At 44.6% G+C, this 110,672-nt stretch overlaps 2 protein-coding genes across 3 annotated transcripts; both read right to left on the bottom strand.

Annotated features, from left to right (window-relative positions):
• Nucleotides 1-27,681: 27,681 nt before the first annotated feature.
• On the bottom strand, nt 27,682-35,918 carry ISCA1 (iron-sulfur cluster assembly 1). The gene is made up of 4 exons (XM_069961769.1): nt 35,737-35,918; nt 30,868-30,921; nt 29,390-29,495; nt 27,682-27,985 (listed from the first exon to the last, which is right to left on the bottom strand). The coding sequence occupies exons 1-4, from the start codon at nt 35,815-35,817 to the stop codon at nt 27,837-27,839; spliced, it is 390 nt and encodes a 129-aa protein (XP_069817870.1). The 5' UTR covers nt 35,818-35,918; the 3' UTR covers nt 27,682-27,836.
• Nucleotides 35,919-43,946: 8,028 nt separating this feature from the next.
• On the bottom strand, nt 43,947-98,147 carry TUT7 (terminal uridylyl transferase 7). Of its 2 annotated transcripts, XM_069961768.1 has the most exons (30): nt 97,976-98,147; nt 92,777-92,969; nt 90,160-90,622; nt 82,434-82,606; nt 81,490-81,606; nt 81,210-81,387; nt 78,987-79,075; nt 76,548-76,599; nt 76,377-76,446; nt 74,681-74,807; nt 74,179-74,298; nt 71,995-72,126; nt 71,306-71,486; nt 69,332-70,407; nt 68,693-68,843; nt 68,080-68,166; nt 67,008-67,108; nt 66,834-66,891; nt 66,223-66,326; nt 65,338-65,427; nt 65,142-65,255; nt 62,893-62,970; nt 60,311-60,488; nt 57,454-57,501; nt 57,280-57,371; nt 53,622-53,737; nt 53,037-53,347; nt 52,851-52,927; nt 51,679-51,736; nt 43,947-44,786 (listed from the first exon to the last, which is right to left on the bottom strand). In XM_069961768.1, the coding sequence occupies exons 3-30, from the start codon at nt 90,605-90,607 to the stop codon at nt 44,719-44,721; spliced, it is 4,494 nt and encodes a 1,497-aa protein (XP_069817869.1). In that variant the 5' UTR covers nt 90,608-90,622; nt 92,777-92,969; nt 97,976-98,147; the 3' UTR covers nt 43,947-44,718. The 2 variants fall into 2 exon arrangements, with proteins under 2 accessions (XP_069817869.1, XP_069817868.1); XM_069961767.1 differs by lacking the exon at nt 92,777-92,969.
• Between the last annotated feature and the right edge of the window lie 12,525 nt (nt 98,148-110,672).

The raw sequence follows: 110,672 nt of genomic DNA, 5'->3' as shown, positions 1-110,672 counted from the left end.
TCCTCCCCCACCTCCTAGCAGCACGTTCTCCCCCCTCCCCTCACAGAGGTGACTAAGCAGAGCTGAGGGTGTTGTGTGTGAGGAGCAGCGCAGGGGAGGAGATGGATGGAGGGACAAGTACTCAGTGCTTCAACAAGGAGGGACATGCCACCATGACTCCAATGTACTGCATGAGGGAGAGTGGGTGAGTCACTGAGGGGAGGACTACAAGTTCCAGCACAACACAGCTGTAGTCCTTCCATAGTACATATAACATGTCTGCAGCAGGTGCCCCCACCTCCATGGCTGAAATTATGCTACAGTGTTATGAGAGCAGATGGCTGTATCTCATCCCACTGTGTGTGATACCATCACCTGGGACTCTGTATCTAATCTTACATTGTGATTGTCAGAAGGGACAAACACAACCAGACAGTGGGCCCTGAACTGAACCCGCCCACTGTCACCTGCCTACTTGCCTCAGTCGACCCTAGGCGGTCGTGGACAACCACGGAGACGTTCCCTACGCTGCGTACGTGACACATTGAACAGTACAGACAGACAAACACAATAAGGAGTAACGGAACAAGCCAGGTCAAACCACACGGACAACGCAGTACAAAGTCAGGAACACAAGGATAGTCAAAAAGTCAGGCGAAGGTCAGAACACGAGTAAATCAGGCAGAAGGAATCAGGATGGGGTTCGCAGGAATAGGACGGGGGGAGCTGGGATCAGATGAACTAATAGCCAGCGATTAACTACTGGAAATGCTTAGACTTTATACTGGACCAGGAGCCCGGACCAAAGGCTAATTGGCCCGGCCTCCTGAGTCCAGTCTTACTGCAGCTGGTGCACTGCAGGCTGAGTGGCCGGGCGACCTGTCACTCAGCCTGAGTGCAAGACACAGCAGCTGTGTGCCGGCTGGCCGTCTGACAGTCACGTGAGACCACGGCGTCCCCGGTTGCTAGGGACGCCGTCGGGTCTCCGTGACGTCACTCGGCTCCGGCGGGCGGAGCGACGGCGCGCTCCCGAGCCGACCGCCGGAGCCGAGCTAGACTGAGACGCCGCTGGAGCCAGGTAAGGTAAGTTCCTGACAGTGATACTGTATGCTGGGGTTGTATGTAATCCCACTGTGTGTGATACCATCTGCTGGGGCTCTATCTGATCCCACTGTGTGTGATACCATCTGCTAAGGTGCTGGTAAGTGAATGGAGGGACCCAGCCAGGGAGATGAGTGATAGGCCACGCCTACTTTCATACTGCCAGGGAGATGATGGATAGACCACGCCCACTTTCATATAGCCAGGGAGATGAGGGATAGGCCACGCCCACTTTCTGTCAGCCAGGAGAAAAATTCATTAATTCTTCTGAGCCAAACAACTGGTGATATCTCAGAGAGCACACACACTATCAACACAGTTAAGGGCTCTTTTTAAAGGGTAACACGTGAGCTTTTTATCTGAGCAATTTCACTTAAATTACAGTTATGCTTTAACAATTTTTTATGTATATTACACGGCCAATAATCGTTTAGCAAGGGCTGGTGATGATCAAGAGTCTCCACTGATGCCCCCAAAAGAGTCCGTGGAGCCTCGGTTGCGAGTCTCAAAACACAGGATAGCCAGATATCGCTAGCCTGTTGCCACGGGGTGTATTTTCCCCTCGTCAGTGTGGAGCAGGATTCTGGCTGTTTGGGGCAATGACAAATCAACCAACAAAACACAGTAATCACTGAACTCATGGAGATCAGTGAATAAATTCCAATGAAGTACTCAATCAAGAGTCTCCACTGATGCCCCCAAAAATTTAAATTTGCAAAACAAGAGTCCGTGGAGCCTCGGTTACGAGTCTCAAAACATGGGATACTCAGATATCTCTAGCCTGTTGCCACGGGGTGCCTCCATGATGGGGAGAGACCAACACCACCCTGATAGATAGCCCCTTAACCCTTTCCCGCAGGACAACGTAACTGTATGTCCTCGCGCCGGTGGGGGCGTTCAGATCGGTGCCGTGCGGCGACCCCGCTGTGAACCGCCGCGGTCCCGGATGTGGCATGTAGCCCGGGGCCATAGCTATAGCTATTAGCAGGCACGGCCCGATCGCCGTGTCCGCTAATTAAGTCTTCAGATGCAGCTGTCAAAGTTGACAGCTGCATCTGAAGACTCAGAGTAGCTTTTCCGTGGTGTCTAGTGGGGAGATCGCTCCCCTGTGACGTTGTAATGGCGCTGATCCCGGCTCGGCATTCGGTTGCTTGCGGCTGTAGCAGCTGGAAGCAATCGAGTGCCTATCTCATCGATCCGTGCTGCATATATATGCAGCATAGATTTGTATGAGACATCAGAGTGCTTATACTAGAAGTCCCCCAGGGGGGCTTCTAGTATAAGTGTAAAAAAAAGAAAAAAAAAGTGGTGTTATTAATAAAAAGCCCCCTTCCCTAATAAAAGTCAGAATCACCCCCTTTTCCCATGTTATAAATAAAAATAAATAATTAAATAAACTTGTTTGGTATTGTCGCGTGCGTAATCGCCCAAAATATTAATTTATCACATTCCCGATCTTGTACAGTAAACGGCGTAAGCGCAAAAAAATCCCAAAGTGCAAAATTGCACATTTTTGATCGCATCAAATTCAGAAAAATTGCAATAAAAAGCAATCAAGAAAGTCGCATATGCACAATCAAGGTACTGATAGAAAGAACACATCATGGGGCAAAGAATGACACCTCACACAGCCCCATAGACCAAAGTATAAAAGCGCTATAAGCATGGGAATGGAGCGATTTTAAGGAACATATATTTGTTAACAATGGTTTGAATTTTTTATAGGCCATCAGATACAATAAAAGTTATACATGTTACATATTGTTGTAATTGTAACAACTTGAGAAACGTATGTAACAAGTCAGTTTTTCCATAGGACACACGGCGTAAAAACGAAGCCCCCCCAAAGAAAAAGATTTTTTTTTTTCAATTTCACCGCGCATATAATTTTTTTTCTAGTTTCGTAGCACATTTTATGCAAAAATTCAGCCTGTCATTGCAAAGTACAATTAGTGACGCAAAAAATAAGGGCTCATGTGGGTCTGTAGGTGTAAAAATACAACTGCTATGGCCTTTTATGCACAAGAAGGAAAAAAATAAAACGCAAAAACAAAAATTTGCCTGGTCCTGAAGGGGTTAAGTCCCACTCGGTTGCGAGTATTGGAACATAAATAGAGAAACAACAGGGAGGCCCCTTTTGTTCTGATGTCCGTGCAGCCCTTGCTCAAACAGTTTACTTTACCTGTCCACGTTCCCGGTCTCCTGCTGTGCCCTGCTTCCTCCCCGGTCCTATGCGCTGCAGTTTCAGAGCTGACAGGCTGCTCAGCCAATCACTGGCCATGGACAGGTAATGTAAACTGTTTGTTGAATAGTCGGCCATGCATCGCTATTACACACATCGATGCGCGGTCAGTGGCTGATGATTTTAGGTCAGGGCCTAAAGAAACAATAAACTGATGATCATTTTATCAGCTGATCCTTGTCTATATTACAAAGAACGATAATATCCCTCCATGTAATAGGGCACTAACAGTAGATCTGACACAGCAGCCATGGAGGCCTGGCAAAGGCTGCAGGGTGGACTGAGAAACTTTCAGCAGATGGCTTTAGCCTTAGGACATATCTTGAGGGAATGTTACTTTATAGAATCATTGCTATATAATAAACTTATATCTGCAGTAATTGCCTGGCTTTATTATCCATGTTCCCTGGTCCCATTTGGAAAATTAACAAAGGTCTCCTGTGGTACATTGTGCTATATATAGTTTATATTGCACACCTATATCTATTGCCCACCCGGTTGACAGCTGTGACCATGTGGTTTCCAAGAGAGAAATATGCCTGTAAAAAAAATGTATCTCAAAAGAGAGAATTATGGATGTCTGTTATCCCAGGAGTCCCCCTTCTAAGGGTCTTCACTTCAAAACTCACATCATCTTCCGTTTCACAGTAACGTTTTTTTTTCCCAATAGAATTTGACAAAAAAGGGTAGCAGAACTGTATACTTTTTATTTGGCCTGTCATAAACATTAAAGGAGAAGTCTAGCGAAAATTTTTATTAAAGTATTGGATTGTACCCCAAAAGATATACAAATCCCCAATATACACTTATTATGGGAAATGCTTATAAAGTGCTTTTTTCCCTGCACTCACTACTGCATCAAGGCTTCACTTCCTGTATATTGGTGATTTGTATAACTTTTAGAGGGTAATACAACACTTTGATAAAAATTTATCAGAAAGTTTTATAGATTTGTAATTTACTTCTATTAAAAAATCTCAAGTCTTCCTGTGCTTATTAGTTACTATATGCCCTGCAGGAAACGGTATATTCTTTCCAGTCTGACACAGTGTCTCGGCCAGAGATGTCAGCAGAGAGCACTGTGTCAGATTGAAACTAAAACAACATTTCATGCAGGACATACAGCAGCTAATAAGTATGGGAAGACTTGAATTTTTTTAATAGAAGTAATTTACAAATCTATATAACTTTATGACACCAGTTGATTTGAAAGAAAAAGATTTTAGCTGGACAACTCCTTTAACCTATGTTATCCGTGCTTCTCTAAAGTAATAGCACACATAGGAAAACATAATACCTCAACACCAAGACCACATATAATAAACAGATTTATGACTTTTACGGTATGACTCCAGACCTGTTCCCAATAGAAAAATTTTGGAGGGAGCTGAAACTCAATGTTGCCCAGTGACAGCCCCAAAACCTGAAAGATCTGTGCATCTGTATGGAGGAGTGGGACAAAATCTCTGCTGCAGTGTATACAAACGTGATCAAGAACTACAGGGAATAAAAGTTTCCCTACCAAATATTAAGTTGTGTTTTTCTATTGTATCAAATACTTATTTCATGCAATAAAATGCAAAATTATTTAAAAATCATACAATGGGATTTTCGGGAATTTTTTTTCATTGATTCTCATAAATAAAGTATACTTACAATAAAAAATACAGACCTCTATATTCTTTAATATAGTGGGGAAAATAAGTATTTGATACACTATATAAAACTGTCAGAGCATGCACCTATGAAGAAAACTAAAATCTCATAACCCACTAGTTTAGGCGGCTGTTGGCACCACATCATGTGGAGAATCAATGGAGAGATGCCCAAGCTTGTGGATATGACTTACATATCTAGGTTATGTTCCTACAAAGTCTTTTTTTTTTGTGAAATAACGGCTGCAAATAATGTTTTTGAGAATTATTTGCGGCCGTTATTTATAAAAAAAATTGTGTTAATATAGTCCTAAGCTGGAACATCCTTTTAAATCTAAAATTGCACATGACTTTGAGTGATTCACAATTTATTAATTTACAATATAATTATTAAAGTCTTACAATATGATACTAGGACAAACAGAAAATTTTAAAGTTGGTAAAGACGTAGTATTTTATTATGTCAGTATTCTATTCTGTCCAAAAAACAATCAAAGACTGAAGGTCCTTTGAAACCTAACAATCTTTGGCCATCTACGGCTGCAGATAAGTACCCATCTCGCTGATGTGCAGTGCCTGTAGAGAGCACAAAAAAATCGAGTGGTGGGCCACACAAACGATCAGTGTATCGTTCGTGTGACCAACTGATCTTCGGCTGATGGATTTCACTTTTAGACAGGCTATTTATCAGCCAAAGTGGCATTTCTGGCCCATAATTGGCCTGTGTAAAAGGGCCTTAAAGCAACTGAGGTTTCTTTTAGGACCTTGGTCTATGTACAAAGGTTTTCAAAGATTCTATTAGTCAATGAAGGATATAATGTAATAGTTAGACCACAAAGTAGATAAAGTGATGTTCATAAATCAGGGAATGGGCTTTCCTTATAAAGGTTACTAAAATACAGCATTTTGAAACATAAACATTATTGAGTAGACTTGGTGGCATTTGAAGTCAGCTGTAATGATTATATTGCCGTGGTTGCTATACCATCAAATAATTCTTTTGTTCTATCATTCTATTGTTGACAACTAATTAGAATTACTGATGTTGCAATTATACTAGAATTGCTGACAGCTATTGATCTTCCATTGACAATTCTTTTAACATGTATTAATCAATGTTATATTTCAAGGGAAAAAGTGTCCCGTTGATATTTATATTTTATTTGAAATGTAGATGTGTGCTGCTCTGTGTGGCAATGTTTCGCAGAGAAGAGTCAATTTCAAAAATGGCTCTAGTTATATAAGCAAATGTATTCCACATTATGCAAAAAGGAAAAAATGACAAATACAACCTTTGGTACTACCATTGATGCTTTTGTAAATCTATGTCAGACTTACTGTAAGAAAAGGCATAATATATGTGAGCATACCCTAAGGCAAAAGTACCCCCTCCCCCTGCCCCCTGCCTAGTCCATATCATAAGAGTGTACTTATTCCGCCTCCAACTGGTTCATAAATCAGTAACAATGTGCAGTAGCTCAGGGATAAGATGGCTTAGGATGCTTTGGAAGACATTGCATACAAACAAAGGACACCTGAAAAATCAAAGGACATGTCCCCTTTTTGGCTTCTTAGCGGCTTTGTTGGACAAACTTTAAGTAAAACCCAACATAAACATTTGACAAATTTGTCGGGAAAATTCAGAACAATCTACTAAAAGGAAGAAAACCTATAAGAATTGTTGCCATTCTGCAATGGCGTTTTAAATGGCTGCCTGCTAGTGTAAGATGATATCGGTATTATGTTCAGTAAAGGTTATTTATGACTTTCAGAATGCAGTGACACAAAAAATCACTTTTGTCCCCAAAAATAGTTTTTAATTTAATTGTTCAAAGTTACTGAAATGTAAAAGAAAAACTATACATATCCTGTTTCCCTGAAAATAAGACAGTGTCTTATATAAATTTTTGCTCCTAAAGATGCGCTATATCTTATTTTCAGGGGAGGTCTTATTTTTTATGAAGAATAATTCACATTTATTGTTACACAAAAAAATGAGCATTTATTATATACTGTACAGTCTGGAGGCTGTAATGATCTCCCACAGCAGTTTCTGGACCACTTGTACAGCAGGGACAGTATTGTAGCTTCCTGCCACCAGGGGGAGCTCACCACAGCACACTTGTACAGCACAGCAGAGACAGCGCACGGTATGGCGGCAATCTATGCGATAGCGGCAGACTGTGTGCAGCTCTACATCTAGTTCTAGGGGACAACAGGGATGGCAACAGGCGATGGGCCTCTTTATGCCTTGCTTGCATATTTACAAATGACGGCAGCAGAAGGGAAAATTGGGGTTGGCGGTATTATTATGTTTAATAATTTTTTTAATTTTATTTTTGAGTTTATTGCAATTTTACAAAAGATACATACATTATGAGCCTGCATAGACGTCTGCAACATCAAGACAGAGTACAGAGATAACATGGATAATACTTCAAAATAGTTATTTGAACATAATAATGTGAGCCGGAAGGGGAAATAAAGAAAAAAAGGAGAGAGGGGGACAAAGAGAAGAGAGGGGAGGGAGGAAAAAAAGGCGGGGGGGGGGGGCAGAGGAGTGTGGAACCTCTTTATGACTGAGCTAGGAGAGATTTATACTTGTCAGTGTCTGTAGACAGGTCTCAGTAGAACCAGGTGCAAAAGAAACGGCTGACCTGTTGTATATCTAAGCCATGAGATCTTCCATAAGTTTGATGTCCTCAACCACATGGAGATGTGTGGTGGGTCTGAGCATCACCATAGAGCTGGAATACATGCTCAGGCTGCGTTGACCAAGTGGCGGAGGAAAGAATGGTGGTATGTCTTGACTGGAAGCTCAGAGATGTGCAGAAGAAAAAATGCAGGGGGAAAAGGCAACTAGAAGCCCGTGAAGGTGGAAGTTAAGTGCCATACCTCTCTCCATAAAGGAGTTGGTTTTAAGCAACTCCAAAAAGTGTGTAGGAACATACCTTCATCTCTGCTGTTCCTCCAGCACAACGGCGAGGTATCTGGAAAAATTCTATGGAGGCAGGTAGCGACACAATACCAACTGGAGAGAGCATTGTATCCTGAGAGGATATTGAGGAGGAGTGGGTAAACGTGAGGGCACTGGAGACCTAAGCAGCCAAGAGTGTGAGGTCCAGGTAGTTTTCCCAGGCAGACAGGTATGGAGGGCTAGGTTGCTCTGGTGCGGAGACCAATGTGGCAAAGATGAGAAAGAGAGAGGGACAAAGAGGGCCTGAGCTGAGACAAAGAGACTTGAACGCTGTAAGCGACCGGGCTTAGGGAGCGGAGAGGGGAAGTGGTAGAGTTGCAGGGCTCTCTAGAATCTCAAGGGGTAGGGATTCAAGAGGTCTTTGAGTAGGGAGAGGGGGAGCCATGAAGAGGAGCTAAGAAATGTGCTTGCTCTAAATTTGCTTGTTTTGGACAATTTATGGAACATGCGGGGAAGTTAGGGTGTTTCTGAAAAATTTTCGGAGTGGGGGCTTTGGTGGGATGAGACCCTGCCAAGCTAGAGGAAGAGGGCAGTCAGGGAGCGGCAATATGGGCAAATTCAAGGCTGACCAACAAATTAGAGGGGACCTGTCTATACCAGTCCAGTACTCTGGCGAGGTCTGCTGCAGCCAGGGGCGTAGCTAAAGGCTGATGGGCCCTGGTGCAAAATTTTAGCTTGGGGCCCCCCCATCTCACCCGATCAGGCAAAGTCATATCTAACGTTATATCCAATTACTCTAATGTGCCACCATGTTCTAATGCACTGTCACTGCCTCCAGCTCATGTACTGCACTACTGCCCCCTATAATTAATGGACTGTACTGTGTCATTGTCTAATCATTGTATTCCAATCTTTGACTCTCCAGCTGAAAAACTACAACTCTCATCATGAACTGCCAGTTGGAAACGATAGGGGTTGTAGTGCTGCAACCTGAAGAGCCACATGCTGCAAAACTACAACTCCCATAATAAACTGTCAGCAGGACACAATGAAGTTTGAACTTCTGCAACCTGGATAAGTCACCTGATGTCACCTGCAGTCCTATGTAACACCACATAACACAGTGGTATCTCTGAGTACAGATAATGTAGTAGATTTCACCTGCAGTCCTATGTAACACCACAGATAACACAGTGAAATCTCTGAGTACAGATAATGTAGTAGCTGTCACCTGCAGTCCTATGTAACACCACAGATAACACAGTGATATCTCTGAGTACAGATAATGTAGTAGATGTCACCTGCAGTCCTATGTAACACCACAGATAACACAGTGATATCTCTGAGTACAGATAATGTAGTAGTCACCTGCAGTCCTATGTAACACCACAGATAACACAGTGATATCTCTGAGTACAGATAATGTAGTAGCTGTCACCTGCAGTCCTGTGTAACACCACAGATAACACAGTGATATCTCTGAGTACAGATAATGTAGTAGCTGTCACCTGCAGTCCTATGTAACACCACAGATAACACAGTGATATCTCTGAGTACAGATAATATAGTAGTCACCTGCAGTCCTATGTAACACCACAGATAACAGTGATATCTCTGAGTACAGATAATGTAGATGTCACCTGCAGTCCTATGTAAGACCACAGATAACACAGTGATATCCCTGAGTACAGATAATGTAGTAGATGTCACCTGCAGTCCTATGTAACACCACAGATAACACAGTGATATCTCTGAGTACAGATAATGTAGTAGTCACCTGCAGTCCTATGTAACAGCACAGATAACACAGTGATATCTCTGAGTACAGATAATGTAGTAGCTGTCACCTCGGGGCACCCCTACTAAATGATGTTCTACAAAATAAGAAAAGTGTCATACAGGGACTCACAGGTGACGTCTTCTTTGATCTAAGGCGTCACTTTCCCTTTTCCTCTCCATCCGGCCCAGACCTCCATGATGATTTCTTCCAGATACGTTTCATCTTTTCAGAACCTGCAAGACAAACAATTTAGGCTCCGCACATTTATAGCAACTTCCTTCCTTTTCTCCCTCCTGTAGGCTCCCATAGTAACTGCGCTGTTTGGTGTTATGTGCAGTAAAGCGAGTAGGAATGTGGGATGCCCCCTGTATGTAGGATCCCCTGCTGTGCCCCCTGTATGTAGGATCCCCTGCTGTGCACCCATGAACTAATAATGCCCCCAGAGGTGCCCCTATGAACTAATAACGCCCCCAGAGTTGCCCCCATGAGCTAATAATGCCCCCAGAGGTGCCCCCATGAACTAATAATGCCCCAGAGGTGGCCCCTATGAACTAATAATGCCCCAGAGGTGCCCCCATGAACTAATAATGCCCCCAGAGGTGCTGCCATGAACTGATAATGCCCCCAGAGGTGCCCCCATGAAGTAATAATGCCCCCAGAGGTGCCCCCATGAAGTAATAATGCCCCCAGAGGTGCCCCCATGAGCTAATAATGCCCCCAGAGGTGCCCCCATGAGCTAATAATGCCCCCAAAGGTGCCCCCATTAACTAATAATGCCCCCAGAGGTGCCCCCATAAACTAATAATGTCCCCAGAGGTGCCCCCATGAACTAATAATGCCCCCAGAGGTGCCCACATGAACTAATAATGCCCCCAGAGGTGGCCCCCATGAACTAATAATGCCCCCAGAGGTGCCCCCATGAACTAATAATGCCCCCAGAGGTGCCCCCATGAACTAATAATGCCCCCAGAGGTGCCCCCATGAACTAATAATGCTCCCAGAGGTGCCCCCATGAACTAATAATGCCCCCAGAGGTGCCCCATGAACTAATAATGCCCCCAGAGGTGGCCCCTATGAACTAATAATGCCCCCAGAGGTGCCCCCATGAACTAATAATGCCCCCAGAGGTGCCCCCATGAGCTAATAATGCCCCCAGAGGTGCTCCCATGAACTAATAATGCCCCCAGAGGTGCCCCATGAACTAATAATGCCCCCAGAGGTGCCCCCATGAGCTAATAATGCCCCCAGAGGTGCTCCCATGAACTAATAATGCCCCCAGAGGTGCCCCATGAACTAATAATGCCCCAAGAGGTGCCCCCATGAACTAATAATTCCCCCAGAGGTGCCCCCATGAACTAATAATGCCCCCAGAGGTGCCCCCATGAACTAATAATGCCCACAGAGGTGCCCCCATGAACTAATAATGCCTCCAGAGGTGCCCCTAAAAAACACACATCCTACTCACCTAATCGGCGCTGTGTGGCTTCAGGGAGCATCTCTCCTCCTCTTCTGGCTCCATCTTGCGAGCCGCAGGGACGGGACCTCTGGCAGGCGTGATGACGTCACATCATCACGCCTGCCGGAGAGGTCACGCCCCGGCGTCCCATAGGCTGCTGGTATGAAGTGCCGACAGCCTATGGGAGGGAATACAGGAGCAGGAGGCTGACAGGTCCTGCTCCTGTATTCTGATCGCTTTAATGTTTAGCCCGCTCGCTGTGCGGGCGGAACATCAAAGCGATTTGTGCATCCCGAGAAGCTGCGCGGCCTCAAAGAGACAAGTGGCAAGGGGGGCCCGCGCGGGCCCCCCTAGCGTAGGGGCCCGGTCGCCATGGCGACCGCTGCGACCCCTATAGCTACGCCACTGGCTGCAGCATAACACAAGTAAAGGTTAGGGAGACCCACCCAGCCTTGTGACTAGGGATGAGCAAACATGTTGTTATGTTCGTATGTTCGTACAAACATGACGCAAATTGTTTGTGTTTGCTAATAATGAACAATTTGTTCAATTTTCGGAATGGTTATAACGATAATTTTCGAACATATTCGAACTTGCGAACGTACACAACTGCGTAATTTATACTTTGCGCTTGATAATCTGTACACATGTGTGTAATTGTAGACCAAAGCCTACGCAACCTGTACGCAAGTGAAGGCAAATAAAGTGAGTACGCAAATGCGTACATAACTGCGTAGACCAAAACGCACTCTTCTACTGTTATTTGTTTGTAAATATTTGGCAAACACAAACTCATCATGATCTTTTTTTTAATGTTCGTGTTTGGGATCAGAACTGAACATCGGGATGTTTGCTCATCACTACTTGTTATTTTGGGCAGTAGAGTATGGATTTGGCCAGTCTGGCCAGTTTGTGTGTCCAAATGTTCAAGGCTTTAGATTTTTGTAAATTTATTTTGTAATTGGCTAAGGACTGGTATTTAGTAAGCTAGATTGGGGAAAAGGGAGGGAGACAACCTAGTGGGTATGTCCACCCATAGAGACACCTGAAATGTCCGGGTTTAAACAGATGTAATGAAGAAAATGTTAGAGGGTAAGGATGAAGATAGGAAGGGGGGACATCCTTGACGGGTGGAAAAAGGTGCCAAAAGGAGGCTGTTAACTGAGGCCTGTGCTAAGGGGTGAATGTAGAGGAAGCCAATTTTCTTTTTAATAATACCCCATTTAAAGTTGTAAAACTAGTCAAAAGGACATGGAAATAATAACATAAAAGCATCTTAAACAGTAAGTTCTAATTGAGTGAAGATAAGACTAAACTGCATAATCCAATGAATGGAGATATAATTGAAGACAAAATGGCTCTGAAATGTGTTCAACATTTTCTTGTATATGTATTTGAGTAGTGTTAGTTATAACTTTCTATTGAAAGAATATTGAAAAGATATGGTAATTCTCTTAAAGGTAGAATTCTCTTATTCCAGTATTAGAAAATTATATTTAAATAACTAACTGATATAGTGTTTTCACTAATAGTACTGGCTTCTTCATGCTTTTATGTAATTGAACCTTGGCAGAAATGTAAAGACAGAAAAACAACAAAATATGTATTGTCTCCAGCTCCCTGACTCTTCCCTTTCTCCATAGATAACACAATGTCCTCGGATATCACAGGAGGCCTGGCTGGATCTTGTCTTTGAGCTCCACCCCCTGGCCAGCTTCTACAGCCTACATCCCCATCGATTGGGACATTTAGGGAGATTAATGTTTGTTTACAGCTCACTGCCTTGTGCTGAATGATCTAGACAGGGAGTGAATGCAGCAGGCGCTTCAACCTTATTAATTGTGTGAGAAATAAGATGTTTTGCAAAAACTCTAGGTTGGGAACTAGCTGGAGTGCTGTGGGAGGAAAGTAGGCAAGGTGGGAGACCAAAATATAGACTGAGAACTGCTACTCCTCTCACTAACTGATGCTCTACTCTATGCCGACCATTTACTTATTGAAAGGCCTTTTGGCACAGACTTTGACCTTGACTCTATGGTGGAGGTGGCTACAGTGGTTGCCGTAGGAGCAGTGGTAGAAGCAGCAGGCGGTTCTAATGAAGGACCTTTGTCTTATTTGTAAGAACAAAAACAACATTAGAATGTTGACTTAGAATGTTGACATAGAATGTTAGTTTTGAATATTAAGTCAAGCTTCTATAACGACACACTATGCCAACATTCTGTCATAGAATGTTGACATAACATTCTAAACCTAAATTCTATGTCAACATTCTGACTTAGAATGCTGTCATAGAATGTTGATCTAAAATGTAGACTTAGAATGTTGACATAGAATATAAGCTTAGAATGCTGACATATAATTTAAGTTTAGAATGCGGACATAGAATGAATATTTTCTTTGAGTGTATGCTTAGAATGTAAACATTAGCCTGAGTAGACTCCAACGTCTCCGATTCCTGATCATGGTTCCTGCGCTCTCATATAGACTACTCTCTGTGGCCCTCTTTTTAGATCCCTGCTCAGCACCCCAACATGTGTCTGTGACCCTGTTTCGCTTTAGCAAAGTTTTCTTATAGACTCTTTATTACCTCATCCTCTTTCTCATGCAACGGTCCATAAATTTTAGTTGCTGATTAACTCTGCTGAGCTCTAGCCAGTGTTCAAGAACTTTTAACTTTTCATCACAACTTCTAGCTGCTTAAAAGTCTCAGTACTTTTTGCCATCATTTGCGCAAAAAAGAAGAACAACACTTGATTCACTGATTGGGAGAAGAAGAGCGTCCCTCAGAGGGCACAGGCCCATCTGGCATTTGTCAGAACTGCTAGATGGCTAGTCTGGTCCTGCTGATCGGACCCCGGATGTGAAGATGACAGGTCAGAAAGCCATTTAAAGGCAATGGTTGCTATTGATATCAGCATGTTCACTGATGTCATTAGCAGTAAGTGCTGGCTGCTAATAGCTCATACAGCCCCATCGTGTAGGGCTGTATGAGTGTAACTGAGTTAAGTCAGGTCATCATTAAAATATACATTAGCCTTATGCACAAGGTATATGCTAGCAACCCGGACAACTTATACCTCAATGTGCACCCGCGGGATCTATTCATGAAAATGCACCAGTGATATAACGCCACTGTGCTTACAGAGAGACAGTTGTGATGTCACAGCAGCTTTCCTTTTTGAAAGCAACCAGATGCCAACATATACCACAGTGTATATCAATGGGATCCATTCATTTCAGTTTGCTGAGCAGAGTCTAAAGGTGACTAAATGGTAATCAATGTAAAAGTCTCCTTTTATCTTTATTTTTATGCAATTAGGTGAGGCGTACTCTCCTCCTAAGCAGAAATACAGTATGAAACAATGGAACCGTAAATCGGAAAGTGATGTTTCCTTAGCCACTTTCTCCAGTGAAATACCTAGTGTATCCTGTGAGGGAAGAACATCCACCCCAAAAAGGTGATCATAACTAAAGCTTATTCTGGATACTGATTTTTTTTTCTTATGTATTGCCAGAGCCATAATCTTAAAAAAAAATATTGCAAACTTACTTGACTGTGAGTGTGGTGACTGTAAGCTTCCCACTGGCTGCATTGGCTGCTAATTCTGAGACATCTAGGCAGTAATGGCACGCTTAGCCAATAACTGACTGCAACAATGTCCTGTCTAATGCCCCTATTCCACGAGTCGTTTGGAGGAGCAAACGAGCGCTATTAGCGCTCGTTTGCTCCTCGTTCCCCGCTCGCTGCCGCCGCTATTCAACGCGGCTGCAGCGAGCGGGTGAGTGCGGGAGGGGGCGGCGGGGAGCTGCGGGGGGGCTGCCCGGGGGATCGCTGATCGTCCGGGCAGCCCATAGGATATAGCAGCGTCTGCTGCCGATGCTCCTATTCAACGGAGCGACGGCAGCAGATCGCTGCTATATCAGTCGCTTGTTTTTCAACATGTTGAAAAACAAGCAACTGCAACGATCAGCCGACATGAACGATGTCGGCTGATCGCTGCACTCTATTCCACGGGACGAATATCGTTCGTAGCGGCCGATATTCGTCCCAGTAGGAGCCCTTTGGGAACCCATGTAGGTGAGTATGTGTTGTTGTTTTTTTTTTATTGCAGCCCCAGCAATATATCTAAAAATTAAGAATACTGGAATACCCCATTAGGCACTAGCAAACCCAGACTCATTCAGCCAACCAGATATAGCCTCCGATACTTCAGACAGCAGTCTCCCAGTAGCAGTGTGCTTGTGTAAAGATGGCCAACCATGGAAACTTGTTTCGTAATGGACATCTTGTACTGATGTCACTTACAGAAGCAGTGAGTGATGCAATGATGGATAGTTCCTACATGTCTACTGCTTTTCAGTCATATGTAAGGACTCTTTCTTTATGTCTGAGCCTAGATGTCTCCACTTCATAGTAACAGCCTTTATATTTGTCAGATTTAGCAGATCAGTGATAACCTATTACAGTGCCACTGCCATATGTTCCAGATAGGGATGAGCGAATTTTCAGTAGTAGCAAACTGCTTTGCTAGGCTTGGCTGTTGGCTTGTCAACTGGCTGCCTGTGCTGCTCTGCTCTGGATACCTGGAAAAGCTGGATCCTGTCCGAGGAAACTTCTCTTTTTTCTGTAATTTTTTGTATTGCAATTTTTTAAAATGTTATTTGCAGTACATTATTATGGGGGTTGCCATCTTGCCTAAGCTGTTTTTAACAGCATTTAGAACATCTCCAGATCCTGTTCTTTGTATAGGACATATTAATGAGCATACTCCATGGGCTCATTCCACAGAAGAGAGTTGTAAGAATAGCTATTGTGTGTACATCTGTAATCTATATACTGGTGTCACCTGTCACTGCACTCATGTCTGTGTTGATAAGAAGGAACTGCTGGGAAATCATCCGTCCAGCTTAATTTAGAGCCTAGCGGTGAAAATTCTGGATTATTTTATAATATAGATGGGGAAATAGAATTTAAAAAAAAAATCACCAAATGTTCTTAAATATATGTTTAACATAACATAAAAACATGATTTATACAATAGGCCATTTTCTGATGACAAATTCCCTATACACACCTCAAGCCAGTATAGAGCCTCCTACATGTCAGTGTGTGTCCTCTGAGATCTCATTACAGATAAAGACATGGAAATAGTTTGAGCACTTGTAATAGAGAGAATTGTGCGGCACTTCATAGCAGCGCACGGAACATGGGGTAGTGACAAGAAAGATTTCATTTTGCATTGTGCTCTATTACCTAGTACACGTTCTCGTAACTATGCATTCCTCTTAAGAAGAAATGTACGAGTAATGTGAAAACACTTCATGTCTCCCCTTCACCCCCTGTGCCAAACATTAAAAGCCTCATTAGGAAAATGTGAAGGTTGAGATTTCTATCAAGTGCTCGTACTCTGCTAGAGACGATCGAACTGATCACTCATTACTTCTTAGTCATAAGAATAATGGTGTATTGGCTACTTGTCCTTGAGCGCTGTAGTGACTAAAGTGTATTTTTAAGACATCTTTAAATATTGATTGGATTGGAAAATAATGATCACAAGAAGTACAACCTGAGAGTTAATTTTATTCTAGTTACCAGGAAAGCCTTTATGCTGTATGTAAAACAGTGGGGTGACTAAAAATACAACCAAAACATTCAGCAGTCTTGTACAAAAATCAACATATATATTAGTCTCATGATCTTAAAGCGAATGTACCATGAGGTACGCTTTAAGACTTGCCCGTGGATAGAACGGCGTGGGGAAGCCAGTGCCGCAATACTTTTTTTTAACCCTGAACTGGTTCCCATGTATGGTGCCATTCTGTTCACAGGCCCCGGCTGGGGGTGAAGCACTGGAGGCCATTCCCAGTGGGAGGAAACCCCAGCCAACGGTGATACGGCTTCATTAGAATCAATTGAGCTGTGTTATAGAGGGGCAGGGGGTTTCCTCCCACTGGGGGCAGGCCGGCCCGCCTCCAGTGCTTCACCCCCAGCCGGTGCCTGTGAATAGAATGGCGCCGTACATGAGAACCGAGCCATGGTTAAGAAAAAAGGACTGTGGCACCGGCTTTCCCACGCCGTTGTATCCACGGGCAAGTCTTAAAGCGAATGTACTTCATGGTACATTCTCTTTAATTTCACATACTGTACACTAACATCAGTATGCTTATGGGAGTGTGGCAAGAAACCAACACAGAGGAGAATATACATAGCCCCGCTTGTAGTCACACCTAAAAACCCAGCAAGGCAGCAGTTTTAACCACTAAGCCAACACACTGCCCATTTTAGCTATTTCTGTGTCTTCCCCCTCCATTCATAGTCTTCAGAGTCTGCCAACACCCCTAAACAATCCTTAATCATTGTTCAAAATTAGCTGCCATAATTTATCCCTGGTCCAATGTAATTTACTATGGAAACGCATTACCTGCCATTATAATTTTCAAAATCTAAATCAACAGTAGATGTGATATAGGTTACAAACCCACTTGGCGGGTCTGCAGCGAGTCTCCATGCTGCGTTTTTGCAGCGAGACTCGCTGCAGATCCCGGCCCTATGCTTTTAATGGCAGACAAACACGCAGCAGGGATGTACATCCCTGCTGCGAGTTTGTCTGCAGCCCACCCCATTAACCCCCCGGCCGCCGGAGCTGATACTTCACCTGATCCCGGCTCCGGCGGTTCCCGATGTCTTCAGCAAGCCGGAGCGGGACCAGGTGAAGTATATGCTCCAGCCAGCCGCCCGCAGCCCCGGCTGCCCGATCGCCCCCCCCCCCCGCAGCCCCGGCCGCCCCCCTGCAGCCCCGGCCGCCCGATCGCCCCCCCGCAGCCCCGGCCGCCCGATCACCCCCCGGCGCAACCGATCGCCCCCCCGCAGCACCGATCGCACGCCGCCGCGCAGCACCGATCGCTTACACGCCCCCCTGCAGCCCCGGCCGCTCGTTCGGGGGGGCGTGCGATCGGTGCTGCGGGGGGGCGTGCGATCGGTGCTGCGGGGGGGAAATCGGGCGGCCGGGGCTGCGGGGGGGCGATCGGGCGGCCGGGGGGGCGCGGGCGGCCGGGGCTGCGGGGGAGCGGCCGGGGCTGCGGGGGGGCGATCGGGCGGCCGGGGCTGCGGGGGGGCGGCCGGGGCTGCGGGGGGGGGGATCGGGCGGCCGGGGCTGCGGGGGGGCGGCCGGGGCTGCGGGGGGGGACGATCGGGCGGCCGGGGCTGCGGGGGGGCGATCGGCTGGCTGGAGCATATTCTTCACCTGGTCCCCGCTCCGGCTTGCTGAAGACATCGGGAACCGCCGGAGCCGGGATCAGGTGAAGTATCAGCTCCGGCGGCCGGGGGGTTAATGGGGTGGGCTGCAGACAAACTCGCAGCAGGGATGTACATCCCTGCTGCGTGTTTGTCTGCCATTAAAAGCATAGGGCCGGGATCTGCAGCGAGTCTCGCTGCAAAAACGCAGCATGGAGACTCACTGCAGACCCGCCAAGTGGGTTTGTAACCATAAAGTAAGTTTGCAATTTACATTCATTATTATTTTGTTTAGTTATCATGGAAAACACGGGACTTCCTGTTTTCAGACTTTTTTTCCCCCAGAGTCTTTTTTTCATCCAGCACAAGACTAAAAATCTGCCTCCAGGAGACTGGACCTGGATTTCTGGTAAGTTCAGCTTTGTTTTACAACATGATAACTGAAAAGAATGACTGTATATTGCAAACTTATTTTATATCACATCTACTGTTAATTTAGATTTTGACAGTTATAACGACAGTGACACTTTAAAGCTCCATTCACATGTACAGCATTTGCTGCAGATTTGATGCTGTGTCCAATAATTTATTCACATTAAAGGGGTTATCCAGTGCTACAAAAACATGGCCACTTTCTTCTAGAGACAGCCCCACTCTTGTCTCCAGCTTGGGCGGGGTTTTGCTGCTCAGTTACATTGAAGTAAAAGGAGCTTAATTGCAAACCGCACCTGAACTGTAGACGAGTCGTGTTGTCTCTGAAAAAAAATGGCCATGTTTTTGTAGCACTGGATAACCCCTTTAATATCTGCAGCATCAAATCCTGTACGTGTGAATGGACCCTTAAATTGTTTTTGGTGGTGTTTTTTTCTGACATTTGATTCCCTGCTTTTTCTTTTATTACAAGTCATGTGATTTAATATTTCTATTAGTATTTTTCTATTAATATTTCTACTGATAAAATGCGAGAATAACGCCAATATAGAATTTAAACATGGTAATTTTTCTGGTGTTTCGTTCCCCTAATCACTATTTAAAAAAAACACTCTGCATGACGCAATTTAGCAAATCTGCCAAGGAGCAGAAAAACACCATAAAAATGCCTTAAAAAAGACCATGCTATGTGGGTACAGCATTTCCTATTTCACTTTGGACACTCAGTTAACATTTGGCTACAGCAGTTTTTTTTTACATTTTTATTGGCTTTCTTTGGAATGACGTCTATTCTGACAGCATCCTGAAGGGGTAGTGTATCTTATCGAAAAGACCTACAAAGTGGTAGATGGAGTCATTCAAGTCATGCTTTGCTCAATGGGGGAAAAAGTAAGAAAAGTGACTCTCCTCAAACAAGAAAAAACTTGCTTCTCACTGTCACCAGCTGCAGGTAGTATCCCTTCAAAACAATGTTTGAGCCATAAAGAGCCTTGAAATATAACTGGGGATTACATGCCAAGCCAGAATCTCTCCTGGAAGGATACACTACACGTCAGGTGACAGCTGTTTTTGTGTTCTTGCCCCTTATCAGTATAGGGCTGGGTGCTGGTTGCCTAGGCAAAAAGCTCAGTCCCATGTTAAAAGCCTATCACCTAGCCAACCAGCCCACTATTTTCTGTGCTCACCAGGGGTAATAATCCTAAAACAGCTCTTACAGATAACTAACCCTTCTGGGAGAGTATTATCCTCAGTCCCCTTTTGGGTCAACACTAGAGATGAGCGAACCGGGTTTCGGTTTGAGTCGATCCGAACCCGAGCGTTCGGCATTTGATTAGCTAGGGCTGCTGAACTTGGATAAAGCTCTAAGGTTGTCTGGAAAACATGGATACAGCCAATGACTATGGGCCCTATTCCACGGGACGATTATCGTTCAGATTATCGTTAAATCGTTCGAATCTAAACGATAATCGTTCGGTTGAAATGCAGTTAACGATTAACGACCGAACGAGAAATCGTTGATCGCTTTATAAGACCTGGACCTATTTTTATCGTTGCTCGTTCGCAAAACGTTCGCAAATCGTTCGCATTGAATAAGACATCGTTCGGTCGTTCGCAATAGATACGAACGCAATAGCGAAGAAATACGGAAGAAGAAACGATCGCAATTACGATCATAAGTAACGATTATCGTTCCATGGAAATGAGTGAACGTTTTCAGGTCTTTCGCAATAGCGGTCGTTTGAGATCGTTAATCGTTAACGATTATGCTAACGATAATCGTCCGGTGGAATAGGGCCCTATATCCATGTTTTCCACATAGCCTTAGGGCATTATCCAACTTCAGCAGCCACTGCTAATGAAATGCCGAAAGTTCGGGTTCGGGTCGACTCGAGTATGCTCGAGGTTCACTCATCTCTAGTCAAGACTGAGTTGAATGGATGCCAACTCCAATAAATGGTCGTGAATAGCAAACTTTTTTACATTTTGGAAGGGAGGTACTTTACATCCTTTCACTGTAATATAAAGAGCCCATTCAATGGATGTAACACACTATGGAGGAATGTTTTTTCATGCAGCTGGGGCACTTATGGATGCATATGTTACAGTGGTAAAGACAATTGTGATTAGGGATGAGCAAATTTACAGAGTTAGCCATTTATTGGTCACACGATGGATCACTCATGCCCCATATGCCCTCCTCCGATGTACATTAAAGGGCGACTGAAGCAATGTTTTAGTCTGGCCTAGTATCTTTCGTATTATATTATTGTTTTAGAGAATAAGTCAGAATTGTGTCTTCACATTGTATGTGAGGTTAATTTTTGTTCTTGCATATTTGTTGTGACTCATGTACTCATGTACTCATGCATCCCATTGTATGTTACCTGCCTATAGTCCACATTATAGTGTTTTATTGCTACACTTTGGCAGCAGTGAGGCACATCCTATATAGCAGGATGTTGCAGTTTTTATTTTTGTCTAGCTGGTACAATAAAGCTATTTTATCATTATGTTCTGGTGTGCACTGTACTCTATTATGCCCTGTATTCCCTCTTCCCTTTTTTGTGATACACATCTATATAATAACCTTAGTGTTGTTTAAATTCATGAGATTCTCTCTTACTGATTTCATTTCCACTCATATTACAAAGAATCAAATATACTTGACTGAGCCTGGGAAAAGCCAGGGCTTTACAATATGAAAAGATAGACTAGACCTACAGGGGATGTTACTAATGGATAATCAATGACTGCCCCAAAGATTTGAAAACTGCAACCCACAGCCACTTTGAAATTATATAGGAAATTAGTATCTTAGTATTCTACTGGGATTTCAGACTAGCTGCCTCCTAGGAATATTATTATTTTAGACAAGATTAGAAAGAGATTAAATATGAGATGAGATAAAAGAGACATACTCCCTTCTGTAGACAAAAAACAAAAGGTGCAACAGCAACCCACAGGTGCAAGGGTTTACCGTATATACTCCTCCCAGCGTACACACGGTAAACACCTGCTCTGTAGATATTAAAAAATTTAAATATAAAATTATTTTTTAGAAAAGTGAGGATCTTAGCAAACTATTTGATCAAAGAGTGTACCATGTCGCCACGTTAAGGCGTCCTCTTCTGTATTCTCTTGTTGTGAAGGCGCAGTAGAAACAACTGAATGTCCTTACATACATGTGTGAGTCACACATGCATCCAATTACCGTATGCAGCCGTTCCCTGGTGTCTAGTGGCGGAGATCGCGATTTCCGTGTCTATTACCTGCCGGGGTCTCCACCAAAATGGCGCTGACCCCGGCTTGGCACTTGGTTGTTTTCGGCTGCAGCCAAAGGGGGGCTTCTAGAATATGTGTAAAAAAAAAAAATGTTGTTGTTAATAAAAAGCCCCCTCCCCTAATAAAAGTTTGAATCACCCCCCTTTACCCATGTTATAAATAAAAATAAAGAAATAAACATGTTTGGTATCGCCACATGCGTAATCGCCCGAACTATTAATTAATCACATTGCTGATCTTGCACGGTAAACTGCGTAAGTGCAAAAAAATCCCAAAGTGCAAAATTGCGCATTTTTGGTTGCATCAAATCCAGAAAAAATCTAATAAAAAGTGATCAAAAAGTCATATATGAGCAATCAAGGTACTGATCGAAAGAACACATCATTGCGCAAAAAATGACACCTCACACATAGACATGTCACTTCTTTCGGCGGATAGCGTAATACGCCGGCCCATGTAATGGTGTCTATGGAGCCAGCGGAAAGGTGCGCAGCCACACTGCGGAATTCCGTGGACATTATCCGCGAGAATTCCTCAGTATGAACCCACCCTTACAATGCTTTATAACAAATCTATACTTACTTGTATCCAGGTCCAGTCTCCTGAAGTCAGCTTTTTAGTCATGAGCTGGTTGAAAAAAAGAAGACTAAACACAAAGTCCCCGCCAGTACAGAGTCACGGCTCAATGTGTCCGACATTCAAATGACTGCCTTCTCTGTGAGTGTGCAGATGACCAGGACTTCCTGCAATGTGCATGATAGTTATTTCTGTAATGTACACATATTTATAATTGAGTTTCATAAAAGAGTGCCAAGTGCTATTCTCCCTGTTACGTATAGTGGAACCTTAGGAGACTGAACATTCCCCTCTATCTGCAGCGTCATGTAAGTCTATGTGTCTCTGTGTCTCTCTTTGGAGATGGGAGCTGAGGAGAGGGAGTGGGCGCTCCATCTCCTAAGGTTCCATTCCACTGTATGAGGTAGGGAGCAGGGAAAATGGCCATCGGAACTGTATTCCGGTGCCGAATTGAACATAGAAGTACATTACTATTGCTGCTATCATTTCTTTAAAAAAAAAACAAAACACTTTAAATTCACTGCATAAAAAAAAACTACAAAAAAATCACAGCAGCCATTAATGGAATATACAGTATTTACGTACAGTCCTAGGCTATGTTCACACAGCGTATCTTTTCGTAAAAGTACAGCCATTGTTGCAATCGGCAACAACGGTCGTACTTTGTACAAAAGGACACGCTGCCTTATCTTCTATGGGATCGTGGCCAGAGCGTATACACATAGTATACTCTCCGGCTGGGATCTCTTGCGGCGCCCCAAGCAACTGACATGTCAGTTTTTTGTGGCCACTATTCAGTAAATAGTGGGCCCAGAAAACCATGACAGTGCACAATATGGAGCAAGCGGATCCGGCCGCTCACTGTGGGAAGTTCTGATGTGGGCGTGCACGGATACGCCCCCATTAGAGGTCTGCGGCCCGAAAGATCATCCGTCCGGTAATGCAGTACCGGCCGGGATGATCTTTTCAGAGACCGGCTGTTCCGAGACCCGGACGGTCTCTTACACTGTGTGAACATAGTCCTAATTTGCATAATACAGCCATGTTTTGGTACCAGAACGACGACTATAAAACAGCCGAAAAAGGACATTATGGGAACATGGCCTTATAGTGTATTTTACACTGTTTGAGTGTATACTATTTAGAACACAATCCAAACCAATCCACATGGAAAACACATGTTCCCCGTACCGTTCACAGCGGGGATTCCTGTCATTATGATGGGAGTCCCCACTCCTTTACAGTAAGTAGTGGCGCACCTGACCCATGGAGTGTAAAAACAAATTAAGGAAATTTACATTGTTCCCTCTGGGAACACACAGCTCAGTTCTCAAACTGCTCGGTTCTGGAACAGCCTTCTAGAGCCAATTATGTTGGAGAACGGAGGTATACATGTATAGTAGTATATGTAATAAAGATTACATTCTCTGATATATGTGCATTGTCATTTATAATATGGTTGCTTTGTGTTTGTATGCATATGGTTGGACATATTGACAATGCACCTTGACTGATTACACATTGTAGCTGTGCCCACCTTTAGTTCTTTATTTTTACACATCTAAAGATGTGATATCACTCTTTTTTTCCCAAACACTTGCGGATCCACAGCCACAGACAATTTTAGGGGCCATTGAATCCTATAAGTCTATTCAGACAATCCTTGCCAGGAAAAATACGTCATAACACATCCGTGAAAAACACAGATCAAATCAAAGCAAATTTAACTTTTTTATTTTTAACCAGTTTATCATTTTATGTGGATGAACCAGGATGCTATTACGGACCATACTGCACAGATCACGGATTAAAAAAAGCATCCCTTTATGCGGAGTGGGAAAAAGACTGAACGCGTGAATAAAGCCCATTCTTTTAATATAGAAGTACCCCAGATCAGTAAAACTATCAATACTTGCAGTATTAAACAGACTGGTACACATCATATCAGTTAGAAATAAAGCAATGATTAAATCTGCACTGTAGTCAAAGCATGGTAGTGAAAGGGTTTGTAGTTTACAAAAAAAGACTTCTTAGGGGCGATCAGACCACAATATACAAATCTTTCTACACCTAGGCCTGTAACCATGACAAGGGGAATCCTCTACGTCTAGAGGACAGAAGGTTTCACCATCAGCACAGACATGGATTCTTTACTGTAAGAGCAGTGAGACTGTGGGACTCTGCCACGTGATGTTGTCATGGCTGACTCATTAAATAAGCTCAAGGGAGGCCTGGATGCTTTTCTTGCAAAATATAACATTAAGTTATGGACATAAGATTTCATGTGATAGGACGCGGGATTTATTCTGATCGCCATTGGAGTCAGGAAAGAATTTTCTCCCTGTGATGGGGCAATTGTCATCTGCCTCTTTGGGGTTTTTGCCTTCCTCTGGGTCAGCACTGTACGGTTTCTGTAGGTTGAACTTGATGGACTCTTGTCTTTATTCAACCTTATTAAATATGTAAATATTCAAGAATGATGATGAGATATATAACCTTGTGTACTGACCATAAAATGGTCCAGTCCGACACGTGTTAGGGGTTATACAAAAACACGAACACTTTCTTCCAGAAACAGCCCCACTCTTGTCTCCAGCTTGGGCAGGGTTTTGCTGCTCAGTTCCATTGAAGTGAATGAAGCTTAACTGCAAACCTCACCTGAACTGGAGACAAGAGTCGTGTTGTCTCTGAAAGTGGCCATGTTTTTGTAGCACTGGATAACCCCTTTAAGGACATTTCTGAAAAGCACTGCTCACAATACCCAGCACAGGCCAGCTTTCATTACTCAATGGAAGGAATTTTGCTGTAAAAGGTTGCTATAGGGAACGGTTTTCATAAATCTCTTCCAACGTCTAGAAACAAAAACTGCGTTGGTTGCAAGAGGTGACGCGTCCTTGTAAAGAAAACATAACACAATATAGATCATAAAGTTTATTTTTCAAACCAAAATGTATACAAGACACTGACATTTCCAAGCTGTAACATGTTCCTTATTATAAATCACTGTTCAAGTCATAGAATCTTGTGCGTATCGAGGGTCCTTGAACAGAAAATGCCATCAGTGCCAACATATCAGATACTAGATAATACACACATTCTGCATAGCTCAACATACCGCTTGATAAATAATAGGACAAATACAGAAAAACAGGTAGTTTAAAACTGTGAACTACTCATAGGAAGCACCAAAGATGTCATTAAAAGGCGGCCATACACAATAGACAGGTCTAGGATTTGGCCATACACATAGGGGGAGATTTATCAAACATGGTGTAAAGTGAAACTGGCTCAGTTACCCCTAGCAACCAATCAGATTCCACTTTTCAAGTATCTGTGAGGAATGAAAGGTGGAATCTGATTGGTTGCTAGGGGCAATTGAGCCAGTTTCACTTTACACCATGTTTGATAAATCTCCCCCATAGTCCATATTGGTGATTAAACCTTTAGAGTGGTCACATATAATCAATGACTCTGGGTACTGGATGCATTATCTTTTCGGACTATAGGAGCTGACTTTCAAACCTGGTTGACTTCATTTCGGATGATGACCGTCTGAAACGGTTTAATTTTTCCTGATTTGGTTTTGGTGAAAGTGCCCATTTTTATCAGCTTGTATATGGGTACCTTAACTGTTGTGTAAGTATATTGCAGTTCCTCCAGAAAATGCTTATAGGGGAAATATCAGCAGGTTAGACAAATCTAACCTGCCGATAGGCCCCTACTGCACAGAAGACGCCGAGGAGAAGGTATTTCTCTTACCTTCCTCCTCGGCACCATTCTGTTGCAGTTAGTCGTGTGTTTCATGGTCCGGTAAGACCGCTAGGAGCACTGCCTGGCCCCCAATTATAATCAATGGAGCGGGCTGGCCAGGGGTGGATGGTGCTATGGAGGCGGGCAGTGCTCCTAACAGTCTAACCAGACCGTGGAGCAAACTACTAACTGCATCGGAACAAGGCAAGAATTATACCTTCCTCCTCTGCAATAGGAAACCATCAGCAAGTTAGATTTGTCTAACCTGCTGATAGTTTGGCTTTAATATGTACAAAGCCAAACAGTAGCAGCACATTTATTAAGGGTGTATGGGACATCATCATGAAGGGGTCATAAGCTTAGTAATGTAACCTAAGAATCAATTTAGTCAATCAGCAGAGATCTTAGAAAATACATGGGCATCCCAGTTTATTTATATAGTGATTGTAAGGACATGTTGAGTGCACAGAGATCTTTATACATAGTGCATCTATAAAACCACTCTATAGAGATTTGTGTATAACCCTATCCATAGAGAAAGTATATATCATCCTTGTTTGAGAGTGCTTCATTAAGTAACATGGCAAAGGAAATGTGAGCTATTGTTAATCTTGTAGAACAGAATCACTTCCAAGCAGATAATAGGCAGGACGGACACTAAATTTAGGGGGTGTTTTTTAAGCTGCATAACACTATCTCTGGCATGTAACAAAACCAAAAGGCACTATCCAACTTTAGAGTCCTTTTACATGGGCAGAGAAATGTTCATTCCCTGATCATAAGCCTGTGTATAAGGCCCTTCCATTTTAAACTTTGAATGATACTTCACGTAAATGTAGAAGGGGATGGGGAAAAAAGCAGGTATCACCAAATGGATTTACTATGGAATACCCCATAGCAGCAATAACCAGATGTTATATTCTCAAAAAAAAACCTCCCACACATTAAATGATAATCATCAATTCACAAGGTTTATAGTAAACTAGGATAAAAAGGGTAAAAGTGTGTTGGCGCCACCTGGTGGCACAGCAGGAGAAGACGCCAAAGTGAGTTAAACTGACCTGTAGATATTCATGTATAAGCTTCTCAGCACTGTTCTTTACAAAGGGGCACTGACAATGGATAATTTATTATGGTTCTCACTAAACAAATGACTGTATTAAAAGCCTTTTGCTAAATGTCATACCTTTATAAAAAAAAGAGAAAGCAAAAGGCAGCCAGAAATAAGTGATGTGCCATGTATTGCCCAGGTCACCACCACAAACTGCTTGAAATGGGTTTTAGTGCACAAAACAATGCAAACCTTTATTAGGGCAAATTAGGTTAGCGACATGTCACAAAGCCTGAGATTCAACCAAAGTGCTTTACAATGCTAGATTAGGACAGAAAGCATTTCCAGGAACTTGAAAGTAGACTGAGTGCTTCTGGATCAAATGTTGAAGCTTTCTCCACATCCGCAGGTTCCTTTAATGTTTGGGTTATTGAATACAAACTCACTAGAAAGGATGTCTTCTATATAGTCCATCTCTGTTCCTAAAAGAGTTAGCTGAGCTTTCTTTTCTATGAACACTCTCACGCCTGCAACCAAAAACAAAAGAAAGTACTTCAGTTAAAGCAGAAAGACTAATTTGACCATGACATCCCTCATTCATGTCAATTGTTAAGGAAAAAAAATCTCTATTAGATATGCTGTAAAGCAATATTCCTAACTTTATACCTCCGAGGCCCATCCAACAATGCAGGGTACTAACAAGGGGTTTTGTCTCTTAGGTTTTGATTTTCTGGTGCGTGATTCATTCCTATTTCACTAAATCTTACAAGAGTGTAATTTTTTTTTTTTTTTACCAAAATGTTGCCTTCTCAAGCCATCTCTGGTAAAATAGCAGTGACAGCTCAAAATGTAGCAGCTTTTTTCCAAAGCTGAAATTCCAACTTTCACCGTGTCACAGTGATTGGACACCTTCATACGATTCTGTTGCAAAAAGTTGACTAAAAATCAGATCCAGTCATCTAAGAGGGGCAGTTGCAAATTACAGACAAGACAAATCTGACACATGTAAATATACCTTTCAAGGCCATGTTTACATGGAGTAAGACACTGGCCGGGTCACGGAACGGCAGGTGTCAGAGAAGATCATCCTGCCCGGTACTGCAAATGATCTTCACTCTTGATAAATTGGAATGTGGGCGCATCAGTGCACGCCTGCATCCCAATTCGCCACCGCACGCTCCATTGTGTGAACTGACAGGTTTTCTGCACTGAATAGCAGCCAAAGAAAAACTGACATGTCATTTTTTGCAGCGCCGCTAGGGATCCCCTTAGGCTAGGTTCACACTGCGTTTTCAGCATCCGTTTAACGGATCCGTTTTTTTTAACGTCCAGAAAAATAGGGTCAGCAACGTTTTTTGGTCCGTTTTGGTCCGCCAAAAAAACGGATCCGTTTTTTTTTATAATGGAAGTCAATGGAAAAACGGATGCACACAAATGAATCCGTTTTTTGCAATCCGTTTTTTATGCGTTTTTTGCAAAAAACGGATGCGTTAAACGGATGCTGAAAACGCAGTGTGAACCTAGCCTTAGCCTGCAGAACTACGTAGGTTCCGTAGTAATCACGGCCGTTGTTGCAAATTGCCAACAATTGCCTGATTACTACGGAACTTACATAGTGTGAACATAGCCTAAAGGTTATAGGCTCCATTATAATAGTTTATAGCTCACTGATGATCTAAAAGAAATGGTGAAGATTTCCTATTAGGGTACAGTATCATGGGGCAGCTATGGCAGGAGGACAAATCATCATCTGCATGCAACAGCCAAAGGCAGCACAATCTTGGCACTAAAACTGGTGTCATTGGCAACATTGTGCAGTCACTGACCATCAAATGTGGACAGGGTTTTATCCACATACAATAGCTGGACCATGAGACTGTCCAATGAAAATGCAACCCTTAAATTAATACAGAAAACCACCGTAAACTTACCATCCTGAACGACTTCCTCATCTGAAGGCCCCTTAGTCTTCGCATATTCTAGATAATAGGACAAGCCATTGCAGCCTCTTGTACGAACACCAACTTTCAGACCAATCTGGAAAAGAAAAAAAACAGGTTATAAAAATATCTTTTTAGCTGACATATCGGTTGCTACATGCCCTGCATGTTACTGAAGTGTAAGGCATATGATAAGTCATAGTCACAAATGATAGTAAATGAGATAAACAAATAAAGGACTACAGTTTTATAAGGGTTATCCCAAGGTTTTAAGTTACACAGGATAGGTGGTGACTCCCAAGTTCAGTCCATTAAGATGACTAGGCATGTCGAAGGTGAATCAGCTGGTGAAAATGAAATACTATAAAATATATTTTTTCTCATCATTGTATGACTGCAATGATGGGTCTCTCTGACCACAAATGGGTCTCTCTGCCTGTCAATCAACCCCACAGAGCGTGGACACGCAGAGAGCCATGGCTGGTTACTGGTAGCTCCCCACCCAGATGACTAGTTGCTGCCCCTCTCCCGGCCTTGTGTGCCATAATAAAACTTCTCTCCTCTAGGGTGCATTCACATGTACAGGATCTGCAGTAGATTTGATGCGGTGTTCACTAATTTAGTGTGTGAAGCTACCCCTATAAAGCTACTGCTCCAGCTGGTGTGCTCAGCGAGCTGCACAGTAAATCTATATTGTGCTGCTGCAAACCATATCAGCACAATTGTGCTGACTGCTTCCCTTTAAAGGATTTGTCCACCATTTTTTTTTGTCAACAAAAGTTTATTTTTTTTGTATGCATAGTTGATAATATAATTAGAAAATTATATTAGAATATAAAACTTAATTGCTATAGAAAACTTACGAATAAAGTGATTATATTGCAAGACCGCTTTGTGATCACAACCCTCGATGATGTCTTAAAACAAAAAATTGCACGACAGGTAAACTTAATTAAAAAAAACAAAAACATCTTTTAATCCAGGCCCAACAGTGTCCAAGGCCCAGTGTTCCCGTGCCTTAGGCCTGCTACATCACACTATTCTTTTCTCTGGCCCCTATCCATTGTAGTAACACTGCCTGCCTATACACAGCCCTGTCTGTATACTGCTTACGCACTGTGGTCTAATGAAGAGGTGTAAGCACACTAATTCTTCTGAAAGTTGCTGCTCCCCGCTTCTGAACCCGTGCGCCTGTGCCATTCACTAGTGATATGGCAGTGAGAACTATGGAAGAGCAGTAAGACATAGCAGGTCTAGGGCTCGGGAATCCTAGGCCCTGCTTGCTTTTTTTTTTTACACAGTCATTGCTGGATTAAAAGGCACTTTGTATGAAAATAAAGCCATAAACACCTTTTGGAAGGTATATCTGCACACTGTTTATTAAAACCTACACAAGCCAGTACTAGCAGCTTTGTGTGGGGTTGGGGGGGGGGGGAATCTGACTTTCTGCAAGTCACTGTTTTACTTACATGGTCAGGTTTGTCTTCTAGTAGTTTCTTCACTTTATTCACAGCAGATGGAGTCTGTAGAAATGTACAATATTTTTAGCCATATGAATCACACAGGTATCACCTGGCTTACAGCAAGTACAGCACACATCCTTATAAAACAGCTTTAAAGAGAAAGATGCTCCCATAAATCTGTCAAGGCACACTCAGAATTTAGTCCCATGTAAATCTACAATTAAAGGGGTATTTCGGTATGAGAAAATTGTATTTCAATGAAACTATTACTTACCAATACTGTATACTGTTATCACTAATAGCACTGGCTTCTACAACCCATCTTAGCATACAGCAGGATGGGTATCACCATGACACAGCAGGGTGCAGATGTCAGCCGTCCTCCCTGTTCTGCCAGGAATTACAAATATCCTCCAAAACCTCTTCCATAACAAAAATGCTAGATTTTTTATCATCTAGTCCAAACCAGAGAGGTGTCAGGAAAGAGAAAGATCAAACAGTCTGGCTTGCAACATGTTTCTCACATGACAATGGCTTATCTGCCCCTTCCCACTACACAGGCATGCTATGCATATCTGGGCCTGCATGTATGGGGGGAGTCAGGGGAGATTAGCTGGCCTATGTGTACCACCACCAGCCCCAGCTTGACGCCTCCTAGTATGGAAACAGGTTTATGCTTGCATGTGTTCTTTGCAGGTCTTCAAAATTCTATCTGATTCATTTGTTTGCCTGCAAAAAGGATTTTTCACCCCCTGCCACAACCTGAATGACTGAACGTCATCCACACACAGAGGTTTATTCTCTGGCTGTAAAATATGGGGTCAGATAAAACATAGTCAGGCATTTATTTCCTGAGATATAAGACCTGCATAACATGGTGTCATATAAAGGTGCAGAATTATAAGAAAAAAAAAAAAAAAAGTTTAAAAACATTTAAACTGATAAAATGGATCTGTTAAAAAAAAAAAAAAAAAAAACCCTGACAGCTGATCTTAAAGAGAACCAGAAGGCTTGCCTAACCACAGCTGCCTCCTAGTCTACAGCCCTCTTTATAGGCCCCTCGTTGAGTAGGTATGCCCCCCTCAGTACTTTTCTTATGCAATATGCATCACATGTATTATCCCCATCACCTATCTGCCAATATCTGCAGGTCTGTACCTGGACCATTCCCTTTAAAGGGGTTGTCCGGCGATAAAAAATTATTCACAGAATAACACACATTACAAAGTTATACAACTTTGTAATGTATGTTATGTCTGTGAATGGCCCCCTTCCCCGTGTTTCCCCCCACCCACGCTAGACCCGGAAGTGTGGTGCATTATACTCACCGCATCTCGTGTCGTCCACGGTCTCCGATCCTCAGCAGTGGCGTCTTCTTCGGGAGGCCGGCGGATCTTCCCGAGTGCCGGCCACCCTCTGCAGCGTCATCCGAAGCTCAGCCGCGATTGGCTGAGCATAACTGTGCTCAGCCAATCGCGGCTGATGACGCGGCCACGTCATCAGCTGCTCAGCCGCGATTGGCTGAGCACAGTTATGCTCAGCCAATCGCGGCTGAGCTTCAGATGACGCTGCAGAGGGCGGCCAGCACTCGGGAAGATCCGCCGGCCTCCCGAAGAAGACGTCACTGCTGAGGATCGGAGACCGTGGTCGGCACGTGACAGGTAATGTATAGCGCACCACACTTCCGGGTACACGGGTGGGGGTGGTGGGACACGGGAAGGGGGCCATTCACAGACATAACATACATTACAAAGTTATTGTAATGTGTGTTATTCTGTGAATAATTTTTTATCGCCGGACAACCCCTTTAACCCTTGAAGGGTACAGCTATTGTCGGCCTCAGCAGGGCTATCCAAAAATTCAAAGTTATCCGCTACCCACAGGATAAGTTGCTGATCTAGGGGAAGTCAGACAACTGGGACCCTCATTGATCCAGGAAATGGAAGTCATTTGTCCTCAGAGACTGGAGGAGCAGCGGGCATGCTTTCCCACTATTCCTTTTACTCTAATGGACGGCTGAACATAGTCACATTCAGTGCTAAGCAATGTTGGGAAGTCCATATAAAGTAGATGGTGTGGTGGTCGAGCATGGATGCAGCCACTTTATTCACCTAGTGGACAGCGGACCTATGTTCACTAAGGGTCCCAATTGTCTCACTGTCCCTCAGCAAGTATCCCCCATGCCTCAAAAGGGGTTGTTTGGCTGCCTCCCTTTTCTAATACATCGCTGCTGCCTATAAGACTATGTTATCCTTACCTGTTCGCACTCCCTTGGTGTCCTCCTCTGGTGTCGCCAGTGTCCCCCACTGAATACAGAACCTCCCCTTCCGAGACAAACTCACCTTGTGAGTGATAGCATGCTCAGCCAATCACTGACAGACGGGACAGCACCAAGGCCAATGATTGGCTGAGCAGGCAGTCTATCCTGAGACGTGTTCTTCTCAAAAGTGGAGGCTCTGCAGTCCGCAAGAACCGGCGACATAGGTAAGGATAACATAGTTTTATATGCACCAGTAGCATATTAAAGTAGTAGTATATACTGCTTGCATTGTGGTATAAAAAAGGCAGACTGCCAGACAACCCCTTTAAAGCATAAGTGATGATCAGGACGGACAGTCAGACCACTGGGACCCTTAGTGAACCGAGGTCAGTTGTCCACTAGGTAAATAGAGTAACAGCATGAGAATAAACCCTTTAATCCTTAAAATGTACCTGGTATTATATGTTTCAAAGTCTAAATCAGCAGAAGATGTGAAATAAAGCAACCAGCACTAGACTAACAATCTGCCTTCCGGAGCCTGGACCTGGATACCAGTAAGTACAGCCTTGTTTTACAGCATGAGAACTCAAATAATAATGAATGTAAATGGTAAACTTGCTTTATATCACATCCACTGCTGATTTAGATTTATTACATTATGATGACAGTGACACGTTAACAGACCAGGCAATGTAGTTCTAGGTTTATGGCCCCCCAGATCCCCATCAATGACGCCATACTGCAGCTTATTTATGTAGGATGAGTTGTCTTTGTAACTGCACCATTTTGGGGTACATATCATGTATCAGAAGACTTTCGGGGGGGGGGGGGGGGGGGGGGGAATTTGGCCATTGCGTTAGGATTTTATTACATGTTCAGCACGCAGTAAATAATTTACCTTCAGCATAAAAATATCCTTTGCTTTTGTGTAGCCACGTTCTGGGAACTATACCGTTACTTCCTATGGACGCTGCTGTAGGGGCCTCATTCGTTGTGGGGTGTTGTGTATTTGTCACTGTCTTAGTACTCTCTTTTATTGGGTCGGGGTGGCACCCTCTGTTCCAATATCACTGCTATGGCCAGTAAGAGTTACATACAGCTGTCACCCACTGCGGGTGATCCGGGCAGATTATCTGCATAATACCAGCGCTGCCAGTGTATATTGCCTGTCATCAAGGGGTTAATACTGAATATAAATGACAAAACTGGGCCTGTCGGGTCACTGCGGTGCTGGCTGTGTGATAACTCTGCCTGTTACCTAATTCAGCTTCACAACAGCACACAGGCCATGTCTATGTCACTGTGAGCAGCGTGCTCAGCGCAGTATAACAGGGAGGGAGCCAGGCCAGCATGTGCCCGGTAACGGCAGGTCAGAAGAGCGCAGCACACACCCCGGCCAGGAGATGGCGCTCTGTCCACTGCGCTGAGGGCGGGGATAGCAGCCAGGAGATGGCGCTCTGTCCACTGCGCCGGGGATAGCAGCCAGCAGATGGCGCTCTGTCCACAGCGCCGGGGATAGCAGCCAGCAGATGGCGCTCTGTCCACTGTGCTGAGGACGGGGATAGCAGCCAGGAGATGGCGCTCTGTACACTGCGCCGAGGATAGCAGCCAGGAGATGGCGCTCTGTACACTGCGCCGAGGATAGCAGCCAGGAGATGGCGCTCTGTACACTGCGCCGAGGATAGCAGCCAGGAGATGGCGCTCTGTACACTGCGCCGAGGATAGCAGCCAGGAGATGGCGCTCTGTACACTGCGCCGGGGATAGCAGCCAGGAGATGGCGCTCTGTACACAGCGCCGGGGATAGCAGCCAGGAGATGGCGCTCTGTACACAGCGTCGGGGATAGCAGCCAGGAGATGGCGCTCTGTACACAGAGCCGGGGATAGCAGCCAGGAGATGGCGCTATGTACACTGCGCTGAGGATAGCAGCCAGCAGATGGCGCTCTGTACACTGCGCCGAGGATAGCAGCCAGGAGATGGCGCTCTGTCCACTGCGCCGAGGATAGCAGCCAGGAGATGGCGCTATGTACACTGCGCCGAGGATAGCAGCCAGGAGATGGCGCTCTGTACACTGCGCCGAGGATAGCAGCCAGGAGACGGCGCTCTGTACACTGCGCTGAGGATAGCAGCCAGCAGATGGCGCTCTGTACACTGCGCTGAGGATAGCAGCCAGCAGATGGCGCTCTGTACACTGCGCTGAGGATAGCAGCCAGCAGATGGCGCTCTGTACACTGCGCTGAGGATAGCAGCCAGCAGATGGCGCTCTGTTCACTGCGCTGAGGATAGCAGCCAGCAGATGGCGCTCTGTACACTGCGCTGAGGATAGCAGCCAGCAGATGGCGCTCTGTACACTGCGCTGAGGACGGGGATAGCAGCCAGCAGATGGCGCTCTGTACACTGCGCTGAGAATAGCAGCCAGGAGATGGCGCTCTGTACACTGCGCTGAGGACGGGGATACAGCTGAAGTAACATTACCGGAGAAGCTCCCCCCCTCCCATGATTACACACTGTAACGTGCCCGGGTGACAGCCGCACACTGTGATAAGGTCACCTCCCTCCAGTGATAACAGGCCGCTGCCGCCTCTCCGGCCTCTGTGCACACACCGCGTTACTCACCAGAGTAAGAGCCGCCCGGGTAGCCTGCAGCTTCCTCTTACTGACCGCCCGGATGGTCGCCCTCACGATGGAGGCGGACATCTTGTTGACGTTCTCGCCCTCTACCCCATGGACCGGAGGATTAAATGCAACGACAACAACCAGAGCCGCGAGCAGTGACTCCGCCCCTCGGCGCCGCTGATTGGCTGAACGCTGTGTATCCGGCGTCCGGGGTGTAGTGCGCCTGCGCGGCCCGTACTGATCACAGAGCGGTGTCCTTGTTATACAACAGGACTGGGTGTCAGGATAGCAGCAGCCTGTGTAATACGGAGCTGACACGGAGCGGCTTATACAGCGGATATAGTGACATCCGTGTGCAAGAAAAACTTATGGAACTTTCTAAACTAGTGTGGTGTTATAGTTGTGTACACAGCAGCGGGCATGGTATCACTCGCCTCAGCACCCTGACAAGTCTCTCTCACTCTTTTTTGACCTAGAAATTATATTTGCATTAATAAGCTGGTGTATAAACCAGTACCATTTATTTGCCAGCGCAGACTTTTCCCTATTTGTAATAGTTATAGGTCTTCAGGATTAATGGTCTGTTTAGCCGAAGCGATAATTCACCCAATTAATCATTTAACGATTTTGAAGCTCTGCGCTGTGGGGGCAGGGCAATGCTCCTAACCGAGGAATAGGGCCCTGCGCACACTGGAAATTGCGTCAATAAGCTCCAGCGGATTCCATGCCTCCCAGCTTGAAGATCTGCCCACCCTATAGGCTCCATTCTATTCAGACAGATTCTGCCGTCCGCCCAAAAATTCACATCAGGGGCGTAGCTAGGGGTTCAACTTAGGGGGGGGCGAGTGAGTCTCAGTGGGCCCCCAACCGATTATATTACCCATAGGGAACCTCAGCAGATGACAATGATTTCCGAATAATAAAGGGTATTTTCTACTCCATTATTCATAGTGAACAGGGACAGAGAACAGTGGAAAAGACTTTCTACATTTCACATATATAACCATGTAAAAATTAAAGTGGTTATCCAGCATTGCAAAAACATAGCTGCCTTTTTCCAGAAACAGCGCCACTCTCCTCCAAAGCTTGGATGTGGTAGTACAGCTCAGTTCCACTAAAAGAGAATGGAACCAAGTTGTAATACCACAAACAACATAGAGCAAGCTGTGGCACTGTTTCTGTTTTCTAATTAGCCATCCATCCATTCTTCTATCTCATATTTATCTGTCTAATATCTATTGGGCAGCATAAGCACTACACCATAGCTGATGGTCAGTGACCAAATAGGCAACACCCAAAAGAGATACCCGCAGTACCAATAGAGTAAATGTATAGTACAAATGCTGTACAATAGACAATAGACCTTCCCTATGCACCCCCATATAGTAGTCAGGCCCCTCTGTACCTTCATATTGAAATTCAGCTTCTCTGTGCATCCATATAGTAGTTAGGCCTTCTGTGCCCCAATATATTAACTATTTCCCTCTGTTTCTATGTAGTAGTAGTTAGGGCCCTCTGTGCCCTCATATAGAAGTTGTACTGCCTCTGTGCATCTATCTAGTATTTAGACCTCTCTGTGCAGGCAATCCTCCTCCCCCCCGCCCCACACACACAAAAAGGTAGTATCCTCCATGTAGGCAGTAATTTCCCTGGTAATCCTCCTAGTGCAGGCAACCCCCCACCACTACCACTGTAAGTAGACTGTACCTCCAGATAAGGAACCCCCTTTTCAGTTAGCCAGCACATCCCATATCCCAACCCCCATAGATAACATCCTTCCCAGGAGTTAGCCCCACCCACATAGGTCTCCTCCTCTATAACTAAGGGAAAAAAGCTATACTTACCTGTACTGTAGTCTTCTGATTTCAGCTCTCACCCTGCTCTCTGAGTGCACGAGTGACATCACTCATGTTCCACAGCTCCATGGGAGGGAACGGCCTCTAGTGGCCACAACAGTGATTGGCAGGGTGGAGAGCCGATGCTCTCTTCGCCTTGTCATTCACCCTGCTGCATTCAACTGTGTGTTCTCCTCACATACAAGGGCATACAGCTAAATGGTCAGACACAACATTCGGTAGCCGTTAGGGCCCAGGAGCCCTGGTTGCTGGCAAGGGGCCACCTACAGCCAATAGACATTTATTAAGCCTGTCTGCAATAGCTTTTGCAGACAGCATTAACTGGCAAAATCTTCAGTGGGCCCGGGAGCGGCCGCCCCCTCTGCCCCCACCAAATTACGCTACTGATTCACATGAAAATTCTTTGGACAGAAAGCAGAATCTGCCGGAACCATAGAATGGAGCCTATGGGACGACCAGATGTTCAAGCGGGAGCAAGCATGGAATCTGATGGAGCTTATTCACACAATTTCGGTAGTGTGCAAGGGTCCTTACACTGCTAACAGAATGGGAACTGCAGAGGATGAAGGAAAGACACCTTTCTCCTCAGCACCTCAGCATGTTAGCTTAGTCTAAACCAAGGATGGGGAACCTTCAGCCCTCCAGCTGTTGCAAAAATACATTTTCCATCATGCTTTGGCTGTCCAGACATTATGGTAATTGTAGTTTTGCAACAGCAGGAGGTGCCTGGTCTAACCTGCTGATTGTTTCCCTTTAACAAATACCAATTAAAAAAAAACCAAAAAAAAAAAACCACAGTATTGTCTGAAATTTCTAGCTCCATTTCTATGAAACATAACCATGTTGTCTAAGCCTGTCAGGATTACATATGATTTGATCCAATACTGATTTTGACTCTGAGGGTATGGGCCCTTTTACAAGGCTGCTAGCTTGCAGTACTTTTACGTTTCAATATATTTATTGAGAATTTTTCAAGATAAATTTTTTAACAAACAAAGGCATGAAAATTAAAGAGTCAGTACAAGATATAGAGAGATAAACAGGAAAGGTTCTCAAACATCGCACAAAACATAATGCAAAGAACAAACAGTACCAACGAAAGATATGAGCCGCTAGTCCATTAAGAGTATAGGCGCAGTGATATATTCCACCAAATAAGCCAACTAGTAAGCGCAACCTCTAACCACTAAGATAATAAGATAAAGATAATTCTAAGCTGAAAAAATCTCTTTAAGGCCCAGAGCTATTAACTAATATATATGTCGCATAACACGCAGCTACATAAAGCAGTGTGCGCTAAACTATCGAATCGTGGCATTAGCGCCGCTATATAAAGCCAACTAAAGGGAGGGACTCACTACAGATAACAAGGCAAAAGTCAAAGCTAAAATAATGGACATCAACACAATGGGTATAGGCAAAAGCATCAACACAAAATTAACAAACAAACATCTAAACAAGCGTCTTTTTGACGCAACACAGACAGACAATGCTAACTCTAGATGGAATATGAGTTAGATGTGCGGGGCACTAAGTCCATTTCAAAACCGAGGAGGAAATATAAGGAGATGGATAATAAGTTCCGCCAGCCTGCAAGTCGCTGAAAATCAAAATGCAAAGTCACAGTCACAATCATGTAGGATTTCAATCAGAAGAACCACTCCTCTCAGCCAGTGATGATGTAGAGACCCGATGTTGATTGCGTTATATATTCCATCTGTCCAGAAGAGAAAGACCCGCTTGTAAATCGTCCACGATGAATGTGTCAACTCCTTAAGAAACCTGCAAGCGCCCCAGGGGAGCCCATTTATAGCGAATGTGATTGTGTCTCAAGACCGATGTAAAAGGGGCCAGCGATCTGCACCACCCAAGTGTGGCCGCTGATAGGTCAGGGTAAACCGAAATAGTTTCTTGTTTGTTCGCAAAGCCGTTGTGCTGCCTGGTAACTGCAAGAATTGCCTTCTTAGCATTGAAGTGGTGCAATCTGACAATAGTGTCTCTGGGGACAGCAGTAGGTAATTGTTTAGGTCGGGGTATGCGTTGAATCCAATCAATAGTAAGCTCCTCAGGGGAGTAGGTGGGTAAGAGGTCCTTGATAAGAGTTTGAACAACTTTAGGCAGCTCAGGAGCAAACACAGATTCCGGAATTCCTCTTATTTTTATATTGTTAATTCTATAGGTCATCTACTTGGCTTAATGAAGAACGCAGATGATTCACCTCTGTATCAAAGTCTTGGTGGTCATTCTGTAGGGCATTGTGATTATCAACAACTGCAGCCATAGTGTCTTCCAATCTTTGAACTTTTTGGGCTATAGCATGTATAGATTCCTTAATAGCAGCCACAGTGCACGCAAACCCATCGTTAATGGAGGAAATCAGCGTAAGAAGTATACGTCTCAGAGATTCCGGTTCCGAGAGAGCAGATGTATCACACAAGACATCAAGCCACCTAGTTGTCGCCTTATCAATAGCAACAGATGGAAAGCACATGGCAGGAGCTCTCGGTACTTGAATATGAGTGGCACTGTCAACAACCGGGGCTTCGGAGGGTCAAGGTGTAGTGGGGAGGCTAGAAACAGCTGGCCCTGGACCAGTTATAGAGGAGCGTTTCCGCCTGCGGCGCCGTGTGGAAACCGCTGTAATAGAAGGTGGGGACTGCTGATTGATGGCCGAAGAATGACTTACAATTGACGTCCCCGACGTATGATGTCTCAGGTGTTGTGCCGGCAGACGCCGGCAAGACCTCCTCCCGTTGCCGCTCTGCTGTCTCAACCTCTGCCGGAGAAGTCTGCCACGCCGCTCTAGCAGCTGTGTTTAAGAGGTCCAGGAACGATGCAACGATGAAACCCGCGCCATTTTGTGAGGCTACTGCAGTGGGAAGAGAAGCTTGTTGTCTTCTCCGGGCGGCTGCCGTTGCTTTCCGGGATGCAACAGTCATCTTGCAGGAAAGGCTGAGCGTTAGGGTCAGTCAGAGTGTAAAAAGAAACAAGTCCAATCGATGAAGTAATAGCAAACTAGAAGCTGAAGCAGGAGCTCTGCGGAACACATCCTCTCTCTTTGGCGGCTAAACCACGCCCCCCCTTGCAGTACTTTTACAAGACTTAACTAATAGCATGCCTGGGCCATAGGAACCATGTCCAATTCTACCGGCCACACAAGGTGAAATCAGCAGTTAAGTGGGCGTCTGCAGCTGATCACTGGCCGATCAGGTCCAAGGAATGCTAATGTAACCCATGTAAAAAAAAAAAAAAAGCCTTAGGGCTCATTCACACAGAGCAAAAGCAGCTGAATTTCTGCACTGAATCAGCGCTGAAATTTCAGCCGTTAAAATAGGTGCAGAGCTAATTTCCATTGTGTTAAATGGCAACTCTGCTCTGCAGTTCACACAGTGGAATTTTCTTCGCTGAACGTTCCGCGGCTAATCAGCTTTCCGCCAGAAGAATGAACATATTCATTCTTCCGCTAGCAAAAGCCTATACAAATCAATGGGGCTCTTATTTCCTGTTTCAGCGTGGAATACGCGCGTAATACAAGCGGAAATTACGCGCTGAATCAGCGCAGAAATGGGGGGGGAATCCAGAGACAACGCAAAGGAGATGATACCAGGGGCCGACAAGAAAGAAATTACAATGTCAGCGTGGACACAGTATATGACCACAGCAAAAGTTTCCCCCCCCCCCCCCCCCGCCAAAAAAAAAACAAAAAAAAACATGAATACATACCTCTGAAATTAGTGCATCTCCATCAATTGCAAAGCGGTGATGTTTTGCCATTTCTGCTCAGCTCTGCTCCTTTTCCTCTGCCAGCTCTGAGGTGATCTGTTCTAGAAAATTCAGGTACCATATAGTCTAGTCTGCAAAATAGTTGTTGGCACCTCCCTCGATTATTACTCACCGAATACTCACTGAATTTCAGCGCTGAATGCATGCGGAATCCTCGAGTATTCCGCGCTGATATGCGCAGGGATTCCACTTACATTCTGCTCGGAATTTCAGGCGGAAATCCTCGCATAATCCGCCCCTTTTACTCTGTGTGAACGTAGCCTTAGGTAGCTTCACACATACCGTATAGCTGCATTTTTGGTGCGATTTTTACATGAGTTTTGATTTTCCCATGAAAATAATGTGAAAATCAAAGCTCGCATGTAAAAATTGCACCAAAAACGCAGCGATAAAAAAGCAGCGATACGGTACGTGTGAAGGCACCCTTAAGATGATAAAGATGAAAATACTGCAACTTGTCCATAGTGGAAAATCTTCTCTGGATTATGTTAACATATTTCTAATCTGTAGTAGCAGATCTGCAGTTTCTGATGTGAAATGCACTATGAGCCCAATCCTGATTATATTGCATTAACCTCTTTGTAACCATGGGTGCATGGTTTAAAAAAAAAAACAAAAAAAACAAAAACAAACACAAAACACCCTTAACAGCTATGACCACAGATTTCAGGAGAGACTTATGCCATGAGATGTACCAGAGTTTGTCTCCATTGTAGCTGTAGCATCCTGCAAATGAAGCTCAGCTCCTATTTTCTTGAACAAGACCCAATAAGGATCTTTTTACGAAAGAGAAACTATCAGGTTAGAAGAATCTAACCTGCCGAGATATTTCCCTATAGCGCGGAGGGTGAAGGCGAGTGTCTGTGCATTTAGTTTAGGAGTTTAATCCATATGTTAAGTATTTTGGTGCACTGGGGATGGGACTACCACTCCCAATGCACTGATCTGCCCCCAGCCGGTAGCTGCAGACTCCAACTACCATCTGAAATAAGTCTGTCTGTTTCACCTATCTGGCATAACATCAGTTTTTGGGGGTTAAACACTGCAGTGTGTTCTGTTTACTGTATACTCCTAATATTACCAAAATAGGGATGAGCGAATTTACGGTAAAAACAAAGCAAAAAAAAATCCCTTTGTTAGCAGTCTACTTATCAGCCAGCTGCCTTTTAAGTGATTGCTGCTACTCCCCAGGTACAGGGGAAAGTTTCCCAGGACTGGATCCAGCTTTTCTCAGCACCTAAGAAAGAGCGGCACAGAGCAGCAGAGTTAAAAAGGCAGCCGGCAGAAAAGGCGATTGCTAAGCTAATGAAGCAATTTGCGCCATTTTTACTGTAAATTTGCTCATCTCTACTACAAAGGTTGGAATGATGTATCAGAGAAATATAAAGGGCTTTGCAGGGAGTCCTTTGGGTGATAAGTAGAGGGGGAAAAAAAATATATAATATAATATAATATATACACATACACACATATATTCTGATCCTGCATCGTTTCACCTTTTCAGACAAAACTGTTTAAGGGTACAAACACACACGGCATATACGCTGCGTACTTACTGCTGCGATACGCAGCAGATTTGATACTGTGTTCAGTTATTTAGATCTAATCTGCTGCGTATCTGCTGTGTGTGTTTGTACCCTAAGGGTACAAACCCACTTGACGTATTTGCTGCGTGAATCAGTCTTAAAAATAAGCAGGCAAAACACAGGTTGGCTTTATACAATTGTTCTGCGTTAAAATACGCAATTGTGTATTTTTGAAGCGTGAAGCTTGTTGTTAGCAAAGCATCAGTTAACAACCTGTGCGAAAAACGCATGTAGCTTCACGCTTCAAAAATACGCAATTGCGTATTTTAACACAGAACAATTGTATAAAGCCAACCTGCGTTTTGCCTGCTTATTTTTAAGACTGATTCACACAGCAAATACATCAAGTGGGTTTGTACCCTAAAGGGGTATAAATTATGGTCTTTGTGGTGGTGAAAGCGCCAAACCTTCTGACTTAAAGGAGAAGTCCGTCAAAATATTTAAAGTATTGTATTGCCCCCCTAAAGTTATACAAATCCCTAATATACACTTTTTACGGGAAATGCTTATAAAGGGCTTTTTTCCCTGCACTTACTGCTGCATCAAGGCTTTACTTCCTGGATAGAATGGTGATGTCACTTCCTGGATAACATGGTGATGTCACAACCAGACTTCCAGAGCTGTGCGGGCTGTGGCTACTGGAGAGGATGATGGCAGAGGGACACAGGGCACATGAGGGCACATGAGGGCACATGAGGGACACTGAGCATCCCTCTGCCATCATCCTCTCCAGCAGCCACAGTCCGCACAGCTCTGGGAGTCGGGTCGTGACATCACCATTTTATCCAGGAATTGAAGCCTTGATGCAATAGTAAGTGCAGGGAAAAAAACACTATGAACATTTCTCATAATAAGTGTATACTGGTGATTTGTACAACTTTAAAGGGGCAATACAATACTTTAATAAAAATTTTCGCCAGACTTCTCCTTTAAGAGTAAAATTTTTCATTGTCACAAATTCACATACACATGGGGACAAAATAAGTCATTTTGAATGTTCCTTTTTATTAACACACTACAAACCTCTTTTCTTCATTTTCTATTTTTTGGCATTAGCAGCAAATTTCAGGAACAACCCGCTTTCAAAGTCAAATGTCATGCAATAAATCAATAGTCGTGTCTCAGAAGGATGTTGAAAACGAGAGATGAAAAGGACCAATAAAAGAAAAGGAAATTGTAGATGTGGCGTTACATCCAATGAGGTATTTACATAAAAAGAGGACTCAAAATGGGAGAGAATTCTAATAAAATCGGGTGTAAATACAGCAGCGCTTCACAAATGGATTAAACAATTTTACACAAAGACTCCTGACAATAAATATAATTTACCTCTCAAAAATAGTTATTTCTGTAAAAAGAAAACAAGGAATCTTCATTACATGGGCAACCATAGGATTAATAGTCTGCTGCAATTAAAATGCGAGATGAGGGTTGGGGCATCAAATTCAAAGTATAAATTTAAGAAATCTCCAACTCTGTATACAAATGTATATCTGTGGATTTTTAGTTAAAATGTTCAAATAAAATAAATTAAGAAAAGGTGCCCATGGTAAGAATTTTACATTAAAACAATGCTTCTAAATTTTACATTTCCATTCTGAAATTAAAAAAAAACAAATACAGTTATCAACATCCAATATTTCATCGCTGCTATTTCTTGTACAAAGATGCTTTCCTCAACGTAAACTTTGTTTCAAAAACAAAAAGTAGAGGCGTGTTCCTGGACGGCCAAGGGCTTCTCCTCTGTACTTCCACCCTTAAAATTCCTGGTGTGCCTTTTTATGAGAGGCTTTTCCCTGAGTCATGTATTTAGTGGAAAGGCTGCCTAAAAAGGGAAGAAAAGAAAAAAGCACAAGTAAAAGTCAACTGGCAGCAAATTAAATGCTGGTGGGCCAGATTCTGCAGGGATGGTCCAGCAAAATCTCTTGACCTCCGTTACAAGTCAGCTATGCCAAGTGATAAAGTGTGAAATATACAACATACAGCAGAAAGATGGATGTATTTTTAAGGCTATGTTACCACACAGTATTTTTGCTCAGCATTCGCAACCAAAACCAGGAAGGGATTGAAAACGCAAAAAGTCTATGTTCCCACACTGTTGAAATTGAGTGGCTGGCCGCCATTTAAAGGGGTTGTCAAGGGAAAATCTCTCTTTCAAATCAACTGGTTTCAAAAAGTTATGTAGAAACCAGTTGATTTAAAACTGGTCTGCGGTTCAAAAAAAAAAAAAAAAAAAAAAAAAAAAAAGGGACCGTGGCACTGGCGCCGACGCCATTCTCTTCATGTGCAAAACAAAGGGAATGTACAGATGGTACATTCACTTTTAAGCAAACAAATCTGTCATCCCAACCACCTATCAAGCTGAGGGCACCGGTAAACAGATCTCAATAACCGTATTTAGAACATAGCCTGTGTCTGTGGTTTCATGGTCATTAAAAACCCTTTATTCTGGCCATATATATTGTCACGTTGGTGGGCCCATCGTAGTTATACTATTTTCTCGTGCGTCTTATTGGGGGACACAGATACCATGGGGTATAGGCTGCTGCCACTAGGAGGCGCTGACACTAAGAAACAAAGGAAGTGACTCCTCCTGAGCAGGATATACCCGCCCACAGGCACTGAGCTAAACCAGTTTAGCTTAGTGTCAGTAGGAGGCAGACACAGGTCTGGGTTCTCCAGACCAGTTTCTTCCTTTATGTTTAGTTAGTTAGATTTTCTTTTTCCTTCTAGGTCCTATGGATTCTTGGGCACGGTGGGTTATCTAAAACTCACCCTGATCCCCCCACTATGCGACCAGGGAACAGACCATAAATGTAAATGGGCTGTGACCCCTCGGTCGCCACCGGCCGGCAACGTGACACCAGGGTCCCAGATCAGTCTGACTATCTGGTCGCCTTTCTGCGGACTCTGTATCCGCACAGCCCCTTCCCGCCTCGCCCCCCAAAGCTTGGCGCATAAGGTGAGGCACCCACCGGCTGAAGACTACAATGGTGAGTATGGGCTCCTACCTGGTGAGTATATTCCCCCTGCCCACCCTCCCAGGCCGCCATTTTATTCCCATCGGCAACTCTCCCTCTCTCCAGTCACTTGCAGCCCTCCCCAGGCAGATGCTCCTCTCCTGACATTTTCAGGGTCTCCCCTCAGTCAGTAGCAGCCCAGCCCCTCCACCATTTTATTTTTATTTGTGCCTCTCTGGGTGCCATGGGGCGCATTGTGAGGGATGTTCCTCCCCTGACTGGGTGCTGCGCAGGCCGCAGTTTCCCGCACTTTTCCTTTCATGTGGCTCTAGAGACCATACTAAAGGATGCTCCGCCCCTTTTCCCTAAGCCCCGCCCCTTACCTGGTGCCACGGCATCCTCCTCTATTGTGGCTCTCCAGAGTACACACTGGGCTGCCTCCGCCCCTCTTGGTTTGCCCTGCCCCCTTTCGGGCGCTGCGCGGCCCACTTCATTCCTTTTTATTATGTTTGGCTCACTGGAGCCTGCGCTGGGGAGGCCCCGCCTCCTCCGGTAGGCCCCGCCTCTTCCGGGTGCCGCGCAAGCCGGAGAATTGCCGCCTTCTTACAAGTTGTGGAGCCTGCACTGAAATGCTCCGCCCCCTCCCGGTAGGCCCTGCCCCCTTTCGGGAACCAGGCGGCCCGCAGCATCCCACCTTAGTCTTAGTCACTGTAGGATGCCCCATCCTTAGTCACTGTAGGATGCCCCTCCCGGTAGGCCCCGCCCCTTTTCGGGTGCAGCGCGGACCGCGGCATCCCCCCTTATGGCTCTCTCTGGAGCCTGCACTGAGGGATGCTGCTTCCCCCCTCCCCCTGCCACATGTGTGTATGTGTGCGGTCTCCTGATGGAGCTACCACACACACTGCTCTCTATTCCAGCAGCCTGGGACACAATGCATCTCTCCTGCCACCTACTGGTGGAAGTGATAATTACACCACTACATATAGGAAAATGGCTAGCATCAGGTTTTGTTATGTCCTAGGTTCCTTGCACTGTTCCAGAAACCCTTAGGCAGCAGATCCAGCATTTTTGGTGCTGGTTGACCCCTCTGTGTCAGATTTTATATTATATTATATATATATATATATATATATATATATATATATATATATATATATATATATATATATATATATATATATATATATATATATATATATATATATATATATATATATACACACATATACACATATACATACATACATACATATACACAATTACATTAATACATATATACAACCACATGCACACAGACACATTCGCCATCAGATAGTGTTTGTGCCCTCAGAGAGATCCTTCTGCTACATGGTGTCACAAGTAGGACGGAAACAGACACATTACCCGCTATCAGGCGGCGTATCTGCTCTGAGCAGAACCCTCTGCTACATGGTGTCACAAGTAGGACGGAAACAGACACATTACCCACTATCAGGTGGCGTATCTGTGCTCTGAACAGAACCCTCTGCTACATGGTGTCACGCAGGAAACAGAACCAGACACATTACCCGCTATCAGGTGGCGTATCTGTGCTCGGAGCAGAACCCTCTGCTACATGGTGTCACAAGTAGGATGGAAACAGACACATTACCCGCTATCAGGCGGCGTATCTGTGCTCTGAGCAGAACCCTCTGCTATGTGGTGTCTCGGTAAGTACATGGAACCAGACACATTGCCTGTTTTCCAGGCAGTGTAATTGTGCTCTGAGCAGAACCCTCTGCTACATGGTGTCACAAGCAGGACACAAAACCAGACACATTACCGTTCCTAGGGGGACTACTGTGTTCTCGGGGCAGAATCCTTTGCTAATTGGTGTCGCAAACAGGACATGGAACCAGACACATTACCTCTTACTATGCGGTGTTCCTGTGCCCTCACTACAGAACCCTCTGCTACGTGGTTTGTCATGCAGGTTATGGGACCAGACACATCACCCATTGTCAGTCGTTGTTCCTGTGTTACTCAGAGCTTCCCCCTCTGCTACAGGATATCATAGGTACAACACATATCCGGTCATTCACATCACCCATTAGCGGGCGGTGATTCAGACCTGCCTCTCATCTTCATGAAATAGATTCCTTTACTGCATGATGTCACATACATAGAACCGGACACGCTACCCCCTCCCAGATGGTGGTACAAGGTTATTCAGAGCTCTGCCCTCTGCTGCATGATATGGATACAACTACCTGTAGTTCAGTGTGCACAGATTGGGGTATTCTGTTATATGATATAACACCTTCTTCAGGTCCACTCACTATACTGGTGATGCTGGGCTTTTCTCGTGTCCAGTTCACATTTACGTTGGGACACAGCCCTGATCTCTTTCCTGCTCCCAGAGCTCACACTGTAGACCTATATTACATGTCTAGCTTACATGTCTAACCAGGTACATTACCTGCTTCCAATCCAGGTATTTGTATCTCTTGAATGCTGGTCCTCTGTTACTTACTGCTTGCAGCTAGTCTGCTCGTGTTACCCTGTATATGACCTTTTTCCTCCTCGCAGGACTTCCATGATCTGTGCCTGTCACTTCAGGGGATCATCATACGGTAACTTGTTACTACACCATCTTGTCTTCTATATGTTTTCCTTGACAAGTCTCATTACCTGCTCTCAGGCAGCGTAACCTTGGTGTCTTCCTGTTGGGCTGTATCCTTTCTAAAGCCCTAGCATTCTGCTACATGTCCCACTACAGGTGGCCGGCAGCATACAGTTCCGGTCACTATTTCTCCTGGTACTGTCAGGGTGGTTCTTCTGTCCTTCATCTGGGCATAACGGCCACGTACTTGCATTTGTCTCGCTGGCTGTTCCCCAGTGGTATGGCTTGTATTGCTTAGACCGCCCCTTCTGCTATACTGCAGATGGTCCTCAGCATCGTTTGGTCTTAGTTTCTCATGGTGCTCTACTTCCGGTAGCTGGCTTTGGTCAGCACCAGCCACTTTGCCTCTTCTCATTGATCTGTGTATAGTGAGGCCTCTCGGTTCCTCAGGTAAAACAGTAAAGGGTTTCCTCTACCCCTGGTGTAGGTAGGACATCAACTGCCTACATGACCATCACAGTACTACTGTAGGACTTCTCCTTCTGCATCTGCCTATGGCCAACATAGCAAGTATTTAGTCTTCTCTCTCTTAGGCAGCTGCAGTCTCACAGGGTGAACATTCCTGTTTACTGCCTGTACTGTTTCTCTAATGCCCTCAGCACAGGTGTATGGTCTCTTCGTGGTGTCCTCCAGGTGTCCTTGTTTGGCCATATGGACTATGGGGCATTGTTCTCATTTCGGTGTTTTGCAGTTCTCCCACATACACCATTACTCTTTCTCTCTGGAGTAATGCACTGTTGTTCAAGACCCCCCTATCCTAGGGTTGTTTTTTTTACCACTCAGCAAGGAAATCTTCAAACAGCCCTTTCCTCCTCCACAGAGTTGGAATATTTAGTATAATAAGTATCCTCCAGATACTTTTTCTGAGGACTGTTATCCGATATAGCTTCTTCCAACAGGTGGGTGTGGGTTTCCGGCCCTCACTGGCCTCTATGAGCACTCCTGCTGGCCTTCCTTGTCCTTGGTCTTCTTGTTGACCTGCCATGCTCTCCAGTCGGGGCTCACTGTCCCCCTCTCTTATCTTGTCTCCCATGTGGAGTCCTCGAGAACTTAATCCCTTAAAGGTCTCCTTGCAAACAGGGGTGTTCAGGGGCCCATGTCTGGCCCTACCTAAGGCTCTATCGTCTCCACACTCATCACATTCTGGCCAGGCTTATATCTATTCGGCAAGTTGCCAATTCTCTATCATCTTGTCTCATTCACTGTTAACGCCCCCTTGTTTCTCTGTGGCTCTGCCCACCAGAATGCATCTGGCTCTCGCCTTCCCATTGCCTGAGGCTCCGGTTGAGCTGGTTGATCCTTTGATCACTTCCATGTGGCCATTAGTCTCCACACAATGTTTTTTCTTTCTGTTCTGCTCTTACCAAGCAACGTCTCTGCTCACATTTTGAGGCATTGATTTCTAGATCTAGTCTACATATGGGCCCTAGTCTATCTATTAACTGCTGTGCCCATTGCCATGTGACAACTCCCGTGCCCATCAGCCTTACCTTGACCTCCCTCTACAGTTTTCTTCTGGGACTCCAGGCTCTCGGGCTCCTCTAGTCTCCTGGGAGCAGAGTGTTTTAGATGATCGACCTCCTTTCTAAGGCTTTAACAGCCCATGGAGATTATTTTTCCCAGCTTACCGGCTTTCCTCTGCTCCTCTTTTCTGTCGGGCACTGCGGGGTACCAGGTACTACTGTACTCCTTCCAGGTCAACTTACACAGGATTCTGATCGCGGTTTTCCCTTCTCCTGTTCCTTCCTTTCCCTGGACTGCATTACGCTTGGAAAGCTTTATTCTTCATATTACCACCTATGTGTTTCTCAGATGGGGTTACTCATGTCATAGGCCATGGCTTCTCCTAGATTGCCATACCTCTCTTGTGCTCGATCTTTGTCTTCTCAGTGAAGACTGTTCTCCTAGGCCTATGGAGCTTCCAGCCTGGCCATTCTTCCCTGCTCCATAGTCAGGGACGCAGCTTCTCCTGCATCTCATGTGGCAGCTTCTATGAGAGACGCTCAGTCCTCTCTCCTTTATTTGACGCCTTAGGCCTCTATGCGCCATAAAACACTTTCCAGTCTCTCCCGTCATGGTTGTATTTGCCTTTTTTCTGTTCTACCTCTGGGTAAGTCCCTGCCGCCTGGGGTCGCCTACTTGGCTGGGAGTCTCCTTTTTTTCTGCACATCTAGCCTACTAGTTCTGTTCGACTCAATGTTACGTCATGTCGCTGGCTTACAGGAAGGCCACAACCCACTCTGTCTGCAGTGCAGCACATTGCTCCAGGGACTAGACCCTCTTTCCTTTGCGGCGGATCTGTAGGGGTTTTTTAGACTGCATTCAGCATCATCCCTTGCTCTCTTCCTAGTTGATAGTTGTGTTGGTGCTATTCAGTTCCTTGTCACTGAACGCTCTTGTCTAGCGGTTATCTTTCCCACCCCATGGACTGCTTTTGGACGTCCCATGGTATCTGTGTCCCCCAATAAGACGCACGAGAAAGGAGGATTTTTTACTCACCGTAAAATCTCTTTCTCGTAGTCTTCATTGGGGGACACAGCACCCACCCATTTTGTTTTGGGTTTTTTCCTCGGTATGGTAGTTTTCTCCGTTTTGGTGTTATTCCTACTTTACCTGTTCTTGACTTCTCCTACTGCTCTTGTACAAACTGGTTTAGCTCAGTGCCTGTGGGCGGGTATATCCTGCTCAGGAGGAGTCACTTCCTTTGTTTCTCTTAGTGTCAGCGCCTCCTAGTGGCAGCAGCCTATACCCCATGGTATCTGTGTCCCCCAATGAAGACTACGAGAAAGAGATTTTACGGTGAGTAAAAAATCCTCCTAATATTATTATTCTTATTAATAAAAAGCCAGAGATCCACTGAGATAAAATATTGTTATCGGCCACACATCAATTGTCGATGGCCAGACAAACAATACAGTGATCATTTGTGTGGCCCGGCAGGTGGATTGATTGGGCTGTGTAAAGGCGCTGCAAACAAGCACCACTTCAAAAGGAACAGAGCTGCAAAACCTGAGGACAAGAGTTGTACGGTGTCTACAAGAAAGCAGCCATAATTCTTGATCATATCCAGTGTAAATGACAGTCTGCCACCAGCTAATGCATAAAAAGAAATTTACCTGACTGAGGACTGAAAGACATCTTCGATTTCCTTCTCTCATCTTGTAAAGGTACGACCTGAAATTTTACATAGAATCATTACCTGGATATAAACGTTTAACAATACTCATAAGCCTTCACTTCCAGTTTGTAGTCACAAGAATAGCCAGGTAACCATTTAAATTAAAACCAATTTCTGCTCATTTACTTGATCCTAAAAATTGTACTATGGCCCAAATCTGTCTTGTACATTTAAACCATGTCTTTATAGCCATAGTCCCAGAGTGCAAAGTCTCAGGCTGGAAACACACATGGACGGTTTGTGCAAAAACCAGAAGAGGATCCAACAGTAAGGAAAAGTACAAGTCCTGGCACAAAAACTATATAGTGTTTCCATTCTCAAGACACCCTTTCATTTCCTAAATGAAATGGAAAAGGACAGTCTAAAATATAGCACCCCCACCCATTACTTCCTGGGGTATTCGGATGTGTCTGGGACATGTCCAACATCCTGACAGACACCCTATTGGATCAATTGCCATAGAAAGGCCCTTTAACCTCTTTCCAACCCATGACAAATTTATATCATAGAGTCCCTGCCATACCTTGTGGGGGCTGGCTGCTATCTGAAGCCAATGCTCAGCGGTAATGGCCGACAGATCACGTCAATGTCTGTCAGTTAACAGTTTAGCCTTTGATCAATAGTGACTAGTGTCTAAACAGTTTGAGACACATCATTGGTGGTGCAGGGCAGACCAAACCAAGCAATAATAGCGTATAATAGTCACCCATTAAATATACAAATCACAACTCTTTTCTCCAAGGTGGGGGGGGGGGGGGGGGTGAATATTTCTGCATTTAACTAAGTAGAGATGAGCGAATTAACAGTAATAGACAAGCAAATCGCTCTGTCCACACATTACGGTCACATTACATCCCCCAGAAAATAAAGTCACATCTTGCAAATAAATTCATTTTTCCTGGCAAGTAAACTAAATTCAGATTTTTATTTTTTTTTATTTATCATTCGAAAAAGGATGCCAGTAAAAAGCACAAAATAAATTCTCATACGACTCACTGGAAAAATAAAAATATATGTCATTGAATTTTGATTCCTTTTTAAAACCTAACGGTTGGGAAGGGCAACACAGCATTTACAATGTAGAGAAGTGTGTATGTGCACAACAGTTACCTGGATAAACCTTCCTTGGTGTTTCATTGGACTAGATGCAGATGGAGATCCAAATAGTGCATCAGACCTTGGGCTACCTGCCGTTGAAAACAGAAGGAAAATTAATTCGAGAATTAACAATAATCAGGCGAAAAAGGATAAAAATTCTCCAGGCACAGAAGCTGTGTATCAGTCACAAAAACTCACCAGCTGCCCCTCTATGCTGAGGACACTCCTTCTTGATGTGACCTTCTCTTCCACATATGAAGCAGCGCTTTTCCCTTAGTTCTTCCTGTCGCTTCCACTTTTCGTTAGGTTTTGGAGTCCTCTCTCTGCAGGCCTCAAGATTGCTTCGGGCTCCCTGATGGGGCTTTTTGGGTGTGGTGGACTGCTTTCCCTCCATATAAGAGCCATCTCCTTCCATGCTATTATTTCGGTCCTTATCTTCAGGTTTTCTTTGTCGCTGCTTGTCTACATATCTTTGGTTTGTAGGCTTTTCATTGTTTCGCCTCCTAACTCTGAAGAAAAAAAAAAAAAAAAAAAGAATCCACCATCATTCTGATATTGCCAAAGATTTGTCCACAAGCTTTATGAGCGCATTCTATCATTGCTGCTTTAGCACTGTACAGTGCAATCTGAATTTGGGCAAACTGAAGAGGGCAAATTGGTGTAATTTCTTACAATAAAAATACACTAATATATTTTCCTGAAATTCTGGGCAATCTGTGGCAAAGAGGTGCCTAATAACCATCAAACATTGGTCGCTTTCATGAATATAAAGCCAGCACTTACTTTCTCCTCATAGGGCAGTCTTTCATAAAGTGTCCAATTTTGCCACAAATGCGGCAACATCTGTCATTTGGAGCCACCTCTCCTTCAGTCAAAACATCTGGATCAAAAAAGTACTCCTAACAAAAAGACAAGAAAAAAAAAACACACCCAAGGTCATAAAACTTTTCCATTGTTTATAGTGTTCTGTTGGCTGTAGCTACCCAAAATTCTAGCAGGCTTTAAGGCCCCATTACACAAAGAGTCTGTGCGTATTGCCCCATTTCACAAAGCGATCGGCCGCATTCGGCTGATAATGGTCTTGTGTAATAGACAACGATCATGTTGAAAAATCAACAATCACAATCGTCCGCAGACCACCGCTATCTTCTATGGGCTGCTCGGATGATCTAGTGATTAAGTCCTTAACTCTTTAAGGGCGGGGCCAATTTTCGCTTTTGCGTTTTTGTTCTTTTGTGTTTAAAAGGCCATAGCACTTGCATTTTTCCACCTAGAAACCCACATGAGCCCTTATTTTTTGCGTCACTAATTGTACTTTGCAATGACAGGCTGAATTTTTGCATAAAGTATACTGCGAAACCAGAAAAAAAAAATTCAAAGTGTGGTGAAATTGAAAAAAAAACAAAAAAAAAAAACCCGCATTTTTTTTTAATTTGGGGGGAATGTGTTTTTACGCCATTCGCCCTGGGGTAAAACTGACTTGTTATGCATGTTCCTCAAGTTGTTACGATTAAAATGATATATAACATGTATAACTTTTCTTGTATCTGATGGCCTGTGAAAAATTTAACCATTGTTAACCCTTTCAGGACCAAGGCAAACTTTATGAATATGACCTGTGTCACTTTATTCATCAATAACTTAGGAATACTTTTACCAATCCTTCTGATTCCAAGATTGTTTTTTGTTACATATTCTACTTTATGTTATTGGTAAATTTGAGTTGATTGCTTTAGAATTTCTGTGAATAACTCCAAAATGTTGTTAAAAATGTAAAAAAGAAAAGCGCATTTCTCTACATTTTGAAAGTCTCTGCCAATAAGGAAAATAGTAATACTACATTCATTATTTATGCAAATAGTAATACTACATTCATTATTTATTAATTCATATCTAAAACATGTCTACATTTTAAAAACATTTGGTGAACATGCTTTTACTTATTTGGGATGTTAGAGGCCGTAAATGTTTAGTAGCAATTTTCAAAATGTTCGTGAAAATTTCAAACTCAGAAATTCTTTAGGCACCAGTTCAGTTTTGGAGTATATTTTAGAGGACTCTATACTAAAATCCCCCACAATTCAACCCATTTTGAAATCTTCACTCAAGTATTTAAATTTACATTAATTCAGTTATTTGACCCTTTCTGCATTTCACAGGAATAACTGCAAAGTAAGAGTGAAAAGTTAAAATTAGCATTTTCTTTCCAGAGATTCCAATGTAATCCTATGTGTTTTTTACAACACCAATTACCGTTACTGATCCACCAATGCCGGCAATTGCCGATGCTGGACCCCCTTTGGGGGTCCAGTGGCAGTTACACTAAACTGTCAGCTATCAGCTGAAAGTTAAGTTGCAGCTCCTGGTCTCTGTTTGTGTAAACAGTGAGCATCTGAAGCAGGTCAGTAAATTTACTGACTTTTGCTTGAAAGGGTTAATATACCTTCCTAAAAATCGCTCTATTCCCAGGCTTATAGCGCTTTTATCCTTTGGTCTATGGGGCTGTGTCAGGTGTTATTTTTTGCGCCATTATGTGTACTTTCTATCGGTACCTTGATTGCGCATATACAACTTTTTGAACGCTTTTTATTACATTTTTTCTGGATTTGATGAGACCAAAAATGCTCAATTTTGCACTTTGGGATTTTTTTGCGCTTACGCCATTTACCGTACGAGATCAGGAATGTGATAAATTAATAGTTTGGGTGATTACGCACGCGCCATAGCAAACATGTTTGATTATTTATTTATAATCAGCAGCAAATACATATTACTTTGCAGGACTTTCCCCCTCCTCCCTGTGGCCCTGTCAGAGATCGCTCACCCCCGGAGCGTGCTGCTGGCCCCGATCTCGGCACTGGTCTCAAGCACCTGTACTCAGCTGACAGGCTCTGTGTGAGTGAGGCAGGAGAGATTTCTTGCTCCGTACACAGAGCCTGTCAGCTGAGTACAGGTGCTTCAGACCAGTGCAGAGATCGGGGGCCAGCAGCACGCTCCGGGGGTGAGTGATCTCTGACAGGGACACAGGGAGGGGGGGGGGGGGGGGGGGGGAATCAGCAGCCGATACACATTACTTCCCCACCGATGCCGACCCCGAGTCCCTGGGGGGAAGGGATGCAGCGGGCAGCCGGGTGTCTGGTAGCTATGAATGAAGTAATGCCGCCCGCCGCATCCCCTCCCGGAACTCTGTCGGCATCGCTCACAAGGTGGGGGGGGGGTTCTGCGGAGTGATGATTGACGCCAGACCCCGCATTCACCTGCTGGCTGTAGTGCAGTGCCGGCCCATGTAACTGGTGACCGGCACTGAGCCCGACGACCCCTGATAAATTACTGCAGCCTCGGGGGACCCCCACTCTGAAGCGTGGTGGGGATGCAGAGCACTGAACCCTGATTGGCTACACGCTACCAAGCCAGTCAGGGTTCAGTGCTCTGCTGCTAATGAGACGGAGAGCGACGCCGGCTGGGTGACGTCACCGAACCGGAAGAGGATCCGAGCCACAAGATCACGTGACCGGACCGGAGATCTCCTTGGGGGGACAAAAAACAACAGGTAAGTATATTAGGAAAGTGTTAACCTTGGTTAACCCTTTCCTTTGCTAAATTATTGATTTTCCCTGGAATACCCCTTTAAGAGGTTAAAGTCACTGTCATAAAAATTTTTTTTTTGCAGAAATCAATAGTCCAGGCAATTTTGAGAAACTTTTTAAATGCAGATAATGGCATATTTGCCTAATAAACCCAATTACAAAGCCTTTTCCCAGGTCCGCCCTCCGTTTCTGTCATCCACTGCTCAGAATCAGGAAATTTCAATCAGATGGATCCTGTCTGTGCTGTAGAGAGGGGAATGGGGGAGGAGGATGGAGGGAGATTAGTCACCAGCAGAGAGCAGAGAACAAAGCATTACAGGGGGGGGGGGGGGGGGGGTGTTCAGAGTGCTCTTCAGAAGTCAGTGGTGACATCAGAGGAGTGAGCCGGGTGATGTAGCTTTAAATTAACTCTTTGTTGCCCTGTTTTGGCACCTCATTTCCCTCTCTCCATAGAAGAAAAATGAAGACAGGGGGAGAGCTTCAAACTGCTTTTTCATAATAAAATTTTATTTTTCGGCTAATAAACCCAATTACAGAGTTTCTTAAAATCACCTGGACTATTGATTTCTGCAAAAAAATAAATAAAAAAAAAATTTTAAAAAATTATAATAAATAAATATATATAATATATATTAATGACAGTGACACTAACATTTTGGACAGCTTTTTTTTCCTTTCACAGCTTGCAATACAGCAGATTACAAGATGCATAGTGCAGGGGGGGGGGGTTCTACTGTACCTTCTTACGAAAGCTAAATAAAATATTAACACTTTTCAAATATAACTATCTATCTATATAATTTTACACAGTAATCCGCATGGTGGCTCAAACCACTATTTAAACTGTACTTTACCATTTTGGATGGATATTCCTTAGGGATTCCTTTTACTGGAGTGCCAAATAAACGTCTCCCATTGATAAAAGCTTTCATTATAAAATTTGTCACTGTGAGGTAAAACAGAATACAAGATTATTTATGCCAGTGCTATGAGCAATGTATATTAGGCACAGACATAAAAATACTTACTCTTCCTGGATAATCCAGCTCCAAGGTTGTGAGTTAGGTCAAAAGGGTCTATTTTTATATGGGAAAAAAAAATTGAGTACAGTATTAGGTTATGCGGCTTCCAGACAAAAATTGTGTTTAGCTTTTTTTAAAGGTTGAAATTGTGCCACAATGTTTTTGTTTCTCCATAAACAGTGTGTACTAGTATAGGCTTTGTGTAGGTATTTAAAAGGAGAAGTCCGGCCAAAATTATTTTTTTACTTATGGAAAGTTATACAATTTTCTAATGTAAATTAATAATGGGAAATGCTCATATACTGCTATTTCCCTTAATTTAGTGTATCAGGAAGTGTTAGAATTATCTCTGAAGCAGTGACGTCACGACGAAAGGTGTAATTCCTATGGAGTGTCCAGCAGGGGGCGCTCTCTATATAGAAGTCAATGAGTACCATTGACTTCTATATATAGTGCGCCCCTGCTGTAATTCCTATGGAGTGTCCAGTGTATGTAATGTTATGCACTGTACTTTTGTGACTTCATGAATACATTTATGGAATACTTTGGGGAGCAAGTATCCTTGCTCCCCAAAGTATCCCATAAATGTATTCAATGAATACATTTGCTGGGCACCGAGCAGGGAGGGAGAGAGGTGCCATCTACCTCCCCCCTCCCTGCTGGGAACATATACAAAGTACTACTCCCCCATTATCTGCAGATAATGGGAGCGTAGTACCTTTTGCTATCCCTATCACCGCCCGCTCCGCCGCAGCTCACACCGCTTTTCATGCCCCCCCGCCCCTCGCCCTCCTGGCTTCAAGCTTACTATCGCGCCACTGATTCCCCGCCGCCCCTCATTATCCGGCCGGCCGCTGACTCCCGTCCGTTCCTCACACTATCTGGCCGCCGCTCTCTGCTCTTGCACGCCGGCCGCGTCAGCCCGCCCCCACCCCGGCCGGGAGCACGGCGCTTCCTGGTGTCCCCGGCCGGGGTGGGGGGCGGGCTGACACAGCCGGCATGCAAGAGCAGAGAGCGGCGGCCAGATAGATAGTGTGAGGAACGGGGCGTGCGAGCAGGCGGGCCGGAGTCAGCGGCTGGTCGGATAGTGAGGAGCGGCGGGGAATCAGCGGCGCGATAGTAAGTTTGAAGCCGGGAGGAGGGGGAGCGGCGGGGGGCATGAAAAGCAGCCCGTGTGAGTGGCGGAGTGGGCGGTGATAGGGATAGCAAAAGGTACTACTCCCCCATTATCTGCAGAGTAGTACTTTGTATATGTTTCCAGCACCGAGCAGGGAGGGGGGAGGTAGATGGCACCTCTCTCCCTCCCTGCTCTGTGCCCAGCAAATGTATTCATTGAATACATTTATGGGATACTTTAGAGAGCAAGGACACTTGCTCCCCAAAGTATTCCATAAATGTATTCATGAAGTCACAAAAGTACAGTGCATAACATTACATATACTGTAATTCCTATGGAGTGTCCAGCAGGGGCGCACTATATATAGAAGTCAATGGTACTCACACCATTACACCTTTCGTCGTGACGTCACTGCTTCAGAGATAATTCTAACACTTCCTGATACACTAAATTAAGGGAAATAGCAGTATATGATCATTTCCCATAATGTACATTAGAAAATTGTATAACTTTCCATAAGTAATAACATAAAAAAATAATAATTTTGGCCGGACTTCTCCTTTAACCTAAAATTTTCTCTTTTCGATTGAAAAATGTGAGGGAGAAAAAAAAAAAGCCAGAATAAAAGAGTTCACATACATGTACGCATACTTTTAATGTCCTAGAGGCTGAAGAGTCAGGGGTTCTCCCCAGCCCTCTGACTGAGCTCTAGCAGTCAGAGAACCGGATGCAAGAGCAGAGGTATGGGTCCTCTCCGCTTCCCAGTGCCTGTTTAGGGCTCTTTGCCCCTTAATTACACTCTCACCAGCTGATTTTGAGAAAATAGAGATTATCTCTATCTCTCTCATATTATATATATACATATATACACACACATATACACACACACACACACACACACACACACACACACACATATACACACACACACATATACACACAGGTACCTTGGTTTAAGAGTAACGTGGTTTAAGAGCGTTTTGGTTTAAAAGCTCAGTTTCAAAATTGTGTCTTGGTTTAAGAGCTCCCTCTACTGGGTGGGAGCACAAGTGGAGGGGAGGCATGGTCTGCATAGCGTGGTCTACCACCCTGTACTCTAACCCAGGAAGTCTCCCTCTCCTTCAAAATCATAGCTGATTCACTTCAGGCTGATTCACTTCAGGCTGATTCACTTCAGGCTGATTCACTTCAGGCTGATTCACTTCAGGCTGATTCACTTCAGGCTGATTCACTTCAGGCTGATTCACTTCAGGCTGATTCACTTCAGGCTGATTCACTTCAGGCTGATTCACTTCAGGCTGATTCACTTCAGGCTGATTCACTTCAGGCTGATTCACTTCAGGCTGATTCACTTCAGGCTGATTCACTTCAGGCTGATTCACTTCAGGCTGATTCACTTCAGGCTGATTCACTTCAGGCTGATTCACTTCAGGCTGATTCACTTCAGGCTGGGGCTTTCATCAGGGGACAGGCCTTTGGAGGTAATCTCTCCATAGCTGTAACCCCTCTCTCCCTGGACAGTGCTGCATGTATGTGCCCACATCTGCCCCGGATAAATATATATATATATATATATATATATATATATATTATATATATATATATATATATTTTTTTTTTTTTTTTTCTATAATAAAAATGTTTAGATAAACATTTAGGACATCCCATACTATACAATGGGTGCTGCATTATTAAAGCTGCTGAATAACTTGCATATCAATGCTTAATACAAATAAATGTACACACCTTCAATGACAATATACTTGGATGTCCACTGCTTTTTAAAAGTGGTCAGCAAGCTTTTCTTTCTGATGGAGATGACATGTTCTTTAAAATCAAAGTCTTCAGTGTAAAAGCGAAGGAGGCCCAGCCATAGTTCGCCAACAGATTCCTTATTTTTTCCATATTCCGGCCAGTATTTTGCCTGAAAATTAAAGTACAATACCTTGAAGCAGTCTTAAAAGAAGTGAATGCAAATAAAGCAGTCATAAATTCAGCTAATAGAAATAGGTAAATTAGGTATGAGAATCTGCATTGTGGCTGTAATATTGAGGCTAAAGTGAAGCTATGTTATGGCTGTAAGCAACTTGCTTAAACAGGAACCAATTACCTAAAAAAAAAAAAAAAAAAAAAAAAAAAAAATTTGATATGAGGCCAATATGTGCTAATACACTCTCCAACACGCTTTCCACACATCTATAGCATCTGCCCCTGCCCCATACAGCCCAAAATCATACTTTGATCTCGTCCCCGCTGTATGCAAATTCTAGTAAGGTAGTCATGCGGGAGTTTGTTCAGGCCGAGTAGTCACGGCCTCGGGGGCGGGGTTTGGCTGTGATCACACCTCTATGGGAGTCATTCACAGCCCCGTCACTGCATCATCATCCGGGGCGGGGCTGGGACAGCGTAGCTGAGATACAGCACATCAGCTCCCTATCCCCTGTACTGTGTATGTGTGAACTGGCCTCACATACAGTCAGCTGCTGCTTTACACAGCGTCCCTGAATAGATGATTCTAACCCAAAAGGGGTAGAATCAGAGACGGGCGAACCGGGTTTGGGTCCATCCAAACACGAACGATTGGCATTTGATTAGCAGGGGCTGCTGAAGTTGGATAAAGCCCTAAGGTTGTCTAGAAAACATGGATACAGTTAATGACTATACCAAAGTTTTCCACATAGCCTTAGGGCTTTATTCAAGTTCAGCAGCCACCACTAATCAAATGCCGAAAGTTTGAAGAAAGAAAAAGAAAGAGAAAGAAAAAGAAAGAGAAAGAAAAAGAAAGAGAAAGAAAAAGAAAGAAAGAAAAAGAAAGAAAGAAAAAGAAAGAAAGAAAAAGAAAGAAAGAAAAAGAAAGAGAGAAAAAGAAAGAAAGAAAAAGAAAGAGAGAAAAAGAAAGAGAGAAAAAGAAAGAAAGAAAAAGAAAGAAAGAAAAAGAAAGAGAGAAAAAGAAAGAAAGAAAAAGAAAGAAAAAGAAAGAGAAAGAAAAAGAAAGAGAAAGAAAAAGAAAGAAAAAGAAAGAGAAAGAAAAAGAAAGAAAAAGAAAGAGAAAGAAAAAGAAAAAGAAAGAAAAAGAAAGAAAAAGAAAGAAAAAGAAAGAGAAAGAAAAAGAAAGAAAAAGAAAGAAAAAGAAAGAAAAAGAAAGAAAAAGAAAGAAAAAGAAAGAAAAAGAAAGAGAAAGAAAAAGAAAGAAAAAGAAAGAAAAAGAAAGAGAAAGAAAAAGAAAGAAAAAGAAAGAAAGAAAAAGAAAGAAAGAAAGAAAGAAAGAAAGAAAGAAAGAAAGAAAGAAGCTGCTGTCTTAGGGCGATGGAGTCACACAGAACATGTGGAGAGAGAGGAGGGGGGTTAAGAGTGTCCCTGAATGAACGATTCTAACCCTTTTGCAGGTTAGAATCATCCATTTAGGGAGGCTGTGTAAAGCAGCAGCTGCCAGTAATGTGAGGCCAGTTCACACATACACAGTACAAGGGATAGGTAGCCACTGTGCTGTATCTCAGCTACACAGTCCTAGCCCCGCCCCCCGGATGATGATGCAGTGTCAGGGGGCTGTGAATGACACCCATAGAGGAGTGATTACAGCCAAACCCCGCCCCCCAGAGGCAGTGACTACTCGGCCTGAACAAACGCCCACATGACTACCTTACTAGAATTTGCATACAGCGGGGACGAGATCAAAGTATGATTTTGGGCAGAAAATCAGCTGCAGATCCTGTAGGTGTAAACGCACCCTTAGGGTATGTTCACACGTATCATATCTGCAGCGGATTTCACGCTCTGTGTCCTTTTTTCATCCTGCTGCGATTATGTAAAAGTCAGCATCCTTAACCCCCTAACTGACCTCCATATCCCCGGGGATCCATCGGCGACCCGGCTCCTTTGTTACAAACTGAGCTGCAGGTCTCGAGCCTCCTTAGAGAATGAATAGAACTGAGAGACACGTGCCAACCCATGGCTCAATTCATAACAAAGAAGCCAGGGCACCAATCGAGACATCCCCAGGAGGTACACTGGTCAGACCCCTGCAATCTCATACTTTTCCCCTTTAAGAATATGGTCTAAAAATAGGTTTGCCACACAGACACAGTCAGGCAGTTTTATCTAGTCCTCTTCATATTGCGAGAGGCACTGGCCAAAAAAATCCAAAGTCCTATTTGACAATAAAACAATGTCAAAAGAAACCTTAAACTTGTCAGTAAGTCTTGCATGTAGGATCAGCTCAGCTACTTCTAGGACATGAAAAGCATTATTTTTAGAACAATGTGAGCGCTTGTTTTTCAGGGCTGTACACTGCATACTTTTCATACAGGCTTATTACACAAAGCACTTACCAAGTCTTCTATCTGGGAAAAGAAATACACATTCCAGCCATCAACCAGTATTTCAGGCTTACAGCCATTAGTGTAGATCTAGAACAAAGTGGCATTGTAAACATGGTTTAGAAAGAATAAGTCAAAGCTAACGCACAGCATTTCACAAGGTGCAGCAGTAACAAACATCTAGAATCTACCTATGTTTCAGCATTCCCTAAGATAATCCCCTTTTTTGGACTATATTTCTATTCTAATAGGATTTCTAATTTACTCATATTAAGAAAAATCTCCAGTCTTCCAGGACTTAGCAGCTGTATGTCCTGTATTTTTTTTTCTGTCTGACACCGTGCTCTCTGCTGCCACCTCTGTCCATGACAGCGGAAGTAGAAAATACCCATAGAAAACCTCCACCACCACTTCTTGCAGGACTAACAGCACCTAATAAGTACTGGAAGATTTGGACTGGAGATTTTTTTGAAAGTACTAAATTATAAATCTCTGGCACCGGTTGATTTGAAAAGATTTTTATTTATTTTTGCCGAGTACCCCTTTAAAAGGTAATGGCCAAGAGTTTTAAGTGAAACAAGCAGCGGGAACTGTTGTAATAAAACATTACTCAGCTGTTCCATGCCCTGCTGGTCCACAGATGATGGCTCCTGCTGGTCTTTTTTCACTTATTTTACCAGAGTGATCATGTGTCGTACAGCCAATTGCAAGCTGCACCTAACTTCTCCAGCCACTGGTGTCAAATGTAGAGCAGACCGTTTGCTCATCTTTAGTTACTGAAGCTTTGTAAGTTTTCCCAAGCTGTATGTACATTATACTTTTAGCAGCATCATGCTTTTTTTTTATTTATTTTTTTTTTTTAACCCCTGCTGCAGGCTGGCACATATACTTACCATTGATGATCAGTGTCCCACAGCATGCCTTCTTTCTGGTCCTATGGTACCATTCAAATCCCACGGGCGCCCAAGTGACCTATTCACTGACTGACCCATAGCGAAGGATGCTGAAAGTCAAGGTCTCCAGTGCAACGCTAAGAGTGTGCTCTCAGATGCATCGGAGACCCTGACTTCTAGCCTTCAAAAGCACTGTAGAAAGAAAATTGGCAGAAGAATTGCGACGTCACTGCCAGCAGGGACCGAAGGGCGCCATAGGACCGAAATGAAACCGGGAGACACTGATCATTAATGGCAAGTATATGTGCAAGGCTGTTGCTGGGGGAAAGGGAGGGAGAAGAAAAAAAAAAAAAAACAACGCAGTGCTTCTCAGGGCAACTTAAGAGGTGAAAGAGTCACCACTAGCAGGAAGAATCCTGTGTAATCCCGCCTCTGGCGCTGCCAGTTTCTAGAGTAAAACCCCTATTCACATGGGGAAATCAGAGGGAGCAAGCGAGCGCCGACCTGTCAGGTCAGCGGTCTCTTGCCCCTTGTTCCCAGCTCAATGCCGGCAATATTACACGTGCCAACAGCGAGCGGGGAAGTGTAAGTGTGGAGCTCCCCAGACAATCTTTAGATCTTCCGGGCAGCCCATAGGAGAAAGCGACAGTCTGCTGCTTCTATTACAGAGTGATGGCATTAGATGGTTGCTATTGTTGCCCTTCATCTTTAAACATGTGGAAAGAAGGTAAAAGGCCCTTTATTAGACAAAGCGATCAGCCGCAATGGCCCACAATCGGCCAAATACGTTCAATAATCGTTTCGTGTAATTGGGCCTTAGGAATCACAGACGTTATTACAGAGGACTTCTCTTGCCAGTGGTGACTACTTCGCTGCTCAGGACATCTAGTTCACCACATGCTTAAGTTAAGTATTATTACCTATGGTGCGGGAGATATACAAAGGTAATTTTTGGGGGAATTGTGTAACGCAGATGCTTACACGTTTGCAAACAGTGCTCCCAGCCCTATTAGACTGTATTTATAGCTGCAGACACTATTGAACGGTGATTGGTTCCCTTTCAAATCAAGTCTTAAGGCCCTATTACACCAACAGATTATCTGAGATTTTTTTGAGCCAAAGCCAGGAATGGACTAAAAACTAAGAACAGGTAAAGGAAAGACAGATTTCTCCTCTTTTCAAATCCATTCCTGGCTTTGGCTTTAAAAAAAATCTGTCAGATAATCTGTTTGTGTAATAGGGCCCTTAGAATGGGAACTGTGGTATATTACAAGATTAAACTGCTGGCTAAATGGAAGTGAGAACACAATAAGCCAGATCAGCTTTTAAAATGATTTGAATGATAATCATGTTTGAATTCCAGCTTACCTCTTGGAGAACAGGGATAACAGGTGGATTCCTCTGCTGAAGAAAGTACAGCACCATAAGAGTGTATGCATATGAAGAAAGGCTACCACGTGAAGCATCTCCAATGTCGCACATCTATTGAGAAAAGTGTAACACTGTAGGATTGGGTCAACAAAGACTAACCTGATTTGAAAAAAAATAAGAGCATAACCTATACCTTGGTGAAGACTTTCATAATATAACAAAGATATTTGACTCTTGGGTCGATGGCAGCATAAGATGCTAAAAGACGAGTGTTATGAAGAGCCTGAAAATACACAAACATTTGGTTGTAATAGGAGTTCATAATTGATGGCAAAACTACAGATGCTTTAAGGTAAATTCACACGGACGTATCTGCAGCGGATTTCACGCAGCGAGTTTGCGGCAAAATCTGCTGCGGATACCTCCCCTGTCACTTCCAATGTGATTACATACTCGCAGCTGGATTGTCATCCCACTGCGAGTATGTAAGTCCCGGCCCCATTAACCTCCGCCGCCCGTGATTGTACATTACCTGCACCACGTCCCAGCCACATCTGAGGCTCCTGGAGGTCCCACACGGCCAATCAGTGACTGTGGCGGGGCCGTGCACTGATTGGCTGCGCGGGACCTCCGGGAGCCTGAGATGCGGCCAGATCGTGGTGCAGGTAATGTATCATACCGGGCGGCGGGGGTTAATGGGGCCAGGGCCAGCGAATTTTGCTGCAAACTCGCACAGTGTGAAATCCACTGCGGTTACGTCCGTGTGAATTTACACTTAAATGGGCTTTACCATCTATTACCCCCTATTCAGAGATTGTTTTAACCTTCCAGATCACAGGAGTCTGACCGCCACTCTGCAAGTCTCAAAAATTGCATTTACTGGGAAGCGAACTTTGCTGTTGCACTCAGTACTGAGGAACTTGTGGAAAACCAGCAATAAGGTTGCAGTATCCTTTCTGTAAAGCCTACAACAGTTTTGTGCCTACTTCCACACATTGGAAAACAATGCAATGGAACTAACTTCACACAGACTACAATACTGTCCCAGTAAGTGACTTAGTATCTCTTATATACTTACCAGCGTGTTGTATAAACTGATGTCTCCTTCAAGACCACTTCGTACATGGTAAAACTTTACAATTGGCACTTTAGCTGTAGTAATGGGAAGAATGTTCCTCAAACCTTAAATAATGGGAAAAAAAAAAAAAAAAAAAAAACCTCATTAGCATGTAACAAAAGTACAGAATGTTTTCCTTCTCTTGCTCCTACATAGTACACCTCACCCAGCCAATAATCTAACTGACCAGGTACAAGGCATTACAAGGATAATCTCAGTATAGCTTCTTTTCGTCCCAGTGTGCGAATATTAGAAGACACAAGTTGCCTTTACAACCCACTATTTGAAAGCCCTAAAAGTGAACATTTAATACCAGCATCCCAGTATCTTTAATGGGAATCTGTACTGTAGTCTACATGGTGCAGAAACCTTATCAGGTACGAATGCTATTATATGGGGCTAATCTCCATACCAAACCACAGCGAAATCTGCAAAATGCAGGGTCAAAGTATCAGCAATCCAAGGTTTTGCACTTGGATTTTCAGTATTTGCAGAGGCCCTAAATCCCTGGATGTCTAATTGGTGTCTAAACAGTTAAACTGTGTCTAGTCATCTTAACAGGTCAAGATTACCCTGATGTCTTCTAAGAAGCCTTGCCAAATCTTCAATGGTCCTTATAGAATCCAGTTCCTATGAAAAAGGGAAAATAGGAACAAAAAAAACAAAAAACACAAAACACCAGAGAAAGTGGTCATTAGAGTGCCTACTGCATAGCACTATATTTTACTATAAAGTGTTTCTATTACCTCAGCAGTTTCAAGTCCCTCAAAAGTCATGCAGATATCCAAGTCACTCTGTTTGAAACCAAAGCCATTTTTTGAAGAACCAAACAAACTGAGCCTGGCTCCTATAAAGAGAAGATGGAAAGAAACTGTTAAGTACAGTTTTGCCTTCTTTCAGGCGATTTTACTCAGGCGGACAGATTCCCTTTTAAGTGGCACAAATCTTGATCACCCTTTAAAGCGACTCTGTACCAACAATCTGTCCCCCCCCCCCAAACCACTTGTACCTTCGGATAGCTGCTTTTAATCCAAGATCTGTCCTGAAGTCCGTTCGGCAGGTGATGCAGTTATTGTCCTAAAAACAACTTTTAAACTTGCAGCCCTGTGTCAAACGGGCATGGCCTAGAGTGTCTGTGCATTAGGCCGGCACAACCTCTCTGTCCCTCGTCCCCGCCCTCTTCATCATTAGGAATGCTCCAGCCAGGTATTTTATTCCTCACTTGTCTGAACACTGCACAGATGCTTTAACTATTCAGCCCATGTGCCGTGCTGACACAGGTGACGAATAGTAGAAAATCTGCCTGGAGCATTCCTAATGAGGAGGGACAGGGAGGGTGTGCCAGCCTAATGCAAAGATACTCTAGGCCACGGCCTTTTGGCACAGGGCTGCAAGTTTAAAAGTTTTCAGGACAATAACTACATCACCTGCCGAACAGACCCCAGATCTTGGATTAAAAGCAGCTATCTGAGGGTACAAGCTGTTTGGGGTGGGCAGATTGGGGGTACACAGTCACTTTAAGCAGTTTGGTTATCATGTAGAACTATGACAGATCCTTTCATACCACCATTTGTCAGCCATCAAAAGGATTTTTTTTTTTTTTTTTTAACAAGGGAAAGCTGTATGATCAGCTAATGAACAAGCGTTTGCTTGCTTCTTGGTCTAATATAAAGGGTAACAGAGACCTGTTGAAATGATAATCACCGTATGTTATGGGAACCAGATTCTCCATAAACAACAATGCTTGCAGTTACTAACAATCAGGTTACAGTGGCTGATCTATATGGTCAAATAGGTTAGATATTAAACTATATTTACCCTTAAATTCACGTCTGATAAAATCCTCCAGATCTTGTCTTATATGCTCCCGAGCCTTATCTTCTAGGGAAGTAGGACGAAAATCCTCTGTGCAAAACAAGACCAGTGATATAAAAGGAAAAAAAAAAAAAAAAAAAAAAAAAGTGTAAGATTCCTATGTATTGGATGCATATTCACAATGAACTTTTAAAGTTAAAAAATATGTAAAAATGGAGAAAGATTGGTCAAAAACTGGTGGCTGGTTTTACCAACCAGCAGAATTATGAAGCCATGTTTAGTAGATGCATTGCTAGATGTTAGAGATGAGCATGCTCAAGGTTCAAGTCGATCCGAACCCGAACTTTCGGCATTTGATTAGCGGTGGCTGCTGAAGTTGGATAAAGCCCTAAGGCTATGTGGAAAACATGGATATAGTCATTGGCTGTATCCATGTTTTCCAGACAACCTTAGAGCTTTATCCAAGTTCAGCAGCCACCGCTAATCAAATGCCGAAAGTTCGGGTTCGGATCGACTCGAACCTGGTTCGCTCATCTCTAATGTTCATGTATTTTAAAGGATGTGATTGAGAGTTGTCAATGTCAGAACATCCTTCCCCTTCTGTAGATACACTTACCGTAACATTGAATGCAAACTTGATCCAAGAGCTGTCGGAATTTAGCAGTGAGTGGTGGCAAAGGTTCCAGTTCAATTTTTTTAAAGTCTTCTGGACAGTCCTTCTTTAGATGCCCTTCTTTCTTACACAAGTTACATACAACAGTGGGAAGCTGAATTGCAAATACAATGAAAAAAGAAAAAACGAACAAACATTTTAACTGTATAGGAATGTAAGTTAAAGCCCACCAGCAAAGCTTAATCCTGATGATAGATCAGAAAAAGAGATTGCTTGATTAGAAATAATCCAGAAATCTTGCAGAAAAGACATGAGTCTTTTCAACCGTACTACGTAACTATGGAAGTATCATTCATGGATGCATTATATCCTTCACTTCCAGAACATGCAAAGAGATAGCATTTAATGGAATAACCCAGAACCATGGGTAACGACAAAGCACTAAGCCTGCCACAGACCGGTAGTCCAGCAAAGCTGATCATAGGCATGGGTAGAAATGCTCTTCTGAGCACTTGGCCCCTTCTGTCAACAGGACTCCTACTGACCAAAAGGTCATGTGACATGTATCAAACTTTAAATGAAGAGAAAAAGCTACTTCAAATAACACGAAAGGAATCTAGGTGGAACGGTTTCACCACTCACCTTGCCTTTTGTAAACGTTGGTTTGTTGAATTCATAAAACATACACATCTCTTCACTGACCGAGCTTTCAGTAACGGGCAAGGGCTTCTTGGCATCTTGTGCTTTTGGGAGTGTTGTGTCACCAAGTCCTTCATTAATATTTTCACGGTCTTTAGAGCTGCCGGCAGGTACTAGTCCATATTGGTCATCTTCCGACAATTCAACCACTGTGCCAGTGTAGGTGTTATCCAACTCATCGTCGTCATCAAGGAGATCTAGATGTTCCCTATGATTCAATATTAAACTAGACTCTTCCTCATCTTCCTCCTCCTCCTCATCATCATCTGAATTAGTTACAGGTGCCTGTCCAAATTCATGGGCAGTTTCCTCTAGTTCATCAGTACCCTCTGTGCTCTCCTCCTCTACATCCCCTTTTCTAACATAGAGGTCACTGCTTTCCAAGCCAATTTCCTCACCTTCTGTCCCAACACCTCCCTCAAAGTCAGACAAGCTGTCCGTTTCTTCATTGCCTGCCAAAGCTGCCTCTCCGCTTTCACTGTCTTCCTCATAGCTTTGATGAACCATGATGTAATCACCTTGTCCCTCCCTTCCAATTAAAGGGGGATCATCATCATCATCATCAGAATCTTCGTGAGGACTTTCTGGTTCTTCACAGCCCTGGAAGAAATCTTCTGGGTCATCTAAAATAATCTCCTCTGTTATGCAGTCAGCGTCTTCAAGACTAACATCTGGGTAGGTGGTATCATACACCAGCTTCTTCTTTGCTATACTATCCAACTCCTGGTTGCTATTGAGCTGGGAAATAACAGGAAAGGCCAGACTCTCAAGGTTTTCTATTAAATCTTCCAGATTCTTGCTTGTGTTCTGAGCAGAGGTTGAACACTTCATTGCATTTTTTGCACCTTCTTTGTTCGCATTTGTAGCAGAATTGGTGGATTTTTGAGTGCTGAATTTTCCAGACTTTGTTTGGGGCATGGCAAAATATTTGTAGGTTGCTTTCAAGCAGTGGAGGAGGTACTCATACACTAACTGACTGTTCATTGATCTTGCAACATTCCTCTTTATAGAGTAAGGATCTAGATTTTAAAAGATTACTATTGTTAAGTTATGAAAAATTAGCGTTATTTGACAAGCATTTATATAAAACACCATGGGCGAGATTTATCAAACATGGTGTAAAGTGAAACTGGCTCAGTTGCCCCTAGCAACCAATCAGACTCCACCTTTCATTCCTCAGACTCTTTGGAAAATGAAAGGTGGAATCTGATTGGTTGCTAGGGGCAACTGAGCCAGTTTCACACACCATGTTTGATAAATCTCCCCCCATAACTTTTCTTTAGGGACAAGTGAGCCTCCATATTTGACTCTCCTGGTCTTTGCGTGCTCTCACTCACCTGTTTAAGTGACCCTTTATTATTAAGCATCTCTAAGGAATGCACTTAAAGGGGTACTCTAGGGAAATTCTCTTTCAAATCATCTGGTTTTAGAAAAAAATATATAGATATATATTTAATTCACTTCTACTTACAAATCGCCAGTACGTATAAGCTGCTGTATGTCCTGCAAGCAGCAGTGTATTCCTTCCAGTCTAACACAGTGCTCTCTGCTGCCACCTCCACCTATGACAGGAACTGTCCAGAGCAGTAGCAAATCCCAATACAAACCTATACTTCTTTGGACTGTTCCTGTCATGGACAGAGGTGGCAGCAGAGAGCACTGTATCAGATGACTAGAAAGACTACACCACCACCTCCTGCAGGACATACAGTACTGGAATGCTTGACATTTTTAAATAGAAGTAAATTACAAATATATAACTTTGACACCAGTTGATTTAAAAGGGACAGCATGCCCCTTTAATATTTCACTGTTCCCAATCACCTGACACTGAGGCCAACCCTTTTTACATAACAATTTTACCAGATATTAATCATCAAAGCGGGTAAATAAGAAATAGAAATATAGCAACGTTACCTTCTATAGCAATTCGTTTTTTAGGCCAGTCCTTCGATTCTCTAGACAGCTTTTCTTTTACACGGACATTGACAACTAGGTCAGCCATGTTGAATTCCAGTGCATAAAACCTAAGCAGATCTACCCAAAGTTGACCAATAGAGGCAGCACTCTGTTTATCTGTGTCAAAAAAGAGTGGAACCTAAAAAAAAAAAAAAAAAAAAAAAAAAAAAAGAACCCACAACATTATACAATTAAAGCCTATGCAAGGTTTTATCCAAGGATTACGACTATTTGAAAATATTACTGCCGGTCATGAAACGTGGCATTTTAACTGCGTACCTGCTCTAATATCTTGGGGAATAGACACCTATCCCTGCAATGGATTGCCCAACAAAGGCAATGTAAAAAGGTAAAATGTATATTTTTTCATGCTTGACCAGGAAATTGAATCTCTTTACCACATTTACTTTTGCATAATTTATTTTTTATTTTTTTGCATACTTTTTTATCCTTTAACATATATACTGGCATATAAACACAAACACACACACACACACACACACACACAAAAATTGGATTACCATGGCGCAGCATCAATTATGGTCAATCAGTCCTATTCATCAATTCCATATATCTGGCATAGCTGCCTCTTTGGGGACAGAGCTGGATGCCTTCAATTTTTCACACTGAACTAAAATGACATTTACCTTTCCTTTAGGACATGCTTCATTACTTTGATTCTCATTGTCTGATAGAGAACAGTATTCCCAAAACACATATTCATTGTTGGGTTCTTTCAATCTGAATTGGCCCATTTTAGAAATTGTAAAGCCATCAATCTATTTAAAGAAAAATGGCAATGTGGTTAATAAAGTTAAGAAACATATGACTATTAACAGAAATAAGTAAACATTAGAGATGAGCGAACCTGGAGCATGCTCGAGTCGATCAGAACCCGAACTTTCGGCATTTGATTAGCGGTGGCTGCTGAACTTTGATAAAGCCCTAAGGCTATGTGGAAAACATGGATATAGTCATTGGCTGTATCCATGTTTTCCAGACAACCTTGGAGATTTATCCAAGTTCAGCAGCCCCAGCTAATCAAATGCCGAACGTTCGGGTCGACTCGAGCATGCTCGAGGTTTGCTCATCTCTAGTAAACATTCAATAGTATCAGCTAGGACTGTGTGACCTGGGCCAAAAATTTTCAGTATTTAACATTATGGGCGATTCATGATTTAAGGCTGGGTTCACACTACGTTTTTGCGATCAGTTTTCTTCATCCATTTTGTAAAAAAAAAAAAAAAAACGGATGCATTTGTGTGCATGCGTTTTTCCATTGACTTCCCATTATTAAAAAAAAAAAACAGTTTTTTTTAACACTTAAAAGTAGTCAATTTTATTTTTGTGCCCATTTTAAAAAACAAAAAACAAAAACAAAACAAAAAACAGATGCACACAAATACTTAGTTTTTTGCATCCGTTTTAATCCTTTTTGCAAAAAAATACGGATTGCAAAAATGGAGTGTGAACCCAGTCTAAATCTCAGTATTGAAACAGAACATTTTTCTCCCTGCAGGCACCTCAAATACAATTTTAAAGTTTGAGGCAGCAATTGTATTGCTTCACACAGGAACAGTGCCCCCATAATAAGCAGTTATGCCCAATATGTTCACCCCCCCCCCACATGAAGAGTGGCCCCCATAGTAGTTAGTCTCAGTAAATTTTATTTCCCTGATGTAGGTAGTTGTCTTGTTAGTAAACCTCACCCCCCCCCCCATGTAGTAAGTCTCGGTGTAGTAAGCAGCACCTGTACATAACTCCCTCTGTAGACGTTCCCCCTGCACAATCCACCCGATACAGGGTACTACATTCATGTCAGATATGCTCCTGAATATCTTTCACTTTTAAAGGCTGTAAACCTGCCCTGAAGTCCTTTACACAGCTTCTGATTTGTGACAGTGTAGGTTAGGCCTATCAAATATTTCACTTACACACTGCAGCACAGAAAGGGTTAACAGCAAGGAAAGCAAGTCTTATACTGCTGACCATCTCAGCAGAACGTTACTTTTATCCGCTCCTGTAATGTGCGGAAATCAGCTCTGAGGTCAGCACTGGAGAAGCGGATAAGACATGAATGTAGTAATGGTGTAAGTGATGCAGAGTATTACACAGTCTTGGAGCGGTCAGAACAGTATCTGGTATAGCGGAACTGAACAAAATAGCGTGCAAAGCAGGGGAGCACTGTGCTTTTGGTAAGAACAGCCAATGACTATAGAAGTGCCGACAGGAAATTGAAAGCACACTGGGAGAATGAAGGGGGTTTAAGTGTACCTGTCGTTTAAATTTTCTTTGCAGAAATCAATAGTCCAGGCGATTTTAAGAAACTTTGTAATTTGGTTTATTAGCCGAAAAATGCATTTTTTATCATGAAAAAGCAGTTTGAAGCTCTTCCCCCTGTCTTCGTGGTTTTCTATGGAGAGGGGAGGGGTGGAGGGAGATGAGGCACCACAACAGGACAACAAAGAATTAATTTACAGCTACATCACCGGCAGTGAATGAGAGAGAGAAGGGGGGGGGGGGGGGGGGGGGGGGGGGGGAACTGGGAAAAATCTTTTTGAATGCAGATAATGGCATATTTGCCTAATAAACACAATTACAAAGTTTCTTAAAATCGCCTGGACTATGATTTCTGCAAAAAATATAAATAAATGAAACGATAGTGACACCAAGTATGGCCCTGTAAAAGTTAAATTAAAATTTCACTTAAAACTTTAGCCAGAGCTGTGCTTGATTTGGACAGCTTAAGATTTATTCTAGAAAATAACCCCTTGTGGCTTATTCACTCTTTTCTTACAGAATAACTACCAAGTTGTGATACTAGAACATACCCACGGTCCTAGGTAAACAGGAAGAACTGGCTCCTTTCTTTGCTGGAGGAAGAACACCACCATGAGTGCGGCCACATATGGTGGTAAGCCACCTTCTTCTGGCTTATCAATGCCACATAGCTGTTAAAATAAATATGTATAATATTAAAGAAAATTTTTTAAATGATTTAGCAGATCTCAAACCAAATGGGATCTCTCTAAAAGAAAAAACTTCTGACACATCAGAGATGTTAAAAATTTTCATCAGTCAGGGTTTGAGTGTTCACACTCCAAAGATCAATAGAATGAGCTGCTGCCCAATCCTCTTCCCACTCTGTGTCTATGAGGACACATGCCCCATAGACTTTCATTATACATTAGTCTCCTCAAGTGACACAAACCCGGGAGAGGACTGTACTGAGCAAAACCTTTCCCCACTCGTTTTTCTGAGCACTCAGACCCCCAACTCATCAAAACTTTTGACATGTCATGTTTTTTTAAATACAAGTAGCATTTTTTTTACCTTTGCCCAATATCTGAAAGCCACCACCAGTGGAACAAGTCTGGACTCTTGTTTACCCAAGGCAGCCAGAAGGTTGGTAGTGAGACAAGCGTTATCATTGCCAGCACTCACTCTACATATAAGGTCACTAGAAGACAGAAAAAAGATTTTACATTAGTTTTTGTTATTTTTAGATTTTTATACCAATACCAAACTATTAAAATAGTTTAGTGTATAAGGGTACTTCACATCACTTGTCTTTAACCCCTTAAGGATGCAGCCAATTTACCTTAACCCATTCTCCTTCACATGCCAACTATAATGTATAGTATAAATAACCCCCAGCACTGTGCCAGCCTATTTAGGACTTCTTACATTTCTGTTCCCAAAGCACCTTCCCCTCTCCCCCACATGCCCCCTATATTAATGTTCAGTGTAAATCACCAGCACAGGCCTGTACAGTGCACTTCACTTAAAGAAAAATCTGTGTGACCCTGCACCATAGAAGGGGCTCTTAATGGCTCAACAGCAGTGAGGACACTAAAATCACCTTGTCACTGTTTTAAATGATCTGATAAAACTGTGCAGACTTGAAGGGGGAACTCTGTATATTTTTTTCCTGTCGAATCAACTGATTGAAGAAAGTTATAAAGATCTGTAGGTTACTTCTATGCAAAAACCTCAAGTCCTCCAGTACTTAGCTGTAGGTCCTGCAGGACATGGTGTATTCTGTCCAGTCTGACAAAGTGCTCTCTGCTGCCACCCCTGCCTGTGACAGGAACGGTTTTCTATGCCCAAATGCCACTGCTCTGGACAGTTCCTGTCATACACACACACACACACACACACACACACAGGTGTCAGCAGAGAGCAATATGTCAAACTGGAACAAATATACCACCTCCTGCAGGACATACAGCAGCTGATAAGTACTAGAAAACTTGAGTAATTTACAAATCTATATTACTTTCTGACACTAGATTGGAGTACCACTTTAAAGTGGTGGTTGTATGAGCACTGTCACTGCATTCAAACTCTATGAGACCGACCAAGTGGATAAGGGACCAGCAGTCCAGTATGCATGTTGCTGCTTCATTCATGAAGGGACACAGTGGGCAGCCCCTTACCAAATCAGGTGTCATCTATCCTCTGGATAGCTCCAGATTTTATTTTGGTTTACTGTGAGCTTGCTTTACATGGGAGTTTTTTTTAATTATGTTATATTATATTATATATTATATTATTATGACAGTATAAAAATGTTCCTTTTATTCTGCGCTGCAGTATGATTAAGGCGATAGCTAAATGTATATCTTATTAAATGTACATGAGGCTTAATTTTTATTCCACTTTATTGGATGCATGGTGAAGTCACTAAATAGGCAACTCATAGTTAGCCCTCCCATACATGACCCTGCTGATGCTAAGGGTCTAGCTGACTGTCAATCAAGCATATGTAAGGGATGGTGAGCAAGAAGCATCCCCTCAGGTCAAAGGCTTTGGAAAATACTTCATGAAAGCACAGACAGATAAGAAAGGTACCATATGTCCCCATGCCTTAAAGATAAACAGTGTCAGCAGTTTACCAAGTGAATGGACAGAGCTGACAGATTTACTTTAAAGCAGGGGAGAAGAAAATTTTGTGCACATACATTACATTACATTCATTATATATAGAAATGTCCAAGGGCATCACATAATGTCAATGTGTACAAACCTTTGCTTTTCTCTGCACACCACTACAGGCACCCTGGCATGAAAGTCAGCCTCAAAGTCTGTGAATAAATCTAAACAGAAAAAACAAGAATAATATTTAGATGAGATGCCATATGCTGCTCCAGTGGAATCCAATCTTTGATCTATAACGGCACATGGCTAATAATCTTACCACTTTGTTGCAGGCTTTCCTGAACTAAAAGAAGAACATCCGGTTGATTCATCTAGAAGTAATAGACACAAAGTAAAAAGTACATTCACAAAAATGCTCTTACCCCAACAGTCACTTCACATTTTCCCTTTCCCACAGCAAAGGGAAAAGCCATTATTCATGTATACTGAAGAAGCTTCTACAAAAAATGGTCACATCAATCAGTATGGCCGGCTTCAAAAAGCAGAACTTTGGTGGTCTGTATTTTGCTTTAGTATTTATTAGCCAAAACTAGCAGTAGTAACCAAGGCTACATTTTTCTCTCTGGGGTAACGAGAAATTGGGTAATTTTTTGAAAGTCAAACAAATTACAAATATGTATGTTAGGAACCAAATGGGCTAGGGAAGTTTGAGGGAATTTCTTTGGAACAGCAAATGTTATTTTTTTAAGGGTAGCCAAACTGATCCGCAGTGGATTTTACGCAGCAAATTTGCTGAGAAATCCGCTGCGAATCCCTTGTCATCTGTCTTGCTTGGGGGGCGTCCGGACATCCCACTCAGCCAATCAGTGCGTGGTGGGAGGTCGAGACGGGAGCCCCCAAAGCAAACTGGAGCATGGAGTAGGTACAGTATGCTCCGGCCAGCGGGAAGTTAACAGGCAGCATTTACATACTCGCAGCAGGATGTCAATTCTGCTGCGAGTATGTCTCCTCATTCAAAATGACTGACAAGGGATCCGCAGCAGATTTTGCAGCGTAAAATCCGCTGCAGATCTGTTGTGTGTGAATCTACCCTAATTGTGCTTTATGGTGTCATGGTTTTGAAGCCAAACAAATTTTCTGTGCAGCCACTGACAACTCCTAAGGGCCCTATTACACCAACAGATTTATCTGACATTTTTTTTTTTGCCAAAGCCAGGAACAGACTATAAACAGAGAACAGGCAATAAAGGAAAGATTTCTCCTCTTTTCAAATCCATTCCTTGCTTTGGCTTAAAGAAAATCTGTCAGATAATGTGTTGGTTTAATAAGGCCCTAAGTCAATGTGAAAATAGCTTTCATGTTAGTCGGGTTTTGGACGATAGATGACCAGAGGGGATAAAATGTATGACAGTCAATGTCCTTACTTAGCGATACAAAGGGGAAAAACTCCCAGCAGGATGCAGACAAACCAAAATGACGCATGGGGAGGTCACGGCTGCAAAATACTGATAAACAGCCACTTATACCAAGTTTATACCTGTTTTTACAAAAGCAAGTTCTGGCTGACCATGGGTATAATGACCCAAATGGAGGGCAATAACATACTAACCAGCTATTGCAGACTTGGCACTAATTGAATCAGGACTTTATGGCTCAAAAAGACAAAAAAAAAAAAAAATCATGGAAACCTAGACTTATATAAAGTGGGAACATAAAAAAACTGCTGCAAATGAGCCTGAACACAGCACAAAAGGGGAGAAGTGCTTTTATTCATAAAAATCCCTACAAATTGACTGTAGGTGAAATTCTTAAAGAAAAAGACTTCACGGGTTTGAAGACAAACCCAAACTCATGCCAAAAAAAAAAAAAAGAAGTGCATGGTAATGTGGTAATTATTATTCCCCTACCCCGCCCATGAGTGAAATAGATACAGAAAACTATAAACCCCTTTTCCTGGGAGTTTAGGACTAAGGCTGCATTCCCACGTTCCGTGATCCTGACGGATCACGGACGTGGAATGCATGTACCGGAGTCCCCCCGCGCCCGGACAGCATCTGTAATTAGATGCTGGGTGCGGGAGAGACTGTATTCATAAGCGCCGCGCTGTAATGAGTCAGCCGTGCGGTGCTGTTACTACAGCGCGGCGCTTATGAATACAGTCTCTCCCGCTCCCAGCATTTAATTACAGATGCTGTCCGGGTGCGGGGGGACTCCGGTACATGCATTCCACGTCAGTGATCAGTCAGGATCACGGAACATGGGAATGCAGCCTTACTGCTGGTTTGGCTAAAAACACTAATTAAAGGGATGACCCAGCACTACAAAAACATGGCCACTTTCTCCCAAAGACAGCCCCACTCTTGTCTCCAGCTTGGGTGGGGTTTTGATGCTCAGTTCCCACAGAAGTGAATGGAGCTTAATTGCAAACCGCACCTGAACTGGAGACAAAAGTCGTGTTGTCTCTAAAGAAAGAGGCCATGTTTTTGTAGCACTGGATAACCCCTTTACAATTAAGCCCAAAAACAACAAGAGGGAACTAGAGATGTATTGAATTTTCAGTTCAATTTCAATACTAAAAGGAGACCAACTGAGAACATAACGACATGCATTTCACCCATGTATTTGCAGGGTGGGTGTCATGGTTGCCTGATGCTTTACCTAGAGAATGGTCCTCTTAAACGTTCCCCAACAATTTTTATACAATTTTTTTACTGTTGATATGAAACAAAAATGTATGCAAACCACATAAGTTACTTACAGTTTCAGGAAACTGAATGTCTATGTTCAGATCAGAATTTCTAAAACCCATTTTGCTGCAAGAGGATCCATAAAGCCTTAAAGAACACCCTAAAAATAAAATGTAGAGTGAACAGTCTTACACACAACCATAAAAGATTTTTTTCCCCTATATTAAAAAGTAGGTGAAAATTTTTATTCAAGTATTGTATTGCCTCCCAAAAGTTATACAAATCCCCAATATACACTTAAGGGAAATGCTTATAAAGTGCTTTTTTCCCTGCACTTACTACAGCATCAATGCTTCACTTCCTGGATAACATGGTGATGTCACGACCCGACTCCCAGAGCTGTGCGGGCTGTGGCTGCTGGAGAGGATGATGGCAGAGGGATGCTCAGTGTCCCTCCAGTGCCCTGTGTCCCTCAGTGTCCCCCTGCCATCATCCTCTCCAGCAGCCACAGCCCAAACAGCTCTGGGAGTCGGGTTGTGACATCACCATTTTATCCAGGAAGTGACATCTTGATGCAGTAGTAAGTGCAGAGAAAAAAAGCACTTTATGAGCATTTCCCGTAATAAGTGTACTGCAATAAAAATTTTCTCCGGACTTCTCCTTTAAGCCATAATTCTAGAATCAAATTTTGAAATTGGTACTGTCATTTATCTAGGCTTTTACTATGTCATCCAGACATTTCAAAAGTTTAGACTACACTGGGCGTTAGTCAGACACTGTGATCACTAATTAACTTAATGGACTACCGCTCACTATAATGTCTCCAAAGGTTTCTCAGCTTATAGCTAGCTATCAGAGCAGGTCTCCAGACCTGATGCAATCAAAACTTTGTCTGGTCAAAAGTTTGGATAAATAGCAGTATTGGTGGCCATACCCCTCCAATAACTGCATAATGATTAGCCCATCCTCCCCATACACAAAGTCCGGCATGGACAAGCGTTCCTAGGGCAGTCCGGCTGCAGTTTTACTCTCTCCTACCCATAGAGAACATAAGAACTTCTGAGAAAAAAAAAAGTTGGTTGGGCAGTTATTTTTAATCAAATCTGACCCCTATTCTCCACAGACATCTGTTGGAGGACTGTTAGGGATTTTTTTTTTTTTTTTTTAAACGGACACAAAAATGAGGTAGACTATGGGGAGATTTATCAAACAGTGTGAAACTGGCTCAGTTGCCCCTAGCAACCAATCAGATTCCACCTTTCGTGTGAGTCTGTGAGGAATGAAAGGTGGAATCTGATTGGTTGCTAGGGGCAACTGAGCCAGTATCACTTTACACCATGTTTGATAAATCTCCCTCTATGTGTGTTAAAAAAATGGATCAGTTTTGATCTTTTTTTTAATAATGAAAGTCAATGGAAAATTGACTGCAAAAAACGTAGTGTGAACCCAGTTTATACTGATGGCTAGAGAGAAGAGAGTTTACAGCAGTGGATCGCTTCATTAGCTCAGCAAACTTCTTATCAGCCGTCTGCCTTTGAAGTTTGTGCCACTCCGCCCCGGGTGCCTGGAAAAGCTGGACCCAGTGCCTGGGAGAAAAGTTTTGTACTGTTAATTCATTAATTTGTTCATTAATTTGTACTGATGGCCACAAGCAGTGGGTACAGCTGACAGAGGTATACAGTGACCCTTTCAATATAGGTCTCATCTCCTGACTGATCAAATGAAGTGAACTTGCAAACTATGCTGATTAATAGGGATAGTTATTCCCCATGTGGTTGGTTAAAGTGTCACTGTTCTAACTTTCAAAATCTAAAAACTGTAGATGTGATAAAGAGTTTGCAATTTACAATTATAATTTTTTTTAGTTATGATGGAAAACACGGCACTTCCCGTTTTCTGACTCTTTTCTCAACAAACAGGAACCAGTCAGAAAACAGGAAGTCCTGTGTATCCCAGGCCATGTGAGTGCTCAGAGAAAAGGCAGTCATGTGACTGATGGACACATTGAGCTGTGACTCTCTATACTGGCCGGAATTCCTGTGTTTATTCTCTTTTACAACCAGCACAAGTCTAAAAATCTACCTTCAGGAGACAACCTGGATTTCTGGTAAGTTCAGCTTTGTTTTACAGCATGATGACAAAAATTATGACTGTATATTGCAAACTTGCTTTATTTCACATCTACCGTTGAGTTAGATTTTGAAAGTTATAATGACAGTGACACTAAGTAAATTATATCACAGAAGAATATGAGTAAAACCTTAAACATTGGAGATGTATGGAACGTATTTTACCTGGTAGTTTATCCTTAATGACGTTTTCCATGGCCGAAACCGTGGACAGTCTCTTGGCCAAGTCATCTTCATCTAAACCATGTTCCTGTACCACCTTATTTATTGCAATACCAATCGCTTGTATCTGAGGCAGTGTTGGAGGCGGCAGGTTTGTCAGTAACTCCTCTTCCCTTTTTTCCTTTATAAACAATTATTATGTATTATATGGCAGTTGTGAGTGGTCTCTTTGTAAGGCCTATAAAGTAGGCTCTACTAAAGTACTTGGAAAAACACGACTCACCTTTAAATTTCTCTTGTGCCTCTTTTCTTTCATGTGTTTATGTGCAGAAGATATAGAGTCAACTAAGGTGTCACACAGCTTGCAGTTATAAACTGCTGTAGGATACCGCCGGGGGCGCTTTTCAGGGTTTGAAAAAAAAATAAAAAAAAGTCAGCAATTAAATTATTAAAGTGACTGTACCAGGCTGAAGAACTGGAGACAGGCCAACCCACCCTTAGAGGGAGGAAACCCCCGCCCCTCTATGATAGGGTTCCATTGATTCTAATGGAGTTACATCATGTAGGGTCTGGAGTTTCTTGCCACTAAGGGTGGGTCGTCCTGCCTCCAGTGCTTCAGCCTGGACCTGGTGGTACAGCCATTTTAACACAAGATATTTATTACTACTTTGAGATAAAGCAAAAGCAAACGGCAAACAAACTTCCACAACATAACGGCTATACTGCGAATCTCACCCCAAAAACATACCCAATAATGATAATTTGCAGTGAAACTCTGCGTAAAAAAGGTAAAAAACAAAACACACACTTAAACACATCAAGCTCAACATATTACTAATGTTTTCCTCAAAAGGGGTTATCTGGGCCCATCAAGGATCAATATAAGACCAGTGGTGGTGGTCTGTACCAGCAGTGCAAGGTACTACAGTACCGTCCCATTTAGGTGAATGATACAATGCTGTAGCACCTTGCAATGCTGCTACTAACAGTACAGCAATAGTAAACTGCAACTTGCAATATCACAAGACACTAGGCAGCCAACACGGCAGATACTGGCAGGTTGCTGATACCACTGTTAGCTTGTAATGGCCACAGTGACTTCCGGTACAGATCAGCACAATACATTGGAGGTGGGGGACCAGTTGTTCCTTGTAACATTGTTATCATAATTGACAGATAAAGGGGGGGGGGGGGGGGGGAAAATCGGAGACATGGCAGCAGTTTTACCCTTTTTAGCCTGTAAATCCAGTCACGTTTCAAGCGCTCCTCAGCTTGCTGCAAGCCTAACAGCTCTTTTTTGGACAACATGGACTCGTTTATGACAGGGCTCCCAAGACAGTCATCTTCCTCTCTCTCTGACCGGGAGTACTGTCGCTCTCGCTTTATGGGGGTCTGCAAATCTGTGGAAACAATATAACATAGCTGTAACATACTAAAAATAAGAACTTAAAAGGGGTATTCCAGGGAAAATTGATAAATTGGTAATGGAAAGGGTTAACCAAGGTTAACCCTTTCCTAATATACTTACCTGTCCTTTATTGCTCCCCCAAGGAGATCTGCGGTCCGGCCACGTGATCTTCCAGCTTACGACTCGTGGATCCTCTTCTTCTTCCGGTTCGGTGACGTCACCATACCCGGCCGGCGTGTGGCTCTCTGTCTTATTAGCAGCAGAGCACTGAACCCTGACTGGCTTGGTAGCGTGTAGCCAGAGTTTAGTGTTCTGCGTCTCCACACACACCAGTTACATCTGCAGGGCCGGTGTCAGCACGTCATTGTGAGGGGTCCCTGCGGGGTGCCATCCGACATCACTCTGCAGGACACCCCCCCCCCCCCGTGTCAGCGATGCCGTCCTGAGTCCCTGGAGGGGAAGGGATACGGCGGGCGGCATCGCTGACACGGGGGGGGGGGGGGGGGGGGGGGGGGGGGGAGGTCCTGCAGAGTGATGTCGGATGTCACACAACAGCACCCTGCAGGGACCCCTCACAGTGACCTGCTGTACAGTTAGCCGATTCCCCCCGGCCCCCCTCCCTGTGTTATCATTGTGATCTCCCGGCCCCCCTCCCTGAGTAATCATTGTGATCCCCCCGGCCCCCCTCCCTGAGTAATCATTCAGATACACAGATCACTCACCCCCGGTGTAATCATGCTGCAGCGACGCTGGACCTGATCTCGGGGCCTTTTTCAAACAGCTATCCTCAGCTGACAGGCGCTGTGTACAGAGCAAGGAAGAAATCTCTCCTGCCTCACACACAGCGCCTGTCAGCTGAGGATAGCTGTTTGAAAAAGGCCCCGAGATCAGGTCCAGCGTCGCTGCAGCATGATTACATCGGGGGTGAGTGATCTGTGTATCTTGTGTATCTGAATGATTACTCAGGGAGGGGGGCCGGGGGGGGGATCACAATGATAACACAGGGAGGGGGGCCGGGGGGAATCAGCTAACTGTACAGCAGGTCACTGTGAGGGGTCCCTGCAGGGTGCTGTTGTGTAACATCCGACATCACTCTGCAGGACCTCCCCCCCTCCCCCGTGTCAGCGATGCCGCCCGCCGTATCCCTTCCCCTCCCGGGACTCAGGACGGCATCGCTGACCCGGGGGGGGGGGGTTGTCCTGCAGAGTGATGTCGGATGGCACCCCGCAGGGACCCCTCACAATGACGTGCTGACACCGGCCCTGCAGATGTAACTGGTGTGTGTGGAGACGCAGAACACTAAACTCTGATTGGCTACACGCTACCAAGCCAGTCAGGGTTCAGTGCTCTGCCGCTAATAAGACAGAGAGCCACACGCCGGCCGGGTATGGTGACGTCACCGAACCGGAAGAAGAAGAGGATCCACGAGTCGTAAGCTGGAAGATCACGTGGCCGGACCGCAGATCTCCTTGGGGGAGCAATAAAGGACAGGTAAGTATATTAGGAAAGGGTTAACCTTGGTTAACCCTTTCCATTACCAATTTATCAATTTTCCCTGGAATACCCCTTTAACATCTAAATGTGGCAACTATGAAAGATATCTTAAAGGGGTACTCCGGGCTAATTACATAATTTAACACTGCACTTACAAAGGAAAGTTATATAACATTGCCATTTACACTCATTAGGACAGCTGTAATGTTACCCGTTTTTCAAAGAATCAAAGTCCCACAGGAAGTTCTGTAATTCAGGAAGGAGGAAACATCACGTCTCAGTGCTGTTCCACAGGTGCCATATTGAGACGTGATGTATTTCCTCTGTCACAGGGAAACCCGCCCCTCAACACATCCTCTGCCCGCCCCACAATACATACTATATTATCTGTCGGGCTCCCTCCTCTGCAAGATCTCAGTCTCCTCTGCTTCTCAGTTATCCTGGAGATTGGCAGCTGCCTGCAGCATCAGATGTCACAGATCTAATAGGATCTAACAGAACTCACAGATCTAATAGAACTCATAGCCCAGCAGCTGACAGCAAGCAGCAACATCTTTCTGGAGCTGAAAGGGTTTGTTTCAATGCTCCCTGGAAGATCCTGGCCGAGTTCAAGCTCCTGAAAGATGTTGCTGCTTGCTGTCACCTGCTGGACTATGTGTTATAGGCGAATCTGGTGTCCGAGGTCTCCTCTGCTTCATAAGCACAATCACCATCATCAAGTATCAGCATGGCATGATGGTGGGGGTTGTATGTGTGCAAGCTGGAGTTGCAGAGCTTCCAGAACTACCACCACCATCATTGTCTCTTGGACAAGATGCTGGTACTAATTTTTGAAGCTGTGCAACTCCAGGTTGCACAACCACAACCCTCAGCATCATGACATATTAAAAGTAGACAATGTTGGCTGCAGTTTTTATTCACTGGACACCCAAATAAGGGGGCTGGGTTGTCAGTATTTACCATTACTGCTTGTGTAGGGGACTAAGCTCTGCAGTGGGAGGGGAATAGATGGAGGGAGGGAATAGAGGAGCTAGGGATGGGGGGCGGGGTTGTGGGCATGTTTGTGGGTGGGAGGTATACAGAGGCAGGCCAGGGGAACAAGGCATTGTGGGGACTGTAGGAATATACAGCACATAGACACTGGTTCAAACGGGAAGATGGAGCTGTAATCAGCAGCAACAGAACAGAGCAGGGGGCAGCCAGAGTGGGAAGAAATGTGACAGAGGAAGCCAGTAACCATCACCCAGTGTGTGAGGAGTTTAGATTTTACAGGGGGTGCCTGGAGTACTCCTTTAAACTGCTTACACAGCTACAGATTTATCTAAGCAACTTTTCAGCAGCATTCATAAAGAAGCCAGGGGCCCGATACAGAGGTCGGACTCCCCGCAATCCCTTACTTGTCCTGTGGATAGGGCACAAGTTAATTTTGCCTGGACAACCTCTTTAATAGTAAAAATCACAGTGCTGCAGCTGAGCACGCCCACTGCTACTGTATGAACTTAAAGTGTACCTGTCCTTATAACCTAAAACAGTAGATCTGAAATGTAGATTGCAAACTTTCTTTATTAATTATTTTTTTTTTTTTTATAGTTGTCATGGAAAACACGGGACTTTCTGTGTTCTGACACTTTTCAAAGAGACTAAACACAGGAAGTCCAGTGGTGCCCAGGTTATCTGACCACTTACAGAGAAGGCAGGCCTGTGAATGATGGGACGCTTTGAGCCGTGACATTTTGTTTTACAGCACGATTATAAAAAAAAAATAAAAATGAATGTACTGTTCATTTTGAGAGTTCTAACGCCAGTGACAATTTAAGGGTTATAGGGGTGTCCCCACCCCCAAGAGCTAAACAAATGAAATGCCTCCAAACCTTGCTGGTCTTACTCACCAGACTCTGGGGAGCTTCAGGGCGAGGGGGGGCTGCTGTCAGAGAGGCAGACAGCTGCAGCTGTCAGCGTCTCACTGTCCTCCCTCACTTCAGTGGACTGGGTTAGAAGCACTAACCCGGCCCATTGAAGAAATGGAGGACACGTGATGCCGACTCGGAGGGTGGGGGTCTGGAGCAGGGAGCGGTGTCGGGTTGGACAGAGATTTCATGATTCTATGCGTTCAGGGAGGGGTGAATGCATCTAGATAACAGCAAAACCAGCAGAAGCCATAATAACTTGATATTGGAAAAATTGAAAGCTATGAGAGGGCACTGTATTAATGCAAAAATATATTTATTCATTTTTTTGGGGGGATACCCCTTTAAGGAATCTTGTTACTTTTATTTAGTGGGGGTTCCAGTGCAGTCAGCCCCCCCACTGATCAGATAGTTATAACCTATTCTGGGGTTATGGGCTAACTATCTTCGTAGTCAAGAAAAAACTAAAAATGTCCATTTATATGTCACCAGGAACATGGGATAAAGTTTATCAAGAAATGGCTGCATTTACCTTAGAAAGCAGCGAGTAACCAAGATGCAGGTACACCCACATCCCTGAAGAGGCTTTCTGTCCCGTTGTCAACTGCTACAAATGACAAAACAGTCGCTGTGCAACTCCACCCACTACAAGCACCTGCCATGTGTTATAAGGAGAACTGCATAACAATCCCCCAGATCAACATTTCTCATTTTCAGTACCCAGAGTACAGCAATTGGCTCTTTACGGTGGCTCCATAGAGAATGAAAAGAGCTGCGGGTACGGCACATGCTGTACCCCCAACTGTACCAAAAAAACAAGAGCTGCGGGCTGATCTGGAGATCACCAGGGTGTAAATTGGACCCTCCGCGATCTTACTTGTCCCCTATCCTGTGGGGTTAGTTGGTGATTAAAATGGCCCTACTATGACTCCTATAACAATTTTTTCCTCCTACGGGGCTGATTGGGGGGCTCATTTATTGGCACTATGATCTAGTTTATATTGGTATAATTTGTGTTGGGATATTCTGACCACTTATTCAAGGATGCTTATTCTTACTTTTTTGTTTACACCTTTTAGGTTCCCCTAGGACAGGGGTCCTCAACTGGCGGACCGCGGTCCGAACCCGGACCGCGGAGGCCAGCTGTCCGGACCCCTGGTCAGACCTCCTAACCGCCCCGGATCCGGTCCGTCCCGGGGCGGTTAGGAGGTCCCGCTCCCCACCGCACTGCCTCCCGCCCCATAGGCGTACGGTCCTTAGATGTTAGTACGCCTGTGGGGCTGGGGGCAGTGTCGGTCTGGCCCCCGGCTGATACGCGCTCTCTGGGGATGTCCCGGGGATTCCCCAGCAGAGCGCGCACCACAGACCTCAGTGTATGCTGCCGGCCTGTCCTTCCCGGAAGTGCAGGCCGGCGGCGTACGCTGAGGTCACTGATGCGCGCTCTGCTGGGGAATCCCCGGGACATCCCCAGAGAGCGCGTATCAGCCGGGGGCCAGACCGACGGGAAGAGAAGAAGACAGCCGCAGCGGGGAACGAGGTGCTAGGCGAGTTGTTTTTGTTATTTTTTTTTTTCTGTGTGGGGGGCATCTACAAGGGGAGAGCACACAGGTGCACTATATACTACAGGGGGGACCTCACAGGGGGCTATATACTACAGGGGGACCTCACAGGGGGCTATATACTACAGGGGGACCTCACAGGGGGCTATATACTACTGGGGGGAGCGCACAGGGGGTTATATACTACAGGGGGGACCTCACAGGGGGCTATATACTACTGAGGGGGCTATATACTACTGGGGGGAGCGCACAGGGGGCTATATACTACAGGGGGGGACCTCACAGGGGGCTATATACTACAGGGGGAGAGCGCACAGGGGGGCTATATACTACAGGGGGAGAGCGCACAGGGGGGCTATATACTACAGGGGGAGAGCACACAGGGGGGCTATATACTACTGGGGGGAGCTCACAGGGGGCTGTATTCTACAGGGGGAGAGCGCACAGGGGGGCTATATACTACTGAGGGAGAGCACACGGGGGGGCTATACACTACTGGGGGAGCAACAGGGGGGCTATATACTACCAGGGCTGTCACCCCCTTTGTACCTAATATCAAAGGCCTGGTGACAGAGAAAAAAAATGCCAGTTTTCCCGCTAATAAGCAGCAATTCTGTATATAAATAGTTGAACGTTTGTGACAAAGTAACAAAACACGTTTCCTACTGATGTTCAGCTCGGACCTTCACCTGACAATAGACCCCGGTAAGTGGACCTTCACTAAAAGTTGTTGAGTACCCCTGCCCTAGGAGACTATTCGAAGCCTGAGGAAGACTGTACAAATACTGCCGATCGGACCACACAGGTATGTATTTTACCTCCAGCAGCCAGGGAAACAATCAGGACCCCTGCAGTATGGGGCCAATTACACAGAAAGATTATCTGGCAAAGATTTGAAGCCAAAGCTAGGAACAGCCTAAGATTTCTCCTCTTTTTAAATACATTTCTGGCTTTGGCTTCTTTGGCAGATATGTCAGATAATCTTTCTGTGTAAATGGACCCTAACACTGCAATGGTTCCTAATTCAACAGTGTTTTGGTGGGCAGATCGCTGCTGCTCATCATTGACAATGATGACCCCAGCTGCTGTGGCTGGTCCTCACCCTTCATGAAGCTCGCTCAGCTCCTGCTCTCGCTTCATAATTCTATACTAAAAGGGAGTGTACAATTACAGCCATCTGCGCTAAAGCCCAGGCATAGGTACCTAACATGTACGTTCCTGGTTGTGAAGGGGTTAAGCAAACATGCAAACTTTGCTAAGCAAGCACATTTATAGTAGAGTGACAATTACCGCATGTTTATGACCTCCTCAAAAATTGGACTGTTGTAGACTTTAAGGCTATGTTCACACGTACCGTATCTGATGATTTCATGCTGTGAGTTTGCGATGAAATCCGCTGCGGATACCTTCTCTGTCATTTTCAATGAGATGACATACTTGCAGCGGGATCATCATCATCGTATGTAAATGCCGGCCCCCTTAACCCCCCACCACCCAGAACATACTTTACCTGGTCCACGCTCCAGCTGCATCTGAGGCTCCCGACACGCGCCCAGCCAATCAATGACTGGCAGGGCCGTGCACAGATTGGCTGAGCGGAACCTACGGGAATTGGGAGCCTCAGATGCAGCAGGATCGTGGATTAGGTAACGCAAGTTCCAGGCGGCGGTTAAGGGAGTCAGCATTTACATAGTTGCAGCAGGATGACAACCTCGCTGCAAGTACATAATCTCATGAAAATGACAGGGAAGGTATCCGCCCCGGATTTTGCTGCGAACTCACAGCGTCAAATTTGCTGCGGATACGGTACATTAACACAACCTTAAAAGAAAAAAAAAAAAAAATTGTTTTGGAGGAAGGCTCTTTGAGTATACCTGTGTGAAGATCTACAGTAACGAGTATTTATCGTCTATAGCATGGGTCTCCAAACTGCGGCCATCCAGGTATTGCAATTCTACATTTCCCATCATGCCTGGAGAGCCAAATCCAAAGCTTTAGCTGTCCGGGCATGACGGGAGTTGTGGTTTTGTAACAGCTGGAGGGCCGCAGTTTGGAGACCCATGGTCTATAGTGACTAAACTATATCACCAACAAGATCAGCCTTCACATAAATTAAAGAGTAAAAAAAAACAAAAAACCTTTGATCTCACTGTTAAGACCTCACCGATTAGAAGAATGGTTGGGGAGCAGAGCCTGACTTCCTCGCTGTCAGTCATCTCCATCCAGTCGCCCCATAGACTTATAATAGAAACACCTTGACAGACAGCACTACTGCACCCTTTTTCCTAATTGGTGGGGGCCTCTCCACAGTAAGGGTATGTGCACACTGTGGAGCATGCGCGGAGACTTCAAGCAGATGCTGCCATGTGGCCTCCGCTTAACGTTTTGCCCCTCCCGACACTTTAGGTGGACAGCGGAATTCGACAGTGAATATCATTGATAATATCAAGCGGAGGCTGCGTGGCAGAATCAGCTTGAAGTCTCCCCGCCTATTTTGTAGTGTGCACATACCCTTAGACTGACAAAAACTTATGACTTAAGCCCCTGTGACTCTTATGACTGTGCCCATTTAAAATTTTATCTACCAGTAAGTTCATGATGATCATCAGACAAATCCCCAGAAGCAGTTTCTTTGTGGTTCTGCCGTCTCCCCACTTGGTCACGTCTGTCCCCAATATCGTGCCATCTGGGGGATTCTCCTGACTCATTTGTTGAATTATTTCTTGATCTGTTAAAATTCTGTGCCCGACGGTCCCTCCAGTTATCACAGTCACTTCTCAGCTCTTCCGCTGACCAGCGTTTGACAGTCTCCTTGGGATTGATGCCAGTTTTGCCAACAGGACTGAAGTTCTGATGTGGCCCATTCCGTGGACCGTTGCCATAAATTACTGGGATGGCTTTAGGCTTTGGAGAGTCCTTTTCTAATTTCTTTCCATGGTATTCACCCAAATATGACATTTTCTTAGGACTTTTCTTAAAATCATCTTCATCTTTTAGGACCTTTCCTCTGACTTGATTGGTAGCATCTCCCATTTTTACAAGTTCAGCCTAAAAGAAACAAAAAGTAGACAATAAAGCTGCTCCCATACACGCGCATGGTTACATAGTTAATACGATTAAAGACAGACATGTCCATCAAGTTCAACCAAGGAGGGGATAGAATATTTTAAGTAGTATTTTTTCCACATGGTTTTCAATTAAAAAGTAAGAGTTCCTTATGCATTAAAGGGGTACTCCAGCAAAAAGCTTTTTCCCAGTAATTGAAACACCTTACAAAAAGGTATACAACTTTTAAATATGCTTCAATCACCTATCTGCCCCCCTTCCCTATCTTCCCTCCCCCCCCTCACCCCAGGCAGTGAAGTAAACTCATTCTTACCTAATGACTGTTGACCCCAGTCTGCTCTGTGGCAGCCATTTTGTGACAATGACATCATCAAGAGGGAGGCGGGTCTAGGTTGCTCAGCTCTGATTGGCTGAACAAGCTAATGTAAGCCATTAAACAGTTTTACATCACAGGAGACAAAGTGCATAATGGGAAATCCCAAACCAGGAAGTAAAGAAAAATGCATGCAACAAACTTCAGCTTTAGGGACCTGCAAACAGCGGGAAATTCAAATGGAGACAGACTCAGGAGGGATGGTAAATGTAAAAACTATGTTTATGATTGATTTTTTTTTTTTTTTTTTTTTTTTAACAGCGCTGGAGTACCCCGTTAAGGTAAAAAGTCTCTAGAAACACCATATGCCTTGTCAAGCAAGTATTGCTGTTATGAACAGTTATATGACCAGGTCTTTCTTCCCCGAGCATTTGGGAAAAAAATGCAATTAAAAAAAAAACAAAAAAAACACCACAAGTATTCAGACTACTAAAACAAGTAGCTAGTGGGGAAGAATTAAATTTAGATAGGCACTCCTGAGGGTTTTTACCTTCTTCTGGAACATGGTAGGGTTATACATTGAACTTCATGGACTCTTCTGTCTCTTCTCAACCTTTTTAAAGGGGTTATCCAGCGCTACAAAAACATGGCCACTTTCTCCCTACTGTTGTCTCCAGTTTGGGTGGGGTTTTTAAACTCAGTTCCATTGAAGTAAATGGAGCTTAATTGCAAACCACACCTGAACTGGAGACAACAGTAGGGGGAAGGTGGCCATGTTTTTGTAGCGCTGGATAACCCCTTTAACTATGTAAAAGATTTCTTATTACAGATGGCAAATTTTCAGCAAAAGACCAACATTGATTTTTTGACATGCTGAGAGATCACGATTAGCGACAGTTTTACAATTTGTAATGTGCTCACTTAATCCTAATACACCTAACGATCGCATTGACATTGACAGTCTCCATTGTTGTTTGTGTGTCTCCTTAATTTAAAAAAAAAAAAAAAAAGTGGAGCCTCAGAAACGAGTCTCAAAACATGGGAAAAGCCAGATATCCCCCCCCCCCCCCTTTTTAGCAGTGACGGCCTGTGTGTGTTCCACCTCAGCAGTGCTGCCGAGAAGAGTCTGCCTCAGAAGTAGTGGCCAAATCGCTCAGCGGGGGACCCCTGAGCATGGTAAGCAAGATTAGGTGCCTCCTTTGGAGACCCCACAAACCATTTTTGCTGTCTAGAACAGCTGATCAAGGCATATAAAAACATGGCAACTTTCTTCCAGTAACAGCAGGACTCTTGTGCTCAGTTTGGGTGTGGTTGTGCAGCTCAGTGCATGGATAGAATTCTGCAGACTCCTGCATTAGCCCTAATTGTAATACCACACAACCCAAGGACAGGGGTGGTGCAGATTTTGCAAGAATGTGGCTGTGCTTCTAACCCAGGATAACCCTTTAAGTACTGCTCTATGACTAATACATCTCATAAAATAGGTCACCACACAATGTGACAGGAGAGGAAACGGCTCTATTTTGTCAAGCACAATCCCTGCTTATTCAAAACACCCTTCTCAAATGTAAAAAAAAAAAAAAAAAAAAGTCAGCCCGAACTAGCATTGCTAGTCTGCACTTTAAGTATTTCCCTTCTGCTAGAATAGATATAGGTTTACCCCAGGCAGGTTAAAATTTAGTTATTGTCGATTTACCAACCACATCTGCTGAAAGTTCGTTCCAAGCATCTACTACTCTTTCAGTAATTAAATGTATTTTAGTAATACATTTAGACCTCCTATAAAAGCTACTACTATCCTACTCAGTAAAAACAGGTCATACCTGAAACACTTAAAAGATCAGCTGTTCCGGCCACCCCACCTCGCATGACGCATCTGCTCCAAATACAATGTAATCAGAAGTAACATCCAGGTATACAAGTCTATAGAATAAAACTTCTCAATGCTGGTTATGTGTTTTTTTTATTTGCTCAGTTGGCTGAATGGTGCTGTATGAATCAGTTCAGTGACCACTTCTGCAAAGTAGAATTAGGGATTAGTTATGGGTTTATAGGGGTTGTATCACAAAGATGACTAGGTCTATACTAGGGCTGGGTGATTTTGACCTAAATCAACATCATGATTATTTGAACACATAACCTCCATTGCGATATAGATGGGTATGTATCACTAGTAGCTCTGCAAGTCACATATCTGGGACAACTGGGCGACTACCGGGGAGCTGTAATGGCCATATTGGCACCCGGCTTTCCCTGCTATAACTAGAGCCATGACAGTACAGACCAGCATGGAGGTGCAAGGGGTGATCCACTCTCGGATACTTGCCTGTGTCATGCAGTAGCATTACCAAGGACACCCTGCACGTCAGCAGAGTGTGCACAGTGTATCTATGGAGTTAAAGGGGTTATCCAGCGCTACTAAAACATGGCCACTGTCTTCCACAGACAACATAACTAGTCTCCAGTTCAGGTGCAGTTTGTAATAAAGCTTCATTCACTTCAACGGAACTAAAGTAACAAAACTCCACCCAAACTGGAGACAAGAGTGGTGGTGTCTCCAGTGGCCATATTTTTGTAGCACTGGATAACCCCTTTTAACATGTCTGTGGTGAATCAGAGCGACTGTGGGGAGGTGAGAAAGTGAGGCTAGCCTAGGACGTGAAAGAAAAATCTAACTGAAAAAACCGACCTGGAGATCAGGTTGGTTAACCGAGGCCATATCCAGTTTAATTTTTTCCTCGAATAATCAGCCAGCCCTAGTCTCTACTGATGCATTACATTATTAAATTAAAGGGGTTATCCAGCACTACAGAAAAATGGCCACTTTCCCCCTACTGTTGTCTCCAGTTTGGGTGGGGTTTTGAAATGCAGTTCCATTGAAGTAAATGGAGCTTAATTGCAAACCGCACCTGAACTGGAGACAACAGTAGGGGGAAAGTGGCCATGTTTTTGTAGCGCTGGATAACCCCTTTATGGTGCGTTCACACCTACAGGATCTGCAGCTGATTTTCTGCAGCAGATTTCATTTAAATAACTGAACACAGCATCAAATCTGCTGCAGATCCTGTAGGTGTGAATGCACCCTTAAACAGATTTCAAAAGTAAACGCATTTCTACAGAAATTTGGCTAGTGGGGGGCTGGACACATTGATGTTGACCTGAATCAGCGTCTCTGAGTATCCCACATTTTTGTCTCAGATAAATAGCAACCATTCTCAGCCCATTTTAAGGAGTAAAAGCTGAGCAGTCATTGGTTGCCACTGTGTTTTAACAGTGTATATGAGATTTAAAGGGATTATCCAGCAAAAACATGGCCACTTTCTTCCAGAGACAGCACGGCTCATCTCCAGTTCAGGTGTGGTTTGCAGATAAGCTCCATTCACTTTATGGAACATAGCTGAAAAACCTGCACCCAAACTGGAGACAATGGTAGTGCTGGAGGACCCAAACACCATTCTGAGCTACCTGCAGAAGGGGTAAGTGTGAACAGATCTGGTACCCACCCATCTGGTAATGTATCGGATCTACATTCCACTAGGTGAGGAAATCTTTCGGGAATACTCACAGTAGTAGAGTGGATAGCAGCGTTTTCCGCAGTTAAATGTTCTTTATTCCTCCATAGTAAAATACAATGCAGTGACGCTTCGACACAAGTCTTTATTAAACAGACACTGATCAAACATCACTGCATTGTACTTTATTATGGAGGAATAAAGAACACGTAACTGCAGAGAGCGCTGCCGTCCACTCTACCACTTCGAGACTTGTTTGCTTGGACTGAGGGGTATCCACAGTCCGCTTGGAATCTGTGTTCTAGGGAGACTTATTGCCCCATATGGGAATCAAGTGCTGTAGTTCCTTTTGGTTTATCTTCAAGAATACAGGCCCATTTGGCCAGAATAGTAACTTGTGGTTGTCGCATATTGGATTGAGGCGTTGACATGCTTGGAGCAAGCCGTTCTTTCTGAGAGACGGTCTATAGAATCAATTTCTGGAAGCTAAGGGCCGGGCAAGGAAGTAGAATGTAGCATCATGTTCCTGGAACCAATCCTGCTGAAAGAGTTTTTCTGCCCTAGGACAACCAGGTGCTATGAGGGGGTGAACCTGGTTAAAAAACAATGTACAGATTCAGTCCAGATTTTCATCCAAGGATATTGGCGGGGTCCTTCCCCACCCCAGTACTCTACCTGCACAGACACCTGGCAGGAAGGCTGGAGTCATCAGTCCCAGGACCTGCTCAGTGATACTAGGAGCTTCTTTGCCTCCTGGGAGTCTTTTCTTTAGGTTCCCCAGAAAGAGGGACCTGAAGGTTTCTTGACATTCTGCCCCCCTATGCGGATAAGTTGTCTACATACATATGTGCCCCTTTTTCTTGGACGATTTTGCTCGCTCACACCATTCTCACTATACTCAGCAGCCCAGCGCACAGACAGTCCCACCAGGCTTGCAGCAATGACGTGTTCCTATTCTAATGTGTGAGTTATCCAGCACTACAAAAACATGGCCACTTTTCCCCCTCACTTGTCTCCAGTTCAGGTGTGGTTTGCAATTAAGCTCCATTTACTTTAATGGAACTTAGGGCCCTTTTACACGGAAAGATTATCTGACAGATTATCTGCCAAAGATTTGAAGCCAAAATCAGGAATGGATTTGAAAAGAGGAGAAATCTCAGGCTTTCCTTTATGACCTGATCTCTGTTTATAGTCCATTCCTGGATTTGGCTTCAAATCTTTGGCAGATAATCTTTCCGTGTAAAAGGGCCCTTAGTTTGAAACCCCACCCAATCTGGAGACGAGAGGGGGAAAAGTGGCCATGTTTTTGTAACGCTGGATAACCTGTTTAACCCCTAGACGACCCAGGGCGTATAGTTACGCCATGGAAGTCTGTCCCCAGACGACCTAGGGCGTAACTGTACGCCCTGGGCGTTTCTCCCGCTATAAAGCGTGCTCCGGAGCGGAGCGCGCGTCACAGCAGGTGGGGGCCGGCTGCAATCGTGTCATGGGGGCCGGCTGCCGCGTGTCATTAACTCCTTAAACGCCGCGATCGCGGCGTTTAAGTGTAAGTGACAGGGGGAGTCCCCTGTCACTTACCGATCGGGACCCCCACAGTGTGACAGCGGGGGTCCCGATCGGTAAAACGGGCCGCCGGAGGTCTCTCACCTGCCTCCGTGCGGTCCGATCGGCGATCTGCTGCACTAAGCCTGCACAGGCAGGCTCAATGAGCAGATTGCCGATAACACTGATCAATGCTATGCCTATGGCATAGCATTGATCAGTGTAGAAATCAAACTAATCTATGTAAAAGTCCCCCAAAGGGACTTCAAATGTGTAAAAAAAAAAAAAAAAAAAAAAAAGTTAACACTATTACACTACCCCAAAACCCCTCCCCCAATAAAAGTTGAAATCACCCCCCTTTCCCATTATATAAAACATATAAAAATAAATTAACAAATAAACATATAATATACCGTAGCGTGCGTAATTGTCCGATCTATTAAAATATAACAAGCGTCATTGCGAACGGTAAACGGCGTACAAGAAGAGGGAAAAAAGTGCGCGGATTACCGATTTTATGTTAAATTATATATAAAAAAATTTTTTTAATAAAAAGTGATCAAAACGTCCGATCTTCACAAATATGGTATTAATAAAAACTAGAGATCATGGCGGAAAAAATGACACCCCATACAGCCCCGTAGGTGAAAAAATAAAACCGTTATAAGCGTCACAATAGGCCCATTTTATTTATAATTAATTGCCAAAAAAAGGATTTCATTTAAAAAAAATATATATATATAACATTAGAGAATCTGCATAAACCTGCATATGGTTGTGTTCAGGCTGACCTATAGAATAATAGTGTCATGTCGCTGTTACCGTATAGTGCATTACGTAGACACAGGAACCCCCCAAACGTTACCATATTGCATTCTTTTTTGCTATTTCACCAATTTATATCTTCATAAATAATATATTTGGGATTCCATCATATATGTTATGGTAAAATGAATGACGCCATTACAAAGTACAACTATTCCTGTAACAAATAAGCCCTTACATGGCTTGTAGATAGAAAATTGAAAGTGCTAGAGCTCTTAGAAAGGGAAGAGGGAAAAACGGAAACACTAAGATCAAAATTTGCACGGTCCACTGGGTCATTTTGGGCCTGGTCCTCAAAGGGTTAATGTTATGCTACAATCCAGGGTCACATGACCACACAGGTGGCTCCAGTCATGAAGGCGACAGCGTCTCTAGTCCAGGCGTCAGTGTATACGTGTGTAATACGGGATAGTACATGTAAGTAATATACACATGTAATGTCACATGCAATGGAGAGGAGCCACACACATACATATTATATATATATATATATATATATATATATATATATATATATATATGAGAAGGAATCGGATAGCTGCTTTTCCTTAGGGCAGTGTTCCCAAGACTGTGGATTGTCAGCTGTTGCAAAACTACAACTCCCATCATCACACCCTACAGCATGTCCGGGATTGTATCTGTACACCAGCCGGACAGTCACCAGGTTGGGAGATACAATATAACATTACACAATATCACCACCACCTATGGATCGCTTATGCTTTGGCCATAATACATTGGGCTACTAACTTTTATAACCTAAGAGCCAACTAAAGGCAGGTATAACCAGTACATATTAGGATGATGGACTGCCAGGACATGCTGAGAGTTGTAGTTCCACCACAGGATGGAGGTCACCCCTCTCCAGTAACCTATAGAACTATGGTGACCAGCCATGGAGAAGCAGAGACCCCACACCGGTGCTGGGTATATAGGGGGCAGCAGTAACATGGCTCCCAGCAGCCAGACAATAAGTGACCACAACACTGAGCAGCCAAGACCCCCGAGCGCCCCCTGCTGGGCGTCCGCTGACCTGCCACAGGCTGACAGTAACATGAAGACCACAGAGAAGCCAAACTGCTGAGGAGGAAGGCAAGAAAGCGAGCACAGTGCCCGAGAGAGCGCCCCCTGCCCACCACTGACCGTGCGCTCCCGGTGCAGCCGTCTGTCAGCCTTCCTGGCCCTCCACTTGCTCCCGGCTTTTATTTGCTACCCTCCATCGTGCAGTTCGGCTCTCTCCACCCGGAAGTAAGCAACCGCTGTCACAGGAAGAAATAGTCCATAGTCCAATCACATCCGCTGCAGTACTGCGCATGTCCGCTCGGAGCTCCCGCTGCTGTGCGTTAGTGAGCCACAGGGGGGCGGTCACGAGCTCGCGGCTTGCTGTACCGGTATATTGCGCAACGGCTGAGACGGTAACGTAGACTTTTGTGTAACCCCAATACGGTTATACGTTCAGTCTTCTTTGCTTTACGGCGTGTGCTATTCTTTCCTTTTTCAGTCTAATGATACTTATCGGAACAATAACTGAGCAGTGTGTATGACAAAGCGGCACACTTCCATAAGGCTGCCTTCACACTGATGGGGACTGAGGCTGCGTTTTTTTTACCTAAAAAAAAAATCAAACGACTTGCAAATTATTTAGTATTAGTAAAAATATTGTTTTTTAATCACGTGCTTATTCATTATATATGGTGTGACACAAGGATTTCTATTGAAAAATTGGAGGAGAAAATACTAACATGCATAGGCACAGTGTTAGGCTATGTTCACACAATGTTTATTTTCGTAAAACCACAGCCGTTGTACAGCGGCCGTGATCATTACGAAAATATAAAATATACCATACCTTGCTGTCTATGGGATCACGGCCGGAGTGTTTAAACATAGTATACGCTCTAGCCGGGATCCCTCTCGGGGCTGCAAACAACTGACATGTCAGTTTTCTACGGGCGCTATTAATTAAATAGCAGCTGCAGAAAACCCTGTCAGTGCACAGTATGGAGTTAGCGGCTTTGGCTGCTTGCTCCATAGTGTGCAGTGGGGAGTTCTGATGTGGGCACGGATGGATGCCCCCACATCAGAACCCTGCGGCCCTAAAGATCATCCAGCCGGTACTGCAGTAGCAGTGATGATCTTTTCAGAGACCGCCCGTTCCGTTACCCATCCGGGTCACAGAACGGCCGGTCTCTTACATAGTGTGCACATAGCCTAACACATAATAAAGGGTCTCTTAGCACTTCCCCACAATCCCCTGGGGTCCTCCAGTTGCATCTTCAGGTCCTCTGTAGGCAGTAAATGTCTGGAACACTCAGATATAGTTGAATTTCTGAACCCAGATGTGTTGGAGCTGTGGTCTAGGGGTTACTCACCTGTCTAGAGACCTGCCAGCAGTTCATTCTATGGTACAAATCCCTGCTGAAATTGAGTTGATGGCAAATAATTGCTGTAATTTTAAAACAACCGCCGTTGTTTTGAAATAGGAATTATTTGCCATTAAAAAGGTAGTGCAGCGTTTAACTTTTATTCACTAAATAACACACGTTACAACTTTGTAATGTGTGTTATTTAAGTGACTGGACCCCTTCCCCGTGTTCCCCCCCACCCACCCCGGAAGTGTTGGTGCATTATACTTACGTGTTCGCTGTCGACCCAGGACGCCATCTTGTGTCAACGACGTAATCTTTGGGAGGCCGAACCACTCCAGCGATTGGCTGAGCACAGTTATCCTCAGCAAATCGCGGCTGAGCAGCTGATGATGCGGCAGAGGAGGGGCCAGCATGAGGGAGCGGTTCAGCCGGCCTCCCGAAGATTATGTCGTTGACACAAGTTGGCGTCCGGGGTCAACAGCGAACACGTAAGTATAATGCAGGGGAGTATAATATCAGGGCATTTGAACCAAAGAATGAAATGCTGGCAGGTCACTAGACAGGTGAGTTACCCCTAGACCACAGCTCCAACACATTTGAGCTCAGAGATTCAACTATCTCTGAGTGTTTCGTCTTCAGACATAAACTGCCTTCAGAGGACTGATCTACAATCAGAGACACTGGCTGACATCTGAGTGAACAGAAGGCCAGGCAGCAGAGATTATTCATGAAGAAGAAGGAGGAGAATGGAGTGGTGAGGCGGCCAGAGTGGGGCACAAACAACTCCTCTTTGCCTCTTCCGTACAGTAGGAGACCTGAGATTGTGCACGGACCAAAAGTCACCATGCTCACTAGGGGACTGCCATCTACAGCACACTGTCAGCACCTTAGGTAGGGCCCGGATGCTGACAGATTCACTTTAAGGTTACAAACCCACTTGGCGGGTCTGCAGCGAGTCTCCATGCTGCGTTTTTGCAGCGAGACTCGCTGCAGATCCCGGCCCTATGCTTTTAATGGCAGACAAACACGCAGCAGGGATGTACATCCCTGCTGCGAGTTTGTCTGCAGCCCTCCACATTAACCCCCCGGCCGCCGGAGCTGATACTTCACCTGATCCCGGCTCCGGCGGTTCCCGATGTCTTCAGCAAGCCGGAGCGGGGACCAGGTGAAGTATATGCTCCAGCCAGCCGCCCGCAGCCCCGGCTGCCGATCGCCCCCCCGCAGCCCCGGCCGCCCCCCCGCAGCCCCGATCGCCCCCCCGCAGCCCCGGCCGCCTGATCGCCCCCCCGCAGCCCCGGCCGCCCGATCGCCCCCCCGCAGCCCCGACCGCCCCCCCCCCCCCGCAGCACCGATCGCACGCCCCCCCGCAGCACCGATCGCAGCCCCCCCCCCCGATCGAGCGGCCGGGGCTGCAGGGGTGTGTGTAAGGGATCGGTGCTGTGGGGGGGCGTGCGATCGGTGCTGCGGGGGGGCGATCGGGCTGCGGGGGGGGGGGATGGGGGCGATCGGGCGGCCGGGGCTGCGGGCGGCTGGCTTCACCTGGTCCCCGCTCCGGCTTGCTGAAGACATCGGGAACCGCCGGAGCCGGGATCAGGTGAAGTATCAGCTCCGGCAGCCGGGGGGTTAATGGGGAGGGCTGCAGACAACTCGCAGCAGGGATGTACATCCCTGCTGCGTGTTTGTCTGCCATTAAAAGCATAGGGCCGGGATCTGCAGCGAGTCTCGCTGCAAAAACGCAGCATGGAGACTCGCTGCAGACCCGCCAAGTGGGTTTGTAACCTAAAGGGATAGTCTTCTCAGCTGTCAAACTTATTCTCTTCATGCCCCTGGCTGGCTTTCACTTTCAGTTTTGGGTGGAGGGATGGGAATCTCCACTGTCACTGGCGCTTTTCTGCATTCTGCTGTTCTGTTCAGCTCTGCTATGCCAAGTGCCATCCTGACAGCTTCATGGGGGTGGGAGCTGTCAGCGTGAAGATGGATTGCTGCAGGTAAGGTCGGAACCTAGACAAAAGCCTCTGACTCCTGAATTTTATCAGGGACCGACTCCAGCTCCTTCATAAATGGCCAGTCAGACACCAGGGGGGTTATTACTAGTGTAAAGTAGAACTGACTCAGCAGCTTCTTCCTAATGTCCTACATGATCCTTATGCGACTTCTGAGTGAATAAGGAAAAAATATAAAGCAGCTTCTCCTGTGTGTGCGCGCAGTGGATGCAGCCAGTCTTCAGTCTCCATGTCCTGAACAACTCAAAACAAGTCTAGATGGAGCAGGTGGTCTTTTCCTGCTGACATGTTCTATGTTTCTAACTATTAAACATATTCAAAGAAAAACTGCTAACAATGCCAGATCCCTGTGATATAGAGGGGGTCACACATAGTGATATAGAGGTCAGTCACAGTGATATTAGAGGGATCAGCCATAGTGATATAGAGGAGTCAGCCATAGTGATACAGAGGTCAAACATAGGCTCTCTGTCCGTGTCCGCACTCCTGAATCATTGTGGCCCCAAAGGAAATATTCGCTTAGCAAGTCAGTGACTGCAGCTGTGTTCCGCCTCATTCATTGATTGGCTGAGTGGGGCCATGACATCACAGAATTAGGAGCCCAGCGGGGGACCTAGAGCCGCGACGCTGCAATGCGGGGGTATAGGGACAGGTAAAAAGGACTTCTTTATTATGATGCCACCACCCCCTTCCCCCCCTGGATTTTTCACTGTTACACAGAATACCCCAGAATTTCTGCTTCTCTAACACACACACATACACAGCCGCGCACACACATACACTTACAGCCTGCTGCAGCCATAGCACACACAGCCTGCTGCAGCCATAGCACACACAGCCTGCTGCAGCCATAGCGCACACACACAGCCTGCTGCAGCCATAGCGCACACACACAGCCTGCTGCAGCCATAGCGCACACACACAGCCTGCTGCAGCCATAGCGCACACACACAGCCTGCTGCAGCCATAGCGCACACACACAGCCTGCTGCAGCCATAGCGCACACACACAGCCTGCTGCAGCCATAGCGCACACACACAGCCTGCTGCAGCCATAGCGCACACACACAGCCTGCTGCAGCCATAGCGCACACACACAGCCTGCTGCAGCCATAGCGCACACACAGCCTGCTGCAGCCATAGCGCACACACACAGCCTGCTGCAGCCATAGCGCACACACACAGCCTGCTGCAGCCATGGCGCGCACACACAGCCTGCTGCAGCCATAGTGCGCACACACAGCCTGCTGCAGCCATAGCGCACACACACAGCCTGCTGCAGCCATAGCACACACACAGCCTGCTGCAGCCATAGCACGCACACACACACACAGCCTGCTGCAGCCATAGCACACACACACACACAGCCTGTTGCAGCCATAGCACACACACACAGCCTGCTGCAGCCATAGCACACTGAAGAAAAACACAAACTTTTTCCCACAGAGAAAACACCACATTGGGGACAGAGGTTACTGCAACACTACTGATGGATTCTCCTCCTTGTTATTCAATACAATCATCCAGCTTCCAACAAGAGAACAGCACGGATCTCCCCTCACTCAATGGACTCAGAAACAAGCTGCCAAATAGGGACATCCCTATCTCCTCAACCATCCCTATGTAATAGAGCCAGAGCTTTATAACTGATATATGGAGGAAACTAAATGTATGTAAGAAAGAGTTTTTTTGGTTGTTATAAACAAGGGGCTTAGCTTGATAGAACATAAACTGTATTAATGAGGAACATTTATAAAATCCATATGCAAATTCAATTATAAAATTTTGAAAGATTTTTTTTAAAAGCTGGAGTAGAGTCGGTATAGTTTTTCCGATTCCTGCCAAAACTAGCTCTGACTCCATAGCCCTGCCAATCTGTTAGAGCATATACCCACCCCTATGGGTTAGTTCCTGCCCAATGCTATGGGCTGGCTGGGAAAAATTAAAATCAATGGTGGGCTTGACTTGCCAGTACCAGGCCAGAACCACCGCTGATGCTGAAACCATGTGGGCCCTGTCTCAGATGGCAGGGGAAGAGGAAAAGAACAAAGAGGACCAGCTTAAGTGCAGTTTTCATGTCTTGAGGGGGGTAAGTGATGCACTGAAGCCTGGGAACGTTGCATATAGCGTTATTATAGTATATTACAATAAGCACTTGTATTATCCATTTAATGGATTAATAATCATTTTAGGTGACATACCCCTTTAATTTACAGGTCATTGATTATGGCCATACCGAATTTATATGGGTTTTTGTATGTTTTGCAAATTGTGCACAATAAAATCAGTTAAAAAAATGAAGTAAAATACTTAAATTTTTTGCATTTTTGTGGGACAAGCTGTAGTTTTCATAGGTACTATTTGTGGTACATGTGACCTTCTGGCATCTAAAGGTTAAACTGGTGAGACCAGTGCTGGCTCCTCCTGTTGATTGGGTGGGCTTGCACCAGTACACCGTGTAGTGTTAACTATATGTCTGCCAGGATGTGCTAGTGAGCCATTGAGCCATTATTTCAGCCAAATGGAACTTGATTTTTCGATTCAAAAGGTTCTGTGAGTTTTATTGGGCTGGGCGAAGATTTCCAAGTAAATGACCTGCTTCAGATCGCTTGGAAACAAGCTAGGGAAGCATAACTGTACTACGGGTGTATGTTCGCGGTTCGTACGCATCCGGCCGCATGTCGATTTTCCCCACGCCCGTAGTTTCAGCCGCACATGTACGGCGGCATACGAAATGCGGACGGAATCGTACGCACTGTGAACATAGCCTGTAGGTGCATGCACACACTCCGTAGATCACAGATGCTACTGAGCAATAGGCTGCGGGCTGACATCGGGAACTCCCTGCTTGATGTCTCACTATGACGCCATGAGCTCCAAACCTATTCAAATCTTCCCGCCACTGTAGTGACACAGCTGCACGTCTCTACAGGGCATGTGCATGCTCCCTCTGAGTATTATACAGCAGACATTATACTGTGTTCAAAATTGATCACTATACTGAGCTTAGTTCTGGTTAGGGATGCACGATGCACCGAAATATCGATACTACTATCGATATTTCGGGCAAAAAAAACGATTCGGTACCAGGATTTCCTGGTATCGATACTTTATATTAAGCTGCCTAATAACGCAGCTTAATATAAAGTATAGAGCAGAGAACACGGCCGGCGGCTAGCTAAGCGCCGGCCATGTTCTCTGAGTGCAGCCCTCTGCCCCCTGGCGTCACTTCCTCCTCCTCCGCCCGCCCCTTCCTCCGCTCACTGCAGGGATAACTTATAGCCGACACACAGCGATCGCTAGTGCCGGCTATATAACTGTGCAGAAGCCGCTGTCACAACTGACATCGGCATCTGACCCATCCTGAGCCTCTCCAGAAGCAGTGGGGGTCGGCTACTGTGTGTAACAGACCCCCGTAGCCTGTCACACCTCAGCCTCCTGTCCCTCCTGGAATGCAGCAGCCGGTGTGAGGAGCTGCGTCTAGGGCTGAAGACTCTGATGCCCGCTCGCCCTCCGTCCATCCCCGGCGCTGTTCCTATGCATATTCATGTGTGCACACTCTCGGTGGCTGCGCTTCCTGACCGGCCTGAGTGTGCACACCTGAGTATGCACGGAGTAACGGAGGCCTGACAGGTGGGAGCTTCCCGGAGCTGAGGGGAGGGGGGATTTGTAAAGGGAGCTTATTTAAGGTGGAACAGACAGCCTGAACCTTGGCTAGCAGCAAAGGTTAATCTTCCTGGTGGCCGAGGTTCAGGCTGTCTGTTCCACCTTAAACTAGCTCCCTTTACAAATCCCCCTCCCCTCAGCTTTGACAAGCCTCATGCTGAGTGTCCACAGGTACCGCTGTGAGAGCAGGGGATGTGTGCAGACATTGCAAACATCCTTGCCCTCTAGTGTGCCCCCGCATCCCTGCCCTCTGGTGTGCCCCCTCATCCCTGCCCTCTGGTGTGCCCCCGCATCCCTGCCCTCTGGTGTGCCTCCGCATCCCTGCCCTCTGGTGTGCCCCCGCATCCCTGCCCTCTGGTGTGCCCCCGCATCCCTGCCCTCTGGTGTGCCCCCGCATCCCTGCCCTCTGGTGTGCCCCCGCATCCCTGCCCTCTGGTGTGCCCCCGCATCCCTGCCCTCTGGTGTGCCCCCGCATCCCTGCCCTCTGGTGTGCCCCCCGCATCCCTACCCTCTGGTGTGCCACGCATCCCTGCCCTCTGGTGTGCCCCCCGCATTCCTGCCCTCTGGTGTGCCCCCCGCATCCCTACCCTCTAGTGTGCCCCTCCATCCCTGCCCTCTGGTGTGCCCCCCACATCCATGCCCTCTGGTGTGCCCCCCCCCCCACATCCCTGCCCTCTAGTGTGCCCCCCCATCCCTGCCCTCTAGTGTGCCCCCGCATCCCTGCCCTTACTCCCCTGCCCCCTGACAGGAACTGACCTGCCAGGCAGAATAACCCTCTCCTGTCCGTCCAGACCTGGCAGCCTTCACCAGCTCCCTGCACTGTGGGGGTTGTAGTCTGTACCCAGTGGCGGATTAAATGTACCCTGGGCCCAGGGCTGTTTACCCAACCTGCCTCCCCCCCCGTCAATCCGCCCACATTATAATCCACTACTGCCCCCCCCCCCATGCTGTCCCCAATAAACATAATGTTTGGTCCCTTGCTGCACAGAGGATGTCAGGAGAGGAGGGGGCTGATCTTATAGGGGAGGTCACAGGGTCACAGCAGCACAGAGGATGTCAGGAGAGGAGGGGGCTGATCTTATAGGGGAGGTCACAGGGTCACAGCAGCACAGAGGATGTCAGGAGAAGAGGGGGCTGATCTTATAGGGGAGGACACAGGGTCACAGCAGCACAGAGAATGTCAGGAGAGGAGGGGGCTGATCTTATAGGGGAGGTCACAGGGTCACAGCAGCACAGAGGATGTCAAGAGAGGAGGGGGCTGATCTTATAGGGGAGGTCACAGGGTCACAGCAGCACAGAGGATGTCAGGAGAGGAGGGTGCTGATCTTATAGGGGAGGTCACAGCAGCACAGAGGATGTCAGGAGAGGAGGGTGCTGATCTTATAAGGGGGAGGGGTGTTGTATTTTTTTTCGAGGTATAGAACTGGTATCGAGTATCGAACTAAAAAATCGAGTATTGGTATTGAACTCAAAATTCTGGTATCGTGACATCACTAGTTCTGGTACTGCAATTTACTGAGCTTGTTTTTAGTTCCATGTTTATTTTATGAGCTTAACCCTTAGCCGCACCAGGAAGTTATAGTACGTCCTGGCAGGAGGTTACTATCCGCACCAGGACGTACTATAACTTCCCGGCTCCCGGTGCTCACTGTTTACATAAACAGTGACCGGGAGCCGCAACTAAACTGTCAGCTGATAGCTGACAGTTTAGTGTTGCTGCTGCTGGACCACCTGAAGGGGTCCAGCACAGGCGATCACCGGCATCAGTGGATCGGTAACGATCCACTGATCCCGGTGAAGCAAGCAGTAAACCCCCGGTCCCGGTCTCTGCCGAGTTCCGGGATCCGGGGGAAGCTGCTGCCACACAATCCCTGCCCCCCGCTGTCCCCCGATCTTCATGTGCCGGTACTTACCACAGCACAGCGGCGGCGATTCGGCGGCAGCGGCGAACGGGGTGGGGGGGGGTCGGTGGCGGGGGTCTTTGACTTGCTTCCTCCTGGAGGCAGAGAGAGCCCGGCATCAGGGGGGGGAGAGAGAGAGGTCCATGCTGGCGCAGGAGGGGGGTCACGTCAGAGATCGCTCCTTCCCCCTCCTCCTTGCAGCACTGGCTCCCCGGTCCCAGAGCTCAATGAGTTCTGGGACCGGAGAGCCAGTGCTGCAAGGAGGTGGGGGAAGGAGCGATCTCTGACATGACCCCCCTCCTGCTGCAGCATGGACCTCTCTCTCCCCCCCCCCCCCTGATGCCGGGCTCTCTCTGCCTCCAGGATGAAGCAATCCCCCCACCCCCGGATCGCTGCCACTGTTTCGGTACTCACCGGAGGGTCACAGCAGATGTCTCTCCTTCCCCCTCCTCCTGGCAGCACTGGCTCCCCGTATCCCGGAGCTCAGAGTTCCGGGACCCGGGAGCCAGTGCTGCGAGGAGGAGGGGGAAGGAGAGACATCTGTTGTGACCCCCTCCTGCTGCAGCAGCATGTACCAGTGTCTGTGTAATGACGCTGGTACATGCTGCTATATACTGTGAGTGACAGCTCTGTGATCAGAGCTGTCAATCACAGTATCTGATCATGGATGCAGGCTCTGATCCCTCACTTTGTGAGGAGATCAGAGCCTGCATCCATATACTGTAAAACACACACACAAACACACACACATATAATAAAAAATGTCCCCTCCCAGTAATAAGGGAGATCTTAGTGTCTGTCAGTCAGCGTCAGTTAGTAAGCGTCAGTCAGTGTCCGTTAGTAAGCGTCAGTCAGCATCTGTTAGTAAGCGTCAGTCAGCGTCCGTTAGTAAGCGTCAGTCAGCGTCCGTTAGTAAGCGTCAGTCAGCATCTGTTAGTAAGCGTCAGTCAGCATCCGTTAGTAAGCGTCAGTCAGCGTCCGTTAGTAAGCGTCAGTCAGCGTCCGTTAGTAAGCGTCAGTCAGCGTCCGTTAGTAAGCGTCAGTCAGCCTCCGTTAGTAAGCGTCAGTCATCCTCCGTTAGTAAGAGTGAGTAAGCATCAGTCAGTGTCCATTAGTAAGTGTCAGTAAACGTCTGTGCACACACAGACATAGGTGCTCCTTCTCTTCTGAGCCCTGTTGTGCGCCCATACAATACTTTATGTTCACAAATGGGGTATTTCTGTGCTCAGGAGAAATTGCTTTACAAATATCGGGGGGCTTTTACTCCTCCAAGCTTTTGGAAATTTGAAAAATTTTAGATTTTGCCAATGTATAAGTGTGAAAAATGCAATTTTTCATTTTCATGGACCACTTTTGCAAAAAACTGTGAAAAACCCGTAGGGTCCAAATGCCCACTGTACCCCTTGTTACATTCCTTATGGGGTGTAGTTTTCAAAATAGAGTCACTAGTGGGGGGGTTTCACTGTCTCGGCACTAGGGGGGCTCTGTAACTGTAACATGGTCTCCTACATTTATTCCAACCAAATCCATACTCCAAAATTTAAAGGGTGCTCCTTCTCTTCTGAGCCGTGCTGTGTGCCCACACAACACTTTACATCCACAAATGGGGTATTTGTAAAAACTGCAGATTCAGAGGAATAAATATTTTATTGCATTTCACTTTTTTTTAACTGTGCGGTATGTAAAAAATAGAATTGAATTGAAATGTCTACAAAGAAAATGGAAATTTTTACTTTTCACACTTATTTTGCAGTTATTCCTGTGAAATGCCTAAAGGGTTAAAAACAGTTTTAAATGTCAATTTAAATACTTTAAAGGGTGAAGAGTTCAAAATGGGGTGAATTATGGGGGTTTCTAATATATGGGCCTCTAGAATATGCTCCAAAACTGAACTGGTCCCTAAAGAATTCTGAGTTTTAAATTTTTACCAAAATGTAGAAAATTGCTACTAAACAATCATGGCCTCTAAAATCCTAAAACAGTTCAGGCATGTTCACCAAATGCTGCCAATATAAAGTAGACATGTTCTAGATATGAATTAGTCAATAATTTATATGGTATAACTATCTTTCTTATTGGCAGAGACTTTCAAATTTAGAGAAATGCAATTTTTTTCAATTTTTCACAACATTTTGGAGTTTTTTTACAAAAAAACTTAAAGGTAGTGGCCCAAATGTACCACTAACATAAAGTGGAACATGTCACGAAAAAACAATCTTGGAACCACAAGGATCGGTAAAAGCATTCCTGAGTTATTAATATATAAAGTGAAACATGTCATATTTGAAAAATTTGGCCGTGTCATAAACACCAAAACTGGCTGTGTCCCCTAAGGGTTAATCATGGTAGCATATTCATGAACCTTTTCTGGTAATGTACCAATTGGACTTAGGCCATTCACACGTCCATAGTGCTTCCTGCAATTGCAGACCCGTGATTGCGGACTGCACTTTGTGCAACCTTAGTGGTCTGCAGTTCATGGACCACTACATTATAGTCAGTGACCCGTGACGCGATTGCGTGTCCACACTAGGACATGTCCTTTGTTTTTGTTTTGTTTTTTCGGCACAGACCACAGCCTATCCACGGATCTGCAAAAATTGCAGATATTCGAATAGGCACATTAAAAACTTAAAATTTGTCTGTAATTACAGATCCGCAATTACTGACCAATTGTGTGGATGTGTGAATGAGGCCTTAGTTCTGGTACGCTATTTATGAACTGGTCTTGGTTCTGATTAAACATTAATAAGGCTTGGTTCTTATATACTATTTATGCAATGATCTGGTACTACATGAACAGTTTGGTTTTGATTTCATATTTCATATTGAGTTTGGTTTTGATTTCATATTAGTTTATTGATTTTTGTTATGGTATAATCCTTTATGAATTAAACTTCACTCTGGTACCCCAGTTTTGTACAAAGCTTGGTTCTGGGGCCATATTTTTTATTGTTTACATTGACACAATGGGGGAGATTTATTAAACATGGTGTAAAGTGAAACTGGCTCAGTTGCCCCTAGCAGCCAATCAGATTCCACCTTTCATTTTCCAAAGAGTCTGTGAGGAATGAAAAGTGGAATCTGATTGGTTGCTAGGGGCAACTGAGCCAGTTTTACTTTACGCCATGTTTGATAAATCTTCCCCAATGACTCCCCAATTCTCCAAGAAGTTGAATAAATTTTAAGGGGTATTTTAGTATTTTCTCCATACATTGCTGGGGTTGTGGTAAAAATTAAAAATAAATAGAAATATAAATTGTACCTACTTTGCTTTGACGATTTCCGTTCCTCTGCTAGTCACTGCTTGTGTCTACTTCCGAGATAAGTCATCTCAGTAAGACCTTCCCACTCAGCCTATCTCTGTCTAATGGTCCTTTTACACGAAACGATTATCGTTCGAATTTGCACAATAACGATCAGATTCGAATGATAATCGTGCCGTGTAAACACAGCGAACGATCAAACGATGAGCGAGAAATCGTTCATTTTGATCTTTCAACATGTTCTCAAATCGTCGTTGATCGTTCGCAAAAAGTTCGCAGATCGTTCCGTGTAAACAGTCTTTCAACGATTTCACCTATTTGTGAGATAGGCTTAAGCGACTGCATAACGATTTTTCCGTACAATGTATCGTTCCGTCTAAACGCTGATCGTTATTAAAAACACATTGTTCGTTCAAAATCGTTAATTGTGCAATCGGACGAATTATCGCTCCGTCTAAAAGGACCATTAGGTGGGACACATGGAAACATTGCTTATTGCCTGCAATGAGTTTTTCAATTCAAAAGTAAATTTTAATGGGATGATCCAAATGTAGGGCATATTAAAATAACTGAATAGTAACACAATAAACATAATCACAGCAAAACAATATAATATTGCAACCAGAGCATATCCTG

This window comes from Dendropsophus ebraccatus, chromosome 3 (assembly GCF_027789765.1).
Source record: "Dendropsophus ebraccatus isolate aDenEbr1 chromosome 3, aDenEbr1.pat, whole genome shotgun sequence".
NCBI classification, from domain to species: Eukaryota; Metazoa; Chordata; class Amphibia; order Anura; family Hylidae; genus Dendropsophus; species Dendropsophus ebraccatus.
This window is presented reverse-complemented; position numbering and strand designations above follow the sequence as displayed.

Excerpts from the sequence above, each read along its gene's own strand:
- ISCA1 (XM_069961769.1), bottom strand. The coding sequence starts at position 35,817 with ATGTCCGCCTCCATCGTGAGGGCGACCATCCGGGCGGTCAGTAAGAGG. Across the intron at positions 30,922-35,736 it reads CCCGGGCGGCTCTTACTCTG|ACTCCATCTGCTGTGAATAA; the intron begins GTGAGTAACGCG and ends ACATTTCTACAG. Across the intron at positions 29,496-30,867 it reads TAGAAGACAAACCTGACCAT|ATTGGTCTGAAAGTTGGTGT; the intron begins GTAAGTAAAACA and ends TTTCTTTTCCAG.
- TUT7 (XM_069961768.1), bottom strand. The coding sequence starts at position 90,607 with ATGGGAGATGCTACCAATCAAGTCAGAGGAAAGGTCCTAAAAGATGAA. Across the intron at positions 66,892-67,007 it reads AGGGACTTGAAACTGCTGAG|GAACTGGATTCTATAAGGAC; the intron begins GTAATAGAAACA and ends CCTTTTTCATAG. Across the intron at positions 57,372-57,453 it reads AGCTGGATTATCCAGGAAGA|TGACAAATTTTATAATGAAA; the intron begins GTAAGTATTTTT and ends TTTACCTCACAG.